This window comes from Sceloporus occidentalis, unplaced genomic scaffold (assembly GCF_023333645.1).
Source record: "Sceloporus occidentalis isolate IW3139 unplaced genomic scaffold, rSceOcc1.0.p SCAF_40, whole genome shotgun sequence".
In the NCBI taxonomy this organism is placed as follows: Eukaryota; Metazoa; Chordata; class Lepidosauria; order Squamata; family Phrynosomatidae; genus Sceloporus; species Sceloporus occidentalis.
In genome coordinates, this window is record NW_028317020.1 from 7910390 (window position 1) to 8054568 (window position 144179).

Below are 144179 nucleotides of genomic sequence, written 5' to 3' on the forward strand. Positions count from 1 at the left end.
AAGAAGAGCAATGGGGAAAGTGGACAGAGGTCAGGAGTAGAGACAGGGTGAGCCGAGAAGCAAGAAAGAGGACAATACCGGGTAACCCAAAGAAGAGGAGGGTAGAAATCGAAAAATACACAGGAACACTCTGGAACACTGGAGTACTGTGGAAGAAGTCTGGGTGGTTTTTATAGTGCTGCAGGTCTTCACTCATCCCATCTACAGAAGAGGAGGACACCTTAGCATGGGAGGTAAGGGCCATAGGGGCCTGATGCCTTCCTTACTTAGTGGTGGATCGATTCTTCTTGTTTTTTTAATATTCGAGGTGAGATTCAGTCTTGAACCATACTTGGATGTGCTTGTTTGTCTGTGCCTGCCCTGCCGTAGCTCTAAGTCTCAGGGAACAATTTCCCTTTAAATATTTTTCTAATTTGAGGGAAATTCAGTGCCCTGTACCTGTATGTGTCTACCTGCCAGCGTCTACCCAGTTTACTACTACTGAAGCTGCTGGTTTATCACCTTCCAAGTGATCAATTCATCAAACTGGGATAAGTTCAGCCCCATTGCATGCTGCTGTATGTGACTATCCATTGGTGTAGTGTTGCTGTTGTTGGTGGTCCTGCAACAGAAAATCAAAGCCTTTGAATTTTGTCCGAACCGAACGGTCTGGAAACGAAATTGATTGTCTGACAACTAACGCATCACAAATGAAAGTAGAATTCATTTTCATTCACTCCTTATAAAAAATAATTGATCAGTTAGTTCCTTTTTTCACAAAAAATGTACATTACATATTTGGATGTTTGCGGTTTGTTGTCTATGGATGTTGTTTAATCATCGCTAATTTGCATGTCAACAGCAAACGAGGCAAATTAATTGCTTTCGAACACTGCAAATAAGGGAGACGGTTATACGTTGTCTTTCACATTTAGTACTGAATGTTTTATACACTGTGTTCAATGCAAGCGGCCGCAGCTGCATCTTCATTTTGAGCAGGCCCAGGAAGGAAATGTTGGGGGAGGAGAGCTGATGGTGCCTGGGGTCTACAGCAGCTTCCTCTTGTCCTGGGCTTTCCATCATTCACTGAAGATTTGTGTTTGAATGAAGGAATTCTGTTGTGCGTTCACTGGAATGTCTCACATTTCCTTTCAGGATAAGACCCTTAGGAGAAGCAGCAGTGGCTGTGTTTGAAGTGCAGCAGGATACAGGCCAGCTATTAGAGAGATTCTGGGATCCAGCAGTCACAGCTGCATTCCATTTGCAGTGAAAACAGCTGTTGCATTCCCTGCATTGAAAAGATCCATACGATTCATTAAAAAGAAAGAAAACCAAAATAAATGTTTAATGTTTTAATGTGGAGTGGTTATTAACTAGTACATTTTACAAACGTAACCCAAAATTTAATATTGCGTCATAGGGCAGATGTTTGAAAGCCACACATTTATTAGCAATCAAAAAACCTATGCAAAACCAGAAAGGTTTATACACTATACAACCAAAAGTATGGGGGCACCTGTCCATCCCATTCCAAAACCATGGGCCTTAATATAGAGAAGATGATGTTGGATGAGAAGTCCAGGCTCCCAATCCATCTCAGAAGTGTTCGATGGAAATAAAGTCAGGACTCTGTGCAGGCCACTTGAGCTCCTCCACACCAGACTTGTGAAACCATCCCTTTATTAACTTTGCTTTGTTGCGCAGATAAGGGCCTTGCTCAAACTGGGGCCAAGTTGGAATCATACAATTGTCTATAATGTCTGCGTATGCTGTAGCATTAACATTACCCTTCACCGGAATAAATGAGCCTAGCCCAAACCCTGAAAAAAAAATTCTATGACAGTGCCATGTTTTAAATCACTGAGCTCTTCGGTACGACCCATTCTATTGCCAATGTTTGCCTATGTGCTTGATTTTATATGTCTGTTGGCAACAGGTGCTGCTGAAACACTGAAACTCAATAATTAGGATGGGTATCCAGAAACCTTTGGTCATATCGTATATTTCTGAAAAGTACATGACCCAGGGTATTTCACTAGTGACTTATCATGCAGTCACTTGCCCACCAATTTCTGCAAAAATCTGTTTAATACTAATTCTTCACAAAATGTTGTTCCCAAACTTGCTCAGCTGTCCTGATTATGGACATAATGCATAGATTTTGATGGAATATTTTTCAATTGACAGGGCACAAACGCCCATTTTGAAATATTTTTTGGATCTACCGGTATGTCACATCTCGAATAGTTTAGCAGCCCAGGAATCACCCCCACAAATGTATATATTTCTGGAAAGCAGACAACACAGGATATTCCTTTAGGAGCACTGGGAAATTGAAATTCAAGTAATCTTTGCCAAAATTGTTTAAATCATTTTCTGCACCTTTGACCTCTTTCAGAGGGTGTGCTGCTTGAAAGTAAGCGTTGCCTTGAATCATCAGAGATTTACTAATGCAAACAGTTTGATCTGGGGTATACGTTTCACAGAAACCTGCCGGGTTGTGGCCCAATGGGAGCATGCTGGAACCTTTCTACAGTAGTAGCCACTTTACTTGCATACCTAAACATGAAAAAAATCTCATTTAGGGCAAATGTGTTGTCCTTAGAAATGATTTCTATCCATGGCTGCATGCCCAACCACCTAAAACACCAATCTTTTTCTTATATGCCAGGGCCCTGGGGTCTTATAATAATTGTTTTCTTATTATTTAATTATTTTATTTAATTTCTCGTGCTCCTCCCAACACTACAACTGTTAAGTGCACCCACATATCACATACATTGCATTATCCTTTTATATAGCACAGACAATTCAGAGCCTTATAACTGTGGGTCACATAGTTTTTAAACAGTCAGAAAGCCAGGGCACTGTTTTTGAAAAATAAAAAGATGATTATGCTAAATGTTATAGCTTGCATTTAATTTTAATGGTTTTTAGAGAAAAAAAACCCGAAACATAACTTCTGTGGATACAATGGGTTAATATAGATGAAATAATATAAAAACCTAGAACAAGACATGGGACAAATAGTATGTCATGCCTTTTAGGAAACAATGAGAAGAAAATTAACAATTTTGTTCAGTGTAATAAGTTCTGAGATGTATTGTTGCAACACTTTTAAACCTCTTCAATAAACTCTTTTCAGGGAACCTGCACTGTATTGATAACACATTAATATTAACATTTTAAGAATGACCTTCAATTAACAAAACTTATTAGAAAGAAAAATCTAGAACTAAAAAAAAAACTATTCACAGCTTGATTCGTAATTGGTCACATTCTACACATATTCAAAATAAAATCAATATTTTAAGAACATCGGGGGATAGCTTGTCAATTGAACGATTAAGAAAAATAAAAGAGTAATATGTGGTCATTGCAGAAAAGGCCATTGCACATGTATCAAGGAATTTATTTGTTCAACAGCTTGACCTTAAATCTACGTAAAATGTTTGCACACGTTTAAATCACTTTAAAACACAAGTACACATTAAGAGCATTTCTTAATTAAGGATAACACTGTGACATTCATTTTTTTTAGCAAGGCAGCCTGTGAGGTTCAACCATCTACATTACTTTCTCGAAAGGATTGTTTTGAGTCCAAAGAATAAAAGAGGGTGATTTGATGATCTTGGCCTGTGTATAAACCTAAAGGAAATAAGACTAGATTTGGAGTGTATGGATCAATTGATATAGTGGTTTCAGATCGACTTTCACAGTTCTTTCCTTATCCGCTCGTCTGTGGTCTTGATGTTCAAGTCTAGATTTTCCACCTTTCCAGAAAGCCGTCCAATCACCTCATCCTGATCATCAATCTCAGTCTGAAGCCCAAGGGCAAGATTCTTAAGGCGACTTAAACCCAGCGACATATCATCTACAAGAGTACAAACATGAATACACAAATTATAAAAGTGTTTTCCAAAACTAAATGTACATTGTGGTGATACCCATTATATGTTACACGAGTCTTTGGTGTGCGCCAATCATTACACAGAACAGAATGGCACTTTTATCTATAATACTAAAAAAAAATGCAATACAAACAATATGATATAGAAAACAGGTTGGGGGATAATCTTGTATCAGAGCGCAGAAACTAAAATTCAGCAAAATAGGTTTCCACTATAACTTGGTAAAGTGACAAAGGTTATGTATGTGTGCTGCTTCCCTCCAGTGAGTGAACAGTACTCACCTAAATTATTATCGATTTTTTGATGGTAATTTTTGAGAGCCTGGTTCTTGTGTTGGTATCCAGAGCTGGATGCACTCGGATTAGTACCGAGCTCTGTAATATAAACATAATACTGAAAATGACAATTTAACTTAAGCCAAGTGTGGCCTCATTGTCCTCACAACCAAACATAAATGTGGTTTGTAGAAAAAGGAAAACATAAAAAGAAAATACATTTCACAAAAACAATACTTGGTAATGTCATGAACGTCATGACAACTGAAACACGGAAACGTATAACTTGACACCAAACTCCTGTGTCTTAATGGTCATAGGAAAATAGTCTCCTTTAGACGTCCACACAGTATCTAATTTGACATCAGCCTGGTGTGCGCTTTTTTGAACTAACCTGCTGCTTCCCTCCTGAGTCGGTTGGGGTGAGTGGCTTGATATTTGTCTTCCTGTTCTTTGCTCATGGTCATGGCCTCTTGTAGCCTGAATATTAAACGTAACAAGTAGAAAAAGAATATAACAGAAGACAAATGTGCAGCACTCAAACCATTTCTGCACTAGCACAACACACAAAACATCACAAATGGGAGCAAATGTGAAATTACATATAAATCGGCTGCCCCATGGGTTGCTCTGATTTAAATATTGGGCTAGTTGGATAGGATTGAACATGTTGTCCACTGGACTTAATTTTGTCAGCCCTCCCCTGCACAAAGTTATATAGGACTGCACTTATGGATAGATTACACATCACATCACATTTATAATCAAACTATAGGGTTACTGAACAACAGCATGGTTTATTGTTATAAAGCCTGGCTTGGGGATTGAAAATACTAAATAGTGTATTCTTCTATTGAATGTGTCTATGCAGGAGTACTACGACAAAATTAAAGTAATGTACATTTATTACAAATGTCAGCATTTGTTTACTTGTTGCTAGCGCTGTAATCAGCAGCTCCGTTCTGGACAGGGACTTCTACAGGTTTAGCTCTGAAGTAGTTTGTGAAGCCACTGAACATGCTCTTAATGCTATTAATGTGTCTCTGGCTGGTCTTCATATCCTGTTCCATTTTATCCACCATCTTTTCTGTGCGTTTCAATGCTTCTCCCTGACGAATCAGCTCCTAGGGAGAAAACACATACTTTTATGAGGACTTGTTGAGAAGTAATAAAAATAGTACAACTGAAAATACCCCCCCACACACACCCAAACAGATTATTTAGTACACATTCTGGATATTTGTCCTGAACCAAAAGACCCATTAATACAAATGTAAAAAAAAAATACTTCTATAGCATAAAAACCTTTTTCGGGTGTAAGCAACAGTCATTATGGGCAAATTTGCTCTAAATGCACATTCTCTGTCAATATAAAACTTTGTTTCTCCTGAATAAATTGTTCAAAGCTGTTTTTTCCAGGTGCTGTTTAATAGAAAATGCACTCGATTAAGGACTAGGGGATTAGGAATCCAGACTAAGGCATTAGCAAAAAGAAAATATATTTTTGTTTTTACAACTCATTTTCTGCTGGTTCTTCACACTTTATTGTGACTTTTAGAAAAGTAGAACATTGTAATACACTCATATAAAAAAAAAAACACTCTGAAGAAAGAGGGACTTTTGAGGACAAAGGGATTTGGACCCCAAAAAGGGACTGTCTCTCCTAATCGGGGATACTTGGTAGGAATGCATCACCAGAAACTTCGGGAATAACAACAAATCCATCTCTAGTTCCCTTAAAACATTGACACCATTTAAACAAGCTACAGGTAAAAGAAACGTCTCACCTGAGCGGTATCCACCCCAACCTGTTCGGACTCATAGAGGAGGGTTAAAGACCTGTTGCTGCTGTCCACTGTGGACTGCGCCCTCCTCATGACTTCATGTTGCAAAGACATCTGTCTGTCAGCCTCCTCTCTCTTCCTCTTCTGTGATGGGTCTTCATAGGGGTCTCCGCTATTGTTCCAATTGACCGTCTTGAAGTCGTCATCCTCATCTTCATCAAAAGGGTTGTAGCTTTTGGACATGGTGGAGATGAGATTTGTCCCAACTGGTTTAAACTACGACATGAAAATCAAACAACTTGTTAGCTATTAACACCAATTCACTGTCATTTTACCTCAGATTACTACCGTGACAGGAAATCAAGTCTAAGGATGAAACGGATACATTATAAGAACTGAAAAACAGATCATATTAACAGCGTTATTACCGCTAGAATAGCCCCAGATGTAGCCGCAATGACACTGAAAATAACGAATTTTAGCAAATAACTCACTGCTCTATTGAAGAGAATCCACCGGTCACCTGACTGGGTATGACCACTACATCCGCCCCTCCTGCGACGTCATACGGCTTACTTCCGCCCGAATTATTGTCAGTTTAAACATAACCTAAATAAAGCAGGAAAATGTGTCACTTTAACTTCTATTATTCTATTTGTCCTCAAAACGTAGCTTCGCGCCATCCCCGCATCTAATTCTGTCAGCTTCGAACGCCCTAATTCTGAACGTAATTCCAGTTCCCAAGGCAACAGTGTCGGCTTCCACGTTTGGTCAACGTCACTTCTTCCGGAGGTCTCGTGGCCGTTCACATCTGGGTCTGCTGACGTCATTTGACGGGTCCGGGTGAAACATGGCGTCCAAGGGGGGCGGCTGTAGCTCCCGGGGTTTCTATTTTAACACCGTGCTGTCGTTAGCCCGCTCCCTGGCCGTGCAGAGACCAGCGGCGCTAGAGAAGGTGAGCTGACGGGTGTTCAGGGGTCATTGTAAGCTTATTCAGGTCTCTGCAGACCAAGTTAGCGATGCGTTCTCCTATTTACCATTCAGTGGCGATGTTTACCTGTCACTGCAGATGTGTTTTTGGGCCTCAGTGCCGTGTTGGTCTTACAGACTAAGTCATTGCGTGTTTATAAAGAGAATTAGCTTGTGGTCATGGGAGTAGGTGGCTGTCTCTAGGGCTTGTCAATGGCAGGTAATGGCTGTCAACTTTGAGTGCTTTATGGTCAATGACTAGTAACTGATGTTTGTGTTCGGTGAGTGCAGCGATGGTGAGCAGAGGGAGTTATTGGCAGCTACTGAAAGCTGTCATCACAAGTCCATTCAGTAGAGTTAGCTTTTTGGAGGCTGTATAGAAAGCATAGTTGTGATGCAAATGTGGAGCAATCACCATAGCAACCAGTAGGCTTCACTATACACCAGATCTGCTATTTATCTGTTACCCCCAACACATTTTTGGCTGTCTTTTATAAATGTTTGGGTGTGATTCAAGATGATTTTTTTTTAGCTCCAATGCTGTTCACATGAATATTTCCATATACTAACCGCAAAGTAACGGCGACATAATAAAAATGGTATTAACACTAATTATTTACTTGTGACTAAACCGTGCCATCTCTTACACGTGGAGAATAATTCACAAACGCCCGCTTTTGTTTACATTAGAGGAGCAATGTTTACAAGTTACTGAGCATTATGAGAGCTGTATTCCACAACAGCTCCAGAGACCCTTGTAAGCATCATAGGAGTCGTAGTCTTTTTTCAGCCAGTGGCTGACAAAACCTGTTGTTCCAAGTCAGCTGTGTCAATGACATTCAGAGATAAACATACAAATTAAGAGAATAAATATATATAAATATTATATATTTTCTAAAAGTCATATATGCTTAGTGGTATGCACTTTTACTGGTGACCGTAAAGACCAAAAATCTTCAAATACCCTTAAAAGGTGCACTCCAAGTTGAGCAAATCATTGTTTACTCTTAAATGACCTGGTTATAGGCTTGTTCTAAAAAATAAAGGACACTACCTGCCATTTAGTGCTAATCTTCCCTGTAATAGAATCTTAGGGCCATGTTAGACTAATGTGTTTAATGCACGATGGCCTCATTGACAAGTTTGCGCTGGCCACATAGACTTTTCAAGTGCCGGCCGGCCTGAAGTGCCGCATTGCAGTATGTGGGACAAAGTGTTGAATAATTGGTTCCTCCTCTCGGCTTTTACATCCCACTCATTGCGGAGCGCACGTTACTAGTGAACGATATATGTGTCAGGAAAGGATGGTAATAAAACTTTGTTTTTGTGGAAAGTGCTTATAAGTGGTTATTTACAGAGGTTCGCTTGTATGTAAATGATGATTGTTTGTCTAGCTTTCCTGTAGTGCAAGTGGGTTTCTGCTGTTCCTCAGCGCTTTCCATTGCAAAATGGGCAGACCTCTCATTTCCTTACTGTCTTCTGCTTTTAGTTAGTGTTGGCTAATATTAACCCTGTGTTTTCGTAATGTAATTCAGTGTCTCTGCCTTCTCTGATTTTGCCACATTGTTTTCCACCATTCCATATGTTGACAATCTTGCCCACTCATCATTCTCTTGGTTAAGTCTCTGTCCTTAAGGTTTTTTGTTTTTTTTTACCATTTCAATATATTGGTTCTTTGTTTCGCCATCAGTTTCTCTGGATTAATTTCCTCCAACTTGCATTTATTTCCTATATAATAATTCCTATAGTCTAAAAAACTTGACGTCGCTACTTGCGAATGGCCTTGTAAATTGCAAAAGTCTTCTCTTTCTCCTTTTTTTTTTTTTTATTGTGACTTTGCCTCTCCTGCCCTATTTACCCTGTAGGGGGTTGTTTTCTGGTACTTCTGAGCTCTCACCCTTGTAGTACCTTTGGGGATGTTCATAAGCAAATGTCATTCAATCTGAGCACTCTTTTGTCTATTAAGCAAATCTGAGTATTTCCCTACCTTTGCTGGGGCTGTATGTATGCAAACCAAATGTCACAGATCCTCAAGATGTGACACTCAGTAATAAAAAGGTAAGATTTCAGCCCGCTCTAGAAGGCTAAAAAAAGATTTTGTAAATTGTGATTTCTTTTTTTAAACTATTTAGACAACTGTTTTTAAAGCCAGGAAAGCATCCATTCATATAGGATAAACTGCTGTAACGTTGTAGTAGCCACAGCTCCTGACATTTCCGATATGATAAACATCATCATATCTTATTCCTAGAATGCAAACAGCAACAAGATCCTGTTGCGGAGTCGTTAAAGTAAATATGATAAAGTGTCATAGCGCTCATGCTTGTAATCAGTGTTTATTTAACCCCTTCAGGACCGGGATTTTTAACCCCTTCGTGACAAAGGCTGATTTTACTTTTTGTACCCTTCGTGACAATGGCCGTTTTAACATTTCTGCGCTGCTCGTGTTTAGTTGTAATTTTCTTCTTTCCCGTTTACTGAACCCACACACATTAGATATTGTTTTTTTCAGGACAAGAAGGGCTTTCTTTAGATGACATTGTTTTGATTGTATCATATTATTTACTATTAAAAAAAGTATAAAATATGGTGAAAAATTTAGAAAAAAATGACTGTTTCTAACTTTTAGTTGAAAAATCTTTTACTCATCTATAAAAGGTAATGAAAAAACCTGCTAAATAGATTATACTATTTGTCCTGAGTTTAGAAATACCCAATGTTTTTATGTTTTTTTGCTTTTTTCTGCACGTTATGGAGCAATAAGTACAGGTAGCGTTTTGCTATTTCAAAGCCATTTTTTCCAAATCTGGTAATTCTTCCCCCCATGTGCCATTTCGGGTATCTTTGAACCCGGCCAATGCAATTTACCCCATCAAATCATATATTTTTGAAAACTAGACAGCCCAGGGTATTCCAAATGCTGGTATTTTAACCCTTTCCAAGCACTTATTCTACCATCAGCCTTTGTCAAACTTTATGGTAGTAATTTTTTTGCATTTGTTTTTTCACACACATTTTACTTTAGGTATGAATAAACAGGTTCTGGTATATGTCATAAAACACCCCAATATGTGTTTAGCAACATCTCCTGAGTACAGCGATACCTCACATGAATGATTTTGCCTGGCTGTTTGGGGGCAAAAGGGCCACATTTGGGGCATGCACATTTTTCATGGTACATCTTTTTTTTGGTACATCTTTGAGCCGGGCCATTTCAGTGTGCCCAATAAAGCCATATATTTTTGAAAACTAGACACCCCAGGGTATTTCAAATGCTAGTATTTTAACTCTTTCCATGCACCATATCTACCACCAGTCTTTGTCAAACTTTGTGGTAGTCATTTTTTTCCATTTGTTTTGTCACACACATTTTACTTCAGGTATGAATTAAAAATTTCTCGTATATGTCACTATCACAAAACACCCCAATATGTGTTCAGCAACATCTCCTGAGCGCAGTGATACCCCACATGAATGATTTTGCCTGGCTGTTCGGGGGCAAAAGGGCCATATTTGGGGCATGCACATTTTTCAATGTTGAACTTTGGCATTTGGGGATCCACTGCCCATGCCCTATTTGGTACATCTTTGAGCCAGGCCATTTCAGTGTGCCCAACAAAACCATATATTTTTGAAAACTAGACACCACAGGGTATTTTAAATGCTGGTATTTTAACTCTTTGCATGCACACATTTTACCACCAGCATTTTTTCAATGTTTGCAGTAGTATTTTTGTGCGTGTATTTTTCCCACACACACCTACTTTATGTATGAATTTACAGCTCCTGGTATATGCCGCTGTCACACGACACCCCAATATGTGTTCAGCAACATCTCCTGAGTACAGTGATACCCCACATGCATGGGTTTGTCATTTTTGGGGGGAACTAAAAGGCCACATTTGGTACGTGTGCATTTTTCTAATTGGAAATTAGATGTGTGGCCATCCTTCCCCCCGTGTTAATTGGGACCTTGTTGAACCCGGCCAATTCAATTTACCCCATCAAATCATACATTTTTTAAACGTAGACACCCCATGGGCATTTAATATGCCAGTATTTTAACTCTTTCCATGCGAGAATTGTTTTAAGCTAATATGCTAATTTTAGGACTTGCTCACAAAAATATATTTTTTATATATATATATTTTTTTTTTGCCTTTTTTTTTATTTTTTTAACATTTTTTTCAACTTGAAGGTTCCCCTGATAGTGACATCAGTGGGAAATTATTTTTACATTTTACTGTTTCTTTACAATTTTTTTTCTAATTATTATTAATTTTATTTTATTTTTAATTTATTTTTTCTAATCACACTGTGATTAGAAAGCTAAGCTCCATTGACTTGCATGGTTGAATGCAGTACCTATATTAAACCTGCAAGTGGAGCCAGAGTTCTCTAGAGGGTCTGGAGACCGTCTAGCGAACTTTTTAGTCTTTATTGGGTTTTTTTCCCGGGCCGCCGCCATCTTGCTGATGGCGAAGATCACCGGCAGCTGCGGCTGTGACCGCTCTCCGGAGCGGTCACAGTCCATCCCCAGGTAAGTGTTTGGTGTCGCTAGATGCCTCCTGATCGAGGCATTCCAGCGACACCATTTAAGTTTAGGAGGCGATCGTTGATCGCCTCCTAAACGCTTTTAAAACGGGCGTCCGCCGCCATACAAAGTATGGCGGATGTTGATGCCCCGGGGAGGGGCCAGAGATGGCCCCTTTGTGCCGATAATGGCGTTGCTGAATGCCTCGAGGTCGAGGCATTACAGCAACGCCGTTTCGGTGCAGAAAGCGAAAATAGATCGCTTTCTGCATCCGTTTAAAGACGTGCCGGTCCTGGCACGTCATTTGTCGTTATCGACTTGAATTTCCGTGACGTGCCCGGACTGGCAGTTGTCATCAAGGGGTTAAACTAGGGTGTCGCTAAAGGACCGGAGCCGTTTTTGTGTTTTTGTCATGTCTTTCTTCAACTGTAATTTCTCTCTTATCAATTGGTGCACCCACACAAATCATATATTGTTTTTTTCAGCACAAGTAGAGCTTTCATTTGAAACCATATTAAGTACATTGTTTTGTTTGAAATAAACTGGAAAAAGTGGGGAAAAAAATAAAAAAACGCAGTTTTGTATACATACAAATTGTACACACATTGAACCAATGGGAAAAAATTATCCCAAATATATTCATTAAGTTGTCCTGATTTGGAAACCACCCAACATGGCCAGAATTTGTATCTATGTTTTTTTTGCATATGTTGCAATGTTGCTTTAGATTTTATATTATATTTTGTATAGAATAAGTGCAACTGCAGAAAAAAACACCAAATTCACCAAATTGTGTTCACCAACACCCCTCGGTTCCAACAAGGCCTCACATGCATGGTTCATGCATTTTTTGAGGAAGCTATGAGGGCAAAACTGGAACATGCGCATTTTAGTTTTCAAATTTGGAATTTTCAGAAATTGGTTTCCTGGGCCCAAATCCCATTTGGGATATTTTGGAAGCCCCCCACTGTAAATTACCCCATAAAAGTATATATTTATGAACAGTAGATGAGTCAAGGTGTTCAACTAGGGTAGTTTTGACAGTTTTCAGCCAGCCATTACTTCACTGATGTCTGCCAAACTTCACAGGGAAATAATTTTATTGCGTTTTTAACGCATACATTTCAATGTTGCACTGAATTTCTTGCACACCATAAGTGCAACAGTGAAAGAAAACACCACATTTTGTTCACCAACATCCCATGAGTCCAACAAGGCCTCACATGCATGGTTCATGCATTTTTTGAGGAAGCTATGAGGGCAAAACTGGAACATGTGCATTTAAATTTTTTTAAATATTTTTTTTTATCAGATTACTTGTAAGTGACAGGTTTAGGCAGCTGACATCAATCAGGGAGACCGATCAATAATCAGCGACTTAAAATGTCACCGACAAGTCATCAGGTAATAATTATGATTTTTTTATTAATAATTTGTGTTTTTTCATAATTAACCTAGATGACCCCTCTCTTTGTAGAGCAGGGTCATCCGTGGGCTGCCATAATGATCCGATCACTCCTATTGGCCAGGAACGATCTGATCAGCCCAGCCCAGCCCAGCCCAGCCCAGCATTTGATCTGGAAGCACCCTGGACTTTCAGGTCAGTGGTGTTATTTTTTTTTAATTATTATTATATTTTTTTTATTTATTTATTTTTTTTTACATATTTTTTTTTTAACTCTTTCAATGCTGATGCTCCATTGAAGCACAGCATTGATTGATATTTAGTCCCCACAAGCTTGTGGGGACATTTTTTTTTTTTTTAACTCTTTCAATGCTGATGCTCCATTGAAGCACAGCATTGATTGAGATTTAGTCCCCACAAGCTTGTAGTCCCCACAAGCTTGTGGGGACTAATATTAACCCCTGCAATGCTGCGATGGGGGTCATACACAATCGCAGCATTGAAGGGGTTAATTGAGGAAGAGGGGGTAGGGGTTAACTTAGCGGGGGTGGGGGGGCTGTCCCTGTCTCCCTGTCCCTGAAGCTGCCTCTGGCAGCTGGGACACAATCTCCCATAGACTGGAGATTGTAGGGGAGGAGTCTCTTTGATCAGTCCTACAGGACTGATCAAAGGACTTCTGGGGGCTCGTTTTTGCTGTTGCTGGTCTGGCTGGGCTTCCAGGCAGACCACCAACAGCAGAGCCCCCTACAAAACGGGAATTAACCTCTTCAATGCCGCGATTGCGGCATTGAAGGGGTTAACGCTGCACTGACGCTCTCATGGAGCGATCAGGCAGCAGGGGGGTGTTGTGTCAGGTCCCCACACTTGTGTGGGGACCCATTCAACACCCCCCCTTCCCTGAAGCTGCCTGTGGCAGCTGAAAACGCGATTGCAGATTTTTCTGCAATCGCGGTTTCTGCCTGTGAGAATCACTCCGTGGGAGGGATCTCAGGCTTGGGGGTGGGTTTAGAGAGGCTGTGCTGTCTGCCCAGACTCCTGGGCAGACAGCAGCAGCAGCGCCCCCACGATCACCACGATTGTGGCGATGTGGGGGCGGTTTTTGGAGAAGACGTACCTGGTACGTCCCGGTCTACCGGTAACCAGGAAGTACCAGGTACGTCCCGGACCTGAAGGGGTTATGGGAAGATTCATGTCATTTACATTGTGAAATCCACTTTGTATACACGATGTGGCGTAGGTATATATTCTGCGTTCCTTCAGTCTACAAAATGGAAATACTGCTTTATATTGTTACTCTTAAAAAGAGAGCCTCACTGATGAATACTGTAGATAGGCTAACAAATGAAGCTAAACAGTCCTATTCCTGCTTATCTATACAGCTGTTATACCTGTGTGGGGCAGGTCATGTTTTTTCTTACATATTACGTAATATAAAAATCTGGTGGCCATTGGCAGGACCTGGACCTGTCTTCTTCCTTAAATTATTTTTCAAGGAAGCGCACATTTGCCCTCTAGTCCTAATGATGCATGTAGAGTCCAGGAACTGTTAATAGTAGTGCTCCAAACATGTGTGTGTATATATACACTCACTGGCCACTTTATTAGGTACACCTGTTCAATTGCTTGTAAACACAAATAGCTAATCAGCCAATCACATGGCAGACAACTTGCTGAAGTTCAAACTGAGCATCAGAATGGGGAAGAAAGGCGATTTAAGTGACTTTGAACGTGGCATGGTTGTTGGTGCCAGGAAGGCTAGTCTTTTTATTTCAGAAACTGCTGATCTACTGGGATTTTCACACACAATCATCTCTAGTGTTTACAGAGAATGGTCCGAAAAAGAGACACAACGGCAGTTGTGTGGACAAAAATGCCTTGTTGATGTCAGATGTCAGAGGAGAATGGGCAGACTGGTCGAGATGACAGAAAGGCAACAGTAACTCAAATAACCACTAGTTACAACCAAGGTATGCAGAATACCATCTCTGAACGTACAACACGTTGAGCCTTGAAGCAGATGGGCTACAGCAGCAGAAGATCACACCGGGTGCCACTCCTGTAGGGCTGCAACTAACGATTATTTTCATAATCGATTAGTTGGCCGATTATTTTTTCGATTAATCGGGTAAAAAAATAATAATAATAATAATTAAAGCTATATTTTAACAAGAACTCAAAAAATACCAAAAAAAGCTTTACTAGTAAATATTCATGTAAACTATTTTTGCCCAGTTATGCACATCTCACCCCCAGCTTGCCTCTCTGTCCCAGAAATGCATATCAGGAGGGGTATAAGGCATATCAGGGGACAGAGTGGCATATAGGAGGTATAGGAGGGGATACCTCCTATATGCCACTCTGTCCCCTGATATGCATTATACCCCTCCTGATATGCCTTATAGCCCCCTATATGCCACTGATATGCTACTTTGTCCCCTAATATGCCACTGTGCCCCCTGATATGCATTATACCCCTCCTGATATGCCTTATAGCCCCCTATATGCCACTGATATGCCACTTTGTCCCCTGATATGCCTTATAGCCCCATATATATGCCACAGTGCCCCGATATGCCACTGTGCCCTCCTGATATGCCTTATAGCCCCCTATATGCCTTTACCCTTGATATGCCACCATGCCCGATATGCCTTTTACCCCTATATGCCACTGAGATGCCACTGTGCCCCCTGATATGCCTTATAGCGCCTTCATGCCACTGTGCCCCCTGATACGCCTTATAGCCCCTTTATGCCACTGTCCCCCCTGATACACCTTATAGCCCCTTTATGCCACTGTCCCCCCTGATATGCCTTATAGCCCCTTTATGCCACTGTGCCCCCTGATATGTCTTATGCCCCCCCGATATAAGAAAAACTGACATCACTAAAATTGTTTTTTTATATTTATATTTATTAAATATAGACAAAAAAAATACACAATACAATATAAATATATATAAATATATGGACAATAAATCAAATATTCTAGACATAAAAAAAACCACACAAATGCACATAATTAATAGATCCCGCAAAAATTCTACCTGCCCCACCAGGGGTTAATATATCAACAGAAGAAACACAGGGCAAATGAGCATAAAAATAAAGATAATATTTACCCAGTGCTGCTTACTTGTCCTGTTTTTCTTCTGTTGATATATTAACCCCTGGTGGGGCAGGTGGAAGTGGCAGTACACAGTGCACATCGCGCACTAAAATCCAAATCCCCAGCAGGCGCTGCAGCGGGACCTGGATCCTCTCCGGCAGCCGGTAGGGGTCTGTGTGATGCGCGCAGACAGCCGCTTCTCCCCTCCGCTTCCGTTGGGGCTTCCATGATGGAAGCCGCACCGGAAGGTCACGTGACGCCGGGTTCAGTAATAGAAGCCCCGGCGGAAGTGGAGGGGAGAAGCGGAAGGGGAGAAGCGGAGGATGTCTGCGCGTTTTGCACAGACCCTCACCGGGTGGCAGAGAGGATCCAGGTCTCCTGCAGCTCTGCGGGGGGTCTGGATTCTAGAGTTACAATCCGATCTCTATTTGAGATCGGATTATAGAAGGACGGGAGTTTTTCAGAGCGTTTGCTCTGAAAAACATAATTTTATAAATCGATAAAAATCGATTCAACTAATCGATTATGAAAATCGTTGACAACGATTTTCATAATCGATTATTATCGATTTTATCGATTCGTTGTTGCAGCCCTACACTCATGAGTCTCGATTCCAGCTGCGATATTCAGATGGCAGGGTCAGAATTTGGCGTAAACAACATGAAAGCGTTGATCCATCCTGCCTTGTATCAACGGTTTAGGCTGGTGGTGGTGTAATGCTGTGGGGGACATTGTATTGGCACACTTTGGGCTCCTTCGTACCGACTGAGCATCGTTTAAATGCAACAGGCTACCTGAGTATTGTTGCTGGCCATGGCCATCCCTTTATGACCACAGTGTACCCATCTTTTGATGGCTTCTTCCAGCAGGAAGTATGTTTTTTTATTCCGCTGTTTGTTTTTAACATCCAGCTATAGAGTGCCCTGAAGTACGCGGGCTGTATCCTCTAAATGACTCGATCATGCACACAACATACATGAACGCAGCACTTTCACGTGTCCCTAACCAGCACAGATAAATGTGTCTCCTGTAAACCTGGCGGCTGCCTTATCCATACAGGTATACCTGCGGGAGACGAAAGCTGCAGGGTGCCTTTGACGGAAAGTGAGCTAATTGTGCACCCGCAGTACGACTACAAGCGTCATGGTGAGATGCCATCTTTTTGGTTTCCAAGACTTGTTTGTGCAGTAATGCCTATTTAGCAAGGGGCAGTTGTAACGGTACATATATAAACACGGCGCATTTTAACGAAGACACAACATTGTTGAGTTAAACTGCCTTGAGAAGTACGGCTGACAGACAACACTAAGCTAGAAATGTTGGTGGGGGGGACTATTTTTGAAATGAAAAAAACCCAGTGCAGACATGGCTAATCTATCCTACTACAAACCTACTTAAAACCGCTGAGTTTCCACATTTATGGTCCTGGTGCAAGCTCATAGTCGCGTGAGTAATATGAAGATGATCAGGTTGGATAGAATACATCTCGTATCTTGAAGGTGGTTCCAAGCCATAGAAAACACATTGATTTCACATGTAAGAGATTTATGTTACAGATTCCATACGATAATGTGACCTCCTACACACACACAAACACACATAGATACTGTTTGAGAGGCAACCATTAAAAGATGTCATTTTATTTATCCGTTATTTGAAGTCTTATGGGGGGGGGGGCGTTTCAACAGGCGTTATGTACGGTGCTGGCACTAACAAAAAAACCCGGTCTGATTTTAGTCCTGCAGACCTGGATATTGTCAGATGTGATATTTTGAGTGACGCTTCCAGCTCAAACGGTGTACTGAGTTGAAATGTTAGAAAGAAAGAAAAAGAAAAAAAAATGGTTTAGACTTTCCACGTTTAGGGTTCTGGTGCGAGCTCATAGTCACACGACTCTGACGATTCTGAAACTGAGTAATATGATGATGATGAACTCTCTTCAGGTTCCGGCGGAGTAGGAAATATGTCCTCGTATCTTGGAGGTGGCTCCAAAGGGAGAAACTCGTAAATGTATTGTACGGTTGGCCAGCACAGCCGTGGAATGTTGTATTCGTTTTCCCCATCGCGTCCGCTGGATTCATGGTCGCCCCTTTCAAAAAGGACGCTGTAGTCAGAAGGAGGGTCCTCGCTCATTGACCTATCGTGTCCTCCTGCAAAGTAAGGAGGTAGGGGTGGTGGGAACATGAAGACTTCGTCACCCACTGTTACACGAACTGGCTGATTTCTGGAGGCTTCTGGGTCCTCGGAGTCACCGGCCAGATGTTTTTTCTCAAACAGACAGCCATGTAGAAACACAAGCCGATGAGTGCCGTTATCTGCAGTACGCGAGCTCCAAAGACTTTACGGGTTGTGTTGTGCTACCAGCCTGCAAGACAGTATCCAAGTCCTGGGATACTAACTAGTACCCCGCAAGCCACTTGGATCCCAAGTATTATGAACTGCACAAACTGATGGCTTTTCCCGCAGAGGAAGCGTCTATCTGGATCCGACGGGTCTCCTGCCAATTCTCTCCTTCTCCTCTCTAGTATGGCAGTAAACTCTGCCATCACTAAACATGCCAGCCCTATCCCAGCAAGTACCAGGCCCATCACCTTGTAGGTCTTACAGCTGTTGGACTGGCATGACTGGAACCCATAGACAGAAAGTACAGATCCGCCGCACAGGAGCGCCCAGCCAAGTACAAACAGCGTGCATATCATTTTGCTTCTTGTGTATGGGCTAGGAGTGCCAAAGCAAGTGCACTCCATGATGGCTGAAATGTGTACCTGTCAGGTGTCAGTCAAAAGTGGTCAGGTGATGAGACTCGCACCTATGTGCGCGGCATTGCGTGCACACAAATGAAAGCCTTTTAATCTCTGCCTATTTTGTCTTTTCAAATTCAATTGAAAGCGCAATTTCACTCCCTCTAGTGGACAGGTAAATATCATTATGCTCAGTACTGCTACTGTTCGTAATCTGAACACAGCAGTATTTGACATCACAGTCAGGGCAGGCTTTACCACAGTGCAAGGGCCATATGGCTGTTCTGCCCTGGTTCCAAATATCCTCGGGGCCAATATACAGCTGCCTCTTTCACAAATGAAAGTGTTTTATTCCACATGACTCAACCCCCCCTCTCCTTACACGAAGTGGTTTGTTCCAAAGAGACTTTCTGCAGTATCAAGAAGTAAGGGCTTCTTTCACATTGCTCATGCTTCACAGAAATACTTGTAGCTTGTTAATAGATGGCAATGTTAAGGATGCTTGGACATGAGAAGAAGTTCACACTTAATAAAAGACAATTAACCCCTTAAGGACCGGACTGTTTTTGTTTTTTTGGTACCCTTTTTGACCAAGGATGTTTTGACACTTTGGAGGTGCTCGTGTTAAGCTGTAATTTTCTCCTCTCCCATTTAGTGTACCCACACAAGTTTTTTGTTTTTTTTGATCTTGTCATCTAATTTCCTAAAAGGAAAAAAAAAAAGTAAAAAGCACTTTTTCGGACTCTTATTTGAAAAATATTTTACTCATCTACAAAATCTAATGAAAAAACCTGCTAAATAGATTCTATAGTTTGTCTAGTTTAGAAATACCTAAAATATCTTTGTTTTTTACCATATTGCTATGTTGAAACCATTTTTTTTCCAGATCTGGCCATTCTGCCCCCATGTGCTATTTGGGGCATATTTGAAGCTGGCACATTTTTTAAAAATATTGTTTTTAAAAAAACTAGATGCTGCTATTTAAACCTTTTCCATGCATGAGATTCTACCGCCAGCCATTGTCGGGTTTTTTTTTCCATTTTTTTTTCACGCAAGTTGTACTTCAGGTATGGATGTACAGCTCCCGGTATAAATCACTGTCAAACAACAACCCATTATGTGTTCAGTAACATCTCCTGAGTACAGTTAATACTGCCCATGCATGGGTTTGTCAGGTTGTTTTAGGACTTAAAGGCCACATTTGGGAAGAGCAAATTTTTAAATTTACAACTTTGACATCTGGTCCTTCTGCCTGGTCCTTCTGCCAATCAATCATAAGTAGAAAATCCTCTATCTGGGTAGCAGAGTGGCATATTGGGGGCATAGTGGCATATATGCGGTATAAGGCATATTGAGGGCATAGTGGCATATAGGCGGTATAAGGCATATTTGGGGTGCACAGTGGCATATCTGGGGTATAAGGCAGGCCATAGTGCCCTCTGCTATATCTGGGGGGAGAGTGGCATATCTGGGGGTATAAGGCATTTCAGAGCGCATAGTGGCATATAATCAACTCATCTGGCCTCCAGTATCATCTATATGCAGATGATACCCAAATCTACCTGTCTTCTCCTGATCTCTCTCCATCTCTCATGTCCCGTTTTACCAATTGCTTGTCTGCTATTTCCTCATGGATGTCACAACGCTGCCTGAAACATAATCTTTCTAAAACTGAACTCATTATCTTCCCTCCCTCCATCGCCACTCCACTACCTGAATTCTCTATCACCATTAACAACACAACTAGCTCTCCTACTAACCAGGCCCGATGCCTTGGGGTCATCCTTGACTCTAACCTCTCCTTAATCCCTCACATTCAGTCCCTCGCCAGATCCTGCCACTTGCACCAAAAAAACATCTCTCGTATCCGCCTATTCCTCACCCACAAAAACTCTGGTTCATTCACTTATCATTTCCCGTCTTGACTACTGCAACACTCTTCTGATTGGCATTCCACAGTCTGTCCTAAATGCTGCTGCTAGGCTTGTCTTCCTTGCATGTCGCTCCTCTTCTGCTTCCCCACTCTGTGAAACCCTCCACTGGCTCCCAATTACCTTTAGAATTACATTTAAAATCCTGGTACTAACATATAAGGCCCTCCATAACACTGCTCCCCCATACATTTCTGCTCTCATAAGCAAATACTCGATCCCTACGTTCTTCCCATGGGCTAAGGCTCTCCTCACTTATCACCTCTTCCTTTTCCCGTCTACAAGATTTCACTCGAGCTGCCCCATATCTCTGGAATCTACTCCCAACAAACCTTCGGCATTCACCCTCCCAACATTCGAGAAACATTTCAAAACCCATTTCTTCAGAGAAGCCGTACCATCTTAGCTGCTAGAACTTCCCTGTCATTGATACAACCACCACACTACCTCTCACCCTTTCTCTGTGCCTTATGTTTGTCACCTCATTCCCTCAAGATTGTAAGCTTGCGAGCCGGGCACTCTTCACCTAATGTATCGGTTTATCTTAATCTGTCAATTCTTGTCTTGTCATACCCCTTGTATATATGTATTGTATTAAGCGCTGTGTAAACTGTTGGCGCTGTATAAATAAAAGATAATAATAATATCAGGGGGGTATAAGGCATATCTGGGGGCAGAGTGGCATATCTGGGGTATAAGGCATATCAGAGGACACTATGGCATATAGGGGGTATAAGGCTTATCTGGGGGTGCAGAGGGGTATATGGGTTGGCAGAGGGGTATATCTGGGGGTATAAGGCATATCTGGGGAGGGCGGAGTGGCATATCAGGGCGGTATAAGGCATATAGGGGATATAAGGCATATCTAGGGGTATAAGGAAGATCTGGGAGGCAATGTGGCAAGCCTGTGCTCAGATGTGCATAACTGGGGGGCAGGTTGGGAAATACAATTAAGAAATGCATTTTTCTCAGTTTTTTTATTCTCCTGTTTGTTTTTAACATCCAGTTATTTTAAATAAACAAAAAATGTACATTTATTTTGTATTTCACAATCGATTAATCGAAAATAATCGTTAGTTGCAGTCCTAGACAAGTCTGCTGTGTATTCATCTTAAATGCCGCATTCTCCCTATATATAGGTGCAGAAACTACTGTGTATGTGCCCTGTGGATTTCCATGGAGTATTCCAGCTGGATGAGCGGCGCAGAGATGCACTCATTGCTTTGGGTATATTTCTGGTGGAGTCAGATCTTCAGGTATACAGCAAGCACGGGTTTAAAATAATTTAATAAACACTTGGCAACAGCAACCTACTTAAATTTAATTAGTGATCCAATGTTTGCATAATGGGTTATGCAGTGTGAGATATTGCACACACAATGTGCATTCAGTATTGACACAAAGAACGTCTTTCATGTTTGACTGAAAAAAAACCATTTCTAGTTGTTTCTCCTATCTGGTTTTGGAATTAAACATCTTGATTTATATCCTGATTTTTAGCACAAAGACACTGTGGTTCCCTATCTCCTGAAGCTGGTAAAGGGTCTTCCCAAAGTTCTGTGGATAGAAGAAAGCAACGCACGGAAGGGCAAAGGTAGTACTTTCTTCTTCATCGTCATATGCAGAAATAGGATCTAATTATTGTTGATGACCTTCAATAAAACCCTGTCCTTAATCAAACAGTACACCAATATACCACATTTATTAATGATACCTATAAAATGCTATATCTTCACCGAGTCTTACTGCTAGTCCTTTCCCTGTTCTCAGGATCACACATTACATTATACGGTCATCTGCAAAATACATTATTATCACTTGCTTTCAGTCACATAAAACTAGGATCCAGATCTTAAAGAGATTTCATTTTTATGTGACATAAATAGTTAGTTTATCATGTAATTGCTGCTGTTCACATTCCATTTCTTTTAAAGGGTCCTCCTTTTTATAACAATATATTTTTTGGCAACAGGGACGCTTCCAGTGGCAGAGATCTTCAGCTTCTGTCTTGTGACTTTACTCTCAGATGTTGCTCACAGGGATCTGTCATTCAGGAGTCAGGTAAATGGGTTTTCTTGAATTGACATCTGCCTTCGCAAAATTTTGCATCATTTTGTTAAACGGCTACTTCCAATCACTGATTGCAACTCAATTCCTAATATTTTGGCTGAGAAAGGAAAATGACTTTTTGGTGTTTAAGCCACATTGTGGGGGATACTGCAATCAGGAAAAATAAGAGCACGTACATTGAACGTCAGACAATCCACCTAGTGTGGGATCCATGGCTAGTACAACAAGGCTCTGGTCTCCAACCATTTATGGAATTAAATGCACCTCATGTCTTCCCTCTTTCCTTATCCTTCTCCTGTCGCAGTTCCACAGCAGGGTTACTTGATTGATAACATTTGATTTTGATGAAATGTAGAAATATTTAAGTGGTCTTAATTTAATAAAATCATCATGTATAACATACATCATTTCAGTAGAGAACGTTTTACGTCGGTGCTTTACTGGTAGTTGTCCAGCTCCCGCTGTTTTTCTGTAATTAGTCGTAAAAATATACGTCTGGTACATAAAGCTTGAATATGTTTTTTTGTTTTGTAGATCTTAGAGACTGTTCTGGATGTCATGCAATGTTTACTGGGAATGTGCCAGTCACCACAATCCCATGATAAAGGTAAACTAGATGAATACATTTTTTTGTTCATGATAGTCACTGTCAATATGTAAACTGTGAAAATATATATATTTTTTTTACCTTTACTTGGGCAAGAATGGCAATCCTACATGTAGCAACACAGTTTAATAAATCTGCCTTGTGTTGTATTGTAGAATACCTGTGTAAGTATGCAGTGCCATGTCTAATTGGCATTTCCCGGGCGTTCGGACGTTACAGCAACACTGAAGAATCTCTTTTGTCCAAGCTGTTCCCGAAAGTCTCTCCCAAGTCTTTGAAAGCTCCAGATGAACTGGAAGGGGTTCGCAGGCGTTCCTTCAATGATTTCCGATCCATCCTACCAAATTCCCTGCTGAATGTGTGTCAAGGTGACTCGCTAAAAAGAAAGACCAGCAGTGTGTCCAGTGGATCCCAGGTACACACACACCTGTACTTTACCACCCCATTCATTAACCCCTTGATGACAATTGCCGGTCCGGGCACGTCACAGAAAATCAAGTCGATAACGACAAATGACGTGCCAGGACCGGCACGTCTTTAAACGGATGCAGAAAGCGATCTATTTTCGCTTTCTGCACCGAAACGGCGTTGCTGTAATGCCTCGACCTCGAGGCATTCAGCAACGCCACGATCGGCACTCGGGGCCATCTCTGGCCCCTACCCGGGGCGTCAACATCCGCCATACATTGTATGGCGGCAGACGCCCGTTTTAAAAGCGTTTAGGAGGCGATCAGGAGGCATCCAGCGACACCAAACACTTACCTCTGGATGGACTGTGACCGCTCCGGAGAGCGGTCACAGCCACCGCTGCCGGTGATCGTCACCATCAGCAAGATGGCGGCGGCCCGGGAAAAAAACCAATAAAGACGAAAAAGTTTGCTAGATGGTCTCCAGACCCTCTAGAGAACTCTGGCTCCACTTGCAGGTTGAATACAGGTACTGCATTCAACCATACAAGTCAATGGAGCCCAGCTTTCTAATCACAGTGTGATTAGTAAAATTAAATAAAAAAATAAAATTAATAATAATTAGAAAAAAATAGTAAAAAAAAGTAAAATGTAAAAATAATTTCCCACTGATGTCACTATCAGGGGAACCTTCAAGTTGAAAAAAATGTTACATTTTTTTTAAAAAAGGCAAAAAAAATTATATATATATATATATATATATATATATATATATATAAAATATATATTTTTGTGAGCAAGTCCTAAAATTAGCATATTAGCTTAAAACAATTCACGCATGGAAAGAGTTAAAATACTGGCATATTAAATGCCCATGGGGTGTCTACTTTAAAAAAAAATGTATGATTTGATGGGGTAAAATGAATTGGCCGGGTTCAACAATGTCCCAAATAACACGGGGGGAAGGATGGCCACACATCTAATTTCCAATTAGAAAAATGCACACATACCAAATGTGGCCTTTTAGTTCCCCCAAAAAGTGACAAACCCATGCATGTGGGGTATCACTGTACTCAGGAGATGTTGCTGAACACATGTTGGGGTTTCGTGCGACAGCAGCATAAACCAGGAGCTGTAAATTCATACATAAAGTAGGTGTGTGGGGGAAAAATACACACAAAAAAATACTACTGCAAACTTTGAAAAAGTTCTGGTGGTAAAATGTGTGCATGCAAAGAGTTAAAATACCCTGGGGTGTCTAGTTTTCAAAAATATATGGCTTTGTTGGGCATACTGAAATGGCCCGGCTCAAAGATGTACCAAATAGGACATGGGCAGTTGATCGCCAAACGCCAAAGTTCAACATTGAAAATGCGCATGCCCCAAATGTGGCCCTTTTGCCCCCAAACAGCCAGGCAAAATCATTCATGTGAGGTATCGCTGTACTCAGGAGATGTTGCTAAACACATATTGGGGTGTTTTATGATTGTGACATATACCAGAACCTGTTTATTCATACCTGAACAAAATGTGTGTGAAAAAACAAATGCAAAAAAAATTACTACCATAAAGTTTGACAAAGGCTGATGGTAGAATTAGTGCTTGGAAAGGGTTAAAATACTAGCATTTGGAATACCCTGGACTGTCTAGTTTTCAAAAATATATGATTTGATGGGGTAAATTGCGTGGGCTGGCTTCAAATATACCCGAAATGGCACATGGGGAGAAGAATTACCAGATTTGGAAAAAATGGCTTTGAAATAGCAAAACGCTACCTGTACTTATTGCCCCGTAATGTGTAGAAAAAAGCAAAAAAGCATAAAAACATTGTCACGAAGGGTACAAAAAGTAAAATCGGCCTTTGTCACGAAGGGGTTAAAAAAACCATGTATTGCTGTTTACAAGTTGAAATAAGCAATATATGTTTTATAACCATCACCTTCATCATGGGAACAGCAAACAAGTTATTGATAACAGGCAAACTTTGTAAGGAGGGTTGAGGAGAAGAGGGAAACCTACAGGGGCAGAAAATTGATTAGATATTGCTGGCCCTGCCCACTGTTAGACACTAACCTCAACTTCACTGCAGTGAACTTTTAACTAATTTTCTCCAAAATAATTACACTGATTGAAAACCAAAATCCATAAGTGATTATGGAAAGAAAAAAAAAAAAGACCAAGTAACCTGCTGTGCTGTATATATGTTTTGTGCGTCTTGTCACTGTGAGTCCTCACATGAACCTTGTGTTTTGCAGGTTAGCCCGGACCGTATTGTCCCACCCCCTGGTTCTCCTGCGGGATCCAACATCCAGTATTTTGAAGGTACTGTGGCTATGTGACTGTATAATTTAATTTTCATCACATTAATCCAGAGCTAGGGATCATGTAAAATATGAGCCGGAGATACTTCTCCATGGGTAGTCCTTTCACAGACCCGGGGATATCTTTTGTAGCTTTGTTCATGGATGTACAGAATATGTTTTTGTTTAACATTTGCTTTCCCAGTAACTAAAAATAACTGATCACCTCTCTCTTTGCTGAATTGTTTACATTGTAGGATTGCTTAAAAAAATGTTTGATACTTTTTTGTTGGTCTACCGACTTTTATTTTCCATTTCCAGATTAGTTTAGTTTAAAATCACCAAAAAAATATTGAAGATGTTATATTGAGCCATTTTCGTGCAACTTTCCAACATTCTTTTATATTGTCTCTTCTTCTCAACCAGGCTCCTACCTACCAGATGGGAGTGCAGTGGATCCTGACTATTATCTCACCACCATCAGCTCCAGCTTCTCAGTCTCTCCTCTGTTCACTGGCATTAGCATCAAGGAGTTGGATATCCCGCAGGACATACTGCGTCAGCTGCTTAGCATGGTAAGGTAGATACTTGAAAAGACTTAGTTTAATACTTTCTTTGTGATTTCTATAAGATGTTATGTTGTCTTTGGCATTGGAGCCCTTTTGCTTCTAGACTTGCAGGTCAAAATTTGCAGAGAGCTAACACATGACGGCCAACCACGCTCATTTGCTAGTCAAAGGGAATCCACGCAAACATTTCCAAGAGAGGATAATAATGTTTTGCAGTTTCACAGGAAGTATAATTTTATGGGTAGTATTGGATTATAACTTGAAGCGGTACAGATGTTATAGTAAGGTTAGAAATTTTCGATTTTAATGGTGTATACTAAAGATGGCAGTTGTGTGGAATGTGCATGAATGATTAGTCGCTGAATTTTGTGGTGCTGAAACATTTCATCCTACATCGTAACCTGTGCATTATGAATAATGCACTCTGCGTGTTTCTTCTGCAAGAATGGTTGGTTGGGTTGACGTATGATAATTAATTTAAATAATTAAATTGATGAATTATTTGGATGAAATTCAAGAAAATATAACCAAAGGTAATAGTTGGTGGAGAACACTATGCTCCAGTCCAATTCAAGCATATGGAGAAACTGCAAATGTTGTTGGTGTTTCACACAAATGAACTACTTATTAGACTTGGGCACCAGGGGGCTCTTCGTGTTCGTCTTCGTGCTCGTCTTCGGCAAAAAAAACAACTTCGTATTCCGCGAATATTCGCCTGGTCCTGTCTTCTCTTCGGGCGAATATTCGCGGACACTCTTCGTGCTCGGGTTTTCTTCGTTTTCCCCGGTTAAGGGGTTAAAACGGGGTTAAAGCCGCTCTGGCGCCAGGAGTTTAAATGTCCGTATGAGCAACTCTATTGGTCGTCAGCAGGGGGCTCGTCTGCCATTGGTTGATGGCAGACGAGCCCCCTGCGGGCGACCAATAGGGTCGCTCGTACAGACTGTTATACTCCAGGTGCCGTAATTGTTCGACAGATCCCGCTGGTCTCCCTGTTCTATCATTTATTAACTGATAGAACAGGGAGACCAGTGGGATCTGCCGGGTAAGTTGCAGCATTGGGATTTTAAAAGTCTGTACGAGCGACTCTGTTGGTCGCTCGTACAGACTTTTAGGCTCCTGGTGCTGTAACTTACCCGGCACATCCCACTGGTCTCCCTGTTCTATCAGTTAAATGTCCGTACGAGCGACCAATAGAGTCGCTCGTACGGACATTTAACTGATAGAACAGGGAGACCAGTGGGATGTGCCGGGTAAGTTACAGCATTGGGGTTTTAAAAGTCTGCACGAGCGACTCTGTTGGTCGCTCGTGCAGACTTTTAAAACCCCAATGCTGCAACTTACCCGGCACATCCCACTGGTCTCCCTCCCTGTTCAATTAATTAAATGTCCGTACGAGCGAACAATAAAGTCGCTCGTACGGACATTTAACTCTGTACAGGGAGGGAGATGAGTGGCATCGGCAGGGTAAGTTGCAGCATTGGGGTTTTAAAACCCCAATGCTGCAACTTGCCCTGCCGATGCCACTGGTCTTTAACTAATTGAACAGGGAGGGAGACCGATGCCACTGGTCTCCCTCCCTGTTCAATTAGTTAGTCCGTGCCGGGTTAAATGTCCGTACGAGCGACCAATAAAGTCGCTCGTACGGACATTTAACTAATTGAACAGGAAGGGAGACCAGTGGCATCGGCACTGCCGATGCCACTGGTCTCCCTCCCTGTTCAATTAGTTAGGGGTTAACTTTTTTTTAAAGGGTTAAGGGGCCGTGCAAGTGAGCCTATTGTTCGCTAGCACGGCCCTTTAACCTATGGATTTCCGCTCCCGTTAACCCCTTCGATGCTGTGTTAGATAACGCAGCATCGAAGGGGTTAACGGGAGCGGAAATCCATAGGTTCGCTGTCAGGGGCTACAAAGACCCTGCGAGTGAGCCTATTGGTCACCTGCAGGGTCTTTCTCTGGCATCAACCAATTGGTTGATGCCAGAGGAGGTCCCTGTAGGCGACCAATAGGCTCATTCGCACTGCCCTGTAGCGTGACGGCGAACCTGCGGATTTCCACTTCCGGGAACTGCCGCGATGCCGCGAAGCCAAGAAGCCAAGACAAGGTAAGATGAAGGGGGGGAATGGTAGACGAAGACGAAGACAATCACGAAGATCTTCGTGGTGTGTGTCTTCGTCTTCGCCTACGTTTTACCGCCGCCGTCTTCTCTTCGGCGTGTCTTCGGAACGAACACGAAAACGCACTCTTCGTGTTCGTTTCCATGTTCGCCCGAAGACGAATGCACAAGTCTACTACTTATACTAAAATAATTACGTGACTAGATCATCAAATATTGTATGAAAGGTTATGTGCTTTTTTCCAGGTGAAGCAGATCGTGGCAGATCCATTTCTGAATTCACTGGATGCCCTGATCACTGAAGTCATAGAGGTATTTTGTTCTTATTTCTTAGATAGAATCACTCCGTTTGTCTTGTGCTTTGACATCATCTGCTATAAAAAGAAAACTGTACAATGTCAATTGTCAATGACTGTCCTGCCTTCTTTGGATCATATATTTGGCATGTAAATGTCGGCATTAAATAGATATCCTTTTAGTAGAGTTACTCTGTATTCATGCGTTCATATTGAATGTGCTTATAGACTGCTAATGTTGAACAGCCACATGAAGTAGTTTATTTAGTTCCTACCTTTTACAGTCGTTGTACACGCAACATGGATTTAGCTTTTTAAAAGTGGAAGACGTTTTCTGAAAGTAACGTCAATTTTACCAGGCTGTCCGTGTTGAGCCACACCACCAAAATGCATTATGTTATTAGATTTCCTTCAGGGATATATACATCCTTAAGAACATCCTGGTAAAGGGGTAGTTAGCCTAAAATTGATTAATGTATTCTCGTTATCTTGCAGCCTGAAAATAAATACATTTCTTTTATGCATGTTTTAAGGCAAATCCCAGTGCAGACCTTTACTACAAGACCTTTAGTGATCCACTTTATGTGGCAATGTTCAAAATGCTCAGAGACACGCTGTATCACATGAAAGGTAAGTAACTTATTCTTCTTGAGTTAATCAAATCCTGTCCAGTGAAAACAGTGATTGTATAAACAGAATGCAATAAAATTAGGCTTCTCAATCCCAAACATGCTTTATGGGCGACGTTTTTCTCCTCTGTGTGCCATGAACTTGTTCCTTAATCACTCGCTTGAAATGTGTAGTCAATTGCAGCCATGTACCTTCTGTTCCTTGAACCTTTATTTTAATTTCAAGATTGTTAGGTTTCTATGTTCCACACGTTGTGTTCTTTTGCAGTTCTTTTTTTCTCTCTTTGTCTTACTCAGCACATTGTTCATACCTGTCAGAGTGAAGGGTTACCACAATTTTAACAATGGCTCATCTGTTTAGACCTCCAGACATCATTTGTGAAGGAGATTCATGACTTTGTGCTCGAACAGTTCAACAGCAGCCAGTCTGAGCTGCAGAAAATACTGCACGATGTGGACAGATTACACAATGAGCTCAGCCCTTTGAAGCTAAGGTGTCAAGCAAATGCAGCCTGCGTGGACCTTATGGTATGGGCAGTTAAAGATGAACAAGGTACATTATTTTAGTTGTTTCTTGCTCAGGCTTTGGGCGATAATATGCTTCACTTGCTTTGTTTGCAAAAGAGTTATAGTCTGATGAGATTGAAACCTTGTTATATTTATTTTTTAAACAAAGGTGCAGAAAACTTGTGCATTAAACTGTCAGAGAAACTGCAGTCCAAGACCTCCAGCAAAGTCATCATAGCTCATATGCCCCTTCTGATATGCTGCTTGCAGGTGCCTTGTTGTTTTACTTGAGTTTGTTTAAATAATGTAGTAGAAAATGTTGTCAATTCTTAATGTTTGTATTTGTGACATACTATTGCACCCATGGACAGTGTTATAACTGAGCATGGGTACTTCCATATATTTGTAACATAAAGAAAAGGGAAAAATTCATGCAACAGTGACATTTTTGAAAACAATTTAAAATGTGTGTAATAAGATTAAATATGTATGTATATATTATATATTTCATTGTATTACTTTTTTTGTGTTCCCTCAGGGACTGGGACGCCTGTGTGAACGATTTCCGGTGGTGGTACACTCAGTGACACCATCTCTTCGGGATTTTCTTGTGATTCCATCTCCAGTGCTGGTGAAACTTTATAAATACCACAGCCAGTATCAGACAGGTACACCGTCCAGACAACCCAGTTTCATTATGTGTTTTCAAATAGTGTACCATGGAAGGAAGTTGAGGCTGACTCCTCCTTTGTAATTGTTCTGTAACATTGTAACATTTTCTCCTATTACCAGGTGCCAATGACATCAAGATCAGTGTAACCAATGAGCACTCAGAATCCACCATGAATGTCATATCTGGCAGGAAGAGTCAGACCTCCATGTATGAGCAGCTTCGAGACATTGCCATAGAAAACATCTGCAGGTATCATCTGTGACACAGTTATCTATTGTCCTGTTACTGCTTCATTTGAAACCTAAGGTTTTAGACTTCTGTATATATGTTTAGGAACTCAGACACATAAGGCTTAAACGGCTCATGTTTGGTGTTTTTAATGTTTTTTCCTACATAACCAAACAGCCAGACAGTCCTATTACAAAGATCGTGTGACTCAATCTTGTTCTCGTCTTAACGTCTATAAAGGCCATTAGATTACGTGTGCTGATACAATTTGCTTCTTGTTGCAGATGTTTAAAAGCTGGCCTGACTATAGATCCAGTTATCGTGGAAGCCTTCCTTGCCAGCTTGTCCAACCGCCTGTACATATCACAGGAAAATGAAAAGTATGTCGTTGTTTTCTGCATCAGTCGCACTTTTAGCAGCGGGATGGGAAACTACAATTCTTCAATATGAGTAGCTATCATTGGCTTTTTTAACTACCCTGGGTATATTCTGAATTTCTTAAGTATATTGAGTTATGGTAACTTAATCTATATATAGTATGAAGCATTTGTATTAATTCAGAGGTACTGGTAGCATGGTCATACTCCCCACCCCCCAAATAGGACTTGTGTTTGACGTGAACCTTTTCTTTTAAGGGATGCCCACTTGATCCCCGACCACACAATTCGTGCCCTGGGGCACATTGCTGTGGCTTTGAGGGATACACCCAGGGTGATGGAGCCAATCCTTCAGATTCTGCAGCAGAAGTTCTGCCAGCCCCCATCTCAGCTGGATGTCCTCATTATAGACCAGCTTGGATGCATGGTCATCACTGGCAATGTAAGAAATGGGGTTGCTATTGGGTTCTAGACTGAAACACAGAAATCACTGTAAGCATTGACCGCGTATAAATTGAGAGTAGGTTCCAAATTTGCATATTCTGAGATTGTAGTAGTGCCTTATCAGTAACATAACCAGTTATCAATATTTGACACTGGAAATTATCCCAGTAATGAATGCACCTTCTTCAAGGCAAGACAGTAACATGAGGCCAATTATTTAGCATCACTCCAAAAGCCAAACTGTTGGATGGTATTATCAGTGCAGTATTAATAATGATTTTCTAGCTGTAATGATATTCCATTACGTTTTATTTATATAGCGCTAGCAGGTTCCGTAGCGCTGTTACGATCAATGAAATATTGTTATTGTGTGTGACTTAAAATTAAGTCACACACAATACCCCAGCTTCGTATTACTGTAATTCATTGTTCTTCTAGTAGTTGGAGAAGTAAGCTTTGTCCACCTCTCTGCCAGTCAGTAATTAGTAATGTATCATTCCTAGCAATACATCTACCAGGAGGTGTGGAACCTGTTTCAGCAGATCAGTGTGAAGGCCAGCTCTGTGGTATACTCTGCTACCAAGGATTATAAGGATCATGGATACAGGTGAGGCCAAGCTGCTGCTTCATTACTATTTTGAAACAATCCACAGTATCGTCTATTGTGGCTTGTCGATTCTGAGTCTGTGTCCAGTGCTTCAACATATCATTACCTATCGCAACAGGCACTGTTCCCTGGCCGTCATAAACGCCCTGGCCAACATTGCTGCCAACATCCAGGGAGAACAGCTGGTGGACGAGCTGCTGATGAACTTGCTGGAGCTGTTTGTGCAACTGGGGTTGGAGGGGAAGAGAGCCAGTGAGAGAGCCAGTGAAAAGGGCCCAGCACTGAAGGTGAGCAGCGTGTGCATGTCCTGGAATCCTTACTATTGGGACACTAATGCAATTTTGTAAAAAGCCGCTCTGTGACACTGCCTACGAGTTAGTGCTGCATTAGTGCGAAACGCGTTGGGCGTTTGCTGTTCCCTTGAGGTGTTAGCTATAGACTCCAGCAATAAACCTTTTACCTTTGGGTTTAACTTTTTAGCTGTGGACTGCTATTTGTCATGCCTACATTCTTATTTTTTGTTGTAGTTTGTTGAAAACTGTAGCATTAAACACCCCTTTTCTCTCTTGTATTCTTTGTCCACCTATCCTAACTTTTCTTCCACTGCCTATTTTATTATTACTCTGACTCAAGTGACTGGGCCAAGCCCTACTATTAAACCAAAATTGCACTGCTTTTTTCTTAACACTTAAGAAAATTCTGAGCAGAGCAGACCATATAGCGTTCAAGTGTCCTTGTTTCAGCTGTCCATTGTGATACATCATGAATTTCTGGGATTGGGCATCCCTATTTCACATATAAAACATTTTTTAAGGAGCAGTTACAGAATGGCCCCATCCCCACTTTATTGTCTTACCTGTGTGAGCTCTAGTTGACATCTTTCTCTTTTTTTTAGTTTTAAAAGTTATTCGTGCCTGCAGGTATAATCCCATCAGCATACCTAATGAATATTACGCATTTAATGCATGCACTGACATGCAAATATTTGAATGCATTTTCTTTTTAAGGGAACAGGCCATCTCTAATATTATTGCTGTAAGATGTTAGTGTTAAGGGTAGTAATTAAGCAAATTGTGATGTACAAAGTGTGCATGAACATCCATAAATATTTTCCGATGTCGGGCATATTCAAGGTTATATAAGAGATGGTGGGTAGGATATTGAGAATTAGCCTTTCTTATTAAAATTAAATCCAGTGCTTTGTTTTGGTTTGGTTCGAACTACGTCCGCTTACCCAGTAGCTGAATTCTGAAAAACAATTACCGTATTGGCTCGAATATAGGCCGCACTTTTTTCCCCCACTTTAAGTCTTTAAAGTGGGGGTGCGGCCTATATTCGGGGTCTAGCGCCCGACGCCCAGGACATGCAGTCCCGGGCGCCGGGCAGGGTTAGGATACAGATCCCCCGCAGCGGTGCAGGGGACCTGCATCCTACTCCCCGATACGCTCAGACAGCCTCCCCTGCCAGCACTTTCCACGGGGGGGGTGCCGGCACGGGAGGTTGTCTAAGCGCATCGTGCGGATGGTACGCACGATGCGTTTTACCTCTGCCCCCAAGACTTACCAGAGGAGACTCCCGGGTGTCTTGCGGGGCCGGCGGGGGACATCTACGCAATACGCGTACACAACTTCCGGTGCCGGCACATCAGCTGAGTGCCGGCACCGGAAGTTGTGTACGCATATTGCGTAGATGTCCCCCGCCAGCCCCGCAAGACACCCGGGAGTCTCCTCTGGTAAGTCGGGGGGGGAGAGACAGAGTGGCAGCATATCTCGGGGGGGGGGGAGACAGAGTGGCAGCATGTTTTTTTGGTGCTTTTTTTAAAGAAAAAAACTTTTTCTTTTAAAAAGCACCAAACTTTTAGGGTGCGGCCTATATACGGGGGCGGCCTATATCCGAGCCAATACGGTATTTATACCTCTTCCTCACTTTTCACTAATCTCAAAATTCCTTTGGTCAATGTTATACGTATGGCAGATTATTAATTTATATAGCACCAATCCTGTACAATAGACATACTTTTCTAACATTTTCTACTTACACTAACAAAAACTAAGGAAGGATCTGCCCAAATTAATTTACAATCCATTTCCACACCGTTACGGATTTTAACTGTGACATATAAGTATAAGTGATACATACAATTTGGACTGTTTATGTTCATATCGGGGAAGTGTAAGGGTTTACCTTTGAGCCCCCAGGTTTCAACCTAATTCATGGGGTGAATGATGTCTTAACTGAGCGTCTCAGTTGGTGCTTTTCTCGTTAGTATATCGCAGCTGAGATCCTTGCTTGAATACTGGAGACTTAGCTCAGAATATCTTTAGCTCCAGACAAGTCATGGTTTTCATTAGTACCATTATTAAAACCATTTTGGTTGCCACCATAAGTGAGTCACTACAATAGATGGGCTATTACAGGGTTAATCTTTGAAGAGTTTCGGGGTCAGAGAGTTTAGAACTGTCTAGTTATGTGTAATGAAATAGCTTGTAAATACAGTTCAGCTAACATATATGCCTGCACATAGATGTCTGTCCTGTACGATGACAAAAAATCAGGAATAATTTGTATTTTAATTTTATTTTTTCACCAGCAACAAGCAGAAGTCCAATGAAACTGCTGCTGTTGCTACTCTAATTTTTCTAATGTTGGGTTAATCATGAGGAAGGGGGGGTAGGATGCAATATTTAGACTAGAAGCCTTCTGGCTTGAAGATCTTCAAACTTTAATATGTAGCGTGCAGTACAGAGCATAGATAGGATCCCATAAGAAAATGGAGGTTCTTGCCTTGCAGAGCCTACAGTGTAGGTAGGTTGCAAGACAGAGAAAATAAGTTTCCGAGACACATGGGCCTGACAAAGTTACTACTTTCAGAGTAAATACACTCATTGGGTTCAGTGTCCAGCCCCAAAGGTGTTCTGGAGATAATATGCAAGTCTCCTTGCTCCAATCCTTCCAAAAACATTGCTTCTCACCACATGCTTGGCGCATCTCCTGCAGACAAATAGGTTAATCTTGGTTGTAACTTCCATCTCCAGATTTAATTTCCATTAATTTGTCCAATTTACAAACGTAAACCCATGGAAAAAAATCCATAATCTTAATCACCAAATGTAATTGAAAACCCAGCAATATCTAACCTTAATTGCAAATACAGAATCTAGCACTAAAATACATTACCAAATGTAATCCTAAATGCAACAGTAATATAGAACCAGGCTACAAGATACAGCCAAACAATTACAACCATAACTTTATCTAAAACTTTGTGGAGCTTACATTGACTAAGCGTTTGTGTAGACCTTTATAGGCCAAGTCCATATTAAAGAATAGCCTTGCAAGTAAATTAACACCTTTTCACCCCTTAGGATGTGGCAGTATGTAAATTTATGCTGAGCCTAGTGATGTCACCATGATATCATTGGCATTCAAAATGTATAAGAGATATCCCAAAAAGGATCTCAATCCATACTGCACTGGAATAGTGCCAAAAAAGAATGAAAATAGTAAAAGAAAAAAAACATAAAAAATACCATACATATAAATGTATATGTATGTAAAAAAAATCTCTACTGCCAGTAGTAGTAATAAATATATAAGTTAGGGTGATATGTAAAGTATGCGTGTGACCCTCTTGGACATACAAAAATATGTATGTGGGATATGACTGTAATCAGGGCATGTTGACGAGCATAAATTGGGTCATTGTTCAGCTGTGCCACCTACTGTGTATAACAAATTCTAGATTTGTCACTAATAATTATGTTTTATGTATATATTTAAAAGAGATCGTACTTGTCCGGAAGAAAATGTGTAATTTGTGTGGATACACCATGTTACAAGTCCCTAACCTGGAATTAATTATGATAGATATTTGGCCTGGCTCAGTGGATAAGCCTTTTAAGAAGTCAACGATACTGACTCATCATAAGAGTTGTATAGGTTTGCCGGTGACAGGCTTTAATCGATGCTGCATTCAATAGATTATGGAGTTTTGGGCCCTAGTGTGACTGCATAGTAGTGTTAGGTATGTGAAATGGTTAACAGATCCCTACATTCATGTTATTTTTAACATTTGTTCAACTGTTGTTTTTTGACTTTTAATGTGGCAACTTTGTCAAGGTTTCCACCTACAATTCAGTGAAACAGACCAAAGTCCTGTGGTTGTAGAATGCCTCAACTCTTCACTGGATCATGATGTACATTGGCCAAGGTCCTGTTTGTCTATCTGCTGTACTTAGCACCGACAGGGCTTTGCCCTGCTAAAAACAGATACTATGTGAACTGCGACAATTCTCCTGCCCAGTAGCCATTGAAAATAAATAAAATGGAAGTTAATTATTATTTGTAAAACTTGTAATAAACTCAAGGACGGACAACTATATACTTATAAGGGCTATAAGCAACATTACTTTGAAGGCATCTACCAACTTTCCTAATTTTACAATACATGTTAACATTTTTTTTGTTTAAAATGGACAACCCCTGCTTGTTGTATACACACAGTGTGTGCTGACACTTTTGCTGCATGTATCCAAGGTTTGATTCACCTGCATTTAGTAGTAAAAAAGGTACATGGGAGAACGTATCGGGTACCTGTCCAATGTGCCACTCCTGGTCCTCTGTCCACTTGTAGGGACATCTAGGTCAACTGAATGGTTACTTAAAATTGTTACATTACATTAATTGTCTTTCATTAATGTGTGTGGTGTCTTATTCTGTTCTCTGCGTTACACAGTTTGCTTTCTATCTTCATTAATGGACCAGGCATTTATTATACTTTTCCATTTTACATCGGAAGTCTACTTGATGAAAGCACTGCAGATCTTGCTGGTGGAGAAATAAATGGAGTCTAATTGTGAGGCTGTACAATTTGTAGGATTCAATTCGGGTGGATTAGCATAAAGTGTAAACCTTGTTATTATCTGAACTTGCAGCTGGCATACGGAGGAGATGTTTTCATGTGAAGTGTTCTAATAATGGAATGTTGATGTTGTCCTCCTACCTAACCTTTTGATATAATGACTTTTTGCCAGGCCTCCAGCAGTGCGGGGAACTTGGGAGTTCTGATTCCTGTAATTGCCGTGGTGAGTATCAATAAATCCTATGTTTGTGTGTCAGTGTGGGCTGCATTGACCGCTTTACTTAAATTTTCTTGGATTTTTTTCCCTTGCTGATTCTTGACTAGATCATGGTATCTAGTGCCCCCCTAATAGGGACACCCACTCATGGGGTTACTCATGATGCTGCTCTAGTCACATTTTGTTAGTGTGTTTTAATGCCATGGCTTGTTCTGTATGGATTACAAAGTTTGTCATGTTACTGCCCACCCACATATCATGCAATCCGTCCCACATGTGCAATGGATGCGTTCAGTTGAGAGTGGCCCCAAAAGTTTGAACACTGATGGGACTACCCTATCACTATGGAGTGTATGGCACTCTGCAAGTGTTTACTCTTTACAGCAATATCTATACCTGGTCCTGTATTTGTCTATTATTTTCACTACATGCCCCACAGATTGTGTGAACCTTCGAATGTTGATATGTGGCCTTTTAAAATGTCTGATGAAATTTACCCTGTAACAGTGTAGCAATTAGTGTTCTAAAGTAGCGACTGTTTCACCTTAGTAGAGTTGTTTGTTGCATTGCAGTAAGGACTTTAATATTCATGCTACTATAGCTACCAGGGGCTTCCTTAGTGGTGGTTTATAAATAATTGGGGAACAATATCTATAGAAATGAATCCAAGCGGATGCCAGCACTCCACATAATTTTGAATAAAAGAAACCAAAAAAAAAGATATAAATTAATAAAAATGAAGTGTGAAATCACTTAAACTTTTAGCCTACATTTACTGGATTTAGAATACAAATGTTGATGTATTTTTCTCCCTTTTATGCTTCTCATATTAATGCTATAAGAAAGTTATGAAATTTTGAATATTGAATCTGCACCCGAGTACCTTTTTAGAACAGATCCAAGCTGTAGTGCCTACACATTATCTTCTGCTGAAGTTAATAGTTATATTATTGCTGAACAAGTGCAAATATTTATCAACCTTGTGTAAAGCAGGGGCACGTGCTGCCAAACTTCCTCGCTTCTCTTTTAGACTTGTCAGCCCTTGAATCTTCCATTTTATACCCTGCCAGTGATTTAAAAGCAAGAGACTATTTGACTTCAATGGAATCTTAAGATTTGTGGCAAAGGGTGGCATAATTTTCTTAAAGTCCCCCCACCATTAAAAAAGCTATGATCAATCTTCTTCCTCCGGAGGGGGACATTAAGCTGCTCTCCTGGTTTTATTATATGTGTGTGTGTGTGTGTATATGTGTGTATATATATATATATATATATATATATAATATATATACACGTTCCTCTTCCTAATCTATAAATATTGCGTTACTTATTGTAGTGCACTGAACTGCAAGATGTCAGAGAAGTGACAGATCTTCTTTAAGTTGTATCATACCTCAAATCCATATATATCCATGTTTCTTATCCAAGTGTTTTAAGTGGGGAAAAAATCCAACATGCATGTATGTAGACTTTATGCAACTCTTTTATTGTAAAACAGACATATTGCAACATACTACATATTACAGAAAGATTTATTAAAATATTTTCCAGCCAGCTACAGTAGGTTGATAAATTCATTTTGTTCCTGAGTAATACAAATCTGCATGTGTGCTCTTTCGATGTGGAAGAGTGAATTGGTGTTTGGAATGGGCTATATAATTAGGACCTTTCATTACAAGACGATGGGGGTTTATTTACCAAACTGTGAGTTGCAATGATTGGAAGATTTAATCTCACAGACCGATCTATGCATTATGGATAGCCAGTAAGTAAGTTTTCCGGATGCAGGAAGTACATACTAATAAGATTTGCTGAGTTTTTTTCCTCCCCGCCATAAATGAGCAATGTGTAGGGTCAACTCATTACTGATGAAGGAGAAAGTTGGCAGGTCTGGCTTTTCATAAAACATAGTTAATATCTCATCTTGCCATAACTCTTCTACAACACCCTACTTAGTACATAAACCCCATATACTGCATTTCCTCCCTGTTGGCGGTGGTCCCTGGCTGTTTACCGGTGGGTTTTTTCTCAGAACAATATTAACAGATTCATGTTGCATCAGACCTGGTATGCACATTACCATAATGTGTTTGGATTAAAAATGCTAAACAAGTTATCACTTTCCAATTGGAATTGGATAATTTACAGCTTTGTGGGGTTAGCAACTCTTCCCATAAAAATCAGGCAGTTGGTGCGATGCTCGTAGATGAGGAAGAGGAAGGGCCGGTCTGCTACAAAACGCGTCTGTGTTGATAGAGGCATGAAGTACGCGGTGGTGACTGCTGCAGCTTGGGTTCCTTCTTCATTCACTGTAATTGTGCTTTGGTGCTGAAACTGCAAAGGGCAATATAATCAGACATTTTATTCTTTACTAAAACGGCACTGTTTGGATAAACTTTAAATACAGTGAGGAGAAGGTCCGCTTTGACAATGCCTAAAAAATAGGATTTAGGATCGATGCCAGGAATTAACTTTAATAGATGACTTATGTATGATTTTGTTTGTTATATTTAAAGGTTGTCCCTGAGTGATGGGTTTCTAAAACCGATATTTCATCCACAGGCTTTCTTTTGAACCTTTGGTTGCTAAAACATGCAGTATCTCGCATATAGTTCTGGCAATCAGAATTTTAAATAGATATTACAGCGCTTGTATTCATTTGGAATAAGAATCTTCCATTTACTCTAAGAATGCCTTTAGCTCCTCTTGGAGGCTCTCCATAGCATTTCTGTAACTCGTTTGTGTGGTTACATAAAAGAGGGAGAGTTTACTAACCAGTCCAATGTTCATTTTCTCATCCGAAATCCCAGAGAAGTCTCCATTAGTGAACAGGTCCTTTACTCCCATGGTACTGAGGACATCCTTCAAGTCGTAGTTTTTGTACAGTTTAAACCGAGGTAGATAAACCTCTCTTGTTCTGAAACAGAAATGCTAAATTAAATATTTCATCCAAAGGACAATAACATCCCTGGAAATCACAGGGCCAGGTTGTTTTATAGCATCCTCAATATATATTCTCTGAGGTCTTGAAAGCATATGTAACTCAATTTATTTGGTGATTATTCTGGCCCAATAAAAGGTAACAGAGATTTCCTAGAGCTCAAATGCTTGAGCTTAGCCGGCATGATTACTATAACCAGGAAAGACTGTTGTCTGCCCCCTATCAAAGCGGACATATGTTACCAGTCTTAAAGTATGTTATTGTGCTTGTTTAATAACAGATAAATAAACCAAGTGGCTTCTGTGCTGCAGATAATTGCTTAGGATGTGATCCACTTCCTCCTGTCAATATTCAATATAAAGATCTTATTATATTTTCTGATTTCATAATAGGATCCAGGTTTGCAGCGTTTTTTTCTAAAATGTGCCTTCTGCCCCATAACTTGTTTTAACATTGTGTAATTTATGCACCTGTTTGTCATGATCTGCTGCCATCTTTCCACGACCAGTGGGGTGAGCTTCTTTTCCAGACTATTCATGCCAGAGAGTTTGTGTGGCAACACAATGAGCATGCTGATATTCCCCACGTACGGTAGCTGCAGGACATCACAGTCCAGCTCATGATCAGCTGCAACCAGAAAGTTTCCCTTGGTTTTCATCATGGGTACCTTCACCACTGACTTCTCATTCAGACGGAAAGCCGCGTTGTGTGTAAACTCCAGAGGAAACTTGTTCTCCCATGTTCCTAATATAGGGAGGAACGTTTTTAGAAATTAGAACCCAAATAGACATATTTAGGAGCGAGGAAGAAGAACATTTCTAATGTTCTGTTAGAAATGTTCCCGAGTATTAGTAACCAATGTTAGCCTCTTATTGGGGTGTTTTTTATTTGGCCTTACTGGTACATTGTCTTAACTGACGGTCAGGCATTTTAGACTATAGGTTTCTCTCTTCTGAAACTCTAATGCATGTAAGTTATTTGTAAGTGCTATATGTGTATAGTTTGCTTACATTTTTTACATTTTACATTTTTTCTCACACTGATTTTACAAAGCAGTGCTTAGTAAGATAGACCTGTGATTAACTTGGAACATGGAAGTCTAACCTGATTTGTCTATTAATATTGAAATGTTGTGGTTATATTAACACTGCTCACTGTATATCAACTCTAGCACCACACTGAGCTATATAAAGCAAACATAATCCATAGTATAGATATTGCCATCATGCAGTCTTATAAGCATATCAGTTAATGGCCATTATTGAAGTTTGTTTTTAATTGAGCTACACATTTCCTAGCGCAAGTAAGGCTTTTATTTTCTAATGTTTTACACATATAATGTAAAAAGTGTTTAGGTCTTGCTTCTGGGGAATTTATTTGGAATTCAGCACCACAATTTTGATGCTTTAACCCAGACCTGATGTCTATGTTGTTTCTATGTTGTTAAGAGCTATTTGCCTATTGCTTAAGATGATTACACTGTGTTCTGGAGAAACAAAACATATTTACCTTTAAAGTAGAGACAGTTAACGAGGAGCATCAGAAGAGATGGATCAACATTGGCCAGGGCTTCCTTCACTAGACCTTTGGTTAACTTATAGATACGCTGGTTGGCCTGAGTAAGAAAAGCTTTGTCCCCAAAATCGGCACTCTGAACCTCCGCAAAATAAAAGTTTTTCAAGTTGTTCTTGAAGGCTTCTTGAATAGAGAAATCCTTCTTGATGTAGACGTCATTGACAGACCTCAATGTATAGCCAAAGTTTCTGCGGAATAGTCTGTGAGTCAGTTTACGGAAGACATTATGGACGGTGGAAAGTTCGTACTTGGAACTAGCGTTGATGAAGTCTTTGAAGCCTAGAGTGGACAGAATTTGGTCTAGAGTCTCTTCTCTTGTACCCAGTGATATCGTGGCCATGGCAGTAGAAATTCCTGCTGGTGAGAGGAGAATGTTTTCGGATGCATTTGTGTTGTCCTTAAGGGTTCGGTAAAGGTTGAAGCCAAAATTGGCGTTGATTATATTGAGCCTTTGAACCCTTGTTTTCCCATGGAATAGCCTATAAAGGTTTCCCTTGTCTGTTTCTGTATCTTTTATTTCAGGAGCAGCATCAATTATGTCGATATCATATTCGCCTTCCAAAATTTTATCAAAGTCCAGATAGTCTTCATCCTCTTCTCCCTCAGGAATTAGATCATTAGTGACAGTGTCTTCTTGCAGATTTAAAGTATTTTCTGTCGCCTCACTTCTCTCCGTAGGATCTGCTCTGCTGGGGCCGTTATTGAAATGTTTGAGCAAGTCTTTGACACCACACAGTACTGATGAAGTCAGGAGTAAAAGTGTAGCAAGCTGTAGAAGTTTCATTGTAGAAAAGTGGTGAAAGTTGCCTTCAGCCGTTTGTAGTTTTCTAAAAACATATTGAATAATGTTTGTTTTGAACAGATTATAGGTTTACCATTTTAATATTACTTTATATTGGCTAACATGATGGGACAGCCCCAGGAAGCTTCTCTTGCAAAGAGCTTGGCTGGTCCTGCAAAATTCATTGTTTCATCAGTAAGTATTCAGGAACGTCTCTACACAGATTGAACTATGTTGTATGCAAGGCCAGCTCAGCTCTTCTTAAAGGAGAAACTTGGACTTGAGTGGCCCTTCTCCTTAAATTCACATGTAAACTCATTGCAACACTGAACAAACCCCAGTGGCTTTCCTACAAATACATCACAGTGAGTGTATGTCCGACAATTTAAATATGTAGTATATAATATCTTCTACTAAACAAAGATTGAGGTAGAAAACATATATGATTATCTTATGGCATGTATGATTTATCAGAGATGTCACTTGTATTGATTAGAAATTGGAGACAAAAGGGTTTTAAGTCTCCCCCCCCCCCACAGAGAACTTGATTCCATGACTAGAACAATGATATATTATCAACCACCTGTACAAAACTGAAAATATTGCCTCATAAATGTCAGATGCCTGTCACAGAAAGAGATCAATGTTAAGTATGTAAAAGGGTGGCCATACATAGGAAATAATCAAACTAATTCCATGATTTGGTCAATTTTTTTGAGCTGTGTCCTTACCTGAGAGCTTCCAGTTACTGACCACTCTACATAGAGCAGTTCCAGGACTAATAAACAACCTTTGCCATGGGTCTCTGAATGTACCTCCTAGTGTAAACACGATCTAGATCAAACAGGGACAGAAATGCACGGTCAGCCAAATGCCCTCGTGTGCATAGAGGCCCCTAGTCCCTTCCCGTTTTCCCGAATTTCAGGATTACAAACTGCAGAAGGATTTAGTCGGCTTCATATCTATTCATGTTGTTGTGTGGTAGACTCTGAGCACTCAGAATCTGCATTTTTACAGTGTTATGGAATAAGTATGCCATAGAGCTATTTAGAAAATCCCCTCAAATAACATTGGCACTGCAGTAAAAATGTTGGGCTCTGAATGTAGTGATCAGGTTAGCCACCTGAGTATGGTGTGTGTGTGTGTGTGTGTGCGTGCGTGCGTGCGTGCGCGCGCGTGCATATAACAGCCTCTAGACCAGGCATGTCCAAACTTTTTTCGAAGAGTGTCAGATTTCATGAAGTGAACATGTGCGAGGGCCGACCATTTTGCCTGACATTCTTTGAACCATTAAAATTAAATGCAAAGTAACTATTTTATGCAAAGGGCATACTTTTCATTTTGTGACTTAGATGACGGGTGTTAAATATCAAAAAATATCAAAAAAACAGATCTATATTTGGGCAGCTTTTCTGTGGGGCCTTATCAGTCCGGAACGTGGGCCGTAATTGGCCCGCGGGCCGGACTTTGGACATGCCTGCTCTAGACTGTAAGCTTGTTTGAGGAGGGCCCTCCTCACCTGTTGTCTCTGTAAGTCAAATTGTTACGTTACATACTACTTGTTATGTCCTGTCCACCCATTGTACATTTAAGAAGCAAGGACACACATAATAGTTAATGACTTTATAATGTAATGAATCTTTAAAGTGGCTTGTGTTCCTTTCAATATGCATACATACTACATACATTAGCCTCCCAGGGGAGAGTATAGAAACTTCCTGGAGTGCTAAATGTAATAGGAGTAGAGAACATAACAGGTTAAATTAAGATACGGGCCTGGTAATTCATCTGTTTCTGGTTTTCTGTGTTCTAAAATGCATGTTAAAAAGTGTAATTAATGGCTAATCATCTGGCTTTAATTAAATATCCTGAGTATCAGGGGCTAACATGTACCCTAGGAGAAAAGTATATATCTTGCTCCATATGGTCTGTGCAGAAATTCTAAAGAAGCATTTCTTAATTGGGATACTAATTCTCCACATAATTTGGTCTGTGTGAAAATTATATGCTTTATGCTCCATCTCTAGCTTACTCGGAGATTACCACCTATCAAGGAGGCAAAACCAAGGCTTCAGAAACTCTTCAGGGACTTCTGGTTGTATTCTGTTCTCATGGGATTTGCTGTGGAAGGATCAGGTAAAAGGCAGTGATGTTGTATACACATTGTACAGTGCTTTCTGCAGGGATCTCACTTTATCACAGTGCTCTTGTCCTTTGCAGGGGTCTATTCGCATCTCTACCAACCTGTGTCTGCTGCTCTCGCTGTGTATCACTGTGTGCCTGTACTCTGCAGTGTTCCTCTTGTAGAACCATCTCCCTGTACTATGCAAGGTTCCTCTTGTATCATTATTTCCGTACCCTTTAGGTTTCCTTTTATGTCACTATCTTTGGGCTTCTTTTGTATCGGTATCTTCTTTTGTATCTGTGTGCTCTCTCCTTCTGTAACTTTAGAATTCCCCCCATGCCACCGTCACTCTGTAGTTCTTCTTGTGTGACAATTTGTGGAGCATAGGCTTCCTTTTTGTGTTGCCATCAATTTTCTCCTCTATTACTGTCTCTTAAGTACTCTCAAGGTTCTTTTTGTATAAGTACGGCTGTATGTTTGTTTTTTGTATCTCTTACTCTCTGCCATTGATAGTTCACATACATTCTGTTCATGCTCTTTGAGGTTCAATCACAGTCCCTCTGCATTCATTGAGATGTAGTGACTAAACTGGGAGCTGTCAACCTTCCTGCAAGCTCTCAAGATCCCATTATCAATTTTTTTTGTAGCTGTAGGCACTAGGATTCCTTTTGTATCAACATCTGTTTGTCTTTGTTTATGTGAAGGCACTAGAGGTCCTTTTGTATAACTTCTGTTGCAACAGTTTCTTGCCTACCCTCATATGTGGCTTTCCCTTTCTATTTGGGGGCTGCCCTGTGCCTGTCCCCAGTGGCCCTTTCCTTGTAACTGTGACTTGTTACGGCAGTCTATATTTTTGAGGCTCTTCAATTCCATATTATTCCAGTCCGTATGGGTCTTTTATCCATATTAAATACTCAAGTAACCATTTGTATTGTTCCCATTCCTGTTTGTCAACATTTGGGTCAACCCTTGGACTATCTTTGAAGAAACCATAGATTTCTTCACTATTGTCACCTTTGACTCACCTTTGACTTTCCATTACCACCAACATGTCTGTGACGTTCAGATATTCCCCTTGTTACCATGTTCTTCTCCATTATTTACTCTGTCTTCTTATACTGTTGCCTTTCCTAGATTCTCTTCTCTTTCCTGTGCCCTTGCCCATTGTGTGTCCCTGCCTCATGTGCTCTGTCTTGTATTTATTGTATTAGTATGTGTTTGTTGTGGTAGGGTTTCTCTATGTAGCGTTCTCTCTATCACTGTCTGTCTATTCTGATCTCCCCACCTCCCAGGGCTCCATAGGCTCTTCTATCTACCTTCTGTCTCTTCTAGGGCTTCTGTTTTGTTTTTTTAATTGTTCCCATGTGCCCTTTGAAAGGACGTTAACATTAAATATACTTCCTTGAAAGAACATACATTTTTTTAGTTACCTTTCTGAAACCTATTGCTCCATCTTTACATGTAGGCCACATGTAGGCAGAGAATGAAGCTGGTAGATCAACAGGAGTCACATGTTGGAAACACCCCTCAGATAATTTTGTGGGATGTTTCACCATTGACCAGGGTCATTCTATTTCTCTAATAGCTCTAAGCATACCGTAATCTGTCATTCTTGTCAAGGTTTTTGTATTCCAAATTTCTCATGAAAGTGTCCCTGTCGAGACACTGTCTTGAGAATCATTTGCAATACTATGTCTTTGTATCCTTGTTTACTGTAAGATTCTCCTTGTTCCACTGTTTGTCTGTGTTGTACTGGACGCCCCTTTGTATTGTCATCTCCCTATACACTCTAGGGCTCCCCTTTGTACCACTGTCTCCCTCTCCACTGCAGGACTCTGGCCCGAGGAGTGGTATGAGGGAGTTTGTGAAATTGCTACAAAGTCTCCTCTGTTAACGTTCCCAAGCAAGGAGCCTCTACGTTCTGTCCTTCAGTACAACTCTGCCATGAAGAATGACACCGTGACACCAGTGAGAACGTTTTTTATGGATTTTGTTTTATGTATACATATGTACATACACACACGTGCATAGAAAATATATTTGAAACGTGATGAAATATGAAAGTAATCGCTCCGAGTAAGCATCACTGAGTGTAAGACTAGACAGCTGAAATTATCTGTTGTATTGCTTTATTATTTTTATTGTCATGTACCTTTAAATACATAAATATCACTATACACCATACAGCCATTGTCATCTTAAGGCCATTTTCACAGTTGCGTATTTTTCCTGGAAAAAAAATCTTGCTTTTACAGCCCATTACAATACCTGAGGGCTTGAGAAGTGTCACTTAATGGGAAAGTGATGCAGAATATAAACCATGATGTTTTAAAAGTGCAGTATATAGAATTCACTATTGTAATAGCTTTTGTGTTTTAAAAGGGCACCTTGCGAGAAAACAAGCTTTGTGGCACGCGCACACATAAAAAATGCAAGTACGTTTGCTTGCTATTAAAGCGCGCTGTGAAAGACTGCTGTCCCATATTTTCTTTTTTGTAGGCAGAACTAAATGAGCTGCGAAGCACTATCATTAACCTGCTGGACCCTGCTCCAGAGGTGTCCGCACTCATCAACAAATTAGATTTTGCGATGTCCACTTACCTGCTCTCTGTTTACCGCCTGGAACACATGAGGTAAGCTTTTCTTACTGGACTATGCTGTGGGAAAAAATGTTCTTAATTTAGCGATGTGATGAAAGACCCCTTTATTCAGTGCTATCAATAAGCCATTTATTCATTTTAGGATCCCGTTCTCAAAAAGTGTTTCGGAGCGTATCTAATAAATGCCCCTTGCCAAGAATTCGCAAGATCCTATTGTTTTTCTTTCAGGGTCCTGCACTCCACTGATAAGGATCGATTCCAGGTCATGTTCTTTTACTTTGAAGACAAAGCTATCCAGAAAGATAAATCAGGTTAGTCGGTGTGAATGCATAGTGCTAGAGTTAGTGTGTATGTGGACTGTACTGTAGTTTTTGTGTGTGTTTGTGGATATGCATATCTATCTGTATTTGTGTGTGTGTGTTTGTATATGTATATATGTTTGTGTGTATATATATATATATATATATATATATATATACACACACATACATATACAAACACACACACACATATATATATGTGTGTGTTTTTTTTTACTTTAGCACTTTACATCCTAAATCCAAACCAAAGTTGTCAACCCCTGCATTATTTATAAGATGTCGACAAATTTCATGGTGCTATTACAATAGAGGACGCAGTGAACATAACAATAACTTTAAAACTGACACTATACAATTTGACAGTAACATTGACACACATAAGATATACTGTTACAGAAGAAGAGGCCCGGCTCTTGTGATCGTACAATCTGTTAGGAGGTTGAGGGCAACTAATCCTTTTATTAAGTCCTACACAGTGCATGAGAAAATAAACTATTAAGATAGGTAATTGTTTTTATATTGTATTCAGAGGTTGTTACGCTTTGTTTTTCCTAAGCATTAATTTTTAAATGACCTGTAAGCTTATAGCCATGTCACTAAGCATTGAGAACGGGTCTTAGTGCATGTTCTTTCTCTGGCAGGGATGATGCAGTGCGTGGTTGCAGTAGCAGATAAAGTATTTGATGCTTTTTTGGCTGTGATGGCCGATAAGGTAAGAGCAAGATAACCGAACCTCAAGAAAACAAAATGCTAAACTAAAAATTCTTTCTTTTGTAAAATGAGTTCAACAAACGTTTAGCAAGACATCAGCCTCCTAGTAAGTCTTGTTTTTTTTTCCTTTTAGATCTTCTAATATCTTTTTCTTGAATTATACAAATTCCTGTTTCGTTTGACCGACCTGAGAGCTGTCAAGTATTTATAAACTAATCCTCTTAGTTTATAAATACTTTGGATTTTTTAAACAGTAGTGCGACATCCTAGTGCTAATTTTCCAAAACAAAATCCAAATTGTATTTATTTGTAGCCCAAGACTAAGGAGAACGAAGAGGAACTGGAACGCCATGCACAGTTCCTCTTGGTGAATTTCAATCACATCCACAAGCGTATCAGACGTGTGGCCGACAAGTACTTGTCAGGACTGGTGGACAAGTAAGTTAAGGAAAGGCCTAACTTTTATATAGTGCATGTCAGTGTTTACAAGCTTAACTTTGGTTGGCACATATTTGCTTTAGGAAGTTCCTTTACCTACAGAATATTCCATAACTGTTAAAACACAAAATGTTCTCTGCTGATTAAACAATATTAATGCAATGTGAAGACATTGATTCCACAACGGTCCGCTCAACATCATCTTCCGATAAAGGAGGATCACAAAGTTAAAGCAAGTGCTAGCAACTGAATGCGGTAGGGACATTTTCCATCACTCCAGTAATCGCTCATCTTTTACGCAGGTTTCCTCACTTGCTGTGGAGCGGGACTGTGTTGAGAACAATGCTGGACATCCTGCAGACCCTTTCCCTTTCACTCAGCGCAGTACGTTTATACAGTGTGGTGCAAGAGCCATGCATCAAAACAATATGAGAATCTCGATCTCTGACATCTGCGATGTTTGTACTTATTTCAGGACATTCACAAGGACCAACCATACTACGACATTCCAGACGCGCCATACAGAATAACTGTTCCTGATACTTATGAGGCCCGAGAGGTAAGACAGAAAAGATCCTATTGACCCTACTAGATATTACTAGGGCTGAAACAACTAATCGATAAAATCGATAATAATCGATAATGAAAATCGTTGTCAACACAGACTCCGTTACTCACCTTCACTTACACTGAGGCTTCTATGAAGCTGCAGTGAAAGTGCCTTCAGTAACGGAGCCGGGTAGAGAGGCAGAGCGGTGTATGGGAGGGGGGAGGAGTCAGAGGGGTGTATGGGAGCCACCCACCCATACACCACTCTGGCTCCTCCCCCTCCCATACGGCACTCTGCCTCTCTACCCGGCTCCCTGGTGTCTTGTCAGCAACGGAGGTTCACAGGAGGCAGAATGGAGTATGGGAGGGGGGGAGGAGGCAGAGTGGTATATGGGAGGGGGAGAAGGCAGAGTGGTGTATGGGAGGAGGCAGAGTGGAGTATGGGAGGGGGGAGGAGGCAGAGTGGAGTATGGGAGGGGGGAGGAGCCAAAGTGATGTATGGGAGGGGAGGCGGCAGAGTGGAGTATGGGAGGGGGAGGAGGCAGAGTGGTATATGGGAGGGGGAGGAGGCAAAGTCATGTATGGGAGGGGAGAGGAGGCAGAGTGGTGTATGGGAGGGGGAGGAGGCAGTGGTGTATGGGAGGGGGAGGAGCCAGAGTGGTGTATGGGTGAGTTATGGTGGTGTATGGGGGGTATTATGAATTTCAGGGCATATAGGCATATCAGGGGGCATAAACATATCTGGGGGTAAAAGGTATCAGGGGGCTCAGTGGCATATAGGGGGTATAAGGCATACTCCTTATATGCCAGTGATATGCAACTGAGCCCTCTGATATACCTTTTACCCCCAGATTTGTTTTATGCCCTCTTGATATGCCTAATATCGATATGCCTTATACCCCCTATATGCCACTGAGCCCCCTGATACCTTTTACCCCCAGATATGTTTATGCCCCCTGATATGCCTATATGCCCTGAAAGGCATATCAGGGGCACAGCGGAATCTGGCATATAAGAGGTATAAGGCATATATGGGGGCAGAGTGGCAAGCTGGGGGTCAGATGTGTATAACTGGGGGCAGTTTGGTAAATAAAAAAAATGTAAACAAGGCTTTTTTCTCATAGTTTTTATTAAATATGAAAAATAGTTAACATGTGAATTAATATTTAATAATAACTTTGTATTAAAACCTAGTTTGAGAAACACACTGTGTTTGGGTTCTTGTAGCTTTTATTATTATGTCAGTAAAATAAGAAGGTGAATAGAGAGAGGCCATTGCAATAAAGAGATGAAAGTGTAAATTGTACGTTTTTTTTATTGCAATTTTTCTTCAATTTAAAATAATGTATTTTTTTATCCGATTAATCGATTAATCGACAAAATAATCGGCCAACTAATCGATTATTAAAATAATCGTTAGTTGCAGCCCTAGATATTACATTATTTTTATTAGTATTATTTTGCTAACAGAGTTTTGCATTGATGTTATCTGCTTTATAGAATAAAAAGGCATTTATACGGGGTTACTGTTTTGTTCTGCCTGGCTTCTAGGTGACTTATGTAACATTTATAACCTTGTGATTCATTGCAGAGCATAGTGAAGGACTTTGCTGCTCGCTGTGGAATGATCCTGCAGGAAGCTATGAAGTGGGCACCTTCAGTGACCAAATCCCATTTACAGGTAGAAGTGCGTTCTGAGATAGAAACTTAGCTAGCCGAGCCAAACTTCTTTCCTTCTTTCCAGTATCTCTGCCAGCAATTGGAATGTTTTTGTTTAGACGTATTTATCATTTTTGTGTTTGCTTAGATTCATATTGTATTAAGAAGGTTATATATGCAATATATGTCTATAATATTTAAGCCTCTAGACATGGACCTGTCTTGCCTTATATTTAGGGTTTCTAACAGATTAGGGTAAAATATCTGAATCATTGGAGTGTATATTCTCCACCATCTTCGTAAATCTACCATTATTTACAAGTGGTAAAACCTCATCCACTTCTTACTTTTGAATTATGTATACGTTTCCTCATCCAGATCATACAAAGTAACGTGATCTAGTTGCTATATTAGCTGGTTAGTGACTGTTTTTAGTGGCTTATGTGCTAAGATCCAACCTAAGAAGTACATGATTGAGGTGAGGATCAGGCAAGCCTGTGAGATAGATATTTCAGATACTTTGTGCCTCGTATTTTAGGAATACCTGAACAAACACCAGAACTGGATGTCTGGCCTCTCTCAGCACACGGGACTCGCCATGGCTACTGAAAGTATTTTGCATTTTGCTGGTTACAACAGACACAACACAACTCTTGGGGTGAGTATGGAAGGACGTGTTATAGAGAGTAGTCCCAACAAGTGTAAATGGTCAATTAAACCAAGAAGGTTAGTACTGTATGATAACTGATTGATTTTAGGGGAAAAGTATGTCATTGTAGCAGTATATTATTCTGTACATACAACTTTAGCCTGCCATTGACAATCCATATGAACATATGACATAAAAACACGTAATAAAGTAGGCACCTGTAAAACATCCAGAACATATATAGAGTATCTTGCAGCCTTCATTTGGAAAGTGTACATCTCTGCTTTCCCAATTGATTTTTGAACTGTAAAAATAAAATACCTGATATTGTTTAGTTTGACCTATCGATGAGAGCTGCTGGCTTTGTGTTGACATGTCTTACGATGCACCCCATCTACCTCCTCCATGTTTGCATGTTCTTGTGGCTGTGCACCTCTCGGTTCTTCTTGTAAATGTATCCTGGCAGTGTGAAGTATTGATAGCCCTTCCTCTTCTAGAGATATTTAGAGAAGCATTGCGAATCCCCAGTGGCACGAAGGTTGAATTTGCCTTTGCATTAACCTTGTTCAGAGGCAGGAGGCCTAGTGTATGTAGCTGGCATAACTTGCGGAGTCTGTTGTGTGTACCAGCATGTAGCTGTGTGGATGTGTGTTAGCATGGCTTCCTGTTTCCTCTTCTATATATTGGTATTTTTGGTCACCCACATGACAGCTCACAAGTTTAACACAAATGCCTTTTCTCCCATTTCTGCACTGATGATGTGGTCTCATTTGACATGTGTTCCCGTTGCCCTTGCCCATGCATTATCTGTTGCCCTCCCTTCCAGTCTCCAGCTTCCTATGGCCAGGTTTGTTCTTAAATGCACATTACCATTTGCTGCTCGGCCTGTACCCTTATTGGTGTAGGAAGCATGGATTTTCCGCTTATCGAGCTCTCTTCTGCTGGTGTCCTAACATGGTGTCTCAGAGTGATGAGAAGTGCTTTTCCTTGCTGCAGTATGACATCTACTGGGTCACACGTTGTCAGGCCTCTGCAGGGTGTGCTCTGTTTACATCATACCCCGTTTCCAGGAAGATGAGACCAAATGGTTCCTCTAACTAGAGACACTTGTGAAAACAAAAATGCATCTTTTAGGGTATTCATAATTTCAACACAACCCTCCAGTATATGTTTGTGTCCCCTATCGTGACCAAATCAGGACATTGGGGTCTCCGTAAGAATTCTGTGTAACAATGATATAGTCTAGTTACTTAACTGGAGCCCCATATTTGTTTTCTGAAAACCCTAAAGCCACCATCCCCTTTTTGTGTGAATACTGGTAGAAAGAGCTTTCTTACTACCAAGCCTTGTACATTGAAATGAAATCATCTTTTTCTTAATATCCCTCTCAGCAGAGAATGATTTACTCCATAATGCTTACAGATATTTACATATGTATGCTTGGTTTAAATAAGAACCAACCAAAACAACCAAAATACTTTGTGCTATCAGCTGTAAGTGTCAGCGTAACTCTTTGTATGCATCTCACTGAAATATTTTTGCACATCATGGACAAGGGAACAGTTACCTGGCAGAGGCTTTGTTGACTACACTTTGGGACCCGCAGTGCTGGATAACCCCTTTGATGCTTCTCTCTCGCCCTTATCTTTCTTACCTGCGTTGTTGGTTTTTTTTGTATTTCTTGTTTTTTGTTTTTTTTCTTTCTGAAACCAAAATGCTGTTATTTAGCATAATACGTTCTCCTTCTAGGCTACTCAACTAACTGAGCGCCCAGCCTGTGTGAAGAAAGATTATTCCAACTTCATGGCTTCTCTGAACCTGCGCAATCGCTATGCTGGAGAGGTGAGCCTCACATGGTCCTAGATATCCTAGATTGCCCATCAAATCCATCTTGTTTTAGTATTTGCCAATCTAGGTACACAATTCTTTTTTTTTTGTTTTGGTTTCTTAATACATTTTTAGTACTTATCTTTGTCTTTTTCCCCCATTTACTTATGAATAGAGGTACCTAATATGGTTACAATACAGGCAAAGAATGGCCAAAATGTGAGCAGAGGAACCGCTTTAAGCTATTGGCACAGGCTGGTTGTCATTTTTTATTGCCACGTGCAGTATGTGTCCTGGCACAGTCTTGTCTAGTTGTATTTTTTTGGTCCACTATATGTATATTTTCCAATGACAGGTTGCTGGCATGATTGAATTTTCCGACGCTACAGGCCAGACGTCGGACCTGAACAAGCTGATGCTGAAACGCTTGAATTATGCTTTAGAATCAGGAAAACCGGAGGAATACACGCAGGTTATGTTCAAACTTACAGCCATGCTGATCAGTAGCAAGGGTAAGAGGCCTCCGCATAACCTTACTCGTTTTGTGCTGGAGATTAATTATAACAATATTTAGTAATGAAAATATGATATGCGCTTTTTGTCCCCAGCAGAATGTGATCCGCAGCTTCTACACCATTTGTGCTGGGCTCCCTTGCGTATGTTCACTGATCATGGCATGGAGACGGCCATTGCCTGTTGGGAGTGGCTGCTGGCAGCTAAAAATGGAATTGAAGTACCGGTATGTTACAGGGCAGAATTTATCTAGCTCTGTCCGTTTCTTAAACCACATTAGTCACAGGGAATCCATCAGATTCTTCAAATACACAAATCACAAGGCACATCATCAGTTTCTTAAAGCACTTTTTTTAGTACAATATTTGTTAAATTGGGCTTAACATTTTAATAAACGTGGACATTTCTTATGTGGTCAGCTGCTCGACTGAAAACTAAGATGGCTTCTCCGAGCATAGTATCTAGCTTTTAGTTGTCTAATTTATATAACTGTAGAACTGTTGAATGATAGAAGTGTAGAATTTAACCATTTAGGTGCAGAAAGTAAAATAGTAAGATTATATCTTTATTGGCAATCTGAATTGCATTAGATTGCATTAGATTGCAAGCCTTTGAGGGCACTTGGGTCTCTTCGTTTCGCATGTTTTCTAATATGTTTGATTTATCCATCATTTTTGATATGATGAATGAGAATTCTTCGTGTCATACATCTATTTCTGTTCTGTTTTTTGATGATACAGGTCCATTTTTAGATAACTTTTGTTTAATAACCTGTATCTTGTGTTAGTACAGAAATTAGACATACATTTATTATATGCAATATAGTGAAATTCTTTAATGTTCTGATTGTTTTGGTATGGGCTGTTTTTTTAAAGCTTTGGCCCTGTGTAACGGCATATTATCTTTTGGCAGTTCATGCGAGAGATGGCTGGTGCATGGCAGATGACAGTAGAACAGAAGCTTGGACTTTTCTCAGTTGAGCAGAAGGAGGCAGATCCCCTGGCCGCCTCTGAGCAAAGCCAACCTCATCCCTGTCCCCCAGAAGTGATCCCACATTACATATGGATTGATGTAAGTGAAATGTGTATATACATTGTTGGAATCAAGTGACATTTACCTTGCATTTTCACTGCATCCAGTTATATCTGAAATGTGTTAATGCTATTGCATCTCACCTACCATATGAATAAACAATAAATGCAGATATCCAAAGTAACCTAAAGGAATGCCAGCAGTATATGATCTTGGAAAAGCTGTCTTGTTGATGCTCCCTCTTCTATCATTATTGTTTTGCAACATATATAGTAGTCAAGAGTGGAAGTTCTACACATTGCTATTTCTCAACCAGTTTATATACATTCTGTTTTAGTTTCTAATGCAGAGGTTCGAAATTGCTAAATATTGTAGCTCAGATCAGGTGGAAATCTTCTCTAGCCTCCTCCAGCGCTCCCTTTCCTTGAACATTGGGGGGTCCAAGGGAAGCCTTAACCGGCATGTGGCTGCTATTGGACCAAGATTCAAGTAAGCTTCATAGTTTTCCATTGTTCTTTACCTATACGTTTCTTCTTGACACTAGAAAACAATTGCCTCCAATGCACATTTAAAATGTTAACACTCCCTTCACCATTCTGCAGACTGCTGACTCTTGGGCTGTCTCTGTTACATGCCGATGTTGTTCCAAACGCTACTATCCGCAATGTCCTCAGAGAGAAAATCTACTCCACAGCGTTTGACTACTTCAGGTTGGTAAAGTAGGAAGTTCACTCTGCTGTGGTATATTGTCTTGTGAGTAAGCATCCCCTTTTCAGTATGGGTATAATGTTTCCAATGCTACTTTGGAGAGTTTGCTAGAGAATTGACTAAACATTATTAGGGGGCTACCCCTGAGGTAGAAAGTGTTTGGTAGGCTCTTTATAAATCATGGTTAAATCAATGAAATTTCTTCTGTCTTCTTCATCCATGACATTATAAGTTGTGCTGGGCCAGCTCAGCCCCTCTTGCTGGAGAAACTTGCCAGTGCTGGCCCTTCATAATGTATAGAAAAGTGAGGCAGTTGAAACCACAACCCCAGAAGGCCTTGCTTCATGATGAAATATGGTAGTTATACTGGTCTTGCCAATAACATCGTTTCAATATATGCTTTTTTAATATCCTGGACAGCGGTCCTCCTAAATGCCCAACACAGCCAGAGAAGCAGCTACGAGAGGACATCACCATTATGATAAGGTTCTGGACTGCTATGTTCTCTGACAAGAAGTATCTAACAGCCAATCAGCTGGTGCCCCCTGGTGAGCCTTTGTATGATTGTGATTAGTTCACATTATCATTAATAATAATAATAAACTTTGAGAGGTCTAATCCAGAAATCAAATTGGATAAATGTTTTCTTGTATTGTGCAGATAATCTGGACCCCTCTGTAAACAGCTTGTCTGTAATGTCTGATGTCAACCGTAGCAATTTAGATGTAACAGTTGGGTCCCGACAACAAACGGCCCAGGGTTGGATTAACACATATCCTCTGTCCAGTGGTATGTCTACAATCTCCAAGAAATCAGGTTTGTATGAGTTTTTGAACTGGATGCAATTTCTGGTTTTATTCAAGCAACTAGGACAGGTGCTTTATGGATGGATACCCTTGTTACATACACTGTATGCCCAAAAGTGTGTAGACAACTGCCCAGTCCACTAATTAGAAGAGATGTCCACATACTTTCGGGCATCTAGTAGAAAAGCCATGTTTTTAGTGCCAAGAACTAAGGCATCCATAGAAATCAATGTAAGATAGCTCAAAACAATAGGTGCTAGAAGTTGTAAATGTCAGCCATAGCTGCTGGAATTCATCCATCCTTGTTAACAGATATATTTCTCTACAGGTGTGACAAAGAAATCAAACAGAGGAACCCAGCTGCATAAGTACTATATGAAGAGGAGGACACTGCTGCTCTCCCTTCTGGTAATATTAATCTCCCACCTGTACGAGGCAACCACTTCAAGGGCCAGGATGTGTTTCAGTTTCCATATATAGTAATGTTTAATCCTATAGGTGGGTCTGCTCCCTAAAGATTAAAGGGTATACATAAGCGCTAAGTCATTCAGGGGTAGAAAAGACTCTCATGTATATTTCACCAGTGACTTCTTCAGGGTGACTGAAAGTGTTCTGATTGGCTTTCCGCTCTTTTTAACGGAATCAAATAGTAATTATTGGCTGTGGAGGACCATCTCCTCAAACGTGTATATGATTTAATGTCTCTTCCTACCCATTCTATATCTGTACCTGGATATTTAACCATTACATACCCTGGATATGCATAGTACAGTGTTTCCCAACTCTTCTCCTTAATACCCTCTTATAGTTCAAGCTTTAAGGATATCCTGTCTAGAATGCAGTTTAGATGCTGACTGATTAACCAGTTTACTGACATCAGGAAGTGTGGGACATTTAAGACCTAAAGATGTACATCACTGTCTACAACTTGATTGAGTGATGCACCCAGGCCCTTTTAGCTGGAGTAAGCTCAAAATCCTGTCTTTTATCTGTCCATAGTTTTACCCTACCTATTTAGTGTAAGGCAGAAATTAAGTGAGGATGCATAGATGCCTGTTTACTCTCCCTAAAATACTGATTTCTTCTTCTTCCAGGCCACTGAAATTGAATGTCTGACCACTTGGTACAATCCATTATCCTCCCCAGAGCTAGAACTGGATCAGACAGGAGAGAATAGTGTGGCCAACTGGAGATCCAAATATATGAGCCTGAGTGAGAAGCAATGGAAAGACAATGTGGACCTTGCATGGAGCATCTCGCCTCACCTGGCCGTTCAGCTGCCTGCAAGGCGAGTAACCAAATAGAATGGCGAGCTCCTGAATGAGAAATTATACACAGTACTGTGCAAAGGCTTTAGGTACCCTTTGACAAAGTCAGAGATTTGTAGGCATATAGTTAGGTGTATAATTAAACAATTATCCCAAACAGATACTGATGATCATCAATTTTAATATGTAGGTTGAAACACAATCATTGTCCTAGTTTTATTCCTCCTTCTGTTTCGTTTAAATTCACTAACAAAGTGAAGTTGCTGAAAACGGTTTAATGTCAAGTCATACACCATGACCAAGAGACAGCAACAAGAGACAAAGTAGTTATACTGCATGAGCAAGGTCTCTCCCAACCAGAAATTTCAAGGCAGACAGGGGTTTCCAGATGTTCTATCCAAGCTCTTTTGGAGACTCACAGGGAGCAAAGTTGAGGGCAATAGCCCCAGAGAACTTGCACCAGATGCTTACTTCACTTCGCTGGAAGATGTCCAGCAGTTCCCTTAGCTCAGCGTTCGTGGACAACAGTGGAATATATATAAATATAATATTGATACACTTGTGACCTACCATAATCACCAGGCCTTTCTGTATGCCCTTGGTTTTTTAGGTTTAAAAATAATGAGGCTATTGGTGGGGAAGTGACCCGCCTGGTGAGGCTGGACCCTGGAGCTGTAAGTGATATACCAGAAGCAATCAAGGTAAGTCTGCAGCTTGCTACATCGATAACATAAGCAGCTGATGTAGCGCGAGTCATGTGTACAACTGAAAAGGACTAAGCAAATAATGGGGCATATCTGTTTAGAGACTGTGCCAAAATATTGTATTTAGTGGTTATCAGTTATGAATAGCATTTTTCTCCTACAGTATCTGGTAACCTGGCATACGATAGATGCCGACGCTCCGGAGCTCAGTTACATCCTGTGTTGGGCTCCAACTGACCCACCCACTGGACTATCTTACTTCTCCAGCATGTACCCTCCACACCCTCTCACTGCCCAGTATGGAGTCAAAGTACTACGATCATTCCCACCGGTAATAATTCCAAGTTCCTTGTGATGCCAGTTCTTATCCATTATGGGTGACTCTATACCTGTTGAATTACTTTTTTGGTGCCCTTGTGGGTCCTTTACTTTCACTTTGCTTTCCTTTTCCACTTTTGATTTTGTTTTCTGTGGTTTCTCATATTTGTATTTTCCATTTGTAGGATGCTATTCTTTTCTACATTCCCCAAATTGTGCAAGCACTGAGGTATGACAAGGTGAGTGCATAGCCTGTATTGTATGTATATCGCATTTGGAGCCCCACAAACCAAGCAACTAGGGAATGCTACATTAGGTCATAGAAGGGACTTTGCACAATTGTAACACACAGGTTTTGGGGAGCAAAATTGTATTAAATAAAAGTAACAATATCCCTTTTAGTGTGTTGCACTGTTTTGCATATAGTGAACAACCTTGTGTTTTGTATTCTTTCCCAGATGGGTTACGTACGGGAATACATTCTGTGGGCAGCTGCCAAGTCACAGCTTCTGGCTCACCAGTTTATTTGGAATATGAAGACCAACATTTTCCTGGATGACGAAGGACACCAAAAAGACCGTGAGTAGCCAGTACTGAGTGTTACACCAACAACACTGCCTTTCCGAATCTCTTCATGTGCAAAAGTAAATACATTTCCATTATAGGAAATAGACATAAAATAATGGTGCTTTCTTTTCTGCATAAGACATAGACATGAGACTTTTGGTCACTGAAGTTTTGCGGAAAGGTAAAATGCAGGTGCAGTCGGTACCAGATACCAAATGACAAGTATTTGAAGACTCACAAAATTAAAATCTTTAGGTTATCGGTTCCCAGTACTAGCACCTTGCTTTCTGTTGCTAAGGAGGATTAATGCGTGCACTGTTTGGTTTTAGTGAATGTTGTCCAACTTTTATGTTGGAGCTTGAGGGAATTGATTTTCAATATAGTCCTGGTCTCTGGGAGATTGCCATTGAAAAGAGAGGCAGGAAAGAAATAATGTAGTTACCGATGTTACTTTTTGTACAGCTGTGGGCTTACACTTCATCTGTCTAGTATAGATGGTAGTCCGTTTTTGAGCTGCTGACAAGATCCCATTCTTTAAGATGGGATGTAGGCAGAATAGGAAGAAATAGCTTTTCTGATTCCTTTACAGAACTGGCTAACTAAGGAAGGTTCACAAACGAACCATTTTATTCTTATAACCACCTAGACTGAAGAATAAGGTAATAAAACATAGTTGATGCACCTAGTCTCAACACACAAGATGTTTATTTTAGCGGTTGGGTGCCTCAGATCCCTACCTAGACATACACACTTTTATAATGAGTAGTAGCTAGTACAAAAACTTCAGAGTGAGGAAGGGGTTAACACATATAATGTTTTGGTTGCTAGATAGGCGAGTAGAAAAATGTTATGGTTTGACAATTGTTTGACTTGTTTTCCCTTCAGCTGACATTGGGGATCTGCTAGAGCAGCTGGTGGAGGAGATCACTGGATCACTATCGGGACCAGCCAAAGAGTTCTATCAGAGAGAGTTTGATTTCTTCAATAAGATAACCAACGTATCTGCTATTATTAAGTAAGACCACAACATATTTCTTCTCATTCGTTTTTGCTTATATTAGATGTTAGTATGTGGTTTTATCACTAATGTACTTGGATCATCAAGTTGCTGAAGTCTGATGTAGGCAAAGACCATCGACTGTGCTGTACTTTGATGTAGTCATTCGGCTTATGAAGTCGTCGTTTATTCTGTGGCTTTTTGTTTGCAGATATATTTTGTGTGCCAAAATACATTCCCAAGCCAAATTAGGTTAATCGATAACATGTGGTTGGAGATTTAGATTGCATGATTCATAACATATAGAGATTGTAGTCGTCTTTGCTTGTCTTGAGAAATGCTCTTTAGACCACCAATGTGCATCAAAAAGTCACGCCAACCATTAAAAAATATGACCTCATTTGGAATAATTGCCCTCCTCCTAGAGAATGTTCACCTTAAATCTAACTAGTTTTATAATCTTGGTCTTTTCTTCACCAAGGCCATTCCCTAAAGGTGATGAGAGGAAGAAAGCCTGTCTGAATGCTTTGTCTGAAGTGAAAGTGCAGCCAGGTGAGTCCAGCCTTCTCTTATATTCTCTAAATGCATTTTGCCAACATGCTGGCATTAGCCCGAGCCACAGTAGTGTTTGCCTTGGTTTCCTGATCTATACTTTCTATAGCACAGTGGTGGTTTGGGGTGTTCCTAGTCTATGCTAATAACACCCATCAGCTACAGGTCACATAATCAGAGCCCCCCACAACAAAAAATACTAGAAAAAGGAAATACCTGTTTCCCTTATTTCAAACCCCACATATTTTATTAACTACCTATATAATGCCAGCGCACATTAAGCAGCTAACGGAGTTCCTATACCAAAAGTTTCTGAAGACTCCGATTAAGCTATAATTGATGCATTATATCGGAAAGATATTGTCAGACACAGAAGATTAAATACAAAAAAAAGCCCATTGATAAGATTCTCAAAATTACGCAATTATACAATCTTCCAGAGTTAAAGATTGAAAAACAAACAAGAAGTTGTGTGTTTTTGTTTGTGTGTAGTGTTTTGTGTGTGTGCGTGCGTGCGTGCGTGCGTGCATATAGGTGTAAATGTGTCTTTTGCTGAATGTGTTTTCTCTCTGTCAGGATGTTATCTGCCAAGTAATCCAGAAGCAATTGTGTTAGACATCGATTACAAATCTGGAACACCCATGCAGAGGTAATTTTCTGTCCTACTGTTGTTTCTCTGTAGTTCCCAACATTCCTGCTGTGAGCATCTCAAAAGCAAACCGTTATTATGTCTGAACAAAACGTTTGAGATTTCACCATCTAAATGTGTACTTACTGTTCAGCATAGACACTTTTATATGGATCACTGACATTACTTTTTAGGCCACAACCAATCATTTCCACTTGATTCGTTTAAAAGAACAGGTCACACATCGAGCAGAAAATACATAAGAAACATCCTTTAGCAAATTAGAAAATTATGACCTTACAGTGAAAGAACTCTGTGTATAATCGCTCGCACCCCCCCACACACATACACACAAACACACCAGTTTCCTATTCTCCGTTGAGATTCTGCTGTAGCCCTCTCACCTTTATCATTTGTAATTTGTAAAAACATTTTACTTCCAGTGCTGCGAAGGCCCCTTATTTGGCAAAGTTCAAAGTGAAGCGATGTGGAGTTAGCGAGCTGGAGAAGGAAGGTTAGTGCTTCTATTCGCTCCATTGCTAGCTATGTTTTCTGGCTCGAAGAGGAGAATTTGAAGAGACAATATGTTTCACATCAACCCTTGCTTCTTATGTAGAAATAAATAATTTTTAAGCATGATGTATAAAATTCAAGTTTATTGCAAAAAATCTAAAAAGGTAAGGTATAACCTTTTAACTTTTCACTGATGATACAATGATTAGAAATTTCTACTGTAATTGGCCAAATTGCTAATGATTTCAGTTAATTAGTGGTTGAGCGTGTGGTAGCTGTAGTTCAATGTTTATAAATGTAAAATAATGCATTTGGCAAAATATTGCATTATGGCTGTGTTTTTAGGACAACAGTAGAGAGACAGACTTGGTCTCTTGTGTACAGGTCTGGAGATCCCATCTCAAGAAGAATGTAGATATTCTGGAGAGATTTCAGAGAAGTGGAGGGTTTTATAGCCTGTTCGTACAGATGATTAAAATTTCCTATTTTTTATAACTTGAATGATAGAAATGAGAGGGGGGTTCAACGAGGTACGATTGAAGTATGTTTCAAAGGAGGAGAAATGTTAGGATAAGAGCTCATAGTGTGAAAAGTGTGTGTGTAACAGGTTTACATATAATGTAAAAAAGGCTTGTTGAATAAGTTGAACAGCATTCCAGCATAAGTGGTGGACTTTAATATCCTGAGGAAATTTAAGCATGCATTGGATTGACACAAAGCTATCCTGAATATAAGTCAAATAATTCATATCTCAGGTCTTCGCTGCCGGTCTGACTCTATCGACGAGAGTGAAGAAGAAGGGGGAGACAAAAAGATATGCTGGCAGGCGGCTATCTTTAAAGTGGGCGATGACTGTAGGCAGGTGAGTTGAAAATGCTGTAATCTTAACTATTCTTAATGTGGAGAACATTCGGTAAAGTTTGACAGTAGGTTGCACCGGGTGCTTCAGTTACTACAACCACTCCACTATATTCATCCTTAAACGATGCGCCCCATCTCTTTTACAGGACATGCTGGCCCTACAGATCATAGATCTGTTCAAAAACATTTTTCAACTTGTCGGGCTTGACCTCTTTGTCTTTCCATACAGAGTTGTGGCAACAGCTCCTGGGGTGAGTAAAAATAGCACGTCTTTTAACGTGTACATATCAACACGTTACCATAGGATGTGTCAAAGCTGCCTACCTTTCCCTTCTAAAACGTTCTGTAATTTTACCAACATTTGGTAAAGATGATACATTTATTTACTAACGGAATTTAATTACATTGTAAGATTTCAAGACTTAGTGCTCTTCTTTGGTAATATTATATTCGGCAAAAGGACTAAGTAGTCCAACTCCATACCTTGATTTACTTTAAGTGTTATTCATGGCACTTTCGGGTATAGCAAGTTATTTTGCCACATGCGGTTCTATTATAATTGTAATTTTGTTCACTGATCTTCTTTGCATAGTTCACACTACTTTTTAATAGATTATGGTACATAGCTGTGCTCATGTTATTAGGCAGAGTTTTTAAAAGAGCCTAGTGAAGGAAAAGCCCAACAGTGGCCTCCATACTGTTCTTAGGCTTCAACATTCTCAGATGCACAGACCGATGGCAATTGAAGTTAAAGAGTCAACTAGAAAGGCATGTATTTGCCACATTTTGAGCTTTAAAGGATTTCTGGTCCCAAAAAGATGTTTACACAAATGTATGAGTTTCAACTGGATCGCAAGAAATGTCAAGGAACCAAGGCAGTCAGAGTAGTTGAAAACCCTTTGGCGTTGCAAGAAGCTCCTCATGTTTGTACTGTGCTTTTGGCAACAAGGCTTCTGATCAGGATTGTCTGTTTGATTATGCAAAACACATCACCTCAACAAGATTGACAGTGTTTTAAAAGCTATATAAAGAAATAGGGTTTACTGTCTTGTCTTTGTCTACCACAGTGTGGGGTCATTGAGTGCATTCCAGACTGCACCTCTCGAGATCAGCTGGGTCGTCAGACCGACTTTGGCATGTATGACTACTTTACACGCCAGTATGGAGATGAGTCTACTCTTGCTTTCCAGAAGGTACTTTGTCTGTACCTTGAAGTTTCGTATATGTTGCCCTGTTTTCTATCCATTTTGTAAACCTTTTTTACCTTTTTATTTCAGGCTCGATATAACTTTATACGCAGCATGGCAGCCTACAGCCTGTTGCTTTTCCTGCTGCAGATTAAAGACCGACACAATGGCAACATCATGCTGGATAAGAAGGGTCATATCATCCACATTGGTTAGTTCCAGACCATGCCCTGTCCTCTGCTCCCCTAAACTTGATGCAGTGTTTGTCCTTGCTCACAACTGCATTTCTTCTCTCGCACAACAACTTTCACTCCTTCCACAATTTTCCTTTTCACTCCATTCCACCCCCAGTCCATATCATCTCCAACTTAGAGTAACTAAAGTACAGAGGAAAATGTAACAAAAAACAAAGATAACTCCAGCTCACCATTTAGATGTTTTGCAGAGACGCTTCAAATTGCAGGGAGCACGGGATAGAAGGCCGAGCCATATCCTCGGTTAATCCAAATGACAGTTTAGATAGAAGATCCAGCTCCACAAATAAGGGTTAAAAATTCAAAATTTAATTAGACCAGTTAAAACATGATAGACAAAAAAAGAGAAAAAAGAGAGATGTGCTCAAGTGATTGAGAAAAAATACGCCAACGCGTTTCAAACCTTACGGTTCTTAATCATGGCTTAAAAGTATGTTGCTGCTACTGCACCTTATATATAAATGACTCTGTCTAGAGATTGATCTATGCTCACGCCCCCTCGTTAACCCATAATTAGTCAACATAGGGAATGGGTGCAATTAATACAAACCAAACCAAGGGAGCGGGTGCAATTGATACAAATCAAATCAAAAGCAAATCAAGGGAGCGGGTGCAATTGATATAAATCATGGTAGACATGGAAATTCTACATCAAATGATAATTTCAGTACGTATAACAAATGAACAAAAATCAACGTAATAATAATAATATAATATATAAAGTTTAATAAATATATGCTAGGTCATTTCTATAATTCATGCCCACAGGAAATCTCGTGTCAAGGCATAAAATCCAAAAAGCTTCCCTTAGGCGAAGAGCACGGGACCAATCACCTCCCCTATTAGGGGGGTGAACGCGTTCTATGCCTATTACTTCTAAATTTGTTGTATTACCATTATGTATTTCACTGAAATGTTTGGATAAACCAGACATGGATCGTAGCGAAGAAAGAGCTGTACCTAAATCATGTATGTGTTCATATATACGTCTTTTAAACTTTCGGGTAGTGCACCCGACATATTGTACATTACATGAAGTACATGTTGCTAAATATATGACATGCGTTGTATCACAATTGATGAAAGTTTTTATAGAGTAGCTTTTGCGATTACTTAGTGACCTAAACAAATTAGTTTTCTTGATGTAACTACACAAGTTGCACCTGGGTTTAGAGCATTTGTAACATCCTTTAAGATGTAACCAACTACGTACATTATCACTGGTTGAAAAATCACTAGGAGACTAGGAGCAGCAACATACTTTTAAGCCATGATTAAGAACCGTAAGGTTTGAAACGCGTTGGCGTATTTTTTCTCAATCACTTGAGCACATCTCTCTTTTTTCTCTTTTTTTGTCTATCATGTTTTAACTGGTCTAATTAAATTTTGAATTTTTAACCCTTATTTGTGGAGCTGGATCTTCTATCTAAAGTACAGAGGCTCTCAATTTGTTATGCACCATTGACAAATAGGAATATTGTACTAAAATGACATCCTTCAGGGTAATATTTTGCTTAGGAATGAATTTGTCATGTACAAAGAACAAAAAGATAAAATGATGGATGACTAACAAATGTATATTTTTGGTTTGACGGTTTGACAGAATTATGTTTACTTGTTTACAGATTTTGGCTTCATGTTCGAAAGTTCTCCTGGTGGTAATCTTGGTTGGGAGCCAGACATCAAGCTGACTGATGAAATGGTGATGATTATGGGCGGCAAGATGGAAGCCACACCATTCAAATGGTTCATGGAGATGTGTGTGCGGGGTTACCTGGCTGTGAGGTAAGGAAGAAGCTTCTATTGCATCAGAAGCTGTGGTGCTCCTTTTCAAAATAGATCAGGTGTCCAATCCAACAACTTTCTATAAGTTACCTAGCTCTGCCTCCCTTTTAGTCTAATGTCCCTAACACCCCCTGTAAAGAAGAATGCATACTAAAGTACTATGTGAGTACTTTAATATACATTTTGCCAAAATAAAATAGAATAAGTAAAATTAAAGCCCTTGCCTCACTTGCCTTGTGAACCATTCTTGTCACTGTTTGGCTCCATGAAGCAGTCATTGGCAGGAAAGAGTTCTATTTGAATCAATGGCAGCACTTTCCACACATGCCCACTGGGGTCTGAACAGACCCCTGCCGTCAGCTTTCCTTGAGAGCTGACTGGAGGTAAGTATATCAAGTCCAGGGAGGTGTTTGGGTGAACACATCTCCAGCAAGGCATTTAGTTGGGAGGGGTCAATTTTTTTATTTGCATATGAGAGTAGAGATATAGGGTGCGTAGTTATCAAGGGCTTTATAGGTCAGGACTTTTTCATTTAATTATGGAATGTATAGGGAGCCGGTGACGTGATTGGAAAAGATAAAGCAGATAAAGAGCGACTGGTAGCAGTGAAAGGCTGGGAGATGAAGACCAGTTAGTAGAGGGTTTCAATAATCCAGACACTATATCACAAGAAAGTAGTTTGGTATCTCCAGATATCACGGGGGTAGTTTTAAGAAAGTACCATCCACTTACTACTGTGCTTGTATCTCTTGTATCCCAGACCATACATGGATGCGGTGGTGTCCCTGGTCACTCTCATGCTGGACACTGGATTGCCTTGCTTCCGTGGGCAGACTATCAAACAGCTGAAGTGAGTTTATCGCAGTCGGAGCATTAAAGTTTTTACGCTCCATCCATACCCTGAACTCATTCTTTATATCCCTCTTCAACAGGCACCGGTTCAGCGCCAACATGACTGAGAGAGAAGCAGCAAATTTCATCTTGAAAATCATTCAAAACTGCTTCCTCAGCAACAGGTCTGGACCTGCTTTCTTTGTTTCAGATGTTGTCTGGGAAATGTTTCTCTTTATAAATATAAAAAGATTTAGGGAAAATGGTGTTGATGAATCATAAGGATGAACTTGTCATGTTTTGTTACCCAAAGAGGGGACATCTGCTTGAGGGAATTTGATTACCATATTACTTTTATATTGTGTAATAAGTCAGTACAATCTTTAAGATCTCATATGTTAATATTTACATAACATTTCTTAGTGGTCCTGTCCCGATGGATAATTACACTGATAAGAAACACCTTATCCCAAGGCTTAGCTCCAGGGATGCTAGGGGCTAGTCTACTTCTCACACCAGAATTGCTTGTTGCCCTTAAGACTGTTCGTAATATAACTAATAAGTATGCCCCACAAGTAACAATACTTTCCTCTGAATGTACACCATTAACTACAACCTTCTGCCTCACACAGCCATTGAATTGTCCATCCGACTGCCTCCCTGGTGTATTATTGTAGTTACACAGTCAAAAAAGTATATTATGATAGATTCCCTGTGGTAAATTCATGCTTCTTTTTGATTTTACAAACCATTTACATTTAGATATTTAACAATCCTTTCCTTGAGACCAGAAGTGGTACTACAATTGCCAACTTCCAGTTTTGTGGAACAACTCCTGTGAATAGAGTCACTGGTTAAATCATTTTTGTTAATAGTTTTGGAGCGTTTTCACAAAACCATTTTAATAACTGTTGGTGTATCCCTTATGGTCCTATTGATTTGTCTCCCCTATTGAGCTTTTGCCATATAACCAGAAAATATGTGCTTGACTTTTCCCTAAAAAATCAGCTTGTATCGTGTGTTCTGGGTTGAGCTACCTCTTATTTTAATTTTGTTCTACAGGAGCAAAGCTTATGACATGATCCAGTACTATCAGAATGACATCCCATATTAAGGCTCTTCGGGACCTATGCACCCTTCTCCAGTCCGGCTTTAGTCCTTCCATCTGTGTAGCTGCTGTGTTTCGTCTTCCGCTTGAAGATCCATGAAGATGCCTGCAGTAAAGTGAAGAAAGGTGGAGGCATGTGGACCATCACCTACAGAGATTCAATTGCATTTCCTGTAAAGCTGCCCCAAGCTGAAATTCTGCACACAGAGACTCGGTTTATTTTATTGGTGGGTACAGATACTGTATTGTACAAACCCATTTGTATTTGAGTTGGAGCCCTGTCCTTTTTGCACTTTATGTTGTGGTATATATTTTCTTCTTGTTTCCTCTACATAAAGGCAGGATGCTAATTATTCAGAACTTTATTCTTGGGTCCTGCTTGGACTTTGCACTGCACCCTGAATACGATGGACTTGCTTCACACAGTATAGATGAAGAAAGTGGCTTTCCTTTAGTGTGTACAAACTCTGTTGAAAATGTATTTAATCTGTGAAATGTAATTAAACAAATCAATGATATTTTCAGAGCGTGACACTTGTATGATAAAGAAAATAAATAGAAATCTGTAATGCTATGGGAGAGCTTCAGAGGATGTTACATGTCGTGCATTTCTCTGGTTTTTGCTTACTTGTGAGATGTTTTTATCTGTTCATAAGGATTAAATGTATATTATGATTACATGTTGTTTCTATAGTACTAACGGTTTATGCGGCGGTTCTTACAATTCATATATTCAAGGAGTTTATGACCGACTTTAAATTGGCGGATGACAGTTTGTGTTTCCAAAAGTTAGGTGCTTTTTCCGGACTCTTTGTGTAGTTGAAGGGACCTCTGATAAATTGAAAGCTTTCGCAAGTTCAACTTGTTCTCTTATTATTATTTATTGTTTACTGTAATTTGACTTGCAGAACAGGTGAGGAGGGTCCTGCCCAACGAGGTTACAATCTCGAGTGAGTTAAGATATATTGCACAATAAGTAACAGATTTCTCAATATGTTGATTCACCACAAAGAAACAAAAACTACTAAACATATGATGTCACTACCTGGTGCCTGAGAGGTATGCTGGCTGCGGCTCGTCTGCCTCAGCTTTTTTTTTATTTTTATATAGGGTGATACTACATCAGTGGATCCTGTTAAAAAGTCCCATTTTACAGTTGTTACAAAATCTAGGCAACTTGGGTAGCAAATATACCGTATTGGCTCGGATATAGGCCGCCCCCGTATATAGGCCGCACCCTAAAAGTTTGGTGCTTTTTTAAAGAAAATTTTTTTTCTTTAAAAAAGCACCAAAAAAGCATGCTGCCACTCTGTCTCCCCCCCCCGAGATATGCTGCCACTCTCCCCCCCCCTCCCCCGAGATATGCTGCCACTCTCCCCCCCCTCCCCCGAGATATGCTGCCACTCTCCCCCCCCTCCCCCGAGATATGCTGCCACTCCCCCCCCCTCCCCCGAGATATGCTGCCACACTCAGCTGATGTGCCGGCACCGGAAGTTGTATACGCGTATTGCGTAGATGTCCCCCGCCGGCCCCGCAAGACACCCGGGAGTCTCCTCTGGTAAGTCTTGGGGGCAGAGGTAAAACGCATCTTGCGGACGTTCACCGGCTGCGGCGATGCGGGTAAACAACCTCCGCAGCCGGTGACCGTCCGCACGATGCGCTTAGACAACCTCCCGTGCCGGTACCCCCCCCGTAGAAAGTGCTGGCAGGGGAGGCTGAGCGTATCAGAGAGTAGGATACGGGTCCCCTGCACCGCTGCGGGGGATCTGTATCCTAACCCTGCCCGGCGCCCGGGACTGCATGTCCAGGGCATCGGGCGCTAGACCCCGAATATAGGCCGCACCCCCACTTTAAAGACTTAAAGTGGGGGGGGGGAAGTGCGGCCTATATTCGAGCCAATACAGTATATATTTTTTTTCTATGAAATCCTGATTTGTAGCAATGTCTGCTCATTCACCATGTAAATGTTAGGCACCAGAGGGGTTAATTCAACAAAGTACCTTTTAGAATATGCCAATATATTTAACCATTCAAATACCGGCCAAACATTCTGTTTGACTCAGGGGAGAATACCTGATGTGTCATTATTAATTTATAATTGTATAATTTAACAGTAGAAGGAGAATATTAATATATGGCATATTGCTGTTAATATGGGTGATGGATATTATATTTTCACAGCAAAGGCATAATATTTGTTTTATAAACAAACCACTGTTTGTTTTTAACTTTCCCCCTTATATCAGTTAATGGTTAAACGGTAAATAAATGAAAATAATAATGGGGGGGTAGCTCCTAAATTATTATTTTTTTTGCTGGCTCCTAGATCCTAACCAAATCTATCGACCCCCTGCTCTATATCAACCCCTAAAATGAGAAGCATTTAATTGATTCATACGGTGATGACCACTATGTTCTCTGGGGCCTATACATAAGTACATTTTGTATCTTATATAATTCCAATAATCAACCACAAGGGTCAGTATTCAATAAAACAACAAAATAATGTCTAAATATCAACACTGCAACAAAGTTCCTCATATCATGCTGTATTTCTAAAAGAAATCTCTCCAAACCAGTTAAGTCGACTGGTACACAAACTAGTTATAGGTTGTTTAATACATTTTCTGAAACCTGCTCCCTTTCTAGTAACTCCATTGGTGTTGGTGTAGTTGTGTAGTCAGTAGGGTATCTGGTAATGTGTACGTGGTAGATAGGTGTTAGGTGAAGCAGTGTGCTCAAAAACTTACCTGAAGTTTTCCCTGTATGTCTCCTGACTCATTTGTCAGGATGCTGTCTTCTTCACAGCGCTCCAGGGTCACCTCTCCCATTAGCACTTCAGACTAAACCAAGTGGCACTATCTTCATCTTATGTCAAAACCCCATGGGTGAAGCTGCATATTGCTGAAAATAATTCCCCGCTTTGCAGCCTTATCGGCAGTATGTGGTTTCCATATGTAACGTTAGACACGGTCTGCAGTATCCATATGTTTGGGATAACTTTGCATGCAATGTTCTGAGCTCCAAGGGGCTTCCAGGTTGTAAGAGAGGAGGTAGGAGAGAGACAGAGGGTCATGAGTGGGAGGAGAGTACTTGCATTTAAGTAAAATATTTTAAGGATTAATTATTATTATTAGTATTATTAAGGGCAGGGTGGCAGGAGTTCCCCTTTAAGAGTGCTTTTATTTTTGTCTTGCCCACTACAGCTTCCATGATGTTTGTTGCAAGAGCAGGCTAGGGAGCACAGGTGAATTTTGGCACCCTTAAAAAAAACAATGTATTCTATATTTATTTTTAACTAGAGCTTCTAAAAGCCTGTGTAGTAGCAGCTCTGTTTTATTCCTCTTCCGATGAGATCTTAGAAATATACATTGGTGGTCGTGTGTGGTGGGGGGGGGGATAGTTGGAATTACTTTCTGACCACTAGATGTCATTGTGCTACAATTCAGTATGTGGAAATATATTCAAATACTGCACACACACACATGTTTGCCAGTCTCCACTCCACACACCTATCACATGCTCCTCAAATTTGTTCCACATGCCTCATATGTTCCCCACAATCCCCTCCGCAAATCTTTTATACAGAGAAGTTTCAGATGTCAAGCCCTAGTAAATCAGATAGAAATCAGTATTAAAGTACATGACCTCTCATTGCAGTTTTTCCAATTACTCGTTACGAACCCCAATGCCTGCTGGTACTACAGAACTGGAAACTGAATCGCCTAAACACAGTCAGCCTGAAGTCAGGTAGTTAGCATTCTAGCGGACCCGGGATAGTACCATCTATTTAGACATAGGAGACAAATGCTGGATGAAAGCTGTCTTCTTTCCTTATAATACAAATAAACCTGGCGTGTGGTTCGCTGCCGTCACATCTTCATCAGAGGAAACCTGGAATTGTATCCCCCCGCTACTGTATGAATAAGTGCCATTGCTCTGTGTGTGGTGTAATGAGTGTATCTGGTGAACTGGTCGCAGCAAAGCGTGTTACTATAGATTCCAGATTATAGATTAGAAAATTAGAAAAAATATATGTTGTATATTGCTGTATTACTCCCACAAACATGGAGCCTTTAGTTGAAGTCGATGCCTTTTATTGGGCCAACATAGAAAAAACTGTAAAGTTACATAAGCTTTTCAGACCTCATACATCTTTTTTTCAGAGTGAATAATATGTATTACAAACAGGTCATGGCTGCTGCGGTTTATACATTAGGTGTCACGTGATGAGCAGCTGCAGCATTTTGAAGATACTGTACGTAGGTTGTAACGTTGGTGTTACATGGCGAAGGGGACGTATGTTTGTAGACCGTATGACAATGAACACAAGGCCCGCTGCTATTTTCCCCCTTCTCTTAGCTTTGTTAAAGAGCTGCAAGGGGTACATGGCAAACACTGACTTTCATACGCTGTTTTTAGAAGGTCAGGTAAACGTAGGAGTGGGAAGAGAAGATGGGATAAAAGATCAGAGATGAGAAAGGGCATGTCTTGTCCTGCAGAAGAAAATAGACACCTTCCCCCCCCCCGCAACCTACACACCCAGTGCCCTGGAGGAATCACAGATAAAACACAGGCTCACTGGGGCACACCATAATATATTAAATGGGATACTGGCTCTGTTAATGGCAGGCAACAGGCTAATTAACCCAATTAACCCTCCCTCCCCCATCTGTCCTGGCAACTGCTACAATGTCACCAGGCCGGCTGGCATCCCTCAGGCTGAGCAGGGAGTGTCTTTAGTGACACCAGCTTACTTGGATGGGCCATTCCCCAAGGTACATATGCCTGATTAAATAGAAGTACGAATCGGGGGAAGGTGCAGCCCTGCAGTCAAAAAGTGTTGTCCCTGGAAGTGGAAGACCAGTCGAAGCCGCTCTTCCTTAGTCATTTGAAGATAAAATCGTGGACAAGAAATACAGTCTGCAGAGTGAGGAGCACATCAAGCGTTATAGTCAATAGCAATGATAGAATTAACGGAACAAATGCAATACGTTGATTGTCTTCTGCATTTATTCATTCTGGATCCCTTTTTGTCTTTAATTCAGAACAGAGTCACTTTGACGGTGTCCATGGAGCTTGGGAAGAGTTGGCAATAACGTGTTAGCATCTGCTGATCTGAGATACGCAGCAAGTGCCACGCGCAGCCTGACACCTCACACCACCCTCCCTGTTCATGTAAGCATGCAGCCAGGCTCCCTGCCAGGGACAGCTTTATGCAGGGCCTCCCTGGCTGGCAGGGTGCCTGTACTCATACACACACGTGTCTGATCATAGAGGAGGGGGGCAGAGAAGTGGCAGCTGGAGTTACTAGAGAGGGTGGCATACACCCCCCCCTCCTTCAACCACCACTAATGCTGCGTGCTGGCCCATTATGCATTGTACACCTCAAACCCTTGACCCCTCTCCTGTCCGCTGCTGCAGTCGTTATTGTGATGCAACGTGCTTCCCTTTTGCATTGCAGCTGTTAGCGCAACGGGTTTACATGAGCAAATGTTACAGCACGGTGGTCAAAGTGAACAAAAGGGCCGAGCGTTTTGCCAGCATAATATTCTATGCAGAATGCTACAGCATACATTTCTGCTTTATTAAAATTGTGACATTAATTCACCTTATCTATTTGAAAATACTGATGTGCTGCTAGGAAGCTACCCTTTTTGTTGGCAGTACTGAAAGCAGGAGAGGGTCTAGGTAAGTGGGAGGATACCCTAAAGAAGTGGGACTTAAGGGATTTTTTGGAGGGGAACGTCAGATAAGTCAGTGAAGGGCATTCCAGAGGATGAGAACCCCTTGGAAAATCTTGTGAGTATGCCTGAGATGTAGAAATCAGAGCAGAGAACACACTTTCATCACCGAATGAGAGGAGAAACTGGTAGGAGATGTAAGTAGGGGAACCACTATGAATATCCTTGAAAGAAAGCGTCATAAGAGTGAATTGAATCCTGAAGCATACTGACAACCAGTGAAGTGGTTACCAGAGAGGAGAGGTGTCAGTATTGCAATGGGTAAGGAAGATAAGTCTGGCAGCAGGATTCAATATGTTTTGCAAGGTGGCAAAACAAGAGACCAACTAAAACAGAGTTACAGTAGTCAAAATGGGAGATAATGAGTCTGCACCTTGTGTTATTAGCAAGGGTTGGTGAGGTCCAGGGGGGGATTTTTCAGGATAAGAGTTGTGGTTAGTGTAGGGCAGCATGTATAAGAGAGACCATCAGGTAAGGTGAGAAGAAATAGGATTGAGGGGAAATGTGGTTGGATGCCAGGTAAGGAGAAGAGCAGAAATTACATCTTCAGTGACCAGAGAGAACTGGAGGAAGGAGAGTGTATGTGAAAGAGCAGAGTCAGAGATGGGGTGAGAGCAGGAGAGACACATAGATATTTCACTTCTGATTGGTTCAGTTTCATCAGTTTAAAATACCAAAGAGGGCCTTTAGGATTGTGAGATAAAGAGGGAATAAGAGAGATAAAGAAGGTTTTCTTAGTGAGGGTGAGAATTTCTAGTAGAGAGAATGAGATTTCTGCCAGCTATGTTCAGCAGTACCAGAAGAGGGATTAGTGGTTGAGGCTATGTCTTCAAAAGCAGATGCGAGGGTGGAGTTGTAGAGAAAGTTAGCAAGGTTAGGGCATAACATGTTCTAGAGAGGAGTAGATTCCTTGAGAATTGCTGGAAGGTTTTTGGGAAAATTCTGAGAGCAGCAGGCAAAGTGAAAGAGCATGATAAAAGGTGTTGTCAGAGAGGAGGAAAGTGGAGTTTGAAAAGTTAGTATAATGTGTGAGATCAAAGGGTGAGGTAATAGAAAGTGATTTAGAGGCCACTGGTCTACAGGGGTGCTGAAGACACCAAGGATGAGAGACAGGACAGAGGAGAGAAAGTGGGGAAACCAAGACGCGAAGTGGTCAGGATTGATATTAGCAGCACCAGGGGGATGGTTTACCACAGATTTATGTAAAGATATAGGATTGGGAAGCCAGAGAGCATGTACCTCAAAGGTGGAAAAAGAAAGTGATGGAGAAGAAAGAGAATAGGTTGAAAAGTTCAAGTTGAATGAGTAGGAAGCCTACTCCACCAGATTTTTTTGTCACCAGGTCTGGGAGTGTGAGGCAGAGGCCACCATAGGAGAGAGTGGTGTTCGAAGAGGCCGGCCAGGTTTCGGAATGATAAGATGCAGAGAACTAGAGGTGAAGGGATTAGAAGAGGCATTCCAGAGGGCAAAACTAATAGTTATTTGTGTCCAGTAAGAAGTTGAAAAAGGATTTCAATCCGTCAGGTACAAAGTAGGTGGCGATGAGGCAGTGACTCGTACTTTACATGCCCACCAAACAGTGTAAAGCAATAATATTCATTGACACTATGCTAATACAGAATATATATCTCTGCTGGAAGGAACTCATGTATCCCAGATGCTTCTTGGCTTGGCTGAGATGGGAAATACATTTTACTTAATAATCAATTTAAATGAGCATAATTACTAACATAATTATAGGAAACAGGCCACTATCTAATTAAGAGCTGCGTGCCAGCACAGATGGGTGGGCATGGACAAATATTCTTGTGAATTCCTGTACAATCTACCCTTTTATATGAGATCACCACCTGAGCACCATCTGCAGCTTGACAATACAGGACTGGTAAAGGGTATAAAAAAATACTCTCCCTCCCCCATTTCCTTTGGAGTTTTTTCTTTCCTGTCCCTCTCCTAGAAGGCTGGGTTGGTGGATGGTCCACGCGTGTCACGGGGAGGTGGAGTACGAGTGTATTTTGTTATTCATGCTTATACCTCTCTCATCTTGCATTCTGTACCCGCCTGAACATGAAGCTGCGTAACCACAGCAACCAGGCAGCTGGGATTGAAAGATGGGGGAGAGTAGGGAGTGGAAGTGGAAGAGAGATGGCATTCACCCCTTCACTGCCAGCCTATGGGAAGGGTGATAGGAATGAACAACCGTGCTGCTCAAGAAGAGCTGGTGTTAATGTAAGCATTTTTGTAGGACCCTATCTTTTCATGAAGGTCACAGAGAGTGTAGGGCCATACGGCCAATTATTGCTGGAAGATACGCGGGGAAGTAAATAAAAAAACAAATTGAACACCTCTTCTACCCTGTTGACAGCAAAAGAGGGTATAACGTGGAGGAGACTCTGCCTAAAATGGACACTAGCCAATGTTTTTGGCAAGAGGATTCGTGATTTTGGTTACACTTCCACCGAAACTGTTTTTATAAGTATTTCAAAGAATAATAAAAGCTTTCAGTTGTAAAAACAAATGTACAAATTAGTTTTTTGTATGTACAATGTACACGCTTATTTTCTTAATTTGCGCTAAAATAAATGGCCAGTGACGCGCGACTGAATAACAAAGCATTTGTTTCCTGTGAGCCTTACGGTTTTGCAGATTAGGGGCAGACTATATCACAAGCCCACTTTTTCAGATATCGCTGTAAGAGCATTAGCCGGGTGACACTTGACTAAGTTTAAAGTAAAGTCTTTAATATGCTGTTTTGGTTGCAAACGATTTCAGTTTAGTTTGTTTCATTTGAAGGAAAGTAGAGGTTTCTGAGCTATTTGTAATACTAGCATATTCTTTGCACAAGATGACAAGCAGACTAAGTTCTTGGTCTAAGGCCTTGCTTAAGGACGCACTATCTTCTCCAAGCATTGTAACGATTGAGTGAAGGGTACAGGCGATAGATGAAATGATTTCATATGCCAGCCTCAGCTGAGGACTGCAAGTATTCCTTCTCTCCCTTCACCCCCTCCTTCTGATCCTTCCACTCTCCACCCCCCTGTGCCCTAATCACCCCTCCCCCCCCCACCCTGCCCTCTGCTGTGGGTGACTAAGAGCATGGACATTGCTGACATCATTCTAAATCAGGTCAAGAGTTCAAGCCAAAAGACATTAACAGGACTTGGAGACAGAAGCCATCATAAAGGCTGGAAATATAACTATTACGTAGATTTTTAGTGCAAAATATAATTAAAAATGGAGATATTTCTAAATGGAATAAACCTAAAACTAGTGGTCCAAAATCATGTTGGAACAGCCACTCCATCTTAAGTGTTTGTTTATATAAACCTATTATTATCCTTCTGTCCTCTGCAGTATTGTATTTATCCCAGAATTAATAAGTTAGCTTGCATCCACAATTCCTCCATCAAAAACCATGACTTTGGATCTATCATCTTCTCATATACATCACCATGCCCAGTTTTAAGGTACATGTTTATTAGATTTTTGGGGTGTCCTTTGTCTTTCTGACATATCCCCAATCTCTATTCTCTAATCTAGTCACCATTTCTTACTGTGAACCGTGAAACCTAAAGTCCTACTTTAGCCGTTACTTTGTTCTCTGTCCACCTTTTTGCGAACGCGCCCCTACTCTCCCTGCGACATTTGCCCTCATTGTTCTTCTTCCTTACATCAATAACCATACAGCTGCCTGGGTTGGGATGGGAGAGTCAATCATAAAATCCACAATTTACCCTGTACAGGGCCCTGTGTGACATAGCTTAAGAAGGCAATCATACTTTCATCATATTTTCTCTGTGACCTATTTTAAAATAATCTGTTCGCTTGGTATGTGCTTTATTACAGAAGATGCAGTAGATTTTCCCCCATCTACTCTTTGGGGTCTTTTTTACTATTTTCTCTTAATAAAGTTTCCTAAAGATTGAAGCTGTTTGGAGTGCTGGGATTCCTTTTCTTTATTTACTAAACGGTTGAGGGGGTTTCAACTCCCTCAACAATACTAATAAGTTTCTCCTGCAAGAAGGGCTGAGGTGGTCCTCTATAATTCAATGGGTGAAGAACTCTCAGTGATTTGACTATACATTTACAGTGCCAGCCAAGTTCTTTGTGCCGCTGAAGCTCATGGTAAGTGAAGTCAAGGAGTTGAAATTGCAATTCCCTTTAGTGAATAAACCTGTTTGCCTGCATTCTCCCCCCCTTCACAAGACAAAGATGAATATTGACTCTGTTGTGTGTATTTGCATCTTTTGATCTACAGATCCAGTCATGCAGTGATGTTTTATTAGTTCTGCTATAGCATCTAAACTGTAGATGCACCACTTGCTGTTCTAAGAAGCCTAATATTTCACCTTTCAAATAGCAAAAGAGGACACTTCTACAAATTCCTACACCTCCTATAAAAAAAACCACGTTATAAATAAGCAAGGGATTAGCTTTTTATTTCACATAAATAGGTCTAGCACCAGCGCCATAACTAAATTAATTAAGGAAGCCATGATGTGTGTCACCGAGTGGCAGGGTCTGCATTATCTAATCAAATTACTGTGCTGATGTTTTCACCCCACACACAAAGACCACCTCAACCAGAGGAACATCAATGAGCAACCTAACAATAGGACAGAGAATATAATAGGGAGGTATAATTAACCTGTTCCTAAGAAAAGGAATTAAGATCTCACATTTACAGTGATTGTTTTAAGATTGTTAAATGTAAGACTTGGGAATAAATGACAGCTTGGCTGTAACTTGATGTGCTCTGGTGCCCTTGATGTTTATTAGCAGGACAGTCTCAGCCAATGCTTAACGCAGGGCTGTACAAACCTCGGGCGCCAGGTCTGCAAGGCGACTAGATACCATTTCTTGGCTCCCAGGCAGAGGCGTATCTAGGGTATGGCACCTATGGCTCGTGCCATAGGCGCCATTTGAAAGGGCGCCAGTGAGCGGCTTTTAAACGCCGTCTTTTTTTTTTTTATGCGGAGGAGAGGGGCGCCTAGCAACCGCTCGGCGCCCCTCGTTCTCCCCCGCATCAAAAAAAAAAAGACAGCGTTTTAAAGCCGCTCGCTGGTGCCCGCTGCTTCACTGCTGAGCGCCGAAATATGACGTCATATTACAGCGCTCACCAGTGAAGCAGCGGACACCGCAGCAGTGCAGGAAGACAGAAGACTCCTGCTCCCGTCGCTGGACCTACAAAGGGGGAGAGGGTAGAAAGTGATAAGGGAGGGGGTAGAAAGTGATAAAGGGAGGGGGAGGGGGTAGAAAGTGATAAGGGAGGGGTAGATATAAGTAAAGAGTGTGAATTAATGTGTGGATGCATTGAGTGAATGAGGGAGAGCATGAGTTAATATGTGAATGTATTGTCTGAATGAGGGAGAGCATGAGTTAATACCGTATTGGCACTTTTTTCCCCCACTTTAAGTCTTTAAAGTGGGGGTGCAGCCTATATTTGGGGTCTAGCGCCTGACGCCCGGGACATGCAGTCCCGGGCGCCGGGCAGGCAGCGGGGTTAGGATACAGATCCCCCGCAGCGGTGCAGGGGACCTGCATCCTACTCCCCGATACGCTCAGACAGCCTCCCCTGCCAGCACTTCCCACGGGGGGGTGCCGGCACGGGAGCCCCCCCGACTTACCGGAGCAGACTCCTGGGTGTCTTGCGGGGCCGGCGGGGGACATCTACGCAATACGCGTATACAACTTCCGGTGCCGGCACCCAGGAGTCTGCTCCGGTAAGTCGGGGGGGGGGGCAGAGGAGGACAGTGGCAGCATATCTTGGGGGGGGGGACAGTGGTAGCATATCTCGGGGAGGGAGGAGGACAGTGGTAGCATATCTCGGGGGGGGGACAGTGGTAGCATATCTCGGGGGGGGAGGAGGACAGTGGTAGCATATCTCGGGGGGGGAGGAGGACAGTGGTAGCATATCTCGGGGGGGGAGGACAGTGGTAGCATATCTCAGGGGGGAGGAGGACAGTGGCAGCATATCTCGGGGGGGGAGGACAGTGGCAGCATATCTCGGGGGGGAGGACAGTGGCAGCATATCTCGGGGGGGATACAGAGTGGCAGCATGTTTTTTTGGTGCTTTTTTTAAAGAAAAAAACTTTTTCTTTAAAAAAGCACCAAACTTTTAGGGTGCGGCCTATATACGGGGGCGGCCTATATCCGAGCCAATACGGTATGTGGATGAGTTGTCTGAATGAGGGAGAGCATGAGTTAATATGTGGATGAATTGTCTGAATGAGGGAGAGCATGAGTTAATGTGTGGATGAATCGTCTGAATGAGGGAGAGCATGAGTTAATGTGTGGGTGAGTTGTCTGAATGAAAGTGTGAATTAGTGAGTGACTGTAAAAGTGTTTGTGTGTATCACAGATGTATAATTGTGGAAGGGCAAAGATGGCACTAGCAGGAGGTTTGAGCCTTGGGGACCAAGATGGCACAGACAGTGTGTTTATGGGACAAAGATGGCACAGGCCAGGCTGTTTGGGGACAAAGTTGACTTGTGCTGGGCTATTTGGGGACAGAGGTGGCAAATCTTGTGTGTGTTATCTGGGTGCTGGTCAGGTTCTATATGGGCAGTGCGGACGCCAGGGCTGACTTTGGGGTGTGCAACCTGTGATCTATGCCTGTAATTTAGGGGTTTTAAATATACCTTTTAACGTCGTGTTTTTATGTGAATTTCAATTGATCTATACCTGCAAAGCTGGGTTTTTGTGTTATTCTGTAGATCCATATCTGCTATGCTGTTTCCATACATTATTTATGTATACCTGCAAATACAGGGTTAATATGTCTCATTCCGTTGATTAATACCTTCAATGTTGTTTCCATGTATTTATTTGATCTATACCTGCGATGCTACGTTTCATATATTATTATTGTATACCTGCAAATACAGGTTTTGTATGTCTGATTCTGTTTATTTGATATATACCTTCAGTGCTGAGATCACAAGTGAATTTCAATTGATCTGGGTTTGTGTGTTAATGTGTTGATCTATACCTGCTATCGGCAGCAGGGACTAATATTTATATATATATATGGGCAGCAGGGGCTAATAAATGGGTTTTAGATATTTGGACAGGGGCGCTATTTTCAGTAGATACACCTCTGCTCCCAGGGCTGCCATCATGAATCCAGTGTATGAGTTTCTAAAGGCTACCGACCCCTTGTCACTGGATGTGCCTTAAAGGAGGCATTTAAACAGATCCAAGAAACCAGCTAAACAAGTATGAGCAGTGCCAGAAAGGCAGAAGCAAGCAGTTACTAAGACATTTAAACCAATTGTCCATTAATCTCACCAGAGAACACATCACCCCAACAAATGATGCGGCACCGCCCTTTGCTAGAATATAGCTGATAATTCTGAGTTAAATGTGAAGCAAGAGCTCTGCGACAAAACAGAATGGCTTGCTCTCATTCTGCGAATTTCATAAAATAGATTAGATATCGTAAGCGTTAATTAGTTGTTACACTGGTGTAGGGACGTCACTTTTGTTGCTCCCTGTTAAGCAACCATATACAACATCCTGGGGTTGAGAATTCTTGACTACAACATAGCCCAGCAAGGAGGTTCTTGTATAAGCAACTTACTAAGAGATATTATGGCTGCATTTGCATGGAGTTTGGCTTTGTGGCTGAGATGTGCAGCTCTGCCACTTCTCTTCCTAACCTTGTCCATATTATGCAGCTATCAGAAGGTGTGTCCAGCTTGAAGGTTTTACCACAACGCGTGATCAGCTTCCCACATCGTCGCGGCCTCTCCCCGCTGCTTGGCAGTGATGTGATGTCATACAGGCCATGGCAGCACCTCACACCCACCCCTTTGTTGTATTTGTCATAACAGTCACGCAAGGGAACACCTGCAATTCTCCAAACATACAAGGCCTCCCAGCCACACACACACACAGATAGATACATACATTAAAAAAAGAAAGAAGGGTTTTTCTTTTAATGATAAATGAAAACAAAACACCCTTCACAGATAATTCCTACTAGCATTGTTAAACTTTAATAGGTCATGACACAGAGCGTCACCTTTACTAATTCCCATTTGTTTTGGATTTTTCCAGATTTTCATTTTACTGCTTATTTGTTGTGATCGGTTACCATGTAAGACATTTTCCTAATTCTTTAGATCGAAAGAGAAAATGTGCATACGGTTGTTCCACTAGCATGTAAACTTTAGCATGTCTGCCATTTTATTCTCGCTTCTAAAGCTTAATCATATCAACACATCACAAACTTTAAACAAGCTTTTTTGGTTTCTATGGCAACAATCAGTGCCTGCTTTTGTGGTAGCATAAATTATGTTTAAATACAATGGGGTAGGTGGGACAGCGCCCTTAAACCATACGTGTCCTTAGTTTGCGGAATTGGTAAAAAAAAATATATATATATACATACACACACAACCACTAGCAAGTGTGTATATAGGCAGATATTCTTATCTATATTTTGAATATTTAAAGCACAATAGCTGTGGAACTGATGGCAGACTCATAAAAAAAAATACACATTACTGGTTCATAAAACCAGCACATGAGCAGTAACTCCCTCGGTATGTCGGAAACAAACTTTTGCCATAAACTTGATGTTGATTAGCAAAGTGCACAGATCAGGTTATGTGGTCTTTATATAATGTTAGCACTAAAATCAAGGTGGCATTCAATGCAGCGTTCACCTAAACACCAGTGCCAAACTATTCTATAAACCATGGCCGTAGGCCAGAAAGAAACTCATCACAGTAACTTACATACTGGCAAGTTATCCAAAATGTGTTAACTTGATAAGGACTTGTCAGCAATTTAGATCCGAACCGAAAGTAAAGGACCATTTGGCGGGTTATGATTAGCTGTCAACTTGGCTCCAGCGTACTAGCTCAGGAATAGAAGATGCAGCCGTCTACAGTTTATTGATACAAAATCACTGCATGTAGAAACTTGTGTTCATTCTATGTGAAACCCATTTCTACTCCTTCCTCGGAAACAACAAGGGTTTAAATGGGTGAGGAGCCAATTTCTTAAGGGTATCGGAGACAATCAGGTTTTCTGGCAAACTGCCAAATCATTCGCTCATGCTCCATGTTAACTGTGTGATTGCGGGTCATTCAGAGAAAATGCCCAGAAATAATTATAGCCCCTAAATATCAGGTTTGCACACAAAAATGGTCTGTTTGTGAGGGAGTTGAAGACAATCTTTTATGTCACTATACAAAAGTGCGCTAGCCTTTAATGTTAAAAAGCAAGGCCAAGCTGCCCCACATATAATTCAGTTGAAGTTAAATAGGTTCATAAGGGTAGATTATTCACTATGATGGGCCAACAGTTTTATCAGGGTGTAATCCTTCTGCAAACTCCCTACTTAGCCAATATATTCCTAGGGGTCATTCTATCACACAAAACATTCATTGAACCCAATTAATGGGATTTTCTTTTCTAATACCATAATGCTGGTGTCCTCTGAATCACATGCAACCTTACCAGTAGCACTTACAATCGGGACCTTAATGTTCTAGATTCCCACAACTATTCTACACCGACTAGAACCAGATTCCAAAAAGGACGACTATGGGAAGAAATACCATGCAAATCACGGGATATGCATGTAAAATAGCCATTTACAATTTTTTTATACGCTACCAATCAAAAGTTTGGGGTCACTTAGAAATGTCCTTGTTTTTGAAAGAAAAGCACATTTTGTCCATTGAAGTAATATGAAATGGATCAGAACACAGTGCAGATGGTTTTAATGTTGAAACTGACTTTTATAGCTGGAAAAGGTTGGTCAATGGAATATCTTCAAAGGCGTACAGAGACCCTTTTGTCAGCAGTCATCACTCCTGTGTTTTAATGGCGCGTTGTGTTCACTAATCCAAGTTTACATTTCAAAGGCTAATTGATAATTAGAAAATCCTTTTGCAGTTATGCTACACAACTAAAAATGTCGTTTTCCATGAAAACAGCTAAGTGACCCCAAACTTTTGAATGGTAGTGTATACGTTGGTTATTTGTATCTTAAGCAAATTCAATAGACTAGTATATGTGCAAGCTTACTCTAAAAATACAACTAGAACGGATTGAATATGGTTTATAGATATAAAATCACATTGGTTCTTAAACTAAGCTTAACTTAATTTTAGTTAAACACATGAGCATAAGAAGAAAGTGTTTGAATCAAGCTTTTAATGAAAAGATCATAAAATAACAGTTTTGTTTTTTTTAAATCACTGTACATTAAGACTGAAAGTTTCTCGAATGTTCAGATCACCAGAATCTTCTGTATCCTCTTCCTTATGACACTTGAGTATGAGCTGCTCAGAAGAGCACTCTGACCTGAATAGATAGTCCATGAGGAGAACATATTATGAACTTGGGAAGCATGAGGTAGGATTGGTTCAAGTAGAGAAGGGCCCAGGTAAACATCGCATCCAGTTCTATGTAATTTATGGAAATCTAACGCCTCATATCCATTACATTCAGTTAAGAGTGGATAGGGCTAGAATCAAGCTTTCAATACCGGTTATTAAAACATGGGGGTTAACAGTGTTCCATACACCCAGATAAATGTTACGGAGGCAATGTCTTAAGACGTAAAGTATTTGATTTGTTACTTACGCCTAATTAATTCTATTTTAATACTGCACACCATTTTTTAATCTGGGGTTCGTGATTCATGATCCATCACCAGACCTGACTCTTATGCAATAAGAGGGCACCTCCCTGGCAGAATTCTTAGAAATACGACAGGTGTAATCCACCTTCCTTTCCAGGAACCACATACACGAAACGAGCTCAGACATTACAAAAGCGCCCGAGAAGCACTAAATCCAATTTCTGTAAAAGGCTGCCAACAGAGTTCCCTTTGTAGACTTAAGAAATATCTGGCACCCGCTAACCATATCAGAGTTAGAATATCAAGGCACTCCTAACTCCTTTGGCAAAATGTGTTTTAATACAGGTAAAGAGAAAAAAAACTTATTTGTAATGAAAGAGTTTTTGTATTTTTAAACTCTTAACTCATACAGGAGCCTGTCCGCAGTTTGGGAAGACCCGGCTGTGTAAATAAATGCATGGCCCTGACACGATGGCTAGTAAATCATTTTAAAACCCAGAAAGGAAACTATCTTTAGCCTAGATTTTTTTTCCAGATCAAAACGTGCGTCTGAAAGAAAGATTCGAACACCGTCCAACCCTTAAGATTTGGGATACTTCCACTAGAGACTTCCCAATAAATCTTTAACATGGAAACCGGTCTCGTCTCCTCTTAATCCTAAACTACCTCCTGCTTCTCAATGTAAGGGAATAAACCACAACATCCTGCAAACAGATAACAGGCAAAAAAAATTACACAGGAGGGATAAAAACACTTAGAAACGGATGGCATTGTTACATTAAATAAAAACAAAAAATACAAAAAAAGTTACAGAAGATATTCAGTATGAAAAAGAAGAGCTACAGAAAGACCTGTTTGGTGATTTATGGCTATTTTGTTTTTTTGAGTCTCTGAGGATTGTTAGTTTTTTCCCATTACACTTTTTCTGAAGTCCTGTAGTTTTACCCTGCCAGAGGCACGTCGCAATGTGCTGCGGGGCCGTGTGGTACAAAAGGGTTGCAAGACAGCCGTGCAAAGAGCTCCGTAACCCCATCTCCAGTATAAGGGTTAAACTGTTGCTACACTTTTACCACCCTCTTCTGGTTGCACACAGGGTCTGTGAAATAAATACATTCAGAACTGCACATACATAGTGAAACAATACAAACACTGCAAAAAATCTGCACCATCTTTGATAAATTCTTTTAGGCCAGGCAAAATTAACACTTCATTTTTCCCATGGGAAGCTATTTTGGTTATTTCTGTTCTGTACATGATGGCTACGCTCAGGAGTACTTTGTCGCTTACCGGCATACGGTCGAAGGGCTTTGGGATGCAATTTGTCAATATTGCGCATAGACATGGCTTAACTGTTGGCACAACAGATCACTAGTGTCCTTAAACGAGTACAAAGGTTTCCCTACAATCACAAGGTAGAGGTTCAAGAAAAATCCAGTACATGCTATAATCTCTCACCAGTGAATAAAGTATACACTAGCTGTGCACCAGGGCGTGGGCAATCCATAACTTCGTGGTACATGTATGTTCGTAGCATTAACAGAGTTTTTGGAATATTGGCTTTTACCTTTCTGTACCACATACTGGAGCCCTGCCGTTTAAACCAGTGACAATTTAAGAATGGTCTTCCTTTGGTGTATATAGTCATAAATGTGAATTTGGAATAAGGAAATAGCTGGTGGCTCGTAAAATAATATTTAAAGCCACAAGGGGTTCATTTTTACAACTCCAGTTCTGTCTTACCCGAAAATTTAAAGCAGACCTCTTCCACACCGTCAAGACCCCCCCCCCAAGATTTTTGTTTTTCAAAAAAGTTCAATATAAATCATTTAATGTCCATCGGAAATAAGGATTAATTTTGCCTGGTCTTTTATTGAGGTCTGAAACTGCAAATATTTATGTAAACATTGATATATAAATAGTCCATTTGTATTTTTTTTTCTGAGCCCAGTTGGTTTCTTCAAAATGTGCTTTGGTTTAAAAAATAGTTTATGGATTTGGGTACAAGCTTTATTTTTTGTATTTTTTTTTTCTGGTTTTATAATACATCCTTGTTTATTATACATTTTTAAAAATGTTTCCTGTTACTCCGAAAAAAACAAAAACAAAATAGTAATATTTCAGGAACTGAATATGCGTTTTTCATTGCCCACTTTGTTGAACTGAGAATTTTCTACATTTCATATTTAACAGCAGGTTTTGAGTACGCATAATATAACCCCATCCCCTCCCAACCCCTCCACCCAGGTCCCAAATCTTATTTTTATTTTTTTAATATGAAACTAGTGTTTTGCTTTTCTCATAAAATACAGAAAAATGTTTGATACAATACTATGTCATAGAAATGTGGCTGAAAGTTTGGTGCCCAGAGGTAGCCAGTCCCTGAAGTTTGAGAAATATTGTTATTAATGTCACAGTTTGGAAATGTTTGTTTCCGTAATATTCATTCAATAGAACACAAACCACGAACCTACTTAACTAGCTTAAAGAAAAAAAAAAATACTAAGCTCTCCATTTGTACAATACTCAACTATACACAGACATTGTGTCGATATTAAGTGCTGAGAAAAAGAAAAAAACGTATACATAAAAAAAAAAAGTAAAAGTATTCTGGGAGTTAAGTTTAAGATTCTACGATGAGGAAGGTGCCGTTGCTAGCTGGAAGAGGGTGCAATGGGTAAACTCCTACATTAATTGTGGAAGCAATGAGTTAGTTTTGGTGAGATGCATCACTTTTTTTGGCTTTAAACAATATGGATGCCAACCACAATGTTGGAGAATAATCCCAGAAAACAGCAAGCACAGTTTACATAACAAGACTCTAGCTTCTGGAAGCAAACAGATTAGATTACACAGTTATGGGGTTCACTTTTTATATAATACCAAGGCTCTGTAAAATCACGATAACAAGAAGATTATTTTTATTGGTGTATATATAGGGACAAATCACAATGCTCTATAAACGCCCAAGCTTTGATCTTCCAGTCTGATAAATCCTGACCATTCTGGCAGCTACGTTATTCCCTCCAACATGCTACCTCCACTACATAGATAAAATGTTAGGAACTACAGTCTCACTTTGGCAAAGTTTTTTTTTTTTTTCTTTATGGCCTTCAGCATATCTATCACAGATCTGTGGATGTTACTTGTTCAAAGTCACAAAATTCTCAAGCATTATGTCCCACCATCCCCATGTAGAGCCTGATTAGGGATTATATCATACATGTATTTATTAATTCCCATAATGAAAGTACAAAAAAAAAAACCTGTTAAAGGGAAACCACAGGGGAATACTTTATATTTTATGGAAAAGCAGGAAGCCACTTGATGTGTTCTTTTCTGGTTACCCACAATTTCTTAGATGTAAATGTGCAGATTCAAATATCTACATTCAAGAGCGCTTAAAATGGAATTATAAATCATAACTCCTTTTTTTCTTTGGACTCTGCACTCTGACTTCTTATATATTACAGTAATATTGGGCAGGATATTCTTCAAGGATACAAAATATATCTTTTTTTTTTATTGATAAAAATTCACATCATGGTTTCCTTTTAATTAGCCTCTTCACAACTCATTGCTTCCAGATCACTGCATATATATGACTCTAGTAATCTCATTAGTTGACATAAAATATCATGCTCACATAGGACTGAGCTTTTAACACCCAAAAACCATACCGGGGGAGGGGGGGTGGGGGAGAAAAAACAAAAAAACAAAAAAAAAACTCCCAACACATTAACAGCGACATCAGGCGGAGAATATCCTGTATGCCACTATATTGGCCTCTTATGTCTTTAGTATTTAAGTTTTTGGTCATTTAAAAAATTAAATAGATTAATATTTGTACGCAGGTAAAACTATTTTTTGTACCACCAACCCCAACCTGCTCACGGCATTCAGCTGGAAGGGGGAGCCCATAGGAAAGCCCCAAAGTTTGACGCTCACCATTATTTGCAAAGGATGAAAATGGTAAATGTGTTCCACATTCAGTAATTTGAGGTTTACAGGTTTTTCATCTTTCTGAAAGATTTGCTATGGCAGAAAAGCCCCACAGAGAGACTTCAGATTTAAAAACTCCCCTGAACAAGGACGACCACTTCTACTGACAAGGGGGCCAATGACCCATTATACGCTAAATGAGTTTTTATGGTTTACATAATTAAACTAGAATGCAGTGATTTTTCACCCTGGCATCTGCCTACAGGTAAAAAAAAAAAAGAAAAAAGTAAAGTATTGTCAACCATCCTTTACAGATGTATACTTTTTTATATTTTTAGTATAAAACAGAACACTAATTGGACTGTTATTGGACAGGTCATGTTCATCTGTTGAAGAAACATAGCAAGATTATCTTTAATCCTACAATTTGTACAAATGCTTTCAAAAGTAATTTATTTACCACACTAAGATGATCTTCGGTTTACTATAAACTGGAAAAAAAAAAAAAACAATCAACCATAAATGCGCTCCACACAAAAAAGTGGTTCAAATAAAGTACTGTACACATCAAAAGAATGATTTTGGAAGATAAAACTTCAGTTATATGATGTTGTAGCCCTGCATGTGCCTTAGGGTGAAGCTGCATTTTCCTTGAATGGAATGGGTTATGAAAGTGGAGGTGTAAGTCGTATGCCCTCTAGAAGAGCATCTAGAATACCCAAGCTAAACAAGAGGGGCCCTTAGTCACCACCTAGAGGGGCAAAGGGCTTAATTTTGGTTTTTTTCTAATTTGATTTCTTTGGCCTATCTTTGGAAGGCATGGGCTGGGAGAGGGTGGTCATTTTCTTAGAGCATCGGCTTTTCTTTTTTTTTATGTTTCCCATTTAATTTAAACGTCCAAAATGTACATATTTACTTACATGAAGAAAAAAAAAAAGTGAAAAATATCAAGATCTACTTGAAAAACCTGCTTACTAAAAAGCATCCCATTTATCAAGATTTTAAGAGGTAGCAACAAAAAAAAATGTACTAATTCATAGCATCCCATTCAGCGTACAGCTCTCTGCACAGAAAACGGGACAGGCTGACACATGCACTCACACACACAGAAAGGGGAGCAACTTGTGGGGCCATCAAAAAGAGCTTGTCCTGAATGACTATTTGGTTCATTACCCTTTGCTACCAGACTGTACAGTATTGCAAAAAAAAAAAAAAAATGCTTTCTTTGTGACATTGAGCAATTTACCTGTGTCTTGTCACTGTATTCAGGGCCACATAGAAGAAGCACTATATTCGCTGATGTGGCACTCTGAGCATTTAACAGCACGTGGTATGTATGTACCCACTCCTCATCAGAACCCCAACAATGCATACATACGATGAGAAAAGCAAAAATTCAAACCTAACCCCCACCAAAAGATAACCCCCTCCCCCTCAAAATCTTCCAGTTTAAAATTCACAGATTCAAGAGTAAATCAAACAAGTCTCCAATAACTTAGAGACAGGTACCTATAACGCACAGGAAAACAAAAACACAGAAGTGTGGCTAAACAATAACAGACTCCCCTCCCACTGGTTCACGTGGGTGCACCTGTTGAACACAAAGTTTCCAGTCAATGATGAAAGGGTGTTAAGGTTACCGAGAAGAAAAAAATACTAGGGAACATGCAAAAAATTCACAGCCATGAACCACTGAGAGCCTCAGGAAAGTACCAGCCAGCCTCAACTACCTAGTCATTGGTGTGAAAAAGAGGTACGTGGCATGGTCCAGCCTTGGAACCCTCTGTGGTAACCAGGGGAGGGAGTTGTGAGGTTGCCTTGGTTTTCATACACTGATCAACACAAAAGGCCAGCATCTTTTAAGGCTGGACATATGTAAGCGTGCCAAGATGCAGAAAGGAGGTGGACAAGAGGGTACAGGATAACATGCCACACATTAACTTGCCATTATTTCCCCTGTCCCAAATTTACCCCACATCCCCACAAGACCATAGGACTGACTGCAAAAAATGATGCTTCCCTGCATTTGAGAATGAATGACAGTACCCCCTGCCAGCATCATGCAGGTATAGTGCAGCCTATTTCTTATTAACAGGGGCCATAAAGTCTTTGTGTAGGAGCTTGGGGGATGGAAAGTAAAAGGGGGCGACAAGGATTTCATGCCAAAACTCGTCTGAGTTTCATGGAGGAAAGCTGAGGTGCAACATTGACTTCCTACGTACCATAAGTTGAGAAGTCATCTTACGTTATATGTTAAAGCTCAGGTGAGGCTTTACACCCCCTCTCTACCATCTCTGATACGACCTAACTGGAAAACAGGGTACCCTTAAAGCAGCAAGTCATCAGGAAGGTAAATTGGTTTGTGTGTGTGAGTTTGTGTGCACAAGAGAAGCACATTCTTAGGATGTCTTGTGAGTCTTTGGTTTATGATGGGGAGGTGTGCATACGCAAGTGACTGATCAAGTTGCGCTGCTGGGTGAATTTACCCCCGCAAAGCTGACATTCATAGGGCTTTTCCCCTGAGTGGACACGCATGTGCTCGGTCAGTCGATATTGCCTTGTAAAGCGCATCCCGCACTCTTCACAGGCAAAGGGCTTAAGCCCTAGGTGGCTCCTCATATGGCGGGTCATTGTGCCCCGCTGGGTAAACATCTTACCACAGATGTTACAGGGGAAGGGACGGGTCAGCCAGTGTGTCTTCTCATGCTGTCGCAAGGTGGCTGGATCCTTGTAACTCCTCTCACACACCGAACACTTGAACGGCCGCGATTCATTAGGAAAGGTGGTGTTGGGAGTAGACAAATCCTCTGCTTCGTCTTTACTATAGGAATCTTCCTCTTTGATATACAGCTCTTCTTCGGTGTGTGTTTCCACATGAGCATTCAGTTGCTCAGAGTTGGGAAAGCCTTTCCCGCATGGTATACAGACATATAGGTTATCCCCGAATGGCACAGTCTCAAAACCTTCCTGCCGATAGACGTAATTGGCATTTGGATGCTCGTTGCACTCATTGTCACTATGCCCACTTTCTTCACTGTTGTCCTTGCCATTCTCCATCTCCTCCTTGCAATGGAAGGTTTGGTCGGAGCCATAGACTCCCCCAGAATTTCTTTCCTTTGACAAAGGCCCAACAATCACTCCGTTGGGTATGGCCCCTCCTTCTTCTACAGACTTCTCGTCTTCTTTTCTGTCCCACTCCTTTTTACGGGAGGTAAGGCGGAGGTTTTTCTTTGGCCCCGCTTCAGAATGGTTTTCATCCAATTCCATTGGTTCATTCAGTTCTCTGTTCTGGAGGGCGGATTCTTCATATGAGGCACTGTTGGTTACAGATGCTGAGGCAGATTGGGGAGAGCCTGCACGGCTGTCTGAATGCGTAACTTCATCTTGTGCAGGTAAAGGGCTTTTTTTTGAAAGGTCAAGGCCTAGTTCCTGGTCACTCCCATTAGTGCTGTTATTGAGGCTGTTGTTGCTCCCTGCCCCTCTTTTCAAAGGGTGGTTGTTTTCCTGCTTGGATGTCCCTACAAAGATCTCATCTTCTGGCCCTGAAACTTTGGATAATTCATTTGGGTGTGATTCCTTGGAGTCATCTACAGACCCAGAGAACCGCATGTGGGAAAGTTGAGGAGCAGAGAGCCTATGACTCCTTCCAACCCTGCCTATGCTAGGCACTCCCAGCTTACCAACAAATGGCTTTCCACCACGCTTCAGTTTCTTACGGCAGAGAGCTGCCAAGTCATGGAGTTGGAGGTAGCTTGCAGCAGTGAGTAGAGCATTGAAGTTTTGCTCTCCTGGTTGCTCAGATGGTAAAAGTTTACCAGTGTAGATAAAGTCCAGAATTTGTCGGAAAACTGCTGGATTCACCATGTCCGTATCCAAATTAATTAGGTTGTCATGGAGAACAAGGGACTTAAAGTACATGCTGCTGGCGGCCAAAATATTCTTGTGTGCCCGGAACAGGGCATTTTCTACTACAATGATGACATCGCAAAGGAAGCCTTTGGCTCTTTGCTGGTTCAGCTGAAGCAGCAGTTGTTTGGCATGGTTTGGCAGATCCATTTCCACCGTGTTCTTTAATGTGCTCAGCCTGTGCAAGACAAAGAAAAAAAACAAAAACATTTTAGAAGTTATGTCACACATCTTTGCCAAAAGGAAAATAACTGTGGAAGGCACTCTTAAGTGGGCCTCAACACAAACTACTGAAAGAAAATAAAAAATATTACCTAAGATACTTTGACCGCTATGTGTTTTTATCTGTATTTTACCCCATGCACTAAACACACTAATTAACCCGCTGTCCTTTAGTATCGGGGAGAAAACACACCAAAACACTATAGGTTATGCTATAGGACAACACTAGCAACACTGATGCTTTTTACATTGAATTTCTAAACCATCGTTTCAGTAAGTGTGTGCGCTTATTATATATAATGTATTAATTTGCAGTATTAGTGCAGCAGCATAAAATAGACTATTTCTTACTTTGCAATGCATATCACACAAAACCCACACATTTCAAAAAGGTAAACCTCAAAAACACTGACCACTTCTGCATTGTGTTTTGAACAAGCGCTTTTCTGCAGTACATACAAAAACGTGACCAGATGCTTCTCCGCAGATGACCAGATTAATTCAGGCACAGGCGTCTCTTGCTGAAACTGCAGTAACCGGCCCTAATTTCACCAATCTGCCCCACCACTTGGGCAACCTATGCATTTGGCTAGGGGAACATCATGAATAGGAGGGTCCAAAACAAAACTGGAGGGCCAGTTGTGAAATACAACACAATCTAAATGTTAAGCAGCTTAATAAACACACACCTTATAGGGAACCAATCAATTCCCTATAAAAGTTGTAGTTATTTCCCTCTAAACACAAATTCGCTATCTAGAACTTGCCTATTTTTACGACATTTTCTTGTTGTGTTTACATATGGTCAAAAACAAACATACACGTTGCTCGGCTGCCTGACTGCAATGTGTTCTACATTAAAAAATACTTCTAAAAAAAAAAAAAAAGTGAATCAGCCAGTGGAAAAACAAAACCCAGCAATTCGTAGAGGAAAATGAGGCCGCAGGACACACAAGCCAGGAATGTATGAACATAACCCAAGCTAGAGCAAAAACTAACCAGAGTCAAGCAGAGTTCAGCAGTAAAAGGTTCTCAGTCAATTTAAACCATATGCAAAGGCCTGCCCGCGGGGCCCACAGAAGAGAGGCAGAGGAGAGGGGGAATAAAGAACAGGGTAGAGGAAAAGAGCAAAAGGAACAGGACATAAGTTGAGCACATTAATGGGGGTTGCAAAATGTGGACCGAGATCAAGAAGCATGAAGGAAGAAGATACGTACAAACATGTGGAACAGGGTGGGGAAAGAGCCATGCATAACACAGGGAGTGTTAGTGAAGTCAGGAATTAGGGAAACGCAGAAACACACAAAGAGTGACTGAGAAATGGAAAGAGTAACTGTTGCTGCTGTAGGCAGCGTCTACATACCAGCAAACATACAGCCAAGTATTGTGGATTTATGGGGAGGGAACCCTCTGCTCACCAAACAGGTCCGCCATTTACAAGCCTCAAAGCAAACCAATGCACAAACAGCCCCATGGAAGACTGTCTTGCAGAGGTAATGGGAAGGTGCAAAACGCATGTAAAAGCACTCATTATGCTTAGTTATTTGACCAAACCAAAAAAACTGTACTAATGCTGAAAAGTTGGAAGGTGTATACTGACTGTAGAATCTCTTTTACGGATAGAGTACTGTTTCGCTCTAACACATACAGATTTCCCTAGACGCCAAGTGTGTTAATCCACTGAAAAGACAGAACTAATCAAGCCACCTTGCTGGTTAAGAGCTTGAGTCTCACTCCAGCAATCAGTAGGATAAGTGACCCTATAAACCCAAAATGCATGCTTACTTCAGATCCTTGGACTCTTCTCAGAAATTCAAGTCCTGATGACAAACTGGAGCTACAGCGACTAGTAACGATATAGAAGCAATGTAATCTTCCACACCTGGATCCAGCACCAAATACACAGGATGAGTGGACTTCATCAAAAATCCAGGAAGCACAACAGAAATCTAGGAAAAGTATTAATATAGCACACAGTGTCCTTGTTTAAAGTCGTTCACAAGTACCTCCTATTTATGCAATATAATCAACCCCTCAGCTAATAAAGCCCAATGAGCACGCTCTACCATATGCTCCATTGTTACAATATTCTTATTCAAGAGCTGCCTCGTATTTGGTTTTGATGGGGCATAAGAGCAAGTGCCCCCGCCACCCCCACCCCCTACTCTTATCCACTCTCCTGGTTTTTCTATCTCAAGTGGGTGGAAAAGTGAAAGAGGGGGAGAAGGGGAAGGAAAAAAAAACAAAAAAAAAAAAGTATTTCAAATAAAATAGCCAATTCGTAAAAAGGAATGAAGAAAAAAATACAAGCGTGTGCTGACACCTGAAGGAGGGGGGGTAGGACATTCTGTCCCCCAAACAGCAGCTGGCACAGGCGGGCACTGCAAAGCATGTAAGCTGGACAAAAGAGACCACACAGACTCTGCAAAATGTGTTTGTGAGTGTATGTGCAGGCTGCCAGGCCCAGCAGGACACCGAGGACTGATCCTATAACAGGGCAGAAAGAGGGACTCTGTTGTACCAAAGTGCAGTTCTGTAAGGCTTCCCAAAAAGCTCTTCAATATACAGAAACAGATGTACCGAGATGAGAACTGAAACATTTGGTACATCATTTTGAGCCTTCTATATAATGAACATTTCCTGTATAATGAGCATTTCTTGCTTAAAGTGCCTCCTAACTGCAAAAAAAGAAAGGAAAAACCCTCAAGGGATAACAGTATCAAAATTGGTGGTCTGCTAGGAGGCATGTGTAGAGAAAGTATACAGCAGACCGCTGTGTTTCCTATAACATTTTCTATCCACTCTTTAGGGATGTCAGCAGAAAAGTTTGAGGCAAGCGGATCCTCAAATTACCATTAATGGTCATCTTATTTCATGAGCTGTCCCCAATGGGTCATCCAGTCCGAGAGGCAGTAGATTGCAATTACGGTAGCTAAAAGACACTTCCCATTGTGATGGCCCACGCGCTGCATGCGCTGTCTGACAGTGGCCTTAGATTTCCCATTTCAAAGGCTGGATTTCATGGTTACCGAACCCTCGCTAGTCTACAACAAATACCTCATCTAGTCATCACAACTCACTGATCAGGAGAACGATTCTACTTCAAAATTTAAGGGACACCACCCAGCACACTGTTTTGAGGGCCTACATAATTAGCAGGGAGCGGTAGAGAAACAAAATCCAAATAAATAACGCTTCAATATTACAGCCGTCCATGAGTTGTCTTTCCTTGTTCAGTTACGTTGAATCAGTAGGGTAATATACAAGCATATAAGTCTATTTATAATGTAGCCACAGAAATATTATTTGATCGAACATATGAAGTCTCCTTGGCCCATTTAGGTCTGATAATTTTTCCCTCCTGTAAAAGACATTAATCCTAATTTAGTTATTTGTCTGGTTTTACATTCAGGATATCCCTATACCCATCCCTTGTATCTTTATATGACCATGACCCCCAAGTTTTAAATGTACCTCTTGCTCAAACATTTCTCCTTCTTTGAAAAATGCCCCCCCCCGCCGTACTTGGTTTTCAGCAGTAATATGGTTAAAGGGATTCAAAAATGAACAGGTTTAAGGAAAATGCTATTCAATTTAACTTTTTCTGTACATTGTACAAAGTATGTTTTTTTTATATTCTTTTTCATAAATAACAGTCTATTCCATAATGACAATTTAAGGGAAGTTGTGAAACTCACGGATTTTACAATAAGTGCATTCAATTTTGAGCATTGTTTAAGCAATAGTTGAGTTAAAAAAGGGACCTTCCTTACAAACGCTGCCCGAATCAGTCAGCTTAAATAAAGTACGTTTCTAATACATAAGATGCTTATTTAAATCTTTATTAAAACTGTATCTCTTTGGGTCTTTTGCCAATCAATATAATAGTTATGAAGATATTCTAATTATTGTATATCTATTTGCCTTCTCTATGTTGCATATTTACACTGTCAGTAGGGTACTTAACTATCAAGGTGTGCCAAGAAGGTTTTTGTTACTATTCTAGGCAGGAAACCATGCAACGTTATTCATGGATGTTCATTAGTTTGCTACGGTTGCGCGTAGACTTTCATAACCAGACTTCAGACAAGGACTAGCCTAAGCCGACACATTATTGCCATTTTTGTGACAATTTATGGCTTGCATAAGGCACCAATATTTTTTATGGCGCACTCTGTGTCACGTGTGGGGCAAGCAGTGGACCGTGTATGCATTAGGAAAAAGGCGATTCCGGCACCTGCCAGAACAATCTGAAAACATATTGAACTACGATAAACACACACAAAATGAAAGTGGATTATGATAAAAATAATTTGTACCGTGTTCATGGTTTTAGCTTCATTAATGCCTGAGGAAGGGACCTAACAACTTGGTCTTGAAAGCTTGCATCATTTTAACTACACTTTTCTCTTCATTAACTATGCAAATTAATTTAAGTTTTTACAAGCGCCAAATAGAACTGTTAAATTATGGAAGGCAGGACACAACATAATAAGCAACTCGCGATTTGTTCCAATGTCCCAGTTACCTAGGACTGTTGGCAACTTTGCATTGGCAATATCTGTTTCGATGCAAAACCACATGTGCAAAAAGATAGGGGGGGGTGCATCTAAACAACACAACACCAGCCACGTTGGTCAACAATGCCTTGTGGCCTAGGACAATGGGTAGGTATCCTGGAGGACTTCTACTTGCTGCCTGGTTCTAAGTATTTGTCCCTTAGCAGATGAAGGCCATTTTTATTTCAGAAGCTAATTATACCGCAGAAGAAAGGATCAGAAATCTGTGGGATCCCGTTATTAAGCCATATAACACTCCATGGGTCCAGTGGATGTCAGGAGGGAAGGGGTGGCAGAGCAGGCATCACAAAGCTACCCAACCCAAGGGATAGTCTCTCGCGGAAGGGGTGTGCATGTCAGAACTTTCTTACAGTAAGATAGTAGGAATAGTTCAGGTGCGTGTGTCAGAATAGGGGGAGGGGAACTGTTTGACAGAGGATTTTTATGAAAGCAAACATTTGTTGCTAGAAGGGGACTGCGAATTTAGTTACTGAAATGCAAGAGAACACCTGCCAGGTGGGGTGGGGCAGAGGCTGCCTGAAGCATTACAGGTAATGTGGGAGAGTGGCACCCAACCCACAGCTATAATGCCTTCATGTCTGCTAAGAACTGCAGCGTGTATGTGATAAAGGTTAGTATTCATGGACTAACTCCGACCATCGCCTAATTAAATATTTAATGGGCTGGCATATATATTATATACATACATACACACACAAACCAAAGGGAGTGGCTGCACACTCAGAAACACTGTTAGTATACACAGGCTTTTATTTGCCCGGGTGCTCCAAAAAAAAATTATAAAAAAAAAATATATATATATCTATATCTATATCTCCAAAGAGAAATGGGCACTCACGGGTCTTTGTAGTAAAGTGCGTTTAACACCAATTTATCTGAATCAGCACGGCCAACATTTGGACCACCCCCGGGTCTTGAGAAAGGAATATATATATTGTAACCAAAGAAAAATGGTCACTGGCGTTAAACGCACTTTACTACAAAGACCTGTGAGTGACCATTTTTCTTTGGTTACAATAAATATATACACACACATATATACTCGATACTGCAGAGAACTGTAAAATGCTAAGTTTATTAATATTCTAATGAAGATATGTATTGGCATAGATATTTATATAATGGACGGTAAAGCAGTAATAATTTCAATGGTTTTAAACCATAATCTAAGATCATAGTCTGCCACAATGTAAAACAAGAAATCAGGTCCAAAATAGTGACCCAATTGAAGTAAGGATTGATATGTGGAGGCAGTGTGAAAGACTGTATACTATTAGATATAAATAATTAAATCATGGATTTATAATGTAGATCTAACAGTTACTTACACGTGACATGTGGAAACATGTTCCAGGGCATCACTGAAATTCTACTGAAGAATGCTTATAACATCACAAGTCCCTGTATTGTGAACAACTAACAGTGCGCTAGTAGTTACCGGTCACTTCATTAAATTGGATCATTCCCTCTAACTTCATATTGCACAAACATGCGATTGTTGCAAACCAGGAGTGGTTGATGATACATGTTAACAGAGATTAAAGAGAAGACAAGTATGTCCAAAGCAAGGCTGGCCGAGCGATGGGACGCTTGAGCCCTGGAGGGCTATTAACGGGCTAAAATGAAAAAAAACACACACACACACACACACACACACACACACACACACACACACACACACACACACACACACACACACACACACACACACACACACACACACACACACACACACTGACCGGCGCAACTTTGATTAACCAGGAATGTTTTCAAATTTTTTGCATAGTCTGGGGTAGACTAAAGAATAGAAATAAACAAATTTCACATAAAAAAAAAAGCTTTCTACTAGACAAATATATATATGTATATGTTCATGTTATCCATTTAGAAAATCCCTAAAATAAATGTAAGTATTTCCCCAAATGTATACAGCATTGTTATACTTTTTAAACATTAACAATGCTAGAAAACATACAGACCACAAGTCAATGCACTTTTAGCAATAAATTCCAGGCACACCCTGGCAGAGAAACACTCACGCCCTGGTTGACTGAATAAAAACATAATATTTTGAAAGAAATATATGTCGGGGTTTACCTATTAGGGGGAGGTTTGCTATAAGTGGGGATCTCTCCTCAGTTCGGCAGAGGTTACGTTTCCAGCCCAATAGTCTCATATCAGGGCTAAGCGTGGCACACCCCGGAGCACGGATCCATATCTGCCATGGGTACTCTGATCTTTGGACAGTCACTTCTGCAAACAAACAGCACAGACTGTACCTGAAATGCATTACCATGCAGGGTACAGGTCTCCCTTTAATGCATATGGATGTGTTTTTGGACCGGGAGGGTTTATTCCTCTTCCTTTTAAGTCTAATCGTGCTCGTGCCTGTGATCAGACTTGAAAGAGCCTGAAACATGTTACAGACACAATAAATGTGTTGCCAGATTTGCATTTCCAGGAGTGCTGGGTGCCTGTGTTTCTATAAGTGAATGTGCTCCAAAAGGAGTGGTCCCATAGAGCCCAAACACAAAAAGGTGTCCAGGTGGGTATCTAGGTGCTTTGTTACGCATCTACCGTGCAAACCCATCCCCCAGCCACCTCTCACCCTCCAACTTGCCCAGCAGGCGTCTCAGGCTCTGTGGAATGCAGATCAGCCCCAGGCACCAGCTCAGGACCTTCCCAAAGCAACTGTTTGCCAACTCTGTATGCCTTTTACACGCAGGCTTTGTGAGTAACAAATGGGGAGGGGGTGCAGTGGGGTAGAGAAGATACAGTTTCCGTGTATACATTTATCTGCAAATGCACACCGTGCCAATACATTAGCATAAAACGCACCAAACTATATATTTGGGCAACAACCATGAAAATGTATTCAAAACAAACAAAAAAACACATTTACCAACCAGGTTGCTATTTGCTGGGTTCCTAGCTGGGTTTTTTTGCCAAAGTGTCTCTCAAGATCTGCATATATTTCCCAAGTCTTCCTGTGTTAGTGAAAGGTGGCTGGCTACAATTAGGAGACACCAACACCCACAGATGCTATTGCTACACACATAGGTGATGATTACGTCATATTAATATACATGCGATGCCAATGGGCAGGACCCATAAAGGTAGTTTACTTTTAGTGTGTGTGTGATATATATATATATATATATATATATATATATATATATATATATATACACACACACACACACACACACACACATATATATACACACACACACACACACACACACACACACACACACACACACTAGACCTAATCCTTGATATGCAAATATTTAGTATTAACAACATTGTACACGTTTCCCTTTAAATATATATTTGTCCAATACAGAAGATACTTAATTCCAGATAACTAGGGCTTAGAACCTAGTTAAAATACTAATTGGCAATCTAAATCATTATACTTCAATTAGGGCATTAAGTATATCTAGATCCCGGGACTCATGATTCCATTAATACGGGGAACACAAGCTTGTATTCTTTATCCAAGTAACATGAATGTGTAATGATGTTATTGCAGCAAAGCAGCTGCATCGAGAGACTGCTTCTCTTTCACATGTGGCAGCGAGCTATTACCAATGCCCCTCGATGGTTAATATATTACAAATTACCTACTGAAACAGACACTTCAGCTACAAGCCCCTGGGGTCTGGTGTAGGCAAGAGCAGTATCAGAACATCTATTCATAATAATTGTCCTGGACCCTTCACACGGTCTTACGAAAGCGTTTCACCTGCTAAAAATCTGTTGTATAGGAGTTCTAGTCGTTCATAACAGAAATAACTATAAATCATAAAAACGGCCAAACCGGCACTTGGTACGAAGGATACCCAGAGGGAAGACCCCCTCTGCACAGTGAAAGCAGGCAGATAAAATAAACCCCAAAAGACTAGAATGAAGTCATTTTACCTATGTAAATCAGTAATAGTAACTATATTCTTTCAGACTGTTGCTGCAGAAAATACAGATCACTTTTTATTTGTACCTGTGTACATAGTAATGCTTTAAAAGGTGCAACTTGGTGAAGTACACAAAATATTCAGCTTTGTTGTTGCAGAGCACACCTACATTTTAACTTTACTCGGGCAGTGACCCATTCATACATTTGAAAGGAATCCAAGGTTAAACAAAGCTGATCCAGGGTTGCTCCACGCTCTGTCCATCATTAAATATACTATGTGAACTATGCCAGGTGATGACCTTTGTCATGTTCCTGCCTGCTCTGCTCCTGCTTTATGTATCGTGCTAATAAATGCATAGTTTTATGTAACAGCCATATAAAGTGGACTCTGACCATGTACCGCTAATAGATAACTGGGATATGCCCTATGGAGCAGCGTCATGCCTGCAGAGTCCAGTGGGCACCCCATTACACAACAGAGGAGTTTTTATTAACAAAAACTACTTTCTGGAATATCAGAGGAAATGGTCTAGTGGCCATCACTGAGCTATCAAGTGCCACCGAGTTTGTCTGAAAACTATCCCAGGAACAGACACTACATAAACCGATCAAATTCAGCTCCAAATGTTTCAGGCTAGTGTCAACACCAGACATGGCACAAAGTGGCACCCGGGACCGTGCGGATGTTCTCTTTTAGCCCAGTGAAACTGGCAGTGGTTAACCCAAGGTCCCTGGGAGTAACACACGGTGATGCAACTGGATGGGTGACCAGCCGTTTGTTGGCAACTTGGAGCTCCCATAGCCAGGTTTCGGAATCCATTGCAGTGCGTGGTGAGGAATGAAATTAGTAGGAGCGGTGTGATCTGTTAGTTCAGTTACTTTATAAAACAAATGGTTCACCATGATTACATTAATAATATTAGTACATGGGTACCGCAAGATTACCCAGCTGCTGCAAATATTGGCATTAAATTGCCCATTACTACATTAAAGGGGACATTCCTGCACATATTTCAATATTAGCTCAGTCAGTGTACAAAGCAAAAGCTACTACACTTAGTGAATCTGTCACTATCAAAATCTACAATTTAGAAGCCCAACTAAACCTAAAGAAATATTAATGTCAGGTTTTATTTTTATTTCTTTCCTCCTTCAGCCAGTCCTCTTTTTGGTCACCAGCCTATTTTGGTAGAAACATTTCAGGCACTGTGATGGGTCTGCATAGCAAAATCCAGTAAAAGAAAATGGTGCGAATCAAAAGTACCCTCCCCATGCATATGCTAATATGCGGTTTGGAACAGGTACAGCCACAATTAGCTTCCTGCATCCAAAAACTATAGCGGCTTATCGAGTTTCACACCAATCTGGCAGAGCACCTACATCAGTTGCGTTTTGTGGTCAGTCCAAAACAATAAAACAAACTTCCCATTAATGGCTTTTGTGCACAGATGCCCTTTCTGCTGCAAGGTAAGCCAGCCTTTCATCATCCCCAACCCCCCGCCCACCCAGGAAGGTGCCAGTAATTTGTTTAAAAGGCTGCAGGCAAAACAATACCCAGAGAACATGCGGTTAGCAAGCATTCCTAGAAGGCCAGGTATGGAATATAACCCTTTCCGTTCTGCTGCGCAGCGCAGCGGAGATCCATCCACCTTCTGCATTCTATAAACAGGTAAATATGGACTGAACCATGCATTGTGTAGAAGACAGCAATATGAAACATATTTCTGTAAGACAATCTCAGAGGCGTCCTATTACATTGCATTTGAGGTGTTTTGAATAGCACGTCCAACGGAAGAAGAAAAAAAATATATATCCAAGGTGCAGACCTTGATTAGGATCTGCCGTTTATAAGTGAACTGGGCGCCCTCTGGTAAAGCTGGAAGCCTTATGTCGGATTATCTCTAAGGATTCTTTGTAACCATGGAGGCCGAGTACAATAAACAGTGGCACTTTGTGAGACTTGCAATGTTTGTACCTACCTACCAATATTTATAGAAATGATAAAGATACAGAGACCATATACAACAAAGGCTGATCGGGAGACTACAGGACATTCGACTTCCCCAGATGTTATAGAGGCTGGCATCTGGATTCTTGGTAAATCTATATGATGGAAGCACGGGGTGTACCAGGCTATCCTTTCAATGGCTGGCATAGCCTAGCAGCACTTGAAGAGTTACCGGTTGGTCTGGGTGTGGGGTGCATATTATTTTTGGATTGCACTAACAAAGAAAGTAACTGCTTATTCCATTCAAGGGCAGTGAACGGTCTGGCATTTAAATAAGGGAGGTACTCCTGAAGCAGCAGATGATGCACCATTAGATTTGACACAAGAGCTAGATGGAGAGAGAAACGGAGCCCCTGGCCTCTTGCAGCTGGGACGTAATTAAGGTCTGAAAGTGGTAAGACCAAGAAAAGGGACGCTCACTGGAGGGGGCAGGGTAAAGTGATACAATAATATAGGAAGCAGCCTTACAAGCCAAGGCTGTACGCTCACAGCACATTCTGTAGTGACTCTTTAGTGTTGGAAGATCCAAATTCTGATCCCAACAGAGAAAGACACAATGTAAAACCACTTTGAAATGTCAGAAGGAAAGAAGGATGAAGAATAAAGAAAGGGCCACCATCAGTCCAGCCACTGCCCCCCCCCCCCCCCTCATTTTATTGTACTGTCCTGCTGTCTCGGGTCAAACTGACAGATGCACCTTGCAAAGACCCTAAAGCAGACAGACAATTACTGAATCATACAGCCAAAAAGAAAAGCCCCCTTTTCACCCCTTTAGCGCTAAGAATTTAATCAGTTTAAAAGGACAGAGCAAGCCTTCCATGCATTTTAACTAAAGCAAGCTTGGAAATGAATGATACACTGGACTCACCAAAAGCTCGACTACACTCTCTACCAGACACTTAAATGATTAACATAATAATGACTAAGATGACAGGTTGGATTTTTGTTTAATTTACCATGCAATTTTATGTTTTGAAAAGGATTATGCTTTAACTTACATTATAATGCTGAATTACATTAGTATTCTCTCTATCATGAGCCCTTGAAGCAGACCTGTTGCTTTTCCCAAAAATATAGCATTTTGCAGCTCGGTACACAGCCTACTGATTTATGTTACATATTATGATTACATATGTAAACGCACCACCATAACTTCCTGTTCTAACAATTTGAACACCCCCCCCCTCCCCAAACAACAACTAATTGGTTATCGCTTACTTTGAGGAAATGAGAAAGAAAAAAAAAAAAAAAAAAATCAGGAAAGAAAATGAATTAATCTGCTAAATTCTGCCACCTATAGCCACAGATCTCAATTTACATGACAGCTGAATCTCCCTTCATTAATGACTTTACAATACACTAATCATATATATCATTAATAAAAACAATCACGCATCTAAATTTACTGCTGTACACGATGCCGGCGTCTAAACATTACGTCACCGGAGTCTCCAAATGGCTGGCAGAGCTATTGTTTATATATGCAATATGCAAACATGTTGCAAAATTAATTAAAAAAAAACAATAGGAGATGGTACTTGTTCTAAGACACCCTCCTTTGGAGAAAAGCAATTTTTCACCTCCACTACTCCATGATTTATTACTTATTCCTCAGTGTTCACTAAATTAAAAAAAAAAAAAAAAAAGTGAACTGAAAAAAAATGGCAGAACTGCATCCAAGATTTTAAGGTTTCTTCACCACCATCAGGATATTATAAGCACTTTAACATTAATAGGTCCACTTATCTTGAAATAATAATAATAATATTATTATACATATGATTGAATGATATCTCTGAAGGAAGTAAAGCAGGAAATCAGTTAATTGCCCTGAATAGACAAAGCTGCATCCCAAGCAAGTTACAGGAGCACTACTGTAACATCCCCGTAATAATTAGGCATGAATTATTAAATTGGTTGCCGTCACTGGACAGGTCCCTGGAGTCCATCTATTCACCTCCTCACCCCGAGGTACGCCCTCTAGTGCAGAAGGTCACATGACGTGGAGTCCTCTTTGGATGGATAATGAGGCCTTTTTCATATGCACAAAGAGTCTCCTCTCAGCCCTCCCTCCGCTATATATCTCTGCCCTCATGAGAGGTCTGAGGACCTTTGTCAGAAATCACCCTGCTGCAAGGCTGGAATACCAGATTAATGAACAGAAACAAAACAAACACAGATCACAGCCAAAGAATAAACACTTAAGGGAGGGGGTGTTGGAGACTGGAGCACGCTTCATATACGGACTAAAAATAGTAGTGTGATGTACGATGAATTACCAATATAAGCAATTTGTCGGGAAGACATTGTTTAATCTAATACACTTCCCACAATAATTGGAAGATGTATCAGAATCATGAGACAATATATTTAGCGTAATACATGTTCACCCTCACAGACCAGTAAAAGTCAGAGGAATGGTCTTTCACTTGCATCACAATTTTTTTTTTTTTTCAAAAAAGTGAACGCTTAACAAGCCTGAAAACATTACAAAAATTGCTCCCTGCTATACCTTTCCAGAGCACCGCAGATATGGCAATAGAGCATATGTGACATTAACGTGTTAAAAGAAAACGAGCTGGAAGCTGATAAATAAATACGCCCATCAGGAACGCTGCCAGTTTGCCAACGCAAGCCTGTTTTGCTTTCAGCGTGTGAATGACCTGGAGCGAAGGAAATGCTTTTCCAGGAATTTCTGACACTCTGCGCCATTCACGCTATGCAAGCTGGCATCTGCCCATGTAACCCAAGAGGGCAGCCAGAAACCATAGACAATGGATCTCGTGCCGAAGAAGCAGCTGCCTGCTCGGTGTCTGGGGGCCCCTGACACTGCCCTATACTGCAAAGAAAAGACAGAGGGCAAGAAGTTTACAATTTATCTTGAAATTGCTCCAGCACAATGCAAAATATTGAGAAGCCTCTTCCAATGAAACACTGCTCATCTCTAAAGCATGCCTACGGTGCAGCTAAGCACATATTTTAGCCTTATTATCATTGTGCATTTTGTGTAGGTTTCCCCAATGTTAGCTTTCTGTACCGACCCAATATACAGGGTATACAAGATTGTAAGCTTGCGAGGAGGGCCCTCTCTACTTAATGTGTCGGTTTGTCTTAGTCTGTCAATTCTAGTCTTGTCATACCCCTTGAATATATGTATTGTAAGACAGTGCCTAAATTGTTGGAGATAAATAAATAATATGTGCCAACAGTGATATATACATACAGGTTTTTTTTGTTTGTTTTTTTGTTTTAAGTAACTTTCGTGTAAACGTGGACCTGGATTTCATACACACATCAAAAAAACTAGGACTGGAAAATACTAGGCTGTAAAACCATTATACACATTTTCCTGTCATCCATACACAGATCTCCATCTCAAGCTGTACTAACGGGGTGCATATGAAATGACGGGCAATCTCTGGCATTCTAACATCCAGCAGAGGATATTACAAGATACACAACACATGTAAAGCTCAATGGTCCCCTGCCCTACCTTATGCAAACCGGCTTCTCCCGCTGAGTTCCCTCAGTCTGGATTACAGCCAGCGCTATTAAAAGGCCCTGCAGTTTGGAATGCTTTCAATGCACTTCCTCTACACAGGCTGATTCATGCTTTACAAGACTGACCTACGTGTAACAGTCACACGGATGCAAGACAGCCACCTCCTTTCAGATACGGTCAGCGTACTGCCCTGGTCTCCTAAACGGCAGTGCATGAAAAACCATTAGATCCAGGACAGTGCCCGTTAACCCTTTAGGCACTGGAGGAAAAAAAATGGGTGGCATTTCCACGACCGCGCTCAACATAATCAAATAATATATAACTATTTGTAATTTTATAAATGTGTGCCAGCAATGATATCTGGGATTAAGTCATCAGCGATTACACTACAAAGTTACAATGGCAATTCCTTTAGGGAGAAAAAGAAAAGAAAAAAAAAAAAAAAAAGAAACATACCATACTTGCTCAATTATAAGACAACCCCCCAAAATTTGAAAAGTAATTTAGGAAAAAAAAGCCTGAATATAAGACTACCCTATAAGAAAAAAAGTTTTACTTGTAAATATGAATTCACATGTAAACAATTTTTTCATATTTAATAAAAACTATGATTGAGAAAAATACTCTGCCCCCACTCTGCCCCCCCAGATATGCCCTTTAAACCCCCTATGTGCCACTGTGCCCAGCAAAAATGCCTTATAGCCCTATATGCCACTCTGCCCCCAGAAAAGCCTTATACCCCTATATGCCACTCTGCCTCCAGAAAACCCTTATACCCCCCCCATATGCCACCCTTACCCTCCTCTGACTTACCAGTGCATCCCTAGACTTGTCACCCGTGCTTCCGATTCCTTGGTGTCTAGTGGGGCAGCCAGTGGAGGTCTGTGCAATGCGTGTAGACAACCTCCGCTGCCGGTACTTCCCCCAGAGCTTCTATGAATTAGCACCGGGAGGTCATGTGATGCCGGCACTCCGTCATAGAAGCCCCAGAGGAAGTGCTGACAGCAGCGGAGGTTGTCTGGTCACCTCGCAGACCTCCACCGGCTGCCAGAGAGGAGGATCCAGATCCCCTGGATAAGGTTTCTTATATAATTCAGTCACCTATACGCTGTCATTTCTTTTGGCTGATGCCATTATTTTCGCAGGAGACGTTTGTCAAGGCCGATTCACTACAATAAATCCAGATTGTAAGCTTGCTTGAGCAGGACTTTACCACCCTTTTGCTTCTATAAGTGGAAATTGTTATGTGATGCACTACTGGTAATGTCCTGTTTGCCCACTGTACAGCGCCAAAACAAAATTGATGGCAAATAATAGTAATTATTATAATAGAACTAAGTTTTCAACATGTATTTGTGTCGTGTAAATGGGATGGAATTGAATCCGATAGGACCGTTATTTGACCCGGGGAAAAAAGCTGCTCCAGTTGGTGCAACAAAATACTTGCACTAGTTATATGATCTAAACTCACACGGTACATGGCAAAAAAATCATTTGAACAGGAAAAACTAGGCACTCCAGGAACCACATTGAGATAAATATAATGCGCCCCGAACATGTACCAATGACAAATATCGTAATGGATGTTATTAGGGCAAAGAAAGGGCAATCGGTTAAAGCAATTAAATAACCATTTGGTTCTTTTTCCCCTTCAAGGAAGTTATCTATAACCCAGGCCCCGCAAGTACCTTCAGGGGATCTCTCAAAAGGATGCTGGACACTTAGCACGCTAAGTGTTTCTGCTGCATGATGCATTATAGGAATAAAGGAAAGGGGGCAAAATGCCCCTGAGTAATGGAGAAGCTTTCAGGAAGATGTGGAACGGCCCTCAATCTGTAGCGTAGCAGGAGCGAGAGGACAGAGAGCTACGGGCTTATGTATTATTCACAGCAAACCCAGAGAATACCCAGGACAGGAACCGCTAACAGGGCAAAAGGAGAGCTGCTTACAAAGCACACAGGAGCACATCATTATTAAACACATTAATTAGGGGAAAATTTTACGTGTGTGTATGTGGATCTATATTTATATAGAATTGTCTGTTTTATTAGTACAGGCTTGGTTCTGAAATGAAGGGACCCCTGCAGCAAGAAGCTACCTTTAACTGTAGCATTCAAGAAAAGGAAAATGGCTGCTTCCAGCCTCTATATAAAGATCGTACTATACAATGGGCCAAAGAGTTTAGGACGGAGGCAGCTCTTCTTTCTAGAGGGAGGAATTTAGTTTCAAAGTAACTTGCATTTTCAATGACGGTAAAGCTCACATCATAGATTATGCCAAAGCGAAGTAGAATTCATGCCCTGCGAGAACACGCCAGCCAACGATACTTAACAGGGAAATAAGGGTTGGCCAGGTGGTCTTCACATCTGAGAGTGATAATGTTGGTTTATTTATCAATAGACCAGAAGTCACATCATGCAGTTTCTAGCTTCACATGTCCATCTAGATGTACTCATTTACATTACTTTTAAAATACTACCATGGAACAGAAGAGTAAGAAAACTGAAATGTTGCACCCTGGGTAAGATTCTTAACATCTCACCCTTTTGGCTTGGGTAAATATTAAACGCATGACTTGATGAAAGACTTGAAGACATAGATTGATATGCTTGGATATTCACCAGGACGTAAAAAAAGACATACATCACATAAAGTCAATATCACTACCACAACGTCCTTCATGTCACAGGCAACACCACCAGTGACGTATGATACAACAAAAACGTGTTTATCTGCAGTATTTATGCATAGATTTCCTATACGAAGGCCCCGGTGCTAACCGTATCGCTGTAGGAGTGTATAGGCTGGGCGTTTCGGCTAAGCCTACTTTAATAACAAAAGACATTCTAGTAATTAAGGAAAGATGTGGCTGTGGACTACGGTTATGAACTACTAAAACAGGGGTATGAGGTGCAGCAGAATATTCACTTGCAGTATAGAGTATATTCTAGGAATCTCATTTTTTCGTAGATCACCAACCTGGTTACTCTTTAAAGGGACAATTAACTTATTTTCTTTTTAAAAAATATCAACCTCCATCATCCCGCCTCATATACAATTGGGTCTATTCACTAAAGGACGAATCGTCAGGAGACTGGTAATATCGCCTCCCTATTCTGCTATGAACTTGTGCAGGTCCAATTCCCCTTTGAACTTCTACTAAAGGAAGATCTTAGCTGACCCTGTATAATGCATTTTTTAAATCAGCATGCTTTCTTCATGGTCCCCCTAATCCACCGAATTATGCATTACACAAGGTCCTTCTTGCTGAAGAAACTTGATAGCCTTGAGCCTTCCAAATGAATGCTGACTAAGGGTACCGGAACCATAACTTTCCTGCAAACTCTACTGTTAATTCCACCTTCAGTGACTAAACCCAATCATGTTGCTGCTAGGTCTCTTCTCAAACTTGCACCCACCACCCAAGCATGAGGCATCAAGAGAGTTTGTAGACAAGTACAGATAACTTTTAGAAATAAAACCGCCAATGTCTCGAAGCTTAAGTAACCAAGGAGTCTTTCATATTGGTTCTTATTGACACAATGACATTGAAACAAGCATGGCATTCCCCGATGATCATTGAATAAAAATAATCCATGAATGGAACTACAGAAGTCCCACTATCCAGTAGGTTTGCACTTCTTATTAACCTAGTTGGCCCACATTACACTCCTTTAGAACATAATCTCTATATAGTAATGGTCTCACCATGTCACAAATGCGTATACTTTCTCTACTGCGTGAAAACACAGAAATATACAAATCACAAACAAAACTTGTTTTTCAGTAATCACGCAACATGAAGAACAGATTGGCCCATTGCACAAAATAGTTAAGAATCACATTATGCCGTGAGCGCTAATCCCGGCTGGTGGTTTGGCTGGGACAGGTTCCAGGAGCAGTCATACCTCACACTTACTGAAAAACAGGTAGGGCAACCGTGAGACCTTTTATCTGTGCTGTGTCTGCATTTATCTTGGCAACAGATCAAACCCTCTCTTCATTGTACTTATTATTACTGAAGAGAGACTTTTCAGGAATTACATGCGACTACCATTAACCCGATATGCCGAAAGGAAAGCATAATGTGCAAAATTGCACATTAGGCATAAAAAGACAGGTATTACATAGAAGAACCATATAAATAGACACTAAAAGCACAAAACAAATGTATCGGTTTTATAGACAACATAATAGAAACACAGCAGGTGGGCAAAAAACATTCTGTAGCCCCTTTAACTGTATTCTAGCCAGACAGGTTTTGCAACATTTTACTCAATATGTTGTAACATGCTGGTTAGAGGTCTGACATAGCAAATCAGGGCTAAAATACTAATAAAATTATCCCATACATGGGATGGGAGAGGGAGGCCCCTTTTTATTACAAAAAAAAAAATGTAACTTAATACAGAAAATCATGAATACCGATATTTTTTCAAGGCATGGTTAAGCAGCATGTTAAAGCTGATTTTGCCTCTTGGATAGGGAGGTTGATTTATAGAAAGGCAGGGGTTAAACATACTGAAAACAGACCAAAATTGTTTTTTTTTTTTTCATTTTTAGGTAGTACCATATGTTAAGTGTCAAATACTGTTCCAAGTAAGCCAATAAAGGCTTGTCTGAGTAAACCTGTTTATCCATAACAAATCTATATGTATGACGTTTTCACAAAGTCAGAAAAGGAGCGGCTTAAAAGAAACGAAAAAAAAAAAAAAAAGAAAAATAAAAACTCTCCTTTTGCATTAAACTCTTAAAATTATGACATGGCATCTTAATGCTGAAAACAGAGAAAAATGCCACAAAAGGTATCATTGGAGTTCCTGCCGCAGCTAATTAGCACATTTGGGTAACAGAGGGGTTAATCCTTAACCGCTACAATAGAAAGGGATCTGAAGCTAATTTCAGCAACAAAACCTGTATTACAAAGCAAGGACAAGGTTTACGAATCATGGCTCTTTGCATCATCCCAAGCGCATGTCTGATGCAGCAAGGGACCTACCTCTGAATAATAAAAGGGCAGTTTGTGCTGACCCAGTAGGGTCAAACTGATTTAAATAATTAAACCTGAAACTGTCAGCCACCCCTGTAAATAATAGTCCCGAAGACATCAGGATCAGATAGCTGGTGAAAAGCCGGCCACTTGCAGGGCTGCAATTTATCTCCCTTTTCTCCACTCCTTTGTGCTTAAGAGGCACCAGGAAATGTGCCATCCAAGAGGTCTTCCCCCAACGCTGCCCTACAACGCTTTGCATAGCGAGATAAACAATATACAATGACTCAGGAAAAAAAACAAAACACACAAATGAAAAGAAAAACAGCCAGCAAGAGGTGCAAAGAAAAAAAAAAAGAAAAAGCTAAACGCCCTCTGCTTTTAGGGGGCAGTGTTCTGAAGGTGGTCTTCGATCCTTTTTTGGATCAAAACCTTTATTAATAAATAGACATTGACAGATGTAGTTTGGGAGATTGTGCTTCAGCAATTAGTGAAAACCTGTTAAGGAACAACATGCTTGGCACAGCGTACAGGCGGCTTTATATCGAAATGACTCCGTACCAACCTATTAAGCCTTCTACAACCACCAGCATTTTAAAAATGGCACTTTTCGTTCATTTGGGAGTTATATGTGCATTTATATAATTTTTGTAAATTTTTTTGGAAAGGAAGAAAAATGCTTAGCGTCATAAACCATATAAATTTTAAGTAGGTTTGCACCTTCTAGCAGGGCCAGGGGCATAAAGTAGAGAGAACATCGGTTCCTGGCACGTTACATTCCAGGTGTGCTACCAAAAATATCAAAAGGTTTCAACGTTCCTTCTCCCGAAACCATTAGTCTGATACATACAAGAGGTGTGCAGCTGATCCTTTCATCAGTAAAGGGGGTGGAAAGTTCAATAAGTGCCTTACAAAAAGCCTACACATTAGAGGGACAACACATATTATTAATTACGTAAAAATAAGCCTTTTCAGCCCAATACCATTCCACCGTCACGATAACAGCTTTCGTACCTTAAGGAATAAACTAATTCCAGTAACGTAAAGAACGCCAAAGAGCTAGCAATGAGACGCAGCAATAAATGGTTTTCAGAATAGGTAGACAGCTCTTTGAAGATGCCTTAAAAGGGCAACAAGAACCACCTCACGGGGCAACTGCTTAGCACATCAAAGCATTTTCATTGTAATGTTACGTCACCTAACTTACCACGTCTGTGTATTTTCCCTGCACGTATAATGCAATATAAACGCAACCACAAGCTGCCAAACACAAGAAATCGTCGATATTAAAATATAATCATACGCCCACATCAAATATATTTTGAAGAATAGCATCGACCCCCCCACCAACCCATCCATCCATCAAATGGGAATCTTCAGAAGCGTTTCGGCATAATTGATCGGACAGAGAATAAGCCAAATACAAGATCGCTACCTGGAACTGAGGGATCAGGTGAGAGAAACCATGTTTAATACATACACCCCCTCCCCCATATGCCCCCTCCTGTTTGTATTTACCATAACCTACAGTGGAAGTGAATATCTCCTATTTCTTCCAGATATTCAATAACCCTAGTAAGAAAAAGACTGTAAACGTAATATCGGCGGCTGAGAATTAAACGTGTAATCATTTTAACACGCATGGTTAACTTCAACTGCCAATTCTCCACCACCTATGGCAACGAAACATGCCATAATACGCAGTGCTTATTCACCTTAATGCCATAGAAGAGAAGGTTCCCATCCATGTAACACACATGCGTGAGAAGCATGAAGATTGCATACGTAGCCAACGCTCAGAAAATTAACTCTTTAGAAGGCGTGGAAGCCAACAAAGTTAGTGCCAGATCAGCACACTGGGCTCGGTTTGCAAAGAATCCTACGAAAGCATAATGATTCTACGGTCGCCTATCTTACGGTTTATATATATATTACAAAAAAACACAAGTAAGCCCTGATGGCAGGGAGTTAAATAATGAACCCGTGTTGACTTCCTCGAGTGACCCTCGATAGACTTGAAAGGGTTAATTCATACGTACGCTGCCTTTTTTTTTTTTTTTTTTTTGCCAGGGTTAGACTAATGTTGTTACCGGGTCCGATACGCACTTAACGCAAAGCAGATGCTATTGTATGGTCAAGCGAATAAGTTAGGATAACCCCTTTGTTGCCAGAAGCAAAGCAAGGAATCACCTATACACAGCATAGAACCGTGCGGTATATGTATACACACACGCCCCAGAAATAACATGCACAGTAAATGCGAGTACCCACAGGAAGTATATGCCACTCGCGCAATGTACCGGGGTTCACACTAGCAGCAGAAACCGATTAGGGTGTAATCAGCTTCCTTCTCCACACCCACCTACTATAGTATCCACACATTACTGCTACCCTCCCCCTTATCTAACCCCATGCCCCCCTCCTTGCCCACCCATTCTATGCGCACCCACTGTTGACACAGCCCAATATGGCACACACCACCCCCGTACAGGCACGCTTATTGCCTCTATGACCCCCCCCCACACCAACGTGCACAAAGCCCCCACCCCCCTCTCGTATATGTATATTTGCCCCTAGCAATAAACGCACGTAGTGGAGCCCCACACAACCCGGGTTTATGTTGCAATACACCCACCTTTAATGCATGCACGCTCCCTGCACCCACGATGCAGCCGCAAACTCCATTACTTGTATATGTGTATGCAGGTAACGCTCGCCCTCCGCAGCCAACTCACATACTGCATCTCCACGCACCCCCCCTCCCCGTGTACTATGTACCCTCAACTTACACAACACTGCACCCCGCGCAATTCCTGCCTACCCCGGCGCCCCGCGGATGCCATCTCTGCCCTGCGCTGCCTCTAGCCAGCCACATGTACAAGCCGCTTACCTTACTGCATGTGAGCGGCTCTGTCAGCAGCACAGCCCCGAGCTCCTCATCTCACAGGCGCCCGGCCGCCATCTTCCAGCGTGACGTGGGGGACTCACCCCTGACCTGCAATATGAACAGGAGCCAGGGAGAGATGGTGAGAGGGAGGAGGGCACAGGGGAAAACTAGTGACAGAGATAGGGAGGAGAAAAAGGACACGGGAGGGAGGAGAGAGGCCGGAGGAGGGCACACGATAGAGAAAATAGAGAGGCAGGGCGGGCACAAGAAGGAGGAGAGCGTGGCACAAGAAGGGAGGAGTGGAGAGAGGGGGCAAGAGTAGAGGGGCAAGGTAATGTATGGAGGGGAGGGCGGGGGGAGGAATGTCACAGCGCATGGGGAGAAACATCTGTACCTGACATCATGGAGCTTATCTCTGGTCTACACATGGCGACGACGTTTGCGAATTCGTGGGGCTTTTTCTAATGAATTTCCATTTCGAACCTGGGGGAGAAATCGAATTGAGGCGTAAAGATGCCATCCACCTATAAAGTGGCCATTTGTTGAAATGTATATTGCCTGCCCACCAATACACATACATATACTATGAGATCTCCTACGGTGTATATATATATATATACGGTATATACACACACACACATATATATATACACACACATATATATACACACACATATATATATATATATATACACACGCCATAGGGGCTATCATGGTTCAGTGCGCTGTAACATATTCTTGAGAACCCAATTTTATATTCCAACCCGCAGATCCCCTTTTTGCATGCAGCAGCTGGGGCCCCAGTTGCGTTGTATTTGCATATGAGATACATACATATTGTGACCCTGTGGCAGGGTGGGGGTAGTGTGTGTCCTTGTGAGCAGGGATGGTCTGGCATCAGTGCATAATCAGTACAGGAATGATGGGCCACTACAAAGAGTAACCCCCACCCCTAACCCACAATGGGCAAGTCTGTGCTTCTCCTGCACTGCAGATCAGATGTCAGGGGTATAAACACACACAGCCTGCTGGGGCAGAAATTGTACACCCCTGCTTGCCATGAGCAAGGCCCTGAACGTCCTTTATATTTGGAGTTACAGTTCTCAGAGTGTTTTGCCCCTTTCCAGATAAAGGATAACATCAGTCATCTCCATGTCAATGAGTATATTTTATATGGAGCGAGTGAGACATCTCTGTATATTATCCCTTATAGCTCAACTTCCTCAACAATGTAATCCTGCTTAAAAAAGGTAACAATAAATCAGGTCAACAGCTGTATTCACAAAAATCCTGTGAACACCCTTCCCACGTGAAAATATACTGTTATTGTCTAGTAAAGGGTATTAACATCCGATTGTGAGCTTTACCTAATGTATCGGTTTGTCTTATTCTCTCAATTCTAATTTTCTCATACCCCTTGAATATATGAATTGTAACAAAGTGCTGCGTAAATTTTTGACGCTATAGAAATAAAAGATAATCATAATATTTGGATTTTTATGATATGGGTATGTATAGCACCAGAAAGCAATTCCCCTGCATGTTGAAAATGATAAGGAAATTATAAGATTTCTGATTAAAAAAAAAAAAAAATCAAGTTCCACTATCTTTCTTACAGCCCCGCAAAAAAAAAAAAAAGATCATCACTTGGATCAACTGCTTGAGTGCGTGGCATTAACACTTTCGGGGCCGGCCATGGCTTTAAACGAAAGATTTGGGATCGGCTCTGCATGCGCACTATTGTCTAACTATTCTCCCCCTGGGGAAAAGCATTTGTACTTTGCATTCCCTAAAACCATCACACTTCAGTCCCAGATGTTACTGCTGCAAACAAACTGAAATGCCATCTGTTCTGCACCAAAGGCAAAAGTAGTTTTTTGGGGAGGGGGGGGATCCTTTAGAGGGCAAAAGTGCTTCTTAGTGCTGGGCCATTTTACTTTGACTTGTGCAGGCAATGAAGGGGTTAACCACATGGAATAGCTTGTCATCAGTATCGCTGGGTACTATCCGCTGTATTTAGCAGAGAGAAAACACTGAGGTATAATCGTTCTAATTATGTAAAGCAGAGCTTTGGCTTTCAAGAACAAAATCAAATAATCATAAAATGAGTAACTTCCTTGTACACACGCTGCGGCTTCGATTCTTAGAACACAGACACATTAAAGGTGCAGTGCCAATTAAAGCGACTGACTCAATCTCTCAGAGAGCCAACACAGATATCAAGTCACAGGGAGGGTAGTGTTTGGTTTTAAGAAGCATCGCTCGTTTAACTGTGTTTGTTTTCATCCCAAAGAAGATTTAATTACCAACATTGCGAGGCAGCACTCCCTAAGGCAGAGACAAGGAAAACAATTTGGAACTATATTTGGCACGTGATGAATTTTGTATTCTATTCATTCTTAATAAGCTGCTCATATGCCTCGTAAATTACCTTTTTTTCAAATAAAGACACAAAGTGCTCTCTGAAAGAAAAGTCTTTTACTCACACTTCCTCTTTCTTACTTTTTTCCTATCTTTCTCTATATCTCACTTATTTTAATTTCTTTCTTTCTCTCTCTCTTTCTTTTTTTCGTGGTTCTGGAGTTACTACAATAGAAGGCCAGTGCGCGCAGTACATAGAGCAAGCTTTTCTTGCATTTCCCTGTTCTAAAGATTATTATTATTATTATTATTTATGGGTTTTTTTTTAAAACAAGTAGTGCGTAACAAAACAGTTTCATGAAACACAAGCAAGAGGTAGGAGGCTGGAACTTTGAGTCTCTGTTATGATACCAACTAAAAATTAATATACCAACTAAAACTATAGATAGCAACTAAAAGTGAACCTCAGCGACAACCCTTGGTGTGCTCTTTTACACATGTGTGTATATATATATATATACCGTATTTGCTCGATTATAAGACGACCCCCCAAAATCTGAATATTAACTTAGGAAAAAAAGAAAAAGCCTGAATAGAAGACGACCCTAAAGGAAAAAAGTTTTACCAGTAAATGTTAATTCATGTAAACTATTTTTTTAAATAAAAGCTATGATTGAGAAAAATATTTTTTTTGTTTTTATTTCCTTGTATTTTCCAACCTGTCCCCCAGTTACGCACATCTGCCCCCAGGCTTGCCACACCAATATGGCACTGTGGCCCATGATATGCCTTTTAACCCTCTATATGCCACTGTGCCCCATGGTATGCCTTTTGACCCCCTATGTGCCACTCTGCCTCCAGAAATGCCTTATACCCCTATATCCCATTCTGGCATTTAGGGGGTTAAAATGCATATTATGGGGCAGAGTGGCATATAGGGAGGTATAAGGCATTTCAGGAGGCAGAGTGCTCTATTAAATGCCCCCTTAACGCCACTCTGCCTCCTGAAATGCCTTATACCTCCCTAGATGCCACTCTGCCCCATAATATGCCTTTTAACCCCCTAAGTGCCAGAGTGGCATATAGGGGTATAAGGCATTCCAGAAATGCCCTATGCCCCCATTTAACACAAACACACACACACACACACACTCACTTACCGGTGCTTCCAATTTCCTGCTGTATTGCCGGGGCAGCGGGTTGACGTCTCCTTCCGCTGCAGCCGGAAGGAGGTGCAGTTGGCAGCGGGGGTTTGTCTGCGTCCGTCGCGCATACCTTCCCCGGCTGTCAGAGATCAGAGTTCCCCGCACCGGTGCGGGGAACTCCGATCTCTGACAGTCGGGGAAGGTATCCGCGACGGACGCAGACAACCCCCGCTGCTAGCCACACCTCCTTCCGGCTGCAGCGGAAGGAGACGTCAACCCGCTGCCCCGGCAATACAGCAGGAAATTGGAAGCACCGGTAAGTGAGTGAGTGTGTGTGTGTGTTTGTGTTAAATGGGGGCATAGGGCTAGCCACACCCCGGCAATACAGAGCATTTGCTCTGAAAAAAACCTCGTCTTATAATCGAGCAAATACGGTATATATATATATATATATATTGTGTGTAACATTGAAATAAGAATTCAGGTTCTCTTGGGCAAAGGTGTGTGCAGCCAATTAACAAAGAAAGCATGTCACCCTTCTGGCTAGGGCTGATTTTTAGAGCTTTGCATGGTTGACCTCTAATCCTACCAACATTTTAAAAATCATAAGTAAAGTACACAAATTAAATATTACTGTTTTTTCTTTAAAAACGACGGCATTTTTGCTTCTGCTTGCCCAGGGCAACCTGTAGGTGCATCTTCTCTAGAAGTCTATCTGGCATTGGAGATCCCCCTGTAAGTGCTGGGCAAATTCCCGCATTGCATTTTAGATAAAGTAGCTCGACCTTTTCCTCTAACAAGGCTTTTGAATGATCAGCATCAGTTTTCTTTATTGGAAATTAACAGTTTAAGTCATATTTTGATATGATACAAAGTATTTCTTTAAAAGTTCATTTAGAGATCAGTCTACTGTATATCACTAGAATCAGAAGAAAAATTGTGCTTGTAATTACTGTGTTCTATTAAATAAATGTATGCATGTGGAAATTTCCACCATATTTATGATTTATAGGCCATTCAGAAGGTGATGAGAGGTGCAGGAGTGCCATATCTGGAACTTAACTCAAAAGAGCAGTTGTATACACATTGTAGGAAAGTGTAGGAAAATAGCTAGTAATGGATGTCAAGATAGTCCTTTACAACTTCATCTATTTACTTATGATGACACTGATGAGATAACTTTGGATGAGTGAACAACACTGTTGTTCGTTGTGGTATATTTCAGTGTATTGGTTTCTACAGTCTATCATTGTGATATATTTCAATGTATTAGGTTGTAGAGCTAATCAGTGGGGTGCATTTCCATGGTATCTGGTTGTACGGCTGATCGCTTGGTCAAATTTCAGTGTATGGGACTGTAGATCTGATCAGTGTGATGTGTTTTAGTATGTTGTAGCGTATAGAGTATGCGCAAGGAAGGGAATATGAATGTTTATAGTTGTCACTGCATTAATGTGTGCTAGAAAGGCAGAACCTCTGCCACTATGTTTAGGGGACCACCATATTACAATGTGCACATGGCTGATATGTGTGTGAATAGGAAGTAGGCTTGTGTATATTAAAAAGAGCTTTGGAGAAATGGACAGTGTATGCAAGAGCTTTTCTATATTTGAATTTGCAAGATAGATTTGCTGTAATGCCGCAACCAGTGCCTGGGATCTGCCGTAACTCTGGCTCTATCTACCCAAGGCTAGCTCACCCACCTTTGGATGCATGTGACAGGAAAGAGGCGTTTTAGTGAAAGAATAAGGGCAGGTATGATCTGTGTGACCTAGACCCATTGTACAGCGCTATGGAATTTGATGGAGCTATATAGAACAATAAATAATAATAATAATAATAATTAGCGATATTCCTAGTGCTGCTAGTGCATTTGTTCTACAAGTGATAAACTTGCAAAGTTGCCTAAAAACAATCTATTATCTTATTTGTAAGCCATAGTGTTTAATATCTACATAATGTGGTTTTTAAACAGTCCTGTCTTCTTAAGATATCTTTTTCACCTGTCACTTGTGCTTAGAATATTATACCACTTTCTGTCATTCTGTATCTCTATAAATTCTCTATAAAAAAGGCAGAATGATGAAGAGTTTAGATGCATGATATAATCCATGGCACAAATATTAATGTAGTAAACAACAGTAAAAACTACCAAATCATTTAACACAACATAAAGGCAGTTTTTATTATTTTAATTATATGATCACTCTAAGGTTTATTTTGGTGACAAGTCATCTTAACGGCATGAGAACACTGTTGAATCTACTTTGACTTAATGATTTTAGAACTGACGTATGCCCATTCATCTGTCCATGGCTCCAGTGCACTTCTCTGGTTTTGGGAATTGTACAAGCCTACATCAACACACTAACAGTAGTATAAGCTGGGGCAGGCTGACTTCCCCCCCTGGAATGGTCCAAAATTCTTTAAATGGGTCAAACTGACTTGGGCCGGTCCACCCTTGGAGGCAGAAGCAGAGTGGGATAATATAATGTGCCGCTACATGAGCCACGTTAAAATTGCAGCTGCTCGTACAGTGTGCGTGCAGCTATAAGGAAAGCCTCTGGCAATCTAAGGGCGTGAGAGAGTGAGGTGTAATTGAAAGAGTAGGGTAAGAAGGAGTGAGTATGTTTTAAAGTAAGCACGTGTGTGAGTGATTGTGTATATATGTGTGTTACAGTCTGTGTATATGTTATAGTGTGTGTGCTGGTGTGTAAGGGGCCAGGGGTCTACTCAGCTGTACCTGGGCCAGAAGATGCCAGCCCTCCCCTGAGTGTAAACTATGCAAAAGGAGAGGGTTAAGCTTTATTGCTCCCTTTTTAGTTAATGCTCAAACTAGAGTTCCAGGGGGTCTAACAAGACTCCCTGCACACATGTGTAGAAAGTGTTCCCATTGATTTCAAAGACAGCAATAACTTAATGAGGAGAAAATGACTATAGACTATGCGAACCCAAGTTACTAAATTATAGCCCATGCATTAAACAACATCAGACTATCAACTCCATGTGTTGTTTATGTTAATGAGATACACAATGGATTATATTGTTCAGAGCACAATATGCACCATAAACACCTCCCATTGAACCATTTTTCCATCATCTTTGACACTTGGGCTGGCAGGTAGATGATTATTTTGATAACACCAGCCAGGGGAATATGATGTCATATCCTCACACTGTCACTGATATTTCAAGGGCCCCATCTCCTGCTGGACACTAAGGACTGTGCCCTGAGTAACTGCGGTGTCGATAACAAAAGTGGATTACTTAATCCTTAAACCTTAAACAGTACTTACAGTGAGTAAAGCACATCTAAAGTTACCTGTACATTGAGAACAAAAATGGCAAGGAAATGTATAGATGAAGAGAAAGTTTTTGACATCACCATGAGACACCATACACAAATAAAATACTGCAATCAAGAATAGTTAGTATGTATATGGTGCCACATGACCACGTCACAAATGTGGGACAGGTCCAACTAATTACTTTTTTCTCTTGATTTTGGAAGTTCTACAAAATTTTGAAATGTTTTCTATCCCCTACATTCACCCTGATTCCTTTAAATCAATAGGCTAACACAATAGCACAAGCTTTGAAGAATCATTGCTGTGACTTCTGGTCTGTTAATTGTTGAGTGGGGGTATACTGGTATACTCTTCTTCCACTCCCAGCCTCCCATTTTTCCCAGGACTGATCCCTTAACAGCCCACACCTGCCCTACCCACCACTGTAAACAGATGGGTGAAGCCCAGTGAGAGCTATTGTTAGGTTAAATGTTTTGTAGCATGAGAAGACTAGGTATGGAAAGTGTTTATAGTGAGAACTGGGAGTACAAGCAACAATATATAACAACGGTATATTCTGGTAATAAAGTGATGAACACATAAAATAATGACATTATATAAGCTCATCTTCAGATGGATTTCATCTTCTGGGGTCCCAAAACATTTTTAACTTTTTATCTTGTTCTGTTTTGAAGTTATCAACTTCATCTAAAAGCAATATTTTCTCTTGGTCTAATACAGCAATATCCAGTTTTCTTATGTAATGGTAGAAATGTAGAATTTCAGCTTAAAACATATTTTTCCAGAACACTAAGCAAACATTATCTCTGGCACCCACTTCTTGTATCCAGTTGCTTGCAAAATTAGGAAAACACCTCATGGTGGTGCCTCCTACCTGCCCTGTGCCCTAAGTGGCCACCTCGGTCGTGTACATGATAGGGTTGATTTTTGGTGATACAATCTTATTTAAACATAATGAAATCCTAGAATATCTGAAAATCTGGGGAAGAAAGAGCGATGGAGGGGTTTGTAACCACAAAGCAAGTTAGCCAAATGCCACAGGGTCCTAGAAATAGGTTGATCACTTTTTGCATGTTGATGACCGGCACATGAAAAGTGTGCTGCGTTACGTGAGATGTATAATTTATATTTACATTACACAATACACGATACATAATCAAATGTGTAAAGTTTGAAATAACTTAGTCACATGCAATTTGCTTTGACACGAGTAGTAGATATGCTTCTCCGGAATTGTGGCATTTACATCGCAAGTATGTAGGTTGTGCCTGGCTGCCACCATTTTGTTGAAAATCAGGTTAACCCTACTCAAAATGGTAGTGGACCTGACATTGCTAAAGCACATTCTGATGATGCCCACAGAAATTGCAGATGGTGATCATGTGACCAGGCCTGGTGGAACAGGAATGTTGCCTGTAGCCAGACCAGAATTCTTTAGAGCAGAAAGGAGCAGATCTCACACCTGAAACTCTAGAAGGAGATCCATGCCCGACTAGGCTAATCCCTTACAACCAGATAGAAGCACATTTAGGGGCAAAATTATATAAAATATGTAGTTATATCCTTAGTTTAATTGATTTAGTGGTTTATTAATTAACTTATTGGACTATTTACACATATAAACACATCTTTAATTTAGCCAACATTATAAAAAAAAGTCTTATAGTTATAGAATTTATCATGAATATATTTTACTTATCAAGAATTTAGCTCTGTAATTATACCCAGCAGTTTGCTAAATTTAAAATTGGGTAGTTTATGGTCATTTAAACATATGAAGTGCTCCCAACGGCGGTTTGTAGGTGTGTACCATTTAGTACATTGTGCATTTTGGAACCAAAGAGGTTAATTTAAATTTGTGATTTGTTAGGTAAACTCACTGCTTTGCACCCTGTGAAGAGAATTCTGGTCAAAGCATTAATAACCTCTGCAGAAATATTGTGACATCTAGTGGTGAATGTGAACACTGCATGTTTTGCCCCACGAAGATACCAGAAATCATTTGTTTGATTTGTTTTGATTTGTTTGTGTAATATGTACCATGCCAAAACTCTATTGATGCCTCACGTATGACATTACCATATTGAAAAAGGAAACTATGTGTTTGCCCATCATATCTCTCTCTCTCTCTATATATATATATATATATGGATGGCACCAGTGCTGGGTGGGACCTCCAATCTTGCCCCGCTCTAATTATGACTCTGGCAGAGACACAATGCTAAGGGGTTCACCGGCCATGGTCATATGCGGGCCACAGGCGGTGTGTTCTTCACCTCACAAACACACAAACAATCATTGTAATGACCAGTGTGATTGTTGGAGTGGTCTGTGTTTGTGTACAATTATAGTCCTGAACCATATGGCGAACCCGTCCTCAGGGCAAATGCAATGAGCCTGCCCAACAGGTAGCTCTTCATCTTGGGAAAATGTGGTCATAGAACACATGGCGAGCAATCTGCTAACGACTCCTCAAGAGTTTTTAGGATTATTGCATCTGGCAAAGATTAGTGAAAAAAAGGGGAGAGAAACAAACGGGGAAGGAGAGATCATGTACCTAGAACGAGGAGCCGGGCTAATCCATTGCATCGGCTAGGGCTTGATATAACCTAAATACATCACCAATTACAGCTCGGTATATGTATATAATAACATTGCTCGCAATAGACCTTTCATTCGGTCGCTGCAGACTGGAATGCTCTGATACACCTTTAAAACCTGGGATGGTCTCTGCATTAAAAGCTGCCATTAAACAAAATCTCAAACCAGTTTGTTTCTGTTGGTTTAGGCAACTGGCAGAGGGATTAACATGTGAATAAAATGGGATAGGGTGGGGAGCAGAGAAAGAAGTTTGTAGAGGCTGGGTTGGGTGGGTGGCAGTCTCATTCAAGCAATGTGTCACAGGAGTTTGAGGCTACTGCCCTTAGACTATTAACCCATGAATGCAACAATGGCTAAAGTATCAAAAACTTTAAACCTGCTTGTTGAGGTTTTTTTTTTGGGGGGGGGGTTCTAGGGGTTATGGTGTAGAAGTGTAGTTTTTGAATATTTCAGCAGACAAATATCCTATAGATAATCATTTCGGTTATTCAAAAAAATTAGCATAGGCACATTAAATGTTTATTGTCCTGTATGGGTTCTGCTTTTATGACATTATGATTTCCTAATTCAACATTTAAGGTAATGTCAAATTGTTAGGCTCACAAAAGAAAACAGAGTAACCAAATATTGTTTAATTTAAAAGAAATATAATAAAACATCCAAATAAAATTTAATTAAATAGTAGTAGTACAATCCAGTCTTCACATTATACTAATAATAGAAATTGTTTTGATCTATTTGCATTATGTAAAGTAAAAGAAGTAGCTAACAGAATAGCACACAATTAAATTATTTTAGCAATGTGCTGGTGAGAAGTATATAGATCGTGTTAACTCGTTTCATGCCAAATAGAATTTTGAAAGCCATAACAGAGATTCAGATATGCTTAGTTATCCTTTCTAACATTGGCAAATTCTGTTTGTTTGCGCAGCATTATGTTTGACAAAGAAATTATATAATGCTAAACATGAATATATACACACACAGAAAAGATTTCCATTCTGCTTGTATATCCAGCTGCCCTGAGTGTATCGCAGACATTATCCAAACAAATCCAGGAGCAACAGTTCTGCCGTATACACAGAGAAAGCCGGACAAAGAAGACAATTCCATTTTCAATTTAAGAATAAAGGCAGAGGAACAATGCAGGATTTGCACATAGTACAAGTTATATTCTGACGTTTTAAACATGAATGGATAATACAAACTTCGGAACACGTCACCCACGTTAATGCCTAAGGCATCTGGTGTTTGCTAATGCTCTTCGTACGTGTTTGTTTACCCTTTCAGTGCCAGAGGGGCAAGTTAATCACTAGAAAGCACACCCACAGGGTTACATTAAATTCCTTCTCTGAATTAAATTAATATAAAATAACGTCTTGGATTTTGGGGAATATTCTAAGGATTTGTGTGTATGGTATGTTTTTTACATACACGTATTGTTGAGAATAGATATGTTAGTCCAGCGGTGTAAATGTAAAACAATGGTGTTGAGTTTTGTTATTGGACTAATAACTTGTCCCAAAAAACTAAAGGTTAGGAGGTAATACCACAAGTTAGAATAATAATTATATATATATGTATAAAGAAGTATAAGAGTGAAATCGGATCTGTCACGTGTCCCATATTTTACAGCTAGACCCAGCTAGAACATCTTTAAACTTGTTGTTTTTTGGTTTTTTTTGAATTCTGGATAGGCTACAAAGTTTTCGAATTCTCTCTTTTGCGAGACCTGATGATTAATGGTTTGGGTGGGAATAAAACTTTTTGAATGGGTGGTTTGGAGTCATAAGTACACATTCAGAAATCGTATTTGGGTGGCATGATACCATTTTAGCCAATTATAGTTAAGATATAAATACCTGATTTTCTCTTTATAATTTACCAAACTGTACCGCCACCTCTAAAAGTAACATATAATTTGATTTTCTTGAAATAATAATTTAAAAATAAATTAATCATTCCCAGTTCTCCAGTCGATGTGTATTGCATGAGAGTCTGCAAGCTGTGAGAGAGAGCTATATTCATGTATACATTAACAGACTCACTTTTCCTGATATATTAATAAGATAATAGTAGTGGAGCATCAAGACAGGTGATGGAGGATACCGGTATAGATGACATGGAAGGGCCTGGACAGTAGGTAATTAGTATTAGTCCCCTTGGGCTTAGTACATGTTGTTTGGCTAATGCTGGTCTGGTTAGACCGGCTGGGTATGTTAGGGGGAGGCAGATGTAGATCTGCAGGCTGAAAGGAGGTGGAAAATACAGGGTGGGGCAGACAACGGACACCAATTTGCCAAGACTTTTCTGTGTGTTTTGTAAATCTTTGTTTTAAAGGAAAGGTGCCTAAAAATGAGCAAGGCTTACCTTACCTTTTAAGGTTATCCATAAATCTATACATAAGGTATATATATAATGTATATATACATGATTTATGGTTACATTCTCAAAGGTGGGGGGGTTAAGTAAAGACACACTCCTGGGCACTGAAAGGAAGGGCTTGGTGCATGGTCAATACCTGACCCTGTATAAAATGTTACCTTTTAGGATATCTATTTATAGGAAAGAAAATTGATGTTCTCTAGGTTTTAGTTTAAGCTTGTGTGCTGTACTAGATATAGTGACAATTGTGTGTGCGTGTAAGCAACAAAATCTGATGGAAATCAAACTTTGGACTCTATGTTGTTAGTCTTTTCCTCTACTAGATCGTGACCTTGACTTCCTTGCTTGACCCCAGCTCCATTACACATCACTCTACAGCCTTATTCATTTATCCTAACTATTTACACAGGTCATGTATCTTCAGCAGCTTATAAAACCCTATTCCTTTCATGCTCCAGCTACCCTGTAGGGATTGCTGTTGCCTGCCATTCAGTTTATGGTGCCTTGTGCACTGACCTGGCTAGCATCACCATTATGAAATTCCTCTGTCTGTGGCTTGCTATTCATGCTAATGACTTGTGCACAGCTATCCAGTCTTTATGCTACTGACTTGGCTTGTATGGCCATCCTATACATTATGTTACATGTTGGCCTGGGGTTGTTTCTCACTCTGCTCTTAACCCTTTCATGAACACAGCAACCTGGTAGCTCGACACAGAGGAATGAGCTGCTGCTATTGGCTGTTCATTGATAACTCTGGCCACTGGATGTTGGCACCCCAGTGCCAACTTTGCCTCTGAAACAGCCTGCCTGGGCCAACTTTGCCTCTGAAACAGCCTGTCTGTGCCAACTCTGCCCTTTAGCACCCTGCCTGTGCTTTTTCTGCCCCCCCCCGAATCAGCCTGCCTATGACACTTCTGCCCCCTAATCAGCATGCCTGTGCCACCTCCGCCCCCTAATCAGCCTGCCTATGCAACCTCTGCCCCAACCAGCCTGTCTGTGCCACCACTGCCCCCTAATCAGCCTGCCTGTGCCACCTCTGCCCCCTAATCATCCTGCCTGTGCCACATCTGCCCCCCAACCAGCCTGGCTGTGCCACCTCTGCTCCCCCTAATCAGCCTACCTGTGCCATTTCTGCCCCTAAACACTAACTTACTCACTACTAACTTACTAAAATTAATTTAATCACCCACTAACACTTATTCACCCACTCCCCCCCCTGCACCCCTTACCTCCTTAACAGATTTCACTGGTCCGGTGACGTGCACACATCTATGCGGCCTGATGCCCTCCTAACGCAGGCCCGCAGCTTACTGGTTTGGCGCCTGTGCACTGTATGAGGAAACTCTATTCCCGGCCATGTTCCTGCTCCTCCTGCGCGGGAAAATAATTTCCTCATACAGTGCGCGGGCGCTACAGCAGTAAGCTGCGGATTTAGGCATGTGTGTATGTATGTATGTATGTGTGTGGGCATTTACTCAAGATCCAAACAGTGGGACCAATGCCTACATTGTTTATATACTTATTCCTTATGCATTTTCAGTCTGTAGCAGTGAAGGTATCTCTAATGGTTTCTCGTTGTAGGTGGCCAGTAAAGCTTTAGGAACACCACCCTCCACAGTATTCATAAGCGAGCCAAGCACCAATATGGTCCTAAACGCATCTCAAACTACGGCCTTCATCAGCTCTGACCTCAACGGAATGGCAATTTATGTAAGAGCCTCTCGTTACCTACATGTGAACTTTGGCAGACACTGTGGCATAGGGTTATAAAGAAGAAAATAAACCAATCGAAGATGATCACTATCACCCCATCTCCAGGATTTCATAAAGACTTTCAGCTATCCTATACCAAAAAAATCCCCAATGCTGCTGACCCAGATGAAAGGAGGCCACTTTTTTTCTGGATAAAAGGGTTCTGGCCAAAGCATTGCCTCCAGAGTTATATATTTTGGCTATGAACAATACATTTTACTAGCCTGTTCATTAGATCATAGTCTTATAGCCTGAAGCAGAAGTTAGTGTTCTTAATCATCGACTGTGTGTTTTGAAATCTTGAAACGTTTGGAACCCTATAAATTATCCAGCCCTGGAGGAACCTGGGAAAGTTGGGTACGTACCCAATGTCCGACAGGAGGCTCATCTGGCATCCACGACCTCATTGTCAATAAATCTGCCTGGCATTGGAACTCTTGAGTGCGTGGAGCCTTTATTTATCTAATGTAATGTAATTAGAACATGGGATATGATGTCCTATTATGGCAATCTGCACAAAAACATTATGCGGTGGACCGCATGTTGAGTTACTTTTGTCTATCCTGATAACTTTTACCTTCCAAATAATTCACCATTCTAGTCGCCTTGCTCTGAACACTCTCCAGTATGTCAATATCTGTCTGGAGATGTGGTGTGCAGAACTCAAGGTGAGACCTGACCAGATTTCTCCCTCTTCCTGGAACTAGTGCCTCTAACTGTACAACCCAGCACCCTTTTTGCTTTTTTCTCCAGACATGAAATCTCATTATCATTCTAGCTATGAGGTTCGTTTGTTATTATACTTTGCAGTTCCCATATGGTATATAACACATGCTACAAAGTTTGCCCAGTGCTGATCTATCCTATTTGTAGATTACTCTGATTATCTAGTAACTTTAGCAAATATCAGAATAATGTAGCAGTGGCATCACCAGTATTTCGTGTTTCACTTTGGAGGACATAGGAACGCAATTTATTATTAATTGCAAGGTATTATTAAGGTTCTCTCCTGGAGGGTTCCTGCAAGTACAGCTACAAAGTGCTATGGGATATTGGGAATTATGTGCAGTTACTGCAGGTGCGAGATCTCATTCCATTTATTAAATCTTTATTAAAAAAAATCCGCTGCTCGGATCAGAGATGCAATACATACAAGGTCAGGAAAGTTTTAAGCATGTAGAGATTTCCGTACGGGCTTTGCAATGATTATGGGGGGAAAAACATTTATTTGAACTTTTCCTAAATTGAAAACTGTGGTATTTGAATAGTTATAACATACACGACATAGTGTTAAACATAATGACGATTAATATTAACAACATATATAACACTATTAAAGCAGAATAAATGTATTTAGATATAATTCTCTTTAAAAAAAAAACACAAAAAAAACTTAAGCGTAGGTTGTGCCACTGGAACAGTGAGAGGAAGTTGTTGGTCCCAGGGACCAGATCTTGTGCCCAATAAAGTCTCTTTAAGGTCAGTGGCCACCAACTAACGTAAGTGTGACCACACATTACATTTTAATGCACGTCGCAGGATGCGGCTGTGTATACCCAGCTGGTAGCTGCACACTGTAGGACCCGATCTGTCACTGGAGCAACAGTGTCGGTAGGTATGTGGCCCTTTCAGCCACCGGCCCATTCGGTGTGCAAGATGGCCAGTTCAGGCCTGGTACTATACACTACCTTTTACACAAAAAGCTGTTTGCTTTATTTCGGATTTGCTGCAGCACAGGGAACTAAATTAAGCCAATTGAGGTTAGAGATATGCTGGAAAAATGCCACACATTGACCTCAAAGGTTACATTTGGCAAGATTCAAGGGAAAATGCAAGTAATCGTTACAACATCACCAATCAATGGTCAATATACTCCTTGGAGAAAAGGCTTTCCCACACTCTCAAACTATTTATATTATGAACTCTCATCTAATCCGCTCCCCTGTATAACATCACAGAAAGCTTTTTTGTCTTTTGTATCCAAGTAATGATTTAATGTCAGTCTACGTAATTTTCCTTTCTCACTGCGCTGTGTTCAGGATAGATAAATGGATACATGATCATACCCTTGTGAATCTTTCTAAGAAATTCAGTTTCTTTATCTGTGTGCAATATGATTAACTTTGAAAGCACCTGTGAATCAGTACCAGATTGGAGCTGTAAAATCAGCCCTATCGCTTTTATTAGCCAGCGGACAATAAATCTAAGACATGATGCTGCACACTTAGGGTTGCCGCCATTTCCTGAGCGGTTTCCTGGATGCTATTGGGTGTGGGCAGGTGTGGCCATGGATGTGGTTTTACTGGTGACAGCTAAAATGTTTAGTTTATTACATACAAAGGAAAAAAAGGAGAGACAAGGAAGGAAATCAAACTAGAGGAGAAATACAAACAGAGAGGGGACGAGAAGAGATAAAGGGAAGATAAGAGAAAAGAATGGGTAAGAGAGAGAGATGGCTAATAGAAAGAGATGGGAGAAGGAAAGAAAGAATGAAAAATAAGAGAGAAATTAAGAGAAAGATATGAACAAAAAAGATAGAGAGGAGAGAAAGAACAGAGGAGAGGGAAAAAAGGAAAAAAAGAAAGAGAAGGAAGAGAGGAGATAGATAGAAAAAGGGAATGCCTATTTGCCCAGACCAGTTTTAAACTGCCATCTAATAAGAAATGTTCAGCTCTCTGACTTGCCATAGTTAAAAAAAATGCAGAGTAAATCATTTCAACTGGCTAACTTCACTCTGGGTCCTTACTCAAATAAGAGGGGGGTTACAGGAGAGTTGCAATATACATTATCATCTCCCCGTCTACTCATGCACGCTGTCTTGGTGTCACCTGCTCAAACAAGGTTACAGTCTAGCATATTAATATATACAGTGTAGCATATTACATGCTACTTGTTGTGTCCTGTCTTCTGTTGTACAGCGCTATGGAATTTGATGGCGCTATATAAAACAATAAATAATAATAATATATGGCTCTATATAAAATGTATAGTTAAATCAATGAGGTTTTTTAAATACACAAGGGGGCAATAGGACAAGTATATGATAGTTTACAACATATTTAACACTGCTTTTATGTGAGTTTAGATATATAACATCTTAAAAATACTATTTTCTGGTTATCTTGGGTATTATATCTATGTACATGCATATATATTCCCTAAAACTGTAAGGTTACATTGTTAATATACCTGTCAAATTGTAGTATTTTCTATTGTATTGTATTGTATTGCATTCACTTATTTGCCAAATGTTGCTGTTTTGTATGTTTGTATTAAATAGTTTGTCATTCAAGAAGTACAATGGTAATCAAATAATGCAACAGTGTTTGTTTAGCTTTAAGCTGATTTAAATATAAAAAGACCTACTTTAAAAAAACTGTGATTTTTTTGCCCCCTGTAATAAGGAGGCTTTAATAAAAAAAAATACAAAACAACTATATTCAGAATATGAAAAGAAGTGGTGGATTTAGAAAATTAAGGTGAAGAGGTGAAAAAAGAGAGACATTTAATTTAAAGAAGAGATGCTTTGGGAAGTGTACATAGATGAATGTTGAAAGGCAAGTAGTGTGATGAATTGTAGGTTGTAACTTTTCTTATGTAAAACTTTTGATGGTTTCTAATGTTAATGATTATTGTTTCCTTCTTTTCATTTAATGTCCGTAACCACCTTAACTCTACTTTTGATAGTTGGAATTAAGCTTAGGGAATTGGGTTTAAAATATGCGGTTTCCTTCCTAGCCAACAATAACAAAATTCAATACAAATGACATAGAAACATGGAATTTGATGGCAGATACAAATTATTTGGCCCATCTAGTCTGCCAGAAGTAGAGACACAGACCTTAATCGGTTCTTGGCCTTACCTTAGATTCATGCCTATCCCATGCATGTTTAAACTCCCTCTTTGTATTAGCCTCTACCACTTCTGCTGGGTAGCTGTTCCACTTATCTACCAGTATAAGGATAAATTAGGCAAGAGATATGGCGACATAACACAATTTGGTTGACTGTGCCCTGAAAAAAACTGACATAAATATGTATTACTACTTCTAGTCGCTAGGAGGACAATGACTACAGGTCAAACATTTAGAGCTTAATTTAAACCTAAATAAATGCTGTGATTTTTAAATTATGATTATAATTACCTGTCCAATAAATTAGGTTTAATTACCAGAAAGAAGGAAGCATATTTTAATTGTTCTTCTAATAGAGCAGACCCTGCTGATGAGTGGATACACCCAATCATTTTAGGATTACCTGCCGTCCTTCAAGCAAGTAATTGTAATTTTTCTACTGTGAGTATAACCTGCGTAGACTCACATAAAGAGGCAAATTGACAGAGCTTTGACGTGCAGTGCTTGTTTATAATATATAGATATCCAAGACCGCATTTGAAAACATATTTAAGATTTGTATCTCGTCAGCACAATATACCATGGTGTGTTTTTGTGTTTTATAAGAGAAAGCCTTTAGTGAGTAGGAACTAGGCTGGGAGCAAGGGAAAGAAGACAGGGAATATCCCAGTCCAACCCTGAGAAAAAGAAAAAGCTGGGCCGGGAAAGCAAGGCTAAACTTGGGGACTCTTGTCTTGGTCAAACCCTTGGTGTTCCCAGCTATGGTAATCTGTATTTCTAAAGCTTGTTTGGGTACCACAAATGATATCAACAAAGGTACACAATGGCAAGTCACAACTTCTGCCTGATTATATGTGTGACTTCCTGCAAAATGCTTTTCAATACCGTAACAAAGCCACAAGCAATGGTCTTGGTGGCTAAACTCAGCAAATGCCCCCAGCATATGCATTATTACACAGCACCATACACCACTGGTAGACTTTGTGTCATACAACATGTCTATGTTGAGCATATAGTAAAGGTTAACAAGTCATCTTGCATGAGTACCAGAAAATGTAACACTTTCTTAGGCCACATCCTGCCATAAATGCTATCTGGAGACCTGGGCAGACCCCATCATAAAATCAGTGGAACATGAAGAGCACCAAAGCAGGGTATCTTCAAAGGATGCCAGATGTTCTGTCCCGGGTGCCATAAAACCCTACAGAGGACCAGGCACTGGGGTCACACAGAGGACACAGCATCTAGCATCTTCAGAGTTCCCTCAGAAATACAGTTGGGTTTTTATTATAGAATTATGACATAAAGATTTCTGTGTACTGACAGTGTGCCCTCCATAATGATAGGAAGCATGGCAGGAAGGGGTTAAATTGGACACAAGAAATAGCAATGGGTCACCTAGCTATGATTGTTTAGTACCTGTATATTTGTAATGACATAGGGGACAGGATCAGCCCAGAGTTATTAACGTACAAGGTACCATAAAATCGCCATTGCTCATTTCTAGCTGTAAAATGATATCATGTTGCATTTAACTCCTGTTGCTCTGAGAGTTCATTCATCCAGGGCATCTGGGGAAATCAATTATTATAATTTATTGACTACTAGAGTTTGTCATCATGGTGGAACTGCTTAACAAAAAGACTTGGAGAAAGAATGCTTGATGATGCTTAGTTAAGTGAATGGGTGTATACATATGTTGTTCCGAGGATTTTTTTTACTATAGAACTTGTATTCTTAGTTTTATTTTAGAGATGCAACTGTATTAATTGTATTGTAAACAGTGGCTCAATATTCTGGAGAAAAAAAATCTACATTTTCTATTTAAAAGCAGACAGTACCTTGTTCAACTATTGTTAATCCATCAGTTGAAACAGGTGAATAACAGTAGTTTATAACCCGTTCTCTACCATGTCCACCTATCCCAATGCATTGCACTCATCAGAATCTAGAATTTCAGAGATACAGTATTTTCGGGAGTGAGTTGGAGGAATCCATTACTTATAAACTATGCTGTGCTCCTATGAATTCACATTAACTGCACATGTCTGGATCCCCTGAGTGAATCTCGTATCGGACCAGATGTTGTTGATTGTAAATAGCTTACAGAGTGTGCAGAACATCTGTGAGGTGCTGGGAATATGGGGCTGCCTTGGTGTTAAGCTACGCATGTATCAGTTTTGATGTAGGGATAGATGACGTGTCAACAGTTTGTAATCGGAAGCAATCCGGAACCGCTTTCACTATAGTGGCTGATTGAATTCTGCATTTCTACAGAATGGATGTTTGCTTTGAAAACAGAATATACTGAATATTAAGAAAGAACAACTTAAGGTGTCAGGACCATCGTTAATGTTAATTAGGCCCGAACTGGAAAATGTTTTTCTCGCAACTCCAACCAATAAACCTTTGTCTAAATCCAACATTTCCATAAGGGCCATCTCAGCTTCGATATCTTCTCTATGTTTGTATAAAAGTAAAGAGAATATAAGATAGTGAGAGGGGATGAAATGTAGAACTGGAAAGGAAAGATGGGGACTGACTGAAAGATTCTGTTTGGAAAACATGCCAATGGATGTTGGGTCTGAGAGGCAGTTGTTGTGGGTCTTGTCCCCCCCTGTTCTGATTGAAAGATTTTGGGCTAATTCCTGAAGCCTGTTCTATATTTTACTTGCAGTTCCACATATAGCCATAAGGGTTGAGTAATATGTCTGAAGGCAGCATGTACACCATAACTGCATCCTTTCTATGCTCCTTTATGCCTTTCCCAATTTCAGTAAATCTTTTCAACAGGAACGGAATCCATATTGAGTGTGTTGTGTGACAGATATGCCTTGGGCTGCTTTAATATTGGAATGAACCTGACCCTCAAACTGTATGTTTCCAGCCATCCTCTGTAACTCCCTGGGTCATAGTGATCTGCCTGTTACCCTGTGGTAAAGACAGCCTTGAATGGAGTGAAATACCAAATCAACGTAACCGTTTCCTTGCTCACTTCTACCCCACTCTCTTTTTCTCTCTCTCATATTCTGCCCGTTAATTTCAGACTTCCCTTTTTTGTTAAGCTCTCGATTATTTTACACATGATACACCATTGCTTGCATCCTGCCACTTTAAATAGATTTACAGCTTCCACTGACCACTTTTTCCAGTGCCCAAGTGCACAAAGCAAGGTCCATAAAGACATGGTTGGATACGTTTTGGTTTGAAAGAACTTGACTGGTCTGTACAGAGCCCTGACCTCAGCCCCATCCAACATCTTTGGGATGAATTGGAATGGAGATTGGCCTTCTCATCCAACATCAATGCCTGACCTCACAAGAGCTCTACTGGATGAATGGGCAAAAATCTCCAAAATCTTGTGGAAAGACTTACCAAAAGAGTGGAAGCTGTTAAAGCTGTGAAGGGGGACCAACTACATATTAATGTCTATGTATTTAAAATGTGATTTCATAAAAGTCTCTGTGGATGTAATGGTCAGGTGTCTCAATTCTTTTGTCCATGTAGTATAGCTCCACCTTTCCCTACAGCCCCTTCCAGGATTTAGAGACCATGCATATTGTATGCATTTGAAATCTAGACTGTTGTTGTTCGAGTTGCTCTAGATACAGATTGTCTTATTCTGGATAACTTGCTGTTTCCAGCTATGCTGTTTTCTCCTGCCTCTTGATCACTGGCTTGTCTGACGTTTCCCTTGGCCTAGCCATCTAGTCCTAATTAACATTAAGGAATCTATTACAAAATCCAGCATCCATACAAAACTTTAGGCTGAGCTCCTCCATACAGTGTCCCTGCATGGGGCGCAGGAACATAAATCGGGTGACATGTGACAGAATTGTACACAATTAATTTCCTGACCACTGTTGAGGACACTACCACTTCCCTTGCACATAAATGTGTATATCTGACATTTTAAACGATATAAAGGCAAACGCATTGTGTGGGCACAGGATGGGCAAACATGTTTTGTTTTTTTTTTATTATTTTTGACATTTCAATACCCAAACAAAGCAAACATACCCATGCTAAACACATGTCTAACAAAAATATAAATTCTAGAATGCACCTTTTCATACATTGTGTACCACCCTATTTGGTTTGCCTTTGTCTCTCAGCCATCTGATTGCAGTCAGTAAACAAGTCCAGCTGTCACCCCCGCCACAGTGGGACAAAGAGAATGTAGAACACAGCTGGGCTTGCATAAAATGCAAATTGTAGCCAGTGTCACGCACCTGTAGGGCGCTGTTTCGGTACATATACTTTTGTAGTATTAATCTGCGTAAATGTACCCCATGTTATAGTACCCAACAAATCTTAGAGCACAATGGAATAAATCTGGCTATGCCTCTCAGCTTAGTGATTCTGCAACATCCATGAATTAATGGTGTTAATTGTAATCACCTACTTAGCATTAACCTGCTGTATTGCACTAAGATTTAGATATTGGGGTGAATATGCATATTTGGGGATACTAAGGGGTTGAAGCTGGAATACTCAATTATCATTTGTTTCAAAAGCAAACAATGTACTTGAGATGATCCTACCCTGACCCAAGTGGCATCTCTGATATGGTGAGGTTGCAACACCATGGAGTCCTGACTTGAGGACTAATACCACAGATCATAATAATATTTGTTTTTACTTTCTATAACTCCAGCACATAACCTTAGTTCATGCTTTGTTTTAGAACAGGAACCCTTTAAACTTTCCGTCAATCCCATAGCATAACTGTAAATAAAAGCATGATGTAAACAATAAACCTATGCAATTGCTGAGGGGATTTACTAAATACCTGCAGGTAAATGTTATGTAGAAGGCATGGACCTTAATTTTATCCAATTGCTTATGGATCCTACCATGCATCATCCAAGGACGCTTGTGATAAGGAACCACTCTGCTATGTATTTATAAAGTGAATCTGGACGTAATGCTAGTTCACAAATATCATTAATGTACCTTTTCAAATGTATAAAATCCATATATTTACCAGCACAGCAGCAAAAATAAACCAATGGGGCTTGGGTTTGTTTACTTTAACAAATACCATCTTCATACGTACATCTCCTCTCTTTTTTCCCCCTAAATTCTGCAGCCATACCAGAGTTGAGTACCAGAACCAAGAAAAGGATGCTTGTTTACGGCTCTTGATATTTTAGCTCCCTCTAGTGCCCAAAAGATAATCTGCATGAAGATGGACAACAGAGCTTCACGGTAACTGTGTTTAAAAAGATTTAGTAGCAAAATAGCCAAACACTGGTGTAAACATAAAATTCCATTTTTATTACACCAGTAACACAATAAAAGGCAATGTTTATTCACGCCAAATCTTACTTACGTACAATGTTTCTTCTAACTTAAATGGCCAAAGTCGGACATTTCTGTTCTAAGGATGTAGCTGGTTTGGGTGAAGGTTTTTATGAAGACTTTATCAGATTTCCTGATCTACCGATATTTGTATTAGTGACAAGTTCAGCCATCAGGGTAACAGGCAGACCCAGACTGGCCATCTGGCACACCGGGCAAATGCGAGTATAAAAATGTAGTGTGTGGCCAAAATCAAACTAAAGAACATGTGTGCCTATGTGTTCTAAAGGGTTTCTGGGGGACCTTCAAGTCCACCACACATGGAAGTTTGTTCCTGCAGAACCACATGCCATCCAGCTGTGGCCGTCACCTGCATTCGGTATAGCTTTGTAGAAGTGATGTGCCACTGCATCAGTGTTCTGCAGGCTAGTTCCTTGTGTGTGGTACACATGGAGATCACTGCCAGTCTTGCCCTTCCATGGATTGACCAATGTCCTCCTCCCATTTTTTGATGTACTGGAGGTGAGTTCTCTCTCTGTCCCTGTTTAAAAGTGCTTTGTATCTCTGGGAGATTAAACCTGGGAGATTAAAGATTCAGAAGTATGGCATCTGTACATTGCCTTTCAAAGCAGGTGAGGGGAATATTTTCTGCAGCCCTGACCTCTGTGGATATGTTAAGGGGGGTGCAGGTTTTCAGGGAGCCTAAGGTCCTCCACCAGAGCGACATCTGTCAGTGTATATTTGTCAAAGGTTTGAGGAATCATACCTGGGGGGAAGAGCCTGTTTTTAACAATAGGTATGAGTGGGGGAAAAGCTGTAGTCAGTGCATGTTTCAGTGAATACTTGTACCGGATGTAAAGGGAATAAAGAATGGTGGGGCAGCTGGTACGTTGGTATGTCTTGCTACTTTAGGTGTCCAGATGTATCTATGGAGTGTATCCTGTCCCAGCATAACATGTTCAATGTCCACCCATCTGGGATCTATAGGGAATGCATGCGTTGAAACAATGTGAACTGTACAGACATTTTTAAAACACATTCAAAAAAAGAAAATGCACAGAAATCCTTAATAGGAGTATAGAAATGATCTACTCATCATGACTAAAGTCCTGCTCAGCTTAATTACCCTGGTGACTATTTGTAAATTTGCAAAGAAAAGCAAAACAGTTAAACAAAAAAAAAACATAGAAAAAGCTAGTAGTAGTGGTAAAAAAAAAGTAGCTTTCCCCACTCCATTACCAGCGCTACTCTGCAAAGTGTGTATAATGTATTAATACAAGTAAATACAAAAAATCAAGAAGAAAAATATAACATAAGGTTAGCTTATGTATATCAAGGGGGAAGTAGAAGCATTGCAAATAAGGTCAACAAATATCACCTTTTGCCTCTATATCCACTTTATACATGAATCCCTTGAGAGTAATTGCCCGCTGTACAAGACAGCCTTCAGACAAACCCCGGGTAAGAGGTGCAAAAGCCAGATCACCACTCATGGACAGCTGTTTCGTCCTTAATGGGACTCGTCAGCATGAGGTTGTGATACTGGCTTAATACTTGAGGCTTGGGGTAGCCAAACAATACAATTACATAAGTTATGGTGGGTAAAGGTGATGGGAAACCCTTCCACTAAAATTAAGGGGGTAGTAGAAGCATTATTAGACACTCATTAGTATATCAGTATACTCTAACATTAAGCAGAATGTGCCTTTATTTCCTAAATGTAAAAACTCTTCTAATTCACAAATGCAGACAAAAGGAAGAGGAGGGGTGAGATAACGTCAAAAAAACATAACTTCATTAAAAGTGACAGAATAAACACAACATAGTTACATAGTTACATAGGCTGAAAAAAGACATGGGTCCATCAAGTTCAGCCTTTCCTATATCTGTTAATTTGTTGCTGTTGATCCACAAGTATATAGAAGGGTTTATAATCACAGAAACTCACAAAATAAAGCCCCATAAATAGAAAGCAGAGAGGATGTGACTTTGTCAATATATTGGTACTTGTAATACATAAAGGGGATTTGTTACTTTTCTAGATTTTACAGTTTGATATGTACTTCATAAACCTAAACAATGACGTTTAAGGGATGAAATCAAATTAAAAGCCAGTGAGTAAATCCATCATTACTACTTGTCACAATGAACACAGGTTTTTGATTATGTTTGCCTCTTTGGCAGAAAGACTGCCAAAAAGGATGGTGACTTCAAAACAGGGAGATAATTACCGTATTTGCTCGATTATAAGACAACCCCCCCAAAATTTGAATATTAATTTAGGAAAAAGAGAAAAGGCCTGACTATAAGACTACCCTATAGGAAAAAAGTTTTACTAGTAAATATTAATTCACATGTAAACTATCTTTTTATATTTAATAAAAACTATGATTGAGCAAAATGCATTTCTTGTTTTTATTTTCTTTTATTTGCCAACCTGCCCCCAGATTTGCCACTCTGCCCCCCAGATATGTCTTATACCCCCTATTTGCCACTCTGCCTCCCTGATATGCCTTATACCCCCTATATGCCTCTCTGCCCCCTATATGCCACTTTGCCCCCCCAAGTATGCCTTATACCCCCTATATGCCACTCTGCCCCCCCCCCCGACTTACCAATACATTCCCAAGCTTCAGACTCCCTGGTGTCTAGTGGGGGCAGGCGGTGAACATCTGCGCGATGCGAGTAGACAACCTCCGCTTCTGCCCAGCAATTTCGCTGGGGCTTCTACGACTGAGCACCAGGAAGTCATGTGAAGCCGGCACTCCATCATAGAAGCCCTGACAGAAGTGCAGGGCAGAAGCAGAGGTTGTCTACACACATCGCACATTTACCTGCTGCCAGAGAGGAGGATCCAGGTCCCCTGCAGCATCTGGATCTTAGTCTAATAGTCAGACCTCTATTTGAGATCTGATTATAAGACAACCTTGAATATAACATGAGGGGTATTTTTCAGAGCATTCGCTCTGAAAAAATTTTGTCTTATATTTGAACAAATACATTAGTTTTGCAGGATTGGTATTTAACTCTGCTGGAATAAACCAAATCCCTAACTAGATGTTTTTGTTGTATTTTAAAAAATATATATTTTATAATTGTTCTCTGATTAAGAAATAAAGAAGCATGATAATCAGATTAAATGCCAGCCTTCAAGGAAATTGTGTAATCCAGAATAAAGCTTACTCAGATTATTTTGCAATTTGGTGACGTATGAAATGAAGCGTATGAAGTACATGCTGTTGGAAGGCTATTTTTGCTCTTGCCAGTTTCCTGGTTTTATGGTGCTATGAAATGATACTGTTGTACTCATAGCAACCCTTAATTGTTCTGATTATATCCCATGTCCCTTAATTAATGTTGGTTGAATATTTTGGTAAAAAATGTGTTCATTTCTAGTAATGATTCCATATTGGCCAGAGTCATTTTTCACAGCCTTTTGTCCCATGCAGTCCTACCAACAAATAATGCATTAATATGCATTCTTTATCTTTAGGAGATGCTGCAGTTCCAAAGCTACAGTACACGGCTCTTACTGTGATCCTGTTTTAGCACCACTTTTGGCAAGGGGGTGCCCAACATACCAACTTGACTGAAGGCCCCCTTTGCATGCAACTGCGTGTGAAGGACTCTGTGGGGAACTTTTTTGTCCAGCTTTTACCCGCACTCCCTCTAGAGCAGTGTGTAATGGGACAAGTGGAACAGCTCCATTCCTTACAACGGGAATACACCCTTTTCACCTGGATTTTATCAAGTTTATCAAGGAAAACCAACTAGATAGAGTAAAACTGGACTTGCGTTCACCTGGGGTGGTTTAATAAGCTCATGAGAGCCACGGACATCATGGCACAGATTCCAGGGCTCCCTGATTCCATAGCAGAGACTGTTTGGACTAACGTGGCATCAAGCCAGTTGACCAATAGACACAAGGACATTGTATGGATGGCCATCAAGGGATGCCTCCTCCTAAGGACATTCACGCATGCTATGGGGCTGGGCAGATACAGACACGGCCCACAGTGCATTATGTAGAATACTTCATTACATTACACTGACAGTGTTCTTTTGCACAGACTTTGCTGGGATACCTGGAAAATGAACTCAAATACACTCTGTTCTGTATAGACTTTTTCCAGGAACTCACACAGAGGGTCCCATTGAAGAAGCATGGAGGCAAATGGTTTGTGTTAAGGACACTTTGTGGTTGGCTAGGAACCGCCTGATGCTATGTAGGGAACAGATCACTGTCACACGTTGATACTCCATCATCGACAGTCTCAAGGAGGAAGACTAACTGCTACAGTACCTTTCATCTGATTCCCTTAACCCCAGGTGTCACTCCTGCCATAACACCACTGCTTCTCTGGAACTGTTTCCTTTTTTGTGCTATGTTGTTGCTTCTTTATAATATGTTACAGACTAATGTGTAGATACTTGTAGGTTCTATGCTGCAACACAGTACCTAAAAATTTATGATTGTTTATGATGTGAAAGATGTTGATTGTACAAATGACATGCCTGTTTATACATGGTGAAGTTGTAAAAGTTTGTGTTCTGTGCTTTGTCAAAATGCCTTGTAAATTAAATGTATGTCTAGCGTATGAATAAACTCAGTCGAGCCAGTCAGTAGCAAGAAAGCACTCCCACTGATAGCAATAGGAACACTTTCTGTATGTGGTCATAGGGGTCTCATTAGATCCACTAGGAACTCTTGGACAAGTCAGCGCTGCACCTGGCTGGCAGTAAGCATGCAGTGGTAGCCAGGAGATGTGTTCATTCAAGGACCTAACCTGAAAGCCAATAAGCTATGGGCAGCGAAAGAGGAGAATACATAGTGGGGGAGGGGATTCTGCAGAACGTCTAAATGCTTACCTATCATATGCACTATAGTGCATACTATAGGTGGGGTGTCCCTTTCTTTCTTTCTTTTTTTTTCTTTCTTTCTTTTTCTTTCTTTAAAGTGGGGTGTCCCTTTAAAAACAGGTGGCTTGAAACATAAAATGACCACATGCTTTGCAAAACAGATGAGCTATCCTCTAGCTCTGTGGAAATGCACTCACAACATAAGGAAACCTAATGAGCTTATCCCTGAGTATTAGTCTTCAACATTTCGGTTCTTTGATTACATGTATTTATACAAGTGAAAGAGGTAAGAATAGGAAGTGAGGCAAAGCAATGTATGTAGCGATAATAACAAAAAGGACTAATAACTACCACAAAACAGCATCACAAATGGCAAGTGCAATTAAAAGTACATGCATTCTGTACCTTAAAAAAAGCCACTAGCCTGATGAAGACACTATAGCTTCAGAGCTACAGCACACCACCTCCTCTGCTCTTCATTATTTGCTCCAGTTTTTCCTGCTTAAAGCAGCCAATCATTGTGAAGAGCTTTCTTTGCCCGTGCATGGTCATTACATCTAATGGAAATATCACACATGGCAGCAGTGGAGATGGCGAATGGTCAGTGCATGCACATCCTCCATCCTTGGTATTTTACCGGTCAATGATACAAGGTCCACCATGAGCTCATATAAGGTGCTTCCAACCTCAAGAAAAGTGACTATATTTTAAGGATTTTGTTTCCCATTTGGATTAGTTGTGTACATCTCAAAAAACTACACAACTATAGCACTTGGTAAGTAGGATGTCAGAGATTTCCCAGCACCTTATTATAGAACTGTTAGGAATATCTGGAGTGAGAAATCACTCCCTGTGTCTACCTTCTTCTGGATCACACCTCTATACCAGTGATCACATACCAAAAAATCCCTAACGATAACATCTGTTGAATGTGGCCAAAGTGATTATTCCCAAATAGTGGAGGATGCCAAACCCCCATCCATGTCACAAAATATAAGCTTTCTTACTAAAGAGCTGCCAAACACAATATGTTGCTACTTGGGCATCTCTTGGGTTATCTCTATCAGAATGGAAGCCATCTTTTGGCTAAACAAAAGACATATTTGGGCTGAAAATATTGAATTAATTAACTTGCCACATCTGATTGGTGGCAAAGCTGTACAAAGTTGCATCTGCAAACCGATGATTTTTTCCTAACACAATAGTTGTTTAATTTTAGTTAATTTAAATTATATTTTTTTATTTGTGGTTTGCATGAGGATTCATTTTAAAAATATTTGGTTACCATAAACAGGGAGTTACTTTTTTAAATCATTGATGTGTGTTTATTTGTTGTAAGGTTAATAAACAACATCTAACCATATGAATTTTACATTATAGAAGGCTACTGCACCCCTTAGGACGATAAACCTGCTGACCTGGCAATTTATGCAATAAAGACAACATGAAAAAGGCAAAGAAAATTGTGATAATGCCTATGTATCAATAGCGTCAGGATAATATTTCTAGAACCCAACAGTCACACCAAAATGTAAAGATGTGAAATAAAAAGTTTTAATTGCTGCAGATCCTTAACTCACAGCAATTGACCTGGAAGAACCCTTGACTTTGAGGTGTTATTTTTTTTAATTTCAATTTGTATTTAACTCCATAGGAGCACAGCATTGACTGATATTTAGTCCCCACAAGCTTGTGGGGACAAATATTACCCCCTGCAATCCCGTCATACACAATTGCGGCATTGCGCTCTTAATGGATGGATCGGGCAGCAGGGGAGGGTCGGGGCTGGTCTCCACACTCATTTAGAGACCGAAGAAACTTCAATCCCTGTCCCTAAAGCTGCATCTGGGACACAATTGTCGGTAAAGCGGCGATTGCGGGGATGAAAGGGCTCGTGGGGCCTCTTTGCTGTTGCTGGAGCATGCAGCAGCAGAGCCCCGTATAAAAAAGGTATTAACCCCT

The 144179-nt window shown here is 40.6% G+C and overlaps 3 protein-coding genes and 1 pseudogene across 3 annotated transcripts; 1 reads left to right on the forward strand and 3 right to left on the reverse strand.

Moving 5' to 3' along the window:
- Positions 1 to 3692: 3692 nt before the first annotated feature.
- LOC149290337 (synaptosomal-associated protein 29-like) lies at positions 3693 to 6195 on the reverse strand. The gene is made up of 5 exons (XM_089489659.1): positions 5953 to 6195; positions 5096 to 5289; positions 4560 to 4645; positions 4172 to 4264; positions 3693 to 3853 (listed from the first exon to the last, which is right to left on the reverse strand). Exons 1-5 carry the CDS (start codon positions 6190 to 6192, stop codon positions 3693 to 3695), a joined length of 774 nt encoding a protein of 257 aa, XP_089345785.1. The 5' UTR covers positions 6193 to 6195.
- Positions 6196 to 6799: 604 nt separating this feature from the next.
- On the forward strand, positions 6800 to 68353 carry LOC149290338 (phosphatidylinositol 4-kinase alpha-like). Its single transcript, XM_089489522.1, has 56 exons — positions 6800 to 6904; positions 21775 to 21891; positions 22136 to 22229; positions 22608 to 22696; positions 23240 to 23312; positions 23468 to 23727; positions 25975 to 26041; positions 26446 to 26594; positions 28948 to 29013; positions 29531 to 29627; positions 29988 to 30179; positions 30303 to 30403; positions 30672 to 30801; positions 30926 to 31055; positions 31319 to 31414; positions 31670 to 31853; positions 32359 to 32462; positions 32581 to 32749; positions 37496 to 37546; positions 44865 to 44973; positions 46794 to 46930; positions 47462 to 47595; positions 47791 to 47873; positions 48524 to 48594; positions 48907 to 49031; positions 49334 to 49415; positions 49507 to 49590; positions 51172 to 51261; positions 51778 to 51897; positions 52715 to 52735; positions 53638 to 53730; positions 54071 to 54227; positions 54327 to 54454; positions 55141 to 55299; positions 55598 to 55749; positions 55863 to 55970; positions 56389 to 56516; positions 56629 to 56784; positions 57103 to 57182; positions 57869 to 58062; positions 58653 to 58743; positions 58910 to 59077; positions 59250 to 59303; positions 59523 to 59643; positions 60517 to 60646; positions 61110 to 61180; positions 61757 to 61829; positions 62252 to 62322; positions 63077 to 63183; positions 63329 to 63433; positions 64250 to 64375; positions 64460 to 64580; positions 66249 to 66408; positions 67169 to 67258; positions 67341 to 67424; positions 68302 to 68353. The coding sequence occupies exons 1-56, from the start codon at positions 6800 to 6802 to the stop codon at positions 68351 to 68353; spliced, it is 6309 nt and encodes a 2102-aa protein (XP_089345648.1).
- On the reverse strand, positions 39683 to 42840 carry LOC149290339 (heparin cofactor 2-like). The gene is made up of 4 exons (XM_089489661.1): positions 41991 to 42840; positions 40952 to 41225; positions 40316 to 40457; positions 39683 to 39874 (listed from the first exon to the last, which is right to left on the reverse strand). The coding sequence occupies exons 1-4, from the start codon at positions 42838 to 42840 to the stop codon at positions 39683 to 39685; spliced, it is 1458 nt and encodes a 485-aa protein (XP_089345787.1).
- Positions 68354 to 91057: 22704 nt separating the features above from the next.
- On the reverse strand, positions 91058 to 92689 carry LOC149290340 (hypermethylated in cancer 2 protein pseudogene; annotated as a pseudogene).
- Positions 92690 to 144179: the final 51490 nt, after the last annotated feature.

Excerpts from the sequence above, each read along its gene's own strand:
- LOC149290337 (XM_089489659.1), bottom strand. The coding sequence starts at position 6,192 with ATGTCCAAAAGCTACAACCCTTTTGATGAAGATGAGGATGACGACTTC. Across the intron at positions 4,265-4,559 it reads ACTCAGGAGGGAAGCAGCAG|AGCTCGGTACTAATCCGAGT; the intron begins GTTAGTTCAAAA and ends TTTATATTACAG. Across the intron at positions 3,854-4,171 it reads AAAAATCGATAATAATTTAG|ATGATATGTCGCTGGGTTTA; the intron begins GTGAGTACTGTT and ends GTACTCTTGTAG.
- LOC149290338 (XM_089489522.1), top strand. The coding sequence starts at position 6,800 with ATGGCGTCCAAGGGGGGCGGCTGTAGCTCCCGGGGTTTCTATTTTAAC. Across the intron at positions 32,463-32,580 it reads TATAAGGATCATGGATACAG|GCACTGTTCCCTGGCCGTCA; the intron begins GTGAGGCCAAGC and ends CTATCGCAACAG. Across the intron at positions 55,750-55,862 it reads GCTATTGGACCAAGATTCAA|ACTGCTGACTCTTGGGCTGT; the intron begins GTAAGCTTCATA and ends ACCATTCTGCAG.
- LOC149290339 (XM_089489661.1), bottom strand. The coding sequence starts at position 42,840 with ATGAAACTTCTACAGCTTGCTACACTTTTACTCCTGACTTCATCAGTA. Across the intron at positions 41,226-41,990 it reads TAACTGTCTCTACTTTAAAG|GAACATGGGAGAACAAGTTT; the intron begins GTAAATATGTTT and ends TCCCTATATTAG. Across the intron at positions 39,875-40,315 it reads AGAAAATGAACATTGGACTG|TTTCAGCACCAAAGCACAAT; the intron begins GTTAGTAAACTC and ends TGCCCTTTGCAG.